The sequence below is a fragment of the Lepisosteus oculatus genome, chromosome 7 (assembly GCF_040954835.1).
Source record: "Lepisosteus oculatus isolate fLepOcu1 chromosome 7, fLepOcu1.hap2, whole genome shotgun sequence".
NCBI lineage: Eukaryota > Metazoa > Chordata > Actinopteri > Semionotiformes > Lepisosteidae > Lepisosteus > Lepisosteus oculatus.
Window position 1 is genome coordinate 4,658,830 of NC_090702.1, and position 108,968 is coordinate 4,767,797.

General features: G+C 39.8%; 1 protein-coding gene across 1 annotated transcript; it reads right to left on the minus strand.

Moving 5' to 3' along the window:
- Positions 1–1,236: 1,236 nt before the first annotated feature.
- atxn10 (ataxin 10) lies at positions 1,237–97,695 on the minus strand. The gene is made up of 13 exons (XM_015353298.2): positions 97,557–97,695; positions 96,507–96,695; positions 83,115–83,200; positions 68,111–68,207; positions 62,201–62,368; positions 58,885–58,965; positions 57,180–57,342; positions 55,314–55,422; positions 53,510–53,679; positions 38,689–38,752; positions 4,785–5,010; positions 3,856–3,896; positions 1,237–3,699 (listed from the first exon to the last, which is right to left on the minus strand). The coding sequence occupies exons 1-11, from the start codon at positions 97,685–97,687 to the stop codon at positions 4,826–4,828; spliced, it is 1,443 nt and encodes a 480-aa protein (XP_015208784.2). The 5' UTR covers positions 97,688–97,695; the 3' UTR covers positions 1,237–3,699; positions 3,856–3,896; positions 4,785–4,825.
- Between the last annotated feature and the right edge of the window lie 11,273 nt (positions 97,696–108,968).

Sequence of the window (108,968 nt, forward strand, 5' to 3'; positions counted from 1 at the left end):
TAAGGTTTATTCACTAATTTAATAATTATCTGTATCCTTTTTTGTATTTGAACTGCTCACAAGAGAAACTTTATGAAGCTTTAGAATGTTAAACTCAGTAAAGCACTGGAATAATCTGGGTACATTATTTTATGAACATGTAGAAGAAAAAGCAAAAACACAAATGAACAAAATTTATCTGAAAAAAAAAACCCAAAGATCCCAAGGAAATGTACTAAAGAGTCCCTGTGGTTTCTTATGTCACGATCACATGTTGCTTTTATTCCCAAAACGAAACAGGCAGAATGAAAAAGTAACAAGAGTCAGTCTGCCTCTGGAGTGTGTTCCTTTATTGTTTCATTTTTCATCCAGACCCTTATGAACACCCTCTTTTTAATTTTAAAGCCAACAATAACAGCCTTGCCAGAAAACACAGGAAAAAAAAGAGTGAAAACAGATTAACTGCTATACAAAAATGCATCCAGACTTTCCAAAATATACCTTGAATAGTTTGAGAAAAAGCTGTTTTTTTAAGACTACTACTTAGAAGTCAGTGCATGTTTCTAACCTGTACATAACATTTAGCATTTACCTGCAATCTCATACAAAATGCACATGCACATAGTGGACTTTTAAGAGATTGTTTTACACGCACAGTTACATACAAGATGAGATAACAGTTTTCATGGCACTAACAATTCAATTTGGGCCATCACAAATTTTATTTCAAATTCTAGCCTCAGCAGTCATTATAAGCAGAAAGTACTGTACAACGCGATAGCATGCTCGCTGCAGTCTAAAGCACAGTTTAAATAAAATAATACGCCAGATATTTTTTGGGAGCAAACTGGGGATCTTTGTTAAAAAAAAAAGATTTAAAAAGAACACATTTGGACAAACAGGAAAAAAAAACCTTTGATTGTATGAGCCATTGAACAAGGAACTGTGAAAACATCTGAAAAAAAAATCCTACAAAAACAAGCAAGGTTAAAAGGGTGATTTCTTTGTCATTATTGGGATAATTTCGATAAATGTGATAGGGTCCTCTCCATCCAATATCTACTTGTTTATAGCTTTATTCCTATTTTTCCTTTGTTGATGAAGCTCAATGTGTAATTATTAGTTCAAGATAACTGTGTGACACTGGCTTATCCTCAATTTGTGTACCTAGAAATTGGGATAATTAAATTGAATGCATGTTTCAACAAGGCTGTGCAAGCTTTTCCCCCCAAGAACTAATTTTTGTCCCTTCTGGTCTTAATTCATCTAAACATGGCCTTTATTTTGTAAAGACATGATAGCAGCCATATCAAACAGCTTATCAGTTTCAACATACAGTACAATGCAATACGTTACGCATACAGTATATATGAAACAAATATGGCCACATGATACTGTGTGCTGTCTGCCTTTTGATGAGGCTATACTCAACCTCTCCTTTTGTGAGCACTGAGCAGTAGTGACTCATTCACCATGTTAGCTGGATAATAGCTCGCCATCCCCATTCCTCTCTATGGCCTTGCTCTTCTATGAAATTCTCCCTCTAATTGCTCTCCGAAGAAGGAGAAAAAAAACAAAACCGGGCAGAAAAAAACAGCATAGTGGGAAGCTGTATTCACAAACCCCCTCACATTGTTTTTAAACAACAAACTGTGAACCTCGTTTTCTATGAAGAAAGAGGCACATCGGTCAAAAGCACTGGATGACTGGGGCTACCATTTGCCAATTCAAGAAGGGCTGGCTTCTTTTTTTTTTGTTTTTAACGACTGATCGGGTGCAGGATTAATCCCCCCGGTCTGTAATAGAAGTCTCTCGGAGGCTGAATTGCCACTGGTGGAAGACAGGGATGCTGTTGTGTTCTGAGGATTAAACCTTGCAAAGCGAATCAAAAGGCACTTTACAATACAGTAATCAGCATGTTTTCACTCTGAAAAGCCCTACAATTTCCCATTTAGAAAACACAGAGCATTACCTTCTTGTAGTTTCCCACAAAACCCATTCATCTGCGGTTTTATTATATGGATTATACCTATGTGTTTTGTGTATCCCACTGCTTGGCAGACAAGGGCGGAGGTGAAGAAGTGTCTACTCCAAAGTGGTAAGTGGAACCAAGGGGACACCCACGGCTTTTTTCGGCTAATTCTACAAACCACGGAGGAATTTCCATTTTGTTTGCTCCCTGGGGAATTAACCCCTACAAGCTCCCCCAGATCGAAGCTTCCAAAAAACGTACAGAACAGGCAGGAGAGGGCTTTTTTTTTAAAAAAAATTGGGGACATTCGCCGTCACCTGTTGCGAGTTGAAAAGAAATGAAATGGAATAGGAAAGCTAAAATAAGCGCCAAAAAAAGGCCAGACTTCGGAACTTTAGAGCTTTGCCCATTTGTAATGGCGGACGGAACACGTTTCTGCATTTTGACACGTGCCTTCTGTGCACTGATGCTTTGGTGAAGCCTTTTTTTTTGGTTAAATTCTCGTTAACGCAAGCAGAGGACCCTGAACCAATATATCGCAGCAGTGATTTCTGAACGTCGTGCTGTGTCGGTCTCGGTAAATCACGCAGGGCAAATAAGACACAGTGGACGTGTTGTGTAACTGTAGTACTGTACTTTCATTTAACGCTGCAAAGTGGTGTACAACAGGTGAGAAACGGAGATCTAGTTGGAATAAAATCTGAATTCCCTCAAAGATCAACATTTTAAGGCATTCATTGCAAAACAAACCTTGCCACAATGTGGATGGAATTCTCTTTATTAACAGCAGGAAAAAGCATAATACAGGATTTATTTAACAAGAAGACAGAAGGCACAGTTAAGAATACTACTAATACTTTGATAAACACTAGGAGTTTTTCTACTTTGCATCTAAAACAATGCCTTCTTTCAAAATGACACTGCAATGGTCATTTCGATAACCAATAGTCAATCGATGGCTTGCCATATGTTGTGCTTTATTATTCACACATGCAATATACAGTGGATATCAAAAGTCTACACACCCTTTTGGAAATTTCAGCTTTTGATGATGTAAAGGCTGGAATCAAGACAAATCATGTCAGACCTTTGATAAGATATTATAACCAACAATATTTAAGTGAAAAACAAATCGATCATTTTTACGAAAAATAAGTAAAATTCAAAAACTTCCAGGTGTGCTACGCTGATAGAGCCCTATCCAAACAGTCTTACGGTTGTAATCAAAGCAAAAGGTGCTTCTCAAAGTATTAGTTGAAGGGTGTGCACTCTTATGCAACCAAGGCAATGAAAGTGTTTTACTTTTAATTATTTTTTCTTAAAATAATCAATTAGTTCTTCACTTAAATATGGTTGGTCACAAGATCTTATTTAATGTAAAAGAAGGACTGGCACGATTTGCCTTGATTTCAGCCTTTACAAACAAAAGCTGAAATTTCAAATAAGGGTGTGTAGACTTTTATATCCACTGTACTGTATATATATATTGGAAGAACTTGATCAGATCCCTGAACAGAGAACAGAAGATAGCATCTCACTGAGCCAGAAGCACCCAAAAATCCTTCAAGTTTTTCAGCGTCTCATTTCTAGGGATATTGTGATACTGTACATTTAGTTGGAATCATGCAGTGCTTACTTACAGTTTTTGGATTTTCTAATTGAAACCAAGGTTTTAAGTAGTACATTTAAGGGACGTTAACTCCGGCAAAATGACTGCATGTTACAGCTTTCTTCCATCATCTTGAAATCTGGGGGAAAAAAAAGAAAATAAAAAAACGCATTAAAAATGCCAATGACATTAATATAACAGGGACAGAAGGAAAAGTATCATAAAACAATGGCCAATATAGCAGATGCACAGGGTCTGAGGGAACATCAGTTTTGTATTTGCTCAAATGGCTTACCTTCATTTGTTTGATAAAAATACTGCCATTTCTTCACACTCCTGAGAGGGAAAAAACAACAACAGTGAAACTGCACAAACATGGACTGTACATGGGTTTTTGCCTTTACTCTTTAAACATTGAACAGAATACATTTATGATTACTTGACAGTCAGTTTCACATCAAGAAACAAACATACGTTTGGAAAGCAGTGTAATTTCTACTTGTCACAGAAACGGTGAAAACAATCTGCTTTGGGAATGCTTACTGACATGGTGTTGTACTTCATGTCTACAAAAGACAGAACACGTACTCCTTAAGATTATTTTTTCCCTAAAAAAGGGGAGTGTGATGATATTCTGCTGTTGTTAAAGACAATGCTACTTTGCACCAGACAATATTATTGCATATACAGTACAATGCAATAAACAGTACTAATACAGTAGGCGACCTTGTTCACAAATTAACTATTGTGTTTAAACGAGATATTTTTCTGGTATAAACAAGATTTTTTTTTTTCTCTGTGGCGCTTATAATCTTCCGTACAAAAGCATAGAAGCTGCAAATTAAACTCAGAAAACTAAAATTCAAGACCGTTCCAACACTTGGCAGATGATATTCAATGAACAGTCGGAAAGGGCCTGCACCTAGTAAAACTAGAAACATTAAATGAGAAACACAAAGCTTTTATGCTTTGTCTTACGTGTGTGTGATGTTTCCTCTCATGGTTAGTGGCGTTATGCATAAATCGCTACCGGTGCTTTCTACTGGGAAAAATGGTTGTAAAGGATTATGACCCTTATTACCTTTATGCTAGCCCAAGACTGCATTCAACTAACATATTAGCAAAAAGGCAGCTAGAGAATTAAATATCTGAGAACAGGTAATGCAAGGAAGAAAGACAAATGAAAGGAAATCAGATTTTCAACCTTCAAACCAAAATTCTTACCAAATCGTCCTGCTTTCAACAGCAGATGCCTCCTGTGGCCATTAGGTGTCCTTAGTGACCGGTCTGAGTAGCAGACTTCCATCCCTGTCCTCCAGTCTGAAGCCCATCTCCCTGAGAGCAGAGTCATCGGCCACGCCGTGTCCCTCCAGTGCCCTGAGCACCTCTTGGTTCTGCTCGTTCTGGTCCAGCATGTTCCGGACAGCAAATATGGCCCACTGGCTGATAACTGCCGTACTCGGTTAAGGACAGAACGTTCGGTCGCTTTCAATGTAGAGGCTTCAAGAATACAACAGCACATTCAGGCTGGCGTCTACAAACTAGGACGCCGCACTTGAAGTGGGAAAAGCCCCACTGCTGGTGTCCGGGAATTCATGTACAAGCCTAAATCGATCATGAAGGTCTCAACCCCACATTTATCTAGTACGGGAAAAGTTGAAAGAAAGAAATACCTTCAGATTTTGAGTCTCCATCTGGGTGTGCTACACGTGAAAATACTTTAAAAAAAAAAACAATGTTTTTCTTTGCTACTTTTCAGCAGGGAATCAACTTTTGCTCATACCTTGCCAGCTTGCATACCCAGATTCAGTCCCCATTGAAAAAGTCTTAATTTTCTTTGCCTTTGCAGGCACTGGAAAACAAGTCCACTATTGATTACAAATATATCTCAAGAGTTAGATCAGATCAGATCACTTTATTGGCCATATACAATTTCTTGTATTAGGAATTTGTCTTTTCGCAGACCCCAACTTGCTCTCCATGAGACACACAGGCAGGGAGAGAAGCTGGGGGTCAGAGCGCAGGGTCAGCCATTTATATGGCACCCCTGGAGCAGCTGGGCTTAAGGGCCTTGCTCAGGGACCCAACGCAGTAGGATTCCTCTGCCGGCCAGCGGGTACGAACCGGCAACCTTCCAGCCACAGGCGCAGATCCTTAGCCACGGAGCCACCGCACTGCCCCAGTTATCGGCAGCAACAATGAAACTAGCTTTCTTTCTAAAATAGCTTACCATTAACAGTCCTTAGCAAGTTCCCAAAAGACCTGTACTACTTACCAGCATTTAGTCATTTGCATTCTACTTTAAGAAAATTTGTTGAACTGTTATCCCAAAGGGCAAATAGACTAAATGAGACATTTATCAGCAGTCAAATAGATGCTCTTTCCAAAGTCCAAGTACAAAATAAAAAAAACAAACAATAAAACAGCCCTTCTGGTATCATACACTATGTACTGCAGTGTTGCCAACTTATTAAGCAGTTATACTGGGTACTTCCATTAAACTACATATCAAAGTAATAGAAGTAAGCGAATAAAATTCTTTTTTTTGTTAATACGAGGTATTTTAAATTCCAAAATTGACATAAAGGACTTAATCTCTTCTAGTTTCTGTTCTAAAAGGGAATGCCAGTGATCAACTGACAGGAATGTACAGCATGTTGGTAATAAGCTCACGTCTTTAAATTTGGAAGATGGTTAGCATTAGATGACCAAGAACAAGGTGATGTCAATTTCCTCTGACTGTAGAAGAGGGGCCTGAAATCATGTCAGGTGCATACTTCCTAATAGACAAAGCAAAGCTCCCTCAATGCAAACTCACTGAAACCAGGAAACAATCTTCCTTGGTCTCCTTTAACCTAACAGGTAGTCTTGTTGAAAATCCTTTTCAATGACCTCATCGCAGGATGCCCACTCTCGGTATTATCGCAATAATTCGGAGTTCCAGCAACTCAAATCATCCTCAGCCCTACGTAAATCTGGAGGGGTTTCCTTTCCAAAAAACAACTAATGATTTGAAAAACAGTTGTATTTTCAGAAGTTTCTTATAAGTGAAAAAACGAGTATAGGAAAGTGCTCCTCCACCACCAATGTGCAGGTCCACCTGCATTCTTACCAGTAAATTAACACTTTCAAATGGAAACTTTCATCCCAAAAAGATTAATAAATGTGTAATAATCCACACAGAAAAGCCTTGTAAGATCTTTCTTGATAGGGATAACGTTGCCCATATGGAAACTGGCAAATGGAAAGACACTCTGTTTCAGGTAATAACAGTTTGAGGGGCACAAGGCGAATCGATAGCATGTAAGTTCACATACTGTGATACCAGTCCTACCTCACAGTTGGATACAACGGGTATTTCAAACACTGGGCAGCAATAATAGTATCTTGTGTTTTACAAGTAAATTTTAATGGGCACACAATTATGTCATTCAGTGGGGAGTACCAAAAGGAACTGATGCTGCAGCTAGTTACACTTGTGATCTCAATCACCACTTATGGGGATTTCTTTATTTTTTTAGGCTGGGCAGGATCTTCACAGAATGACAGTGTGCTAAGTTTTGCCTCTCTCGTTGGCTGCTGTGGGGTGCCCCTGGATCCACTCTCCTACTGTAAACAAAGACTTTGCTCACCATTGACGTTTGTGGGCGAATAAACTTTTAAATCGACCCGTCTGAAGAGGCAAAGCCATTAAGATGTTTATTTAGCAGAAGACCAATCAATTAACTGCCTTTTAAACAATCGGGCTACGGTGACTCATGGAACTGTGGCATAAAGGCCTGCCAAATCAATTCAAGGCTGGTGCTTCCGTGGTTTATGTTGTGCTCTGTGACGTTCCGAGCAGAGTCAATAAAGGAACATATTTCTGTCACTTAGTTCCACAGTGAGTATTCCACTGATGAGTGAGTAGACCTTCCAAACTTTAACAGCTCCACCTTAACAGCTCCAAGGGTAAAGCACCTGACTCTGCTGTATCATAGTCGTATCTACAAGTGACGACTCATCATTTGAAAAGCACCTGTCCTGTTGCTTAAAAGTATATCGCTGTATGTGGTATGAGCCCTAAACTGCTTGATTTTCTTTATATTTTATATCTGATATCCACATCAGGAATTCCTAATCGTTTCTTAACATCTCAGCTCACAGCAGCAACTCCTGTACATACTGCTTCTCAGGAATGAGGGAGGGCAGATGACGTCCACAATCTGTCTGCCCATTGGGTCATACAGTAGGTTATTCAAAGGCAAACGAAACAGGGTCCGGATGGGCCAGCTGGCACATCTCTCGCAGAAACCTGCAGGTACCCAGGAAGTCTCAAGGGTCAGGAGTTCCAAAGAGATCATGATGCTTTTCCAATCAACCCATTTAGGAATTTCAGGAAATTAGTGGCGCTTGGACTAGGATATCAGTCCTAAAATATAATATTAACTGGAATAAAACATAGGTCCAGGTCTAAACTCCAGAATTAGAGAACTTCACTGTAATATTCAGGATGTACCCAATAAAACACTGAACAGGACATACTGTATGTACTTAATCTAATTTATTCTTAACTGAACATTTCAATTATTTCTTTGGAATTTGGAATTTACCATGCTTTGTGCGCATAAAATATTAATTGTCCAACCCACTGTATTGTCTTTCTGGTGAACTATTATTTTGTTCGTGAAATATCAAAACGCATAAATGCTAATGATCAAATTGTAAGTATTCTAAGTTCATTTCACCTCTGACGGCCACGACCACTCTAATCTCTCCATCTGTGTTCTCAAAGATGGTTTTCCGAACTCATACATCAGAAAGACTACCGAAACCAAACTTATCCTGCAGCTAGGATCACACCTTCCCCCTTATCTTAACGACAGACTACTATTCTACTAAATTTTCTCCATTCATTGGAAGTTTCATTTCACACCTCTCTGCACCCATTCTGACTTCACACCTCTTGATTGGCCTCTCTTTCTGTCCCGTGCTCCCACCTCTAACCCCTCCTCCCTCCCAGCTTTTGTTCTCCCACTACATTACCTTTGCCTACTGCCTTGTCTCTCTCACACCTGAAGAAGGCTCCACGGCCGAAACGTTGTGTTTTTTCTCTTTTTTTTTCAGCATGGAATAAACCTATTACTTGTTCCTTTGCAGCCTACGCATGCTGACGAAGCTACCCACCTGAACTACTAAATTCTAAGTACTATTAATTTCCTCTTTGACAATAACCCACACAATTCCTTCAAACGTGTAATGAAAAAAAGACAGCAAGAATATCTGATACCTTCAAGTTAACTTTAGTTAATCTGCATGTGATGTGACTCTAAAGGTCTTATCAAGCTCCACCCCTTTACTTTCATCTTATATTTCTGTTTTTGCTATACTGTACATAACATTAATTTTAATGTAAGGTAACAGGATTTATGGAATGGATCCATTGGAACCCTTGGATTCAGTGAACAGCTTCACAATGCTAATATAAAAGACTAATAAACCCTTTTTAAAAAAAAACAAGATTGCAAGCATCACTGTTTGCCAGGAAGCCAAAGGAGCCCTGCTTGAGAAATCTCAGTCCTACTCCAGCAGAGTTCTGCCAATTGTGGCTGTCCCTCAGGAAATCTTGGTCACACTCGGCTGGCAACATGACTCAGAATCGGCGTGCAACCTGTTTTCAGAGCAAGTGCTTTTCGTGGCTGAGCAGCCGCCTAAACTGAATTAAAATTTTTGTGAGGATTTGAGTTTACTTAAATATTATACACTTCAGCAGTTGATGTGCCACACCCTCTTTCGTCCCTTCTGTGAAAAGCGCTCTTACTCAGAGTGTTTTCCAATAAAAGAAGGTACAGTAAGTTATAGAAGCGGCTGTAACAGCTGCAGAAACACAGATGTCACATTTTCAGATTCTGCTCTACAGTATGTGGGCATTTTGCTTCCTTCCATCCCAGGAGGTATAAGGTACTTCATAAAACCACGGCACGACTCCAGAAAATGATCTCTCCTTCGTTCAACCGAAGGAAATGGAGAAACGAGGGAAGACACAGCAGGCAATAAACACAGACGAGATTCAACTTCACACCGGTTTTGTGAGGTAACTTCAAATTTACCGATAGGCATGAACACCGACAAAATAACAGATACCCTGGCCGACTGCTTCAACGAGCCAAGGAATTATATCTATTTGTGGTCTTACTGTAGCTGAGCAGCTGAAGGCAAGGGTCATGAATTAGGCAGAAATTCAGGTCTGAACACTGATGGAGGAGGGGGTTCCCTTACATAGCCACTGGATCCATGAAGTAAGCGAGGACCAAAAATCCCAGGAAACTGTACATGTGGACAACCTCCTCTGCATTCCTAAACAATTGCTCTCCTCGCCACACTGCTTATAACCCATCCCCTGCAAGTCTTTCAATTATCCCTTTTTTAAGGTCATGATAATAAAAGAAAGCTCCCCTCTCCTACTTATAACCTTCAAGAAAGGGGAGGAAACAAAAAACTTTTGAGGGTCAGTGGATATATTGTAGCAAATAAACCAGCAACTAGTAAACACCTGGCAGAACTGGAATGAAACAAACCGAAATGGCTTTGCGGCACAACGCAAGAGGGCTTACTAATATCACTCATTTTTTTCCCTTTAGGATGTGGATTCTGGCTGGGGCGGGGTTATAGTTTGAGTCAGCCTGCAGCAAAAGATCGCTCTCCTACTAAGGAGAGAGACGAGATAACTTTGGCCACTTTCCATGTGCATTATCAAATATCAGCCTTGGCCAGCTTGTTCTCCTCCCTTACATCGGCAACAATATGCCCTCTTCACTGACCACTGCTCCGCTTTCTGCTTTTCAAAGCTTTCTTCCAGTTCTCTAAACCGAACAGAACAATCTCCACACTACATCTGTGTTGCAACAACCCCTTCTGCTCAGCGAGTAAAGAGGTTAATTTTTCAATGTCTCCAAAACGATGCTGGTATGAAGGAACATGAGGGGGGGAAAAATCGGGCATAATTCTCAAGAAGGAAGAGATTGTAACCTATAACACTTGGCAGAGCTGACATTTTTATGTGGGATCAATATCAGTCATGTGTACACCAACTCCGTGGTAGCGTTGAACTCTGTATTATTTATACCTGTGCATGCTTGCCAATGTGGGAAATCGTTGCTATAATTAAGTCCAACACCATTAATTAGAACTTTTTGCGCTATACTTATGGTTCTCTGCTGCAATCGCCTGTTTTTTTTTGTTAGGTGTTTAAAAAGAAATAGATTACAATTTTACAGAGCTGCTGACTATTTTTGTGCTGTTTCTTATAGAAGCTGGCATTGCTCAAATCAGACAGATAGCAGAAAAACACTGGAAGTATTTATATACAGTTTTACTCCTTACCTGCATGTGTCAAGGAGCTGTGGGCATAAACTAACAATTACATACAGTAATTGCTTATGAGGAGATGTCAATGAAGTAGAAAATAGTAACAAAAAACAAATGCTATACTTAAGACATCTGCTGCAGTATGCAAACCTGAACACATCTTTAAAAAGAGCTTATATTCTCAATGATCTCATTAAAAACTGTGCAAACTACTTGTGCTATACATTCCCTTTTCTATACATTTTAATATTTATCAAAATAAAAACACACACACAAACTTATGGTTCATGTTGCTAGGTTTCTTGTTTTTCAAACAAGATATATTTTTTACTTTAAAGTCGATAAACATCACTGTTGTGTAATTAACTTTTTTTTAAATAAGGAAAAACTCCCCCCCCCCCCCCCAAAGAATACTGTTTTTCATAAAATCTTCAGCAAACGGCTCCGTTACAACACTTTTTTTCAAGCATCAGAATGTCGATCTTTTGTTTCAGTGTGAATAAATACATCCATTGGGCTCTCTTTTAAATCGTAATCATGCACATTTTTCTGTCCTGCAATAAGGTAAACACAATTAGAAATGTTGTACTTTAAGGAAAAACAGATTTTTCATGACGTTTTATAGGAAAAAGGGTAAAACACAGCCTAAAAATAAAAAATAGACTGTAAAAACAGTCTCCTTAAGAAAGTCATTATAGTGTTTTCTTATGCTGGGAGTAAATTATGGAGTCTACTGTACTCTGTAACTGGCTACAGTTCATACTGCTGCAAAAGGCGAATTTGTTGTGTACACTACGTAATGTATGTTTAGCAAGACTGCATTGGCAAACCTGTGCTTTACAATAATCATAAAATGTTATTAATCAAAGAACTGAGGATAAATACACTCTGAATGAACATGATTGGGACAAGAGTTTAATAGGACTTTCCCTTGCTTTGAATACACACTGCTTCTTACTCAAACTGCAAAAACCTGGAATTTCATGATGTCATTCACTTGGATGTCATTTTTCTCAGACGCTATTGAGAAATTGCACCCAATGGGAACAAATAAAAAACAGTTTGAGAAACAGGCAGCAAGTGATTGATGCCGGCTACCTACCACTCCAAAAACAAACACTGTTTGAAGAAGAAAATGAAAGAGATACAAATGTCTCTTGGCATCTCAGATGTTGGAAAACATAAGCTTAGCTAATTTTAATACCCCTGTGGCTTAAGTGAAAAATGCTGCAATTCCGAAAAAACTAAGGATTACACATGTACACAAAACAGAGGAGCTTATTTTTGCAGTGACAAAAACTTTCAAATTTAAAGATTTTAATACAGTACAGCTAAAATGCATCATCTGAAATGATGGATTATGATCTATTTGGCAAAGCGGGCCAACGTTTAGTGCCTCAATTCTTGAACTGACTGTGTTCTTTTCAACAGTACAGCTGAGCTCACAGAGCCAGTGATGAATATTACATGAGGAGGGCTCTTGACATACTGCAACGGTATAGATATCCACAGACATGCCCACTGACACTGAAGTGGTACAAGAGATTAAAATGAGTGAAAGCTAATATTCCCACTGCCCTCTTGTCACACTGGCCAAAGAGGTAAAATTCAACATGTTCTGAAGTTTCTAATCCCTACCAACACTTTAAGCACCTTTATTGTTGGACTGTGCTTTGCTAGAAAGGCCTCAGTTGTTTCCATAGAGACTGCAATAATACACCAGGCCTGTTTGTTGCAAATCTACATAAAGAACAAATGCAACTGGCAGCGCAACAGACATTTCTGGAAGAAAATCTTCACAAATACAAGTGTTAGCTTTTACAGCTTTCTTTAACTCACCCCTCCCACCCCTTATCTAAAGGGCTTTAATACCTTATATTAATCCCGGTAAGAGGCTGTATTTTATTTTAAATAAAAACAAGTTCTTTTGAAAGTAAACCAATCAGAACAAAAGTTTGGTCATTCATTTCCATCCCTGGGCACTGTGGAAACCAGGCTTTGCACTGGATTAAACTCAAATGAGGAAGTAAAGGAGAGAGAATGCATCGTTTTTTTTAAATGCTATTTAATCAGTGAAAGCGCACCTTCACTTGAGTCTTTTAACAGCGATGCGTTATATACTGCACATAACATCGGATTGATTCCCATTAATCATACTCCCCATGAACCAAAAGGTTTTAAGGTTTTTGTTGTTTATGAATTAGAGTTAACACCCTTGCGTTAAAAAAAATAAAGGAGGTAAATGAAGAAAGTTTATATTTTTGGTGGAAACAAAAGAATACACCAACCAAAAAGGAAAATGGAAATCCAGTAGGTTCAAATACAATATTTCAGACTAAAACGCAAATATCTAACAAGGGTAACCAAATTCTCAAATGCAAAATTTAGGCTTGTCCTTTAACACACTATATGAATAAAACACTGGTCTTGAAGGAACACTACTGGTTTTTATTCCAAGAAGTAAGCTAATTGATCTGTTAATGTCTTTAAACTTTTATTTACCTTGTTTCTACCCGAGAGTCAAATACTCAGCTTCAAGGGTGCCGTTCCCTGCAACTTCAAAACACACAATTTTATTCAAGCACCTCGCTGGCTGTTATTTCTGACTAAACTGCTTGTATTAAGGTAGTTCATGATTTCAGCTGATGATGAACAGACACAGGCAGGAGTGACGCTGTATCAGACACTCCCTCAATGAGTGTGTTAGTTTTTGCTTCTGCAATGGTCCAATTCTTAAATAAATATAAATAAAATTTAGCACACCAATTTTTTTAGACAACCTGGATAGCTGAAAGTATTCATCATCTTTGCATCTGCGCTGCCAAGTGTTATAGGTTACAAGTATTCATCATCATTAACTAACAAGTATAAAATCTTGCCATATTTGATTTCTGCTAAAAGGACAATATAAGACCAAAAGAATGGCATTCAATACGCCTAAAAAAAAGTAACTCATGGCCTGCTGATAAAGTTTTATCCAACATTTTTATTTCAATTTCTCTATTTATTCATACAATATAAACAATGGATTCTAATGTGTGTGTGCTTACAAGCCTTAAACAGTCACATCTGTTTAGACATTTTTTTTAAGACCACACAAGCTATTTTTTTATGCCACCACTTTAGGCTGCGTTAGGGTTTAGCTTTTGTGAAAAAAAAACATACATTAAAACGGGCGACTTAAACTATGCCTGGAAAAAAAAAAGTCATCTTTTCCCCTTCTGTATCTGTAAACAGCTAAATGTTTTTGCTGCATTTGTTTCAAGAGATGATGCTATGTTTAAGATCAGTCTGAACAAACCAACACTTCTGCAAACAAAAACTCATGACATGAGGTGAAATCTTTCATTTTGTGTTTTTGTCCCGACATTTTTCCCCTCTCTCCTATCACAGAAATAAGCACACCCTTCCCGACACATATTTTACAAACCCGGTCTGGGATTTTTTAATGAAATGTTGGTCCTGGATGAAGGCCACACTGAACTCTCTGTTCACCCCATACTCAGACCAAAATTGAAACACAAACAGCGACATGTTCCCTTGCCTCCAGGACAATGTCTAAACACATAAAAACATAAGGTCAGACCACAACAAAGGCCAACAATATGCAACCCATAACAGGAACCAGACAGACTAACAGACACACACTCTAATTCTCAGAACTTGCCAGACAATTTCAGATGCTCATACGGGCTTGAAAAACTCTGCTTGCCCATCACAGACAACTGCCCGTTTTCCCACACCCACCACATTAAAAAAATACAACCAAAGAAGACAAGTCAAATAGGTCCATCTTGTTTAGGTCCTAGCAAATTCCGAGCACCTTAGCATTTTTCTTGTCTTAACGTTTCACATACAGTAGGATTCGCAGTGGTTAACAGTGGTGAAGTACTGTGGCTTGTGCCTGAACTTCACACACGTTTGTGCACAGGGGACCTTTTCATACTGCAGGGTTATAGTTTGAGTGCCAACAGGTGTACCAATCTGCAGCGTGATGTTGCACGATCTGATTTGATTGGTAAGTTAGACTTTACACATTGGCGGGAGCTTTAGAAAAACTACTTTTGATTCAGGACAATCCACTCCTGGTGGGTTGGTCGATAAAGAGTTAGAAAAAATTGTTTTTGGTGGGGGGAAAAAAAAACAACCTTTAGGCTCTGGTTAAGACTGACTTTCTTCCAGAAAACCACATTGAATATAAAGGCCATTTAAGACCTATAGCAATGACAATGTAGAGGATCAAAATCTGTTCGGCCACTGCACTAAACACTAATTTCCTATGCTGGCTCTACATAAGAAAAAATCTAAACAGTTTTGTGATTCTGACATTCATAAAACAAGTACATACAGTATCAAGCTTATAATACTGTAGACTACATTTTTTTTTAATTACCGACCCTGTGCTCAGTGCACTGAAGTATAATTTAAAAAATGTCCTGCTAAAACCATCCTTTTTCATTGCTTATGGGAAAATGGAAATGCAGCACATTGTAAAAGAAACCAATCGTAAAAACATACAGAAAACAAAACTATAAAAATGACAACTTGTATCACAAGAATAATTAACTTTCAATAATAACGCTCATACGAGGAATTCAATAGAACATCATGGTTTGTCAGTCTGTCATTAAAATCCCACAGTTTTAAACCATACAAAGATGAACAAAAGAAAATGCATTTTATTCTCTGTATTTTTTTATGACTTAGTATACTAAAATTATCCAATTGTTAATGTATCGCATCCACTCTCTAAACTAACAAAACTACATCAAGTAGTGGCAGGGATGGCTTTGAAGAAACAGACCAGAGAATTAAATGCAGAGCAACTGTACAGACTTTTGTCTTAAAGTAAAAACATAGCATGTAGCGGCAGGGTTTTTAGTCTCCCAGTATATTCCTATGGGGTTTGAGAAAGCTACATCATTATAATTTCTTGGTAACTTAAGGCTTTCAGGGAAGTTCTAGCCAGAAAACCACAATGTTTTATAATGGGAGTTCAGACCTCTTAATTGTAAATTCATGTCAAACAATTAGAACTTCAGTGGCTTCATGGATACTAACTGGCACTGCTGCATACACTACAAAATAATTTTCTTATTATTCATTTTCTTCTAAGCCCCATCTTAACGTTGCCAAAGATACACACACTGAACACAACATCTGCAAAAGCACCGCTATACTTTTCTATGAGTGGAAACCAAACTTCACAAGACTTTGGTTTTTTATGCCTTTTCCACGGTTTAATAATTCCAGGTTCCCCGGCAGAGGAGACGTGAAGCTCTTGGGTGCGGAAAGGATAGGTCTTTGTGCAAGAGTTCAGTTACACAGAACCTGTCAGGAAAATGTACACAATTCTCCAATGTACAGACAATATCCACAGAAGAGTCAATTTGAAGAATTTGCATACTGAATAGAATCATTCTATGTACAGCTAAATTATTATTTTCGTACTTGGTTTATTTTACATTTAGTTAAGCTACAATAACCTTATCCCTATTTTTATAACTTGTAATTTTTACATTTTTCATCAGATTACTATACTGTGAAAACGGCTTTCAAAACCATGTCAGTTCAAATGTTAATATGACACGTACAATGTTCTCATTTGTGCACAATACATGCAACAACTTCTCCAAAATAAACTTTGTTTTTATATGCACCTAAGCTAGCTTCTCTTGCTTCACATACTCCGTGAAAGTGCAGTTTGCCAAAGCGGTCTGTTTGAAGAGGACACTAATAAAAAGTCTCAACACTGAGCTCTCTTTCTTCGGTCAGGCTGCTTAGTGTAGGCAATCTGTCTAAAACCTTTTAAATACTTCCATTTATCACTATCTGGCGAGCTAACAGTCACGGACATCAGCATTAATCTCTCCAGGTACACAGAGGCGAAACATCCACTGAGACTGCTAGTGCTTCATGCCTGTTGCATCACAGCCTGACACTTAAAATGCACCTATTGTTCACAGAAGATCAGTCTGTCTGCACTATCTGCCCTTTTGGCCTCAGACATTTAAAGCTCCCATTTTCTTAGATTGGTTGATAAAATCGCTTCAATAAAGACTGCGAAAGAGAGTGTGCATGTCTGTAGTATACCATGCCGGAAAAAAAAAACAACCAACACTTTATCCTCAACTTGAAAAAAGTGAACAGCGGGGGATCTTTTTAAGTCCTATACTACATTTCTCAGCATGCTTACAGTACCTCAACAGCAGGTCCCCATGATGATGCAGCCAGTGAGATTTGTACAAATGACACAAAAGGCTCATTTAACTGTTGTTAGTTACAGTTACAGATTTCGGTCTGCTGTTGCTGCAGAAAAACCGACACCATGTAATACTGACGCACGAATGTTGCTTCCACTATCGCAGGGTTCTCCAATCTGTTTGCCCTCCCATGTACCATAAAACAGCACGCTGTGCTTCTCAGTTTTCTGTTCTTGCCTGTCTTTTTTGCACCTTCATCCGGAAGAGATTTTTTTTTAAGTTAAGCAAAGATGATTATATTATTGTCTGATTAACTGGGTCTCAATTTATTACCTACAGGCCAGTAAACGGCTTAAAAGCAAAACCGAAACACTAAGTGACATTAAAAAGAATGACTCTCTCTATCGTTACAGCCCGAGGAGGGTCAGCTTTGGACAGAACAGCTTTACAGCCGTATCATAGCAACTGGGGGATGACAGATCTCAGGAGGAACACAAAAAGCCCTCAGTCAGTTAAAAGAGCAGGCCCTCTTCAAACAAACGGAAAGGACAATTTTCATTTAATCATGCACAACGAACTCCAGGTCCATTCACAGATCCCTTCCTACTAAGAAAACCATAAAAACTTTAAGAGCAGTTTTGGTTTTCTTAGTGCTGTATCACACCATTTTTCTGTACACCTGAACGAATTCAGGACATGGATACTCATGCAATTACCATATGTTAAGTTTATTTTTCCACCCAAGAAGGCGCTATAAATGCAAACTCGCTATACCCAGCATGAAAAGAAACCCATCACATGTAACTGCAAAACAGTCATCGGGAAGGTGAAAATCATTAATTCCTCTCTGCGTTTTTCTGGATTGTCACCTGGCTTGACATTTAATGGGTTAAATCAATCAACCACCTGTGCCCAACCAACTCCATCACTGATGAGCTGATTTAGTGTTTAAGCAACTTGAGTCCCACCCATTGGATTTGATCCAATTGATAATGACATTTAATCAATATCCCAAGTCAGTAAATTTCATCTGGAAATGTAAATGTCTTGCAATGCCAAATTAATTAAAACAAAACTGCTAAGAAACTGGGCAGCTGCAATATATGAACAAAGACTTTGTATGGTGAAGGCTGAGAAAAAAAGACCATTCTCTCATGTTGCTGGGTTCTGCAGGGGCTGTGCATCTCAAGTCTTCACCTAGGTCCACCTATAAATGGTGCCACTCTTCAGTTTGTTACGCTACACTCCTGGTTAAATATTACTAAAAATAAATAAATGATTTCATTCACTAATGCAATCCCTCTGCGCTTGAGAAGACCAGCTCAAATAAAAAGAAGCTTGGAACTCATGCCAAGGGGTTTTGACCAAAAAAAAAAGACTTGATTAAGTAGACATTGGATATTGATCTCCCCAGATTAAAACCAGGATGTTGCGCCGAGACAACAGAGACTTGTTTTCAGACTGCTGGGTTTAAGCCACGCATATCCAACGTGGCAGCACGCCAGCAATCCAACCGGATTGATGGCAGAATGGGCAAGCCCAGCAATAGCCTGTGGAAAAATAAAGGCCCAGTAAAAAAAAAAAAAGACATAAAAGAACCTATCACGTACTGTCCTTATCACTGTCCTTCATCGTTTCACCTGTCCAAATTCTGAGAAAGGGTGGAGCATCCCAGACCTCACCTTGAAGTGGAACGGCTTATGTGTTTTGTCTTTATTACACACATCGACACAGGCTTCTTTTGTTTTCCGTGCATTGAGAAAAAAAAATGTTTGATGACTTTGCCAACATACCCCTCGGTTCATTTCAGATTGCGCGAGTTAAGAGTTAATGCTATACGGCTTTTCATCACTGAAGGTGAGGAAATTCATGACGGCTGGTCACTGATCTTATTTTAACTGTGAACGTTCGTTAAAATCAAACGTCCACTGGTCTGATTTTTTTCATTCTTCCCGATGAGGACAGCAGGTGCATTTTCTTGCTGTTTTTAATTAAATGAAAAAAGAAATATCAGATGGCTCATCTCTGGTGTGTATTAATTCTTGGGCTTGACTTTGCTGGAGTGCCTGCTTCTCCATTCCTGTGTATACTGTACATATGATGCTGGCTGCATCTCACACTACCACTGCAAAGACAAGAGGTATGCTGGTCTGTGCTTTATAGACCTTGTCCCTTATGGTGGCCACATTCCATTTAGCATCTGAATCTTGGATATAAACACCACCTTGAAAATATTTTCACTTTCCAGAGGCACAGCAAAATAACTGAAATAAAGATCAACTGAGACCATAACTTTTCATTTGCATCTAATTCATGTCACGGAGTGGATGTAACATTGTTGGCTAACTCAAGCGCTTGTCTGGCCACATTTGTAGCTACCCCAAGAAAAAATGGTGAGGAAGTAACTTTATACTTTTTATCTTAATAATTTGGTTTTCACTTCTTCACAAAAAACGTAACATGGCAATTAATCGAGTTAATAAAAACTGGAAAACTAATAAGAAGTCATCATTCCTTGCAAATATATATCACTTTAATCCAAAAGGACCTACTGTACATACTTTACACATGGCAAGGGTCATACTTTGTCAATCTGAGTTGACAGGTGGCAGCCAATATACATACAAAAAATCCACTTCATGGATTAAATGAGGTTAAAAGACATTTTGCAAGTTCTGAAACTGCTACAGCAAAGCATTCATGGTCACTATACTGGATAATTCGTTTTTGAAACTGTGGTCCAGAGAAAACTGCGCTCAAGAGAAAACAGGGCTCAGGGTACAGATGTTGGGTGCTTTCTGTGTGGAGTTTGCATGTTTCCCCCTGTTAATGTGGGTTTCCACCCATAGCCCTAAAACATACTGGTGGATTAATCTGCATCTAAGAACACTGGCTCTGCTGTGAGTGTGTCTTTACTGTGTCTGCTTGTCTGCCCTATGACGGACTGATGTCCCATCCAGGGTGTACCCTTGCTTGTGCCTGTTGCTTGCCGGGATAGGCAACCCTGAATTGGAAGAAGAAGTTAGAAAATAGATTAATGGACAGTTATTTGAGAGATTTCAACACGTACTGGTCAACACAATGCTACATACAGTACCATTCTTAATATTTATTTCTACAGTCGTCTGAAGTCATGATAGAACAATTCCTTATTCATTTCCTCCGAAAACCCAAGCAATCAATCTTAATCAATCTGTTCAGTCTTCAACATCTTCAAAAAAACAAAGGAAAGAAGTGGAACACTGGTTTTGACAGAATTATTGTTTGCCGTTTAAATGCTCATAAAACTCAAAAGCACAGTGAAATCTCACTGGAGGAGACACTAAAGTTTTGTCAAACTCCGCATATGGTGAACACATTGCAAACAAGACAGTTACACTGGAAATTAAGTGGGAAAAAAAAATCTATAAGACTTCTGCTTCTCTAAACCATGGTCTACACGCATTGACAATATCTACTCAAACATTTAGATCAAGGATGTGGTTTTTAATAATTGTTGAAAAAATAACCAATTCACATGGTTTAAAAGCTGTGCTCCAATTTCTGACTTGTGGTATTAGGGGCCTGCTTGGAGCAAAGCCTTCAAAGTCTTCAAAACAGGAGATGACCACTTGATAGTGAGTAGAAAAGGAAGGTGTTAAATAAGAGTAAAGTTTCAAGCAACTTTTACGGCAACTGCATTCTAGGGGTTTAAAACCCCTTGCAAGAGATTTAAGTTAGAGAAACATCAGCAATGCTTATCAAAAAGTAGAGGTAAGGGCTCCTAACAGGTGGAATACACTGTTTATTCCTTCGATTCCCCCCGAGACGTCTGTTGGGCTTTAAATATAGTTGTATACCAGAATTAAAGGGGGTAACAGTGGAATTTGACAATACCCCATCCAAGTTGGAATAACGTACCCTCAATCCATTCAGTGCTAAATTGGGATACTTTCAAAGTGGGATATTCTCCTGCCTCAGGAGCTGCGAGGCCTGAAAAGGGACTTAGTTTATCTGCAAGACTGCAAAAATACACAAAGCCGATTTTGCCAAACATAGTTACACAATAGGGGTTACCGTATATTAGGGGCAGAACGCTGGTACAAAATATAGCACAGGGAGCAAGGGGTTAGAATGAAAATGACTTGAGAACCTTCTCTGGCTGCAGAAACACCCATTGAAGGAGGCGCTGGGATTTTTAAAAAAAGGAGCTTAGTTCTTCAGGTGAAAGCTAGCACCGATGAGGTTTGATGTCTGTAACGAGAAACTAGATGACACTCATCTGCTTTCACTCTCCTTGCCTTGCAAGGTCGCAAAAAAAAAACATATCTGAGTTAACTGGGACAAGGATAACCTTGAATTGACTGGGATGCCAATAGATGTGAAATTCACAAGTGGATTAGAAAACAAAGAACAAATGGCTCATATTCCCTTCGTAGCCCAACAGAGAAAAGATCCTTAGAAATGTATATTAATCCCTAAAAAGAAAAATGTGACAGGAACCCTTCCTTTTAAGGAACTGTATTGTCAGAGGAGGAACACAAAACTTAAAAGATACAGGAGAAATGTGCGCATTTCCTTTCTCCTTGGTGACATACAATCACGGTAATACTCGCACACATCATGGAAATACCACAGATTACAGACCACTTTCAGGATAATTGCTACTGCCAAAAACCAGTCCATAATCTTGTAATTTCCTCGGTGATGCATATCGCTGCTCAACCAATAGGTCCGGCCTGAAAAAGCGAGCCCTTCTTATTTGTTTCCTTTTAAAATCCTAAATTAATTTATTTTGTGTGTTATTAGACTCGCGAGAACGAACCAGCTCAATAGCACTTTACAGCCATGAAATAGATCTGATTCAATGTTAATATACTTTCCTTTCTGGTGTCACAGAGAAACTGTTCCATGGTGGAGATAGTGCTCTTTGACATTCCCTCACTGAACTATAGCTCTCTCATGATCTCACACTACTAACTAAGGCTATTATCATCATCATCATCATCATCATCATCGTTATTATTATTGACTGTTTTATTGGCTGACCTTTTAAAGCAAAACAACTTATATTTGTACCAATTTATATAGCCTTGGATTTTACTGGAGTTATCGGAGTGAAGTGAAGCTTCCTTGCTCACTCTAAAAGCAAATGAGATTTTACACATGAACTATGGTCACCTAGCACACTGTATATTTGTTTTTGTTGGGTGTTCAGAGTCTTATCTTATTCGCTGATGATTTATAGGATTTATAATCCAAGTGCACCAAAAACAAAAAAAGCGAACTACATTATAAATTATAATGTGCATTGAAGTACAAATTCAAATAACTTCAAAAACGAATGAATCTCTGACTAAATAATCCTTTGATACACATCCAGCAAAAGAAAGAGAATACAAGACGGTAGGTTATCTCACCGTCACTTGTATCTTCTTTCAAGCAATAATTCACATCCATCCATTTTCTAACATGGGGGAGCCGGAGCCTATCCCAGAAAGCAATGGGCACAAGGCAGGATACTCCCCAGACGGGACATCAGCCCAACACTGGGCACAAACAAAAATACACACATACTCACACCAGGGCCAATTTTCCCAGAAGCCAATTACCCAACCGGCATGTTTTTGGACTATGGGAGAAAACCCACACAAACCTGGGGAGAACATGCAAACTCCACACAGACACCACCCCAGATTCGGAATTGAACCTGCGGGCCCCAGAGCTGCAAGGCAGCAAGGTTTACAATAGCACCACCATGCCACACCTGAATCCATATCCATTCCAACGGAAAAACAGCATTGCTAATGTCTGGAGGGAGTGTAATTTATACATTTGCACCACTTTTCAAATTCAACATCCAAACTAAGTGGATGGGAAAAAAACAAATAAAGAACCATGATTTCCCAGGGGGACAGCTTCATAACTGTTTTGGCATTTTAATTTATTTGTTTGACTTGCCCATTCAGATCACATCAGTCTCTCTGCCGTGAAAGGTATAAAATTCATCGCGAGCACAATGCTATTTGCACATGTCAGTATAAATAATAAATAAAAGTACATCTTAACAACAACTGCTGTCCAAGCACAAATCACGATGCACCATTAATAAAAAGAGGAAATATAAAAATATCTGGTGTTTGTAAATCCTGCTTCCCCTCAAAAAAAAAAAGCTTGAGAATCTGAAACTCCTTTTACCTTCAACTTAAAATGGAAATGAATTCTGACAATTTAAGGCAAAAGCCCTGACTGGGAATATTAAACACTCTAAACTCAATCTGTTTCTTTTCCCACTCCAACATAAAGCCAGCAACAAGCCCTGAAGGTTCAACTGGCGCAGAAACTCAACTCAGATTTCCATTCACACAGAAAAAAAAGAAACTCATTATAAAACCACATAACTAATAGTTAAGTGTAAAGTGCTCTTACATATGCAAATTTAGCATGCTGCTTAATTGCTCTAGGGGCTGGGAATGCCTCAAGGCCACGTTGTGTGAGGAGAACCATACAACAAACCCAAAACTATTAATGTGCTACTCGGATAAGACTCAAATGAACTAAATTGCCAATGTGAGCACTCCTTCACTTAGTCTAGACCTCTCAGCATCACTACTCAAAAGGATGAAAAAGAGAAAGACAGAATACAAGAAAGACAGGGAACGTGGGAGGTCAGATGGATCTACTTTCTAGAATCAAAAGACAAAGCACGCAGCCAGGGTATCAGATTCCTGACATTCTACAGAAACCTCCTGTGCAACTCTTTTATCAGTGACAAAACAGCGCTGAGGTACTTCAGCCACACAATCGGGGAATGATTTTAAAGAGGTCTGAGCCGCAGGTCGCAAAATGTGAATCTCTGGAGTCAAAATAATACATTGGAAGCAAGTTAATAATGAGATCAAGTGATGCATACATCTTTCGTTTGTAATTGAGCTTCCTTGGGAAAAAAAAAAAACAATGGAGATACTGTACTGTATATTGCACAATAGGGCTTGTGACGTGGTGTATGAGGATCACCTTTATCAGGTGGTATGACCGCCAAGTCACATATCTGTAAATATTATGGAGTGTGGGTTTCTGAACACCTCTCAAAAGGGACCCTGTCTAATTATAAGCTTTTCCACTGAAATTCAGTTATCTGAATACAGAGAAATTCCTGCCTACATTGTGCAGTGAAGGTGCAAAAGGAGAATTGTAATGAGACTCTGCTGCTAACCAAACATAATTGTTAATCAATGATGTACACCTGTTTTAACAGTGCCAGATGTAAAATGGGAACATCACAGAAACATAATTATGCAATTTAATTAATCCAGAAAAAAAGCACAAACTGCATTTCTATGGCACAGTAGGCATTTTAACAATAGAAGCTTTTCTTACGTTTGAAATAAGTTATGCAAGCAGATGGATTTTTCCACACATGTATATTTGTCTAGGTTTGGTTAGCTTATTCTAATTTAATTTACATCTAGTCAGTCACAAAATCTGCCTCTACCTTCTGTAGTTTTGATTATACTTTCCCTTGCACTTGTATTAATCTGCAAGACAGAGTGAAAAGGACATCTTTTAACCATTCCTTCAACATTAAATATAGTGTGTGCAAAAAATATGATTCTTAATATCCTAAAAGAATATCCACAATATTAATTTTGCATACAGAAAGGAATTATGAAGTTCTTGTAAAGTAAAGTTTATTTGCACAGGTGACTTTTCTGTACTGTTTCAATGTAGAGGAAGAAACTGGGGCAGGCATGGTGTATCTTATCAGGAGCCAGTCACAACACTGACACCTAGTGTAAAACTGTGCAACCGAATCACAAAAATGAACAGTTTTATTACATTTTGCATGACTATAAGTAACTAAATTACTTCATATAAATGTATTTTTATATGCAACATATTCTTTAATAGTTGAAGTCAATGTATTGGCAAAATATTATTTGTTTTTGAGGTTTTGATGATTTTGGAAATACTGCATCCAGATTTCCTCACCAAAAATACACTTGTGTTAAAACATTATCACTGAGAATTTGCTTTAGAGGTGTGGTCCTTAACCATTACAGCAGCCTGCATCCTTTTGGTTCACAAAATATGTTCTCGTCGCCCTTATCAAAAATCTTCAAAGTAATCTGCGTTTTTGATGAGTTATCTTCTATAAACATTTAGCACGTCTCGTACCCCAGGTTAAGAACCTCTGCTCTAGAGGAAGACCAATTAATTAAGCACTCTGGCACTGGTAAAATGGTTAATGCAACAGATCAAAACTTTGTCTACATGCAAATCATATGTCTAAAACTTACAGATACTACAATTAATTTGGATTTATACAATATGCAATGCATTCACTTACTGTACATTAGAGGACATAAAACTAACTAAAATATCTTATTTTGAAGTTGCAAATTCATTCGCACTGCTTTGTTCTCATTACAAAAGATCTCATCATTCTGTGGTCCTCATATTTATATAAAGCTGTGAGCATTTTTTAAACATATTGTGAATATTTTATATTAATATAGAAAGGGAAATAAAGGAGCACATTTCTTTTTAAAAGTTGTTGACCTATCCTTTCCCAACATCATTTATCTTTATAGTTCAGGCAATTTACACAAAAGCTCTTTGGCTTTGTTGTTGAGAAGAATTTTTAAGCCTCGCTGTCTGCATATAAAACGCTTTCCTACGGCAACGGTATCATGATTCGGCAAACGTTCTCTCCCCAGGGTCAGTATCCCACAAGACCTCACAGCTAACGTGTTTTAGAAACCCCCCACCCCACCCCCACCGTTTGAAATCCAGGCTTATCACCTGCAAGAAAAACAGCAATCCAAAATCAAGCCCGAACATATCAGGTATGCAGTACATTTGTGTTATTTACAAACCCCCGATTCTACAGATTAGCTTATTTGTATGTATTGCAAGAGAAGGATGACAGATGACCCTCCTTCAGCACTTCACTAGAAGAAGTGAGGCACCTGTTTCCCCAGTTGATCTCAGTAGAGTCTCAAGGAGTAGCTGGCTGACAGAAAGATTCAAGATCAGGGGTGCTCAGTGCTCAGGGTTTCTGTTACTGGATTTTATTGGAGCCATGGTGTTTGTGGACCACATACGTCACTTTTACACTGCATTTTTAAATCTGCAACTCCTAGACACTTGCACTATCACCCATCAACAATTAGAAACTCTTCTCATGCCACTTCAAAGGGACTGAATCAAATATTACATTATTATAATTAAATATGGTATTATAGCGAGTTGACTCTTTCAGAAATTAGCAAATAGAAAAGTACAGATTCTGGATATTATCCTCTGTCTATTGTAGATAATGAGCCAGTGGATAAAATGTTTTATCAGCACTTTAGAATGCCAATTTTGCACAATATCTATCATTTAATTATCTTAACCAATTCTCCAGGAGACCGTGTGTCACAATTTTCTAAACATCCTGTATTAGGGAGGTTCATCTGTAGATTTGAGACAAGGATCTCACATTGTGCCAATTTTGCACAATATCTATCATTTAATTATCTTAACCAAGTCTCCAGAAGACCTTGAGTCACAATTTTCTAAACATCCTGTTTTAGGGAGGTTCATCTGTACATTTGAGACAAGGATCTCTGATTAAGAACACTTCAGAAATTCAATGCTAAGACAAAAATCAATACAACTGGTTTGCTGCAGACCAACTTCAGATATTACTTACCCTTCATGAATGTATAAATCTGTCATTTTATTCTACCAAAATAAACAAGAATATCAGTCGTGGAGTCAAAATAAAGCCTGAAATGATGTTAAATGTGATGGAAATCTATGTGGCTGAGAACATTTTGCAATATTAATCAGGAGTGTGACCACAATAACCTTCAGTTATCAGGACCTTGATTCTATTGACAGCCACTAGTTCCGTCAGCAAGATGCAGTATTTCAATTTAATATTCACTTTTATGGTTAAGACCACCACAGAGAATTATATTTCTAACATAAAACACCGTTTTGTTTGCAAAATTATTTAAAGAAAGATTAAATAACAACCAATAAGATAATTAGGTTTATTAACTGAAACGCATATAAGATCACAAGATCATTTGTCTTCTAAAATTAAATTTTGCAACTGCTAATATAAAAATAAAAAAAGCCCAAAAGAATCCTGCCTAATGCTAGAAAATGTATCTAATTTATCAAACAGAAATAGTGGTTATATATATATAGCTGCACTGAAATTACAAGGCAAAAGCATAAAAAGCAAGAACATTTAAGATAATTCTTGCTTAACATAGGCTTCTGAGTAGATTGTCTTTCGTGGTTTGGTAGTTCCATTTTCTTTAGTTCTTCAAGAAGGGCAGCAATGTGGCGCAGTTGTTAGCATTGCTACCTCAAACAGCTGGGGCACCCCTCGATTTCAAGGGTGCTATCTCCTTATGTCGTCCCTGTGTTTGCATGGGTTTCCTCCTGGTGCTCTGATTTCTTGCCTCAGTCCAAAACACATGCTGGCAGGTTAATTGGCTCCTTTGAGTATGCGTCTGTGTGTTTATGTGCCCTGCGATGGACTGGTATTCTGTCTAGGATGTCTCCTGCTTTGCTTAAGTTGCAGGGACAACTTCCCCACAACCCTGTATTAGGTAAAGGGGTCAGACTGGACTGATGGATGAGTAGTTCTTCAAGACACTTATTTGACCACTTTGTTCCTAATGGACTTCACTTAACTGGAGCAGATTGGAAGCCTTAAGAGACTTATGGGGATGCTGGTGACTTTTTTTTTCTTTTGTGACAGCTTCTGCATGAACATCAAGTCTGTTAAGGCATTCCAACGTACGTGTCTTAAATTATAAAATTAACACATACTGTGGTTCTTGTTTGTTGAAATGGGATTTGACTGAAGAAGCATTCCAGATACCTCTGCTGAAACGTTTCCATAAGCCTGGCAATGAAAATTGTACAGCCTGACCTTCCTAGCACTAAAATCTGCCATTGTACGACGCAGTAGTCAGTTTTAGAAATTCAACTCCTGCAAAGCTGTTGCACTTAAAACAAAAATCTTCTGGTATACTTAATAATCACAAAACAGATGTCTAACCATGGCTTCTCAATCGCCGCTTTGTGCTCAGATGCTATTGGCTTACAATTTGAAGAAGACACTGTGCTGACGATTGTACTTACGAGTGAAATTAATTCCAGATGTTTTGTGAATGTAATGCAACCAGTTTAGGTGGTCAAATCTAATTTCATCTCAATTCTGTAGACCATTTCACTCTCCACACACAGCAACATTAAAAGGTTAAGATGCTTAAACTACTTAATGTAGAGGGTGAGTCATCCGACATGGACATCTGTGGCTTAAATCCTGGACTTATCTGTGGGACAGAGTATTGCCAGAGCTTGAGGGCAGGGTGGGTAAAGCAGGGAATATGAACTGGCACTATCACAGTTAACCCTGGCACAGAGTGATGGAGATTCCCAGATGCCCAGTGGAGTCAAGCTCTGAATAGCGAAAGTGATAAGAACTATGCCTGAGATTTCAACACCTGCCTCTACCTAGTTCTTGCTTTTATTAGAGCATAGAGGAAAGTGAGAACACACAGCACAAGAAAAAAAAAATGTTTCTTCCCATAAGACTCAATGCTTCATAATCTGGGGGGAAAAAAAACCCTACCTAGCCTTGCATGTTTTTCTTTCTCTCGTGCCTAATTTTGCAGCGGATGATAAAACGCAGAATAAATTTAAGTCACTCCATCATTAACAAGCACAAGATGGAGAATCCAAGATCAACAGCTGAAGAAAAAACAAAGAAATGGCAGCTGAACACATTTGTTTTTTTTTTTTTAACATGGACTTAACTGATTTAATTGACCCAGAGAAATTGGTTTGTCTCCGCAGATAAAGAAGAAGAAGGTGGGTAATCTCAGCAGGCAATTAAATTCAAGATTTCACTAACAATGTGCCTGAGCGTTACTGCAAGCCAATTCAAAACAGAAGAAGCATAGGATATAATGGTAGTTATTAAACTCAAGTTACATCATTCCAAGCTGACAGACGTTGTTTCAGACTTATCTGTCTGTGGTCTGAAGTGGCATAACTTTGGTTCAGCACTGATGAGTCACAGTTTCTGTTTACACAGAAGCAGTCATTTAAGTGCAGCTATATATATATATTTCCAATTAAGAGATTGCTGAATTGATACATCTCAACATCGAAGCACAGCCTTGAAATATGCTGTGGTCTTAGACTGTAAAGTATGCCACCTGTCCTTAAGCATATGGTGGGAATGAAAGGTTTCCATCAAAAGTCAGAGATTTAAAGATGAATAAATGTGCAAGAACAATCGCATCAGGGTTTTAGAATGATGTTTTGATCTATTAGACACACCTCAAGCAAGTGTATAACAGTATTGCCCACCACACACACAGCACAAGCCCCATCACAATATCATTAAAATTCTTAACAAAACTTGTTTCTGTGTCTGATCTGAGCTGGCCACAGAGTGCTCGGTTGCCTTAACCTGACAGGAACCGCTGATGGAGAAACACGGAGCTCTTTCTCAGATGCTCTCAAGATCTCGCTCCCTTTTTGTATTTCCCCCGACTTGAACTGAACACGTGCCACTCAATGTTCCCGTGTGAACAATCGCAGACCGCAGCCTCCGTGCAACGCGACACTCTGGTTCTCCGCAAATAAAACACATTTTTATAAACAAGAGTTCATATATTTGTCTCGGACGTGCCTTTTTTAAAATTTCCTGGAGTATAAAGACACACCACTGATCCACGGCTCACCGAGAAACACTGGTGTAACAGCTGAAAAAGTTGCCAAGGAATTGGTGTTCAGCGAGCATCTATACGCACAATGCTTAAACAAGTAAAGCTAACCATTATTACTGTATATGTCAAAACCAGTTAATACTAAGATCTCAATATTGGTAGTTTGGCCCAAAGAAAACTCAATATTAATGACTATTTAATCCCCCCAAAAATTTGGATCAAAACAAAAAAAAAATCAATACTGAGAAAGAAAATACAGTGATGAGCTAGATTATTTTTTATGATTAACATCTTAAACTTACACGGCCAGCTCTAAGTAGAATTTTATAGTATCAGCTGTGAAGCTCTCAATTTTAGAAACCATTTAACCCCCGAAATATCAAACAAAAATGAGAAACCATGTCGCCTCACAATCATCCAATGAAAAAATATACGACGAACAGCAATTCAGTATATTGTAACTACTCCTATTCATTCTGTACTGCATTGCATTTTTGGTCCTTTAGGTTTTGAACAACATAAATAGAACTACAGATGCAGCCATTCAAAGTGCGTGGCACAAACATGTACCGCGGGCATTTGTCTACGTCATCACGCGTCATACCGCGGTACGTGATTGGTTGACCGACAGGGGCACTAGTGGTGCGTTGGTCGGTCGTAGAAAGATTTAAATGTCTTTACCGCAAGTAAAATAATAGTATCCAGAATTTCCGCAAGGTGAAGCTAATAAAGCTCAACCTCTCATGTTTGAGCTATCGCCATCAAAGTCTTTACAGAAGATATTACTTATAGTATTTATAATGAATGACCTTGGACAAACTGTAAACTCAAAGTATTGCCCTGGTCCACATTCTTTTTTTCATTGGCCGTCTTTGTAAAAGTAACACCACAGCATTTTGTTGATCCAATCATGCATTTGCTTCCAATCACGCAAAGTACAGTAATTTTTGAGAATCTCCGATTCACCATTCCTTTCACATACTCATAAAAGATATTGATTTAGGAACATAAACATATTACTGTATGCAAACTGTACTGTATACAGTATGTATATGTATATTTAATGTCTTTACCGTGCCCGTTTAAGTATTGAATATTTATATGGAATTTTACCACTGAAATTTTACCACTACTTCCAAAATCTGTTCGTCACCTTGTCTTCCCCCATAGTGACAATGAGAGGCCAGCAATATTCATGGACGTCACCACAAGTTCCAAGACACCTTACAGTATGACACAGGGTTCACTGTGCATGGTGCACTGCTCACGTGGTCAAACCCAGTGAGTTTCGGTCAATAGAGAACTTACGTCACAATATCTGACCTAAAACGCTTAACCTGAGCCCCAAATGGATCCCTATACATTCAAATATAAAAAGCAGTATCACAGTTATTAGATATTCACCTCCCTCCAATTACGTCCCATTTTGTTGAATTACAAAAGAGGTTTGCATGTGTTTTAAAGGGGAACTGCAGTTCCAGTTTTCAGCCCGGATGTGAAATCTCAGTAACAAAATGAATGAATTGCCATTATAGAAAAAAAGTTGAGCACAAAATCATGGACTGTGAAAGTACTTTAACACTCTCATTCCTGTTCCCAAGAATTGAGCCATGAAGGGGCCCTTCCTGCTCACTAGTCACTGTACTGACTAGTGTAATGCGATGTACGAGAGAATAAGTACTGGTTGTGCAGCAGACATTTCACACTGCAGAAATGTTCCCATGTGATCTGCATGCAGAGTTAACGAGTAATATTTGTAGGCAAAACATTCTGGAAATCAAATGCGAGATGTATTCACAAGCTTGCTTATTTACAATGTAATAGGGTCGCCAACACATCACCGGAAATCTTACTGCCTCGTTCTGAATCGGAGAATATGGCACTCCGCAATGACAAAAACAATGTGAACAAGTTAAAGCATTCAAAAAAAGAGAGTAATGCAACAGGAATGATCTTTAAGCTACAGTGCCATGAAAAAGTATTTGCCCCCTTAATGATTTCCTCTATTATTGCAAATGTTTGACATTTTGCATGTTTTCAGATCTTCAACTAAAATCCAGTACTAGATAAATAGATTTTTTGCTTATTTCATTTATTTAATGAACAAAGTTATCCAACACCCACTGGCACTGTGTGAAAAATTAAAAAATAAAACAAAATTGCCCCCTAATTAAATCAACCCAATTAAAGGGTTAATTTAGAGTCAACTGATTGAACACAGCCAGGCTTGATTACAGCCAGCCCCGCTCAATAGAAACCTCACTTATTGTGACCCTTACCATCGGAGTCAAGTTGCCAGCACAAAGATTCAACAAGCACATTGCGCCACGATCAAAGGAAATTCCTGAAGTGATCAGAAAAAAAGTTGTTGATATCTATCTGTCTGGAAAGGGTTACAAAGCTATTTCTTAGGCTCTGGGTCTCCACTAAACCACAGTGAGAGACAATCTCCAAATGGTAAACACTTGGAACAGTAGTGAATCTTCCCAGGAGTGACTGGCCTGCCGAAACATCTCCAATTGCACAGCGTAAAATCATCCAGGAAGTCAAAAAGGATCCTAAAAAAACATCCAAAGAACTGCAGGCTTCTCTTGCTTCACTAAGGGCAGCTCCACAATCAGAAAGAGACTGGGCAAAAATGGGCTTCAAGGGAAAGTAGCAAGGCAGAAATTACTGCTAACCAAGAAGAACATAAATGCTCATCTCTCATTTGCCAAGTAGCACATGGATGATCCCCAAGCCTTTTGGGAGAATGTTATACGGACATATGAGTCAAAAGTGGAACTTTTTGGACGACATGGGTCCCATTATGTCTGGCGTAAAGCAAACACAGAATTTCACAGTGAACATCATACCAGCCGTCAAACATGGTGGTAGTAGTGTGATGGTGTGGGGATGCTTTGCTGCCTCAGGATCTGGACAACTCACCATAATTGAAGGAACCATGAATTCTGCTCTGTATCAGAAATTATCTTAAGGAGAATGTCCGGCCATCCTGAGCTGAAGCTAAAACATAGTTGGGTCATGCAGCAAGACAAAGACAAACACAAAAGCAAGTCCAGATCAGAATGGCTGAAAAGAAACAATATTCAAGTTTTTCAGTGGCCTAGTCAAAGTCCAGACCTAAACAAAAATGGAGACGCTGTGGCAGGACCTGAAACGAGCAGTTCATGCTGAATTCAATTGTGAATTAAAGCAGTTCTGCGAGGAAGAGTGGGCTAAAATTCCTCCACAGGAATGTGAAAGAATTATAGCAAGCATTTGGTTGCAGTCACTGCAGCTAAAGGTGGCACAACCAGTAAAGTGTAAGGGGGCAATTGCTTTTTAGAACAGGGGATATGAGTGTTGGATAATTTTGTTAATTAAATAAATGAAATAATAATCAAGTAATTTGTTTCACTCAGGTTCCCTTTATCTAATACTAGATTTTGTCTAAAGTTCTGAAAACATCCAGTATGAAAAATATGCAATAATATTTAATATGGCACTGTATAAGCGCATCAAACCTTTTCCTATTAATTCAATACATGATGGAAATATGTTAATAATTCACTAAACCAAACTTTCCAAATTCCTTTGAAGAGTTCTGTCTCAAATGTTTTTTTGTGTGACTACAACAGAGCCTGAAACCATACACCTTTCACTGGTTGTTGCTAGAGCCTTTCATAAACATACTCTAAGATATCCTCTGAATGGCTCAAGAGCTTAATCATGACAGGTTTTTGACAAAGACTTCTGGAAGACTAAAGTTTTTTTCTTCTAGTAACACCAGAGCTTGTGAGCCAACATCACTGAGTTCTGGATAACGTAAGAAATTTAAGATTTATCGTAAGGGTGTTTAACTAGCGATTTAGGGTTTGTGTTAGGATTTAAAAAGAGAAACTTAAAACAAATCATGGTCCTTGATTCAAATGAAAAATAAGGGAGAAAAACCACCTTCTATCACCACATCCCATTTGATCCTGAGATTGGCTCGCATCTAGTTACAAGACTGAGACCCGTATATATCGTCTGTCGGCAGTAGGCTTGCTAAAACACGAGACCAGCATTGATAATTTCAGCGATAACTGAAAATGACAACTTCTCAAAGCCCTCCTCCACCAATTCATAAGATATGTTGCAGGGCACAAGTTGAGATTTGTTGCTCACTCCTATTGAACAGACGTGCTGGCAAAATTTCTCCTGTCTGAAGTTAAAAAAAGCAGCATCCAGAAAACAGCAGGTCAATGTCCAAACTGTGAGCATCAGAAACTGTACACAAAATGTAAACATGAAAACTGGAATTCAACGCTTCATTAAGCATGTTAACAAGTCCAGTGGCTGTTTTCTCTACCCGAAAGGAAATTCTGCACTGTGCACAGTGCACAGACTCAGTAATGAGTACATTTCTCTTGTGGAAGTGATGAAACAGGATACTTAAGATCAATTACAATGAATTACATCACAGTGAAACTGATGTGTTAATTAATTCATTTGCATCACATATGACTTGTTGTTCAAAGCATGGAAGCCCAATAAAAAAAATATTGTAAAAAAAGGAAATATAGTGCAGAGCTGTTTTTCATTTCATCCAAATAATGTATTAATATCACATGCCCAGTTCTAAGTTTTACAATCCTGACCATTAACCATGAACCATGAAACCCTCAATATTAGACACCATTTCACCCAACAACAATCCAACAAAACTATAATTGTAACAGAAATTCAGAATACATATAGAAGACTATACTTATTCATTCAGTAGTGCATCCTATATTTGGGCTGAAGGGTTAAGTTTAATACAGTTTAATACAGTATTAAACATATTTCAGAGTAATTCCATCAATTTGAGATATGTAAAACTCAACTAGGTAGCACTACTTCAAACATATACAGTTTATCCATATTTCCGCTTGACAGTGCTAAAACTCAAAGGCTTTTGCAGTCTACATTACTTAAAAATTAAAACGCAACGATCTGCCCAGTTCAAGCCATCGCGAACCCTCGAGTCCATAAAGAATGAACTGCGAGAACTCATTCTGCCATCTCCTGCCCGGAATCAACAACAAAGACTTTAGCTACGGTTCTCTGAACTCATGACCTCCCTAAGCTATGAGACCAGGAGCGGATTTTCTGCTAGCCACCTAACCTCTGTCCCATTCTCTGTGACCTGACTCATTGTCAAGAGGTAGCCCCCAATCCAGCTACTCAGTTCATCAGAAAACAGTGTCCAGTGACAGTTTCAGGGATGTGTACATTCCTGGTCATCATTCCTCCATTTACCAGCAACAGTAACTAAGTCCCTAAAATTGGTCATCTACTTGCTCTAAAACAGAAGTCTTTGGTGATTTTTTATACATGTTAAAAATATGGATTTTAATATATATGGAATTACTGGATTTCTCTGTCGGAGGTCCGAGTGGATGCACTGAGAGAAATCTCTCAGTACCACTGCTTTACTGGTTAAGGGGGAAAGGACTTGAGCAAAGTGAATCACTTGCAGTTGATCAAGTTACTGTCTACCATAAGTATCTCCTACCACAAAGTCCTTTAAGTGCCTTTGGGTTCTAAACATAAACATTGCTTTTCCCAAGTAATGTCTGCGGGGGAAAAAAAAACAGACTACATGTACTGCAAAAAAGCAGGATAAAGGATATCACTGGTGATCTGCACTGGTCAGAAATCTGAACTCATGTTGGCGTCATTACACCTTTCACACATACTGTATTTAAAGACTGAAGAAGGCAGCACAGTGGCGCCATGATGGTTGGCACTGCTGCCACACAGTGCTGGGGCACTGGGATCAGTCTTTCAATTCTGTTTCTATGTTCTCCTCGTGATCACATGGGTTACAGCCAGCAGCCATATCAACTGAAGCTCAGCAGGTGTGAGCCTAGCCAGTACCTGGATGGGAGACCTCCTGGGAAAAACTAAGGTTGTTGCTGGAAGAGGTGTTAGTGCGGACAACAGGGGGCACTCTCCCTGCAGTCTGTGTGGGTCCTAATGCCCCAGTATAGTGACGGGGACACTATACTGTAAAAAAGCGCTGTCCTTCGGATGGGACATAAAAACCGAGGTCCTGACTCTCTGTGGTCATTAAAAATCCCAGGGCTTCTAATAATCCTCCATCTATGAATTGGCTTTATCACTCTGTTCTCCTCCCCACTGATAACTGATGTATGGGGAGCGTTCTGGCCCAGCATTGGAGGTGGTGGACGGGAGTCCCCATTACCTGTAAAGCGCTTTGAGTGGAGTGTCCAGATAGCACTATAGAAGTGTAAGGAATTATTACTATTATTAAATCATGTGCAGGTGTCCCAGTTCTCTCCCACAGTACAAAAACATAATGGTAGGTTCTTGGTTTGGCTTCTGGGAAAACTGGCCCAGGTGCGTGCGTGCGTGTGTTCCATTGTAAATTCCATTGTACACATACTGGTACAATGGAATTCTTACTTACAGAAAGTCTCTCGATTGTTAAAATAAGTGTAAAAAGTTTCAAGTTTTATCCAAGTATCAAACTCACTAAAGTGTCTTAATTTGTAATGACTATTAAGAATGATGGAGCATTTGTTTTTCACCTGGAGGTTGTGTTTCATTGTATAAAGGTAAAATAAATTCTGATTTATTGTCTTGATTTCAGTCTGATTTCAGGCTACAAAGTGTTACCTTGTAAAGGGTGTGTAAACCTTCTATAGGCACTGTATATCTGCAATTTGAGGTTTCTAATAAGCAGAAGTGCGGTTATTCAATTTTCTATTTAAAAGAAAAGCTTCCAGCAGCAGCTTAGAAGAGGCCCTAAAAGCCAAATCACAATTCAGCCTGCTGAGTGAGGTTTACTCAGTTAAAACTGAGGATACCAAGCTGTGACAAAAAGCTTCTTACAAATAACCAGCCCATAAAAAAAGAGAAACCCTGAAAATTAAGTGACAGGTTTATTAGAATTGCTCTCATTTGAGTTCTGCGGTTAAACCTCCAGAGGGATGTTACTGACTACACTCTGGCTAGAGTGCAGCTCACTTCATTGAGTCTCAAGCCCGCGGCTCTCTTTGTCATCGATGACTCACACATCCCCTCCCTCACTTTGAGAGAAAGACACCACTGCCCAGGCTTTCAAATCTTCCCATATTCTCTTACCACAAAAATAAACACAGCTTCTTGATTTGCTTTAACATGACACTTTACAGGTTAGATCCAATTAAAATGAATAAACTAATACACCAGAATGAGTCCTGGTCTAATGTGTATCTTCATCTAGAGCATAGTTTTCCATCTATAATATTTTTCTTATTTATTTTTTTATCCCAGTGTTATTTTTATTTCCGGTGACATCACCATCTGCCACCCGCCGACTAGCGTATTTTTTCTAATGCTACCCCCATATTCATTTAAGTTTGAGATCCCTGATCTAAAATGATCAATTCAACCACTATCAGTACAGGGTATGACCAATAACACTAACCAGTAGAGATTCAAAGTTACCAGAAAATGGCAAACAGCTGGCAAGGGTATTTTGAAAAAGCTTATGTATTTAATAACCGTAATAGCCATCAATTCACAACATAATGCCCAACAAAGTATCTAATAATTATATTAAGTATATATAATATATAGTTCTTTTCTGGACACTCCACTCAAAACGCTTTACAGGTAATGGGGAATCCCACTACCACCACCAATGTGTAGGCTCCACCTGGATGATGCAACGGCAGCCATAGTGCGCCAGAACGCTCACCACACATCAGTTATCATTGGGGAGCAGAACAGAGTGATGAAGCTAATTCATAGATGGGGATTATTAGGAGGCCATGATTGGTAAAGGCCAGAGGGAAATTTGGCCAGGACACTGGGTTGACACCCCTGCTCTTTTCAAGAAACACCTTGGGATTTTTAGTAACCTTGGGAGAGTCAAGACCTCGGTTTTTCGTCTCAGAAGGACGGCACATTTTTTTTTTTAGATAGTGTCGACATCACTGTGGCATCAGGACCCACACAGATTTTGATTAAGTGTGCAGTGTGTTTTGGGTCAAAACTACGGTTGCGCTTCTGAGAATTGTATTTAAAAAACGTTTCACAAAATCAACCCTCACAAGCCTCTTTGCAAACTGCAATTTGTAGCAACAGATACATACTGTAGCAACATCATAAAATACTTGGCCATTTGTAACTGTTTAATCATTGAAACATTTGCCTACAATTTCAACACGTTTTATCTTTATCATTTGTTTAAGCCTTTCATGTAACTGCCATACCTACACAAATCTTTCCGTCATAGTTTAGGACACTATCTGACGTGAAGACATTCTTCCATGTCGGCTATCAAACTATATAACATATAATAAAAGTTATCACATAGTGGTCATTGAAAAAAAATAAAATCACACCACCCAAGTCCAGTACTCAAATATAACAAATTGTGAAGGTTAAGCCATTAACCAGCTTGACACTTTGCCTTTTAATCCTTTTCACCACGTAAAGTTCACTTACCTTATGGTCAAACCAACATAGCGGCGGAGCGGTGGCTCTGTGGCTCAGGATCTGCGCCTGTGGCTGGAAGGTTGCCGGTTCAAATCCCATGGCTGGCAGAGGAATCCTACTCCGTTGGGCCCCTGAGCAAGGTCCTTAACCCAACTGCTCCAGGGGCGCTGTGCAATAGCTGACCCTGCACTCTGACCACAGGCTTCTCTCCCTGTCTGTGTGTCTATATGTCTCATGGAGAGCAAGCTGGGGTACGCGAAAAGACAAATTCCCGATGCAAGAAATTGTATAGGGTTAATAAAGTGATGTTATGTTATGTTATGTTACATGCAGTCATCACTTCTTCAGATCCATACTGCACCAGAAAACAAAACTTTTACCAAAGGATACAGGGATTGTTGCCATCTATATTGCAGTTGTCCAGGAGAAGAGCAAATCCATCCAATTCGCGTACCTTTGGAATAGGGGGAGAAGTGGAAATGTTAGCTCGTAGGGTCCAATCTAAATACACGTACAAGTAGGTGTATTTTCAGTTTTCGCCATAAGTTTGGTACTTTATTTTGGTAACCTAATGAAAAAAGGACAAATTAAAAGGATCACTGAGCTGGGGCTGCATTATTAAGAGAGCCCTGCACCTGTCAACTTATACGCACAAGAATATTTGCTGACCCAGATACATTTCATTGTTCATGTTTTGGACTAATTGTGTGGTGTTAATGCCATTTAAGGTAAGTCTGCCACATTTTGGGTTATGAAGAACTATGCAAACATACATTTTCAATAAAAAACTACAAAAAAAAAACACATATTGTAGAGGACCAGCGGTCATTTGGAAGTAGTAAAAGTAGTGGGATTGCAAGGGGGGCTCCCTCTCAGCTGGGGAGTGTCTAGAGAGCCAATTAAAGGGTTACTTAAGGATTAATAGATTAATCAGTTCGTTAGAGCAATCGGGGCAAGCGTGTGAACTTAAGAGAGGTCCTGCGTCTCGTCCGAAGGAAAGTGCCTTTTTACAGTGCCCTGTCACTATCCACCGAAGGGGAAAACACAGTTACAGCAACTAAAACACTGGGGAAGGGGTGGTTACACATTCCACAAGGTCCTCTGCCCTCAGTATCAGTATTTCATTTGCTTATGGTAGAAATATGACTTGTTAGTGGACCTGTCAATCTCTAGGTTTCACCAAAGATGTCCAGTTCTGGAGTGAGAGATATGGGTATGGGTGAGAGACTTAGGGTTCCAGCCTCCCCAGAGCAAGGGCACCATTGAAAGGACCCAGTCGCTGGTCAGCACATCTGCCACAAACTGAACTCAGGAAGCAGAGAATACCTGAGTCAGTGGCTGGGCGTTGCAAAAAAAAAAACCCAGGCCAGTGAGGGAGGACTACTCTGTCATATTATTTACTTCTTTCTGTTTCAAATGTATTTAACAAATATCAATTGCTGCTTCAAAGTAACATAACGGCATGTTTTCAAGCAACTACATGAGAAAAATTCAAGGGTCTGAATACTCTTGCGAGTTTTAACACGCAACCCACTGGTGGAATTTCTTGGAAAGAAGAGCTTTGCTTTGATAAACCGTAAAGCTGAGCAAAATACTCCCTACAATTCATAATCACAACACAACTAAATCCCATGTTTCAGTTCTTAAAGGTATTTAAAAGACCACTAATAGAAAAAAGCAAATTTTGAGCCCTATACAAAATAGATCAATTAAAGCTGTTAGTACTGTAACACATATTTCCATATTAACAAGTGTTCAAGGAATAGTTTCATAATATAAAATTCTGCTGTGTTATATCCCAAAATGATTCTCTACCTTTTCCTGCTTAGATTGCCATTTTTCTTGGAAGTCACCTACTTTGACATAAAGGTTTTGTGAAACCTTATAGACAGGAAGTGCATGGAGGAAGCTAACAAGTGTTGCTTTTCTTGCCAGTTGGTGAAACTCTGATGGACTGCATTCCTCCTGGCATTTCCTCTCTGATCTCAGAAGATTATCTGCTGAGGCCCTCCAGGCCAGAACGGTTTGTCAGCTGAAACAATAACTGCCAATCATATACATCAGGATATACAACAAGCAGGAGAACGAATACCAGACAGGCACAGATTGCGTTGCCTAGTCATTCAAACAAAATGTCGGAATCGGTTGTACTTAACCTAAAGATGCATTTCTGATCCAGGCTGATGAGGGTTGCTTAAAACTGAAATTCAATCATTTAAAAGCTTTCTCCCTTACATGAAGACTGGCTGTGTGCCTCACAGTGCCTCAATGTAAGAGGATATGATTGCAGAACTGAAAACACTATTCCATAAAAATGCTACTGCTACCACCACTAATATTGCTACCACTTCTATTATTACTAATACTAGGACAATTAAAGACAGCAAAGAAGTCCTTTCAATTCAAAAATGGGTTTTCTCTGAAGACCCTTATGATTCTAACAGTTCTATGAAACTTTTCTAACTGACTTTTCATTAAGCAGATACCTTTGCTGTTGAGTGACTGTTACATGTTTGGTACACAGACCTACTCCTCTACAGATTTTATGCTGTTTGGGTGTTTTCCACAGGCAGAAATCTGCTCTTCCACTTCTTACCCACAAATATCATATCAAGTCCAGCGCCACAGGCTTTAAGGGAGTCGGTGGAGAGGTAAAATGGCGTGCTAACTGCTATGTGTTTGAAATTATTTTATTGCACAGTGAAAGGATAATTCAGTGTCCTCCTCAGTTATGATGAGGGGAGAATCAAACTGTAATTTTGAAGACGGCATGAAAACAATATGTCGTTCCTTCAATTTGACTTTGAAGAAAGTCATTGCTAAATTTGATATGAAAGAAGCTCCAATATAAGAAAGTGCAGTAACAAAAGATAATTGGGAGGGAGATACTGACTTCTGCTCAAATGTGTACAAGTATACAGAAATATAATTTTGAAAACTTTTAGGGCATGTACTACCACAATTTATCAGTAATTTAGTTTAAATGTTTCAGAACAGTGATCTTTCTCCACTGAAGTCACTGTTCCCAAATGTTAATCTCCACCACAGGTTTCATAATGACTGTTCTCCAGCAACACAATTCAAGTGTTCTGTCGCCCTGGTAAAAATCACCTGAATATCCAGAAACCCAAAACTACAATTGTCCAATTATTACTACCCTTTCTGCATTCTTCCTCAAGATTCCTAAGCAGATGAATTCTAATTATTAAGGACAGCCCTGGAATTTGACACCAGAGAAGATTAGAGAGAGAGAAAAGATGGTGAGATTGTTCTGTCTGTGCATTTTTTTTTTGATGGGGTTAAAGCCTGCGTATCAGACCACAAAGTAATTAACAAAAACAAGGAGCTTGTGTCTCTGTGCACAAGAAATGTTCGAAAGCACCGTCAGATTATATCTATGTGCAGTAATGGAAAATGTCTTAAAAGATGTCCTGCACAAGATAAAGCACGTTATCTATCATATTATCTCAGTGGTGTGGTCCATATGTAATTAAAATCCGTGCAAAATATGACCTTCACTTCCAACACAGGAATTATGAATTACACAAAGCCATCCATCCATTTTCTAAACTGCTTAATCCAGTTCAGGGTCATGAGGGAACCGAAGCCCAACCCAAGAAGCAATGGGTGCAAGGCCATAATACACCCTGGACAGGACCCCAGTCCATCACAGTGAAAATAAAGCAAAATACAAGACATTTCTAAGATAAAATAGACAGGTAAAATATTACAAAATTCGTTCGGGTGGGTAGCTGCGTCAGCATGTGTAGGCTGCAAAGGAACGAGTAAAGGTTTATTCCATGCTGAAAAGAGAAGAAAAGAGACAACGATTTGGCTGTGGGGCCTTCTTCGGATGTCAAAACATTCGTTTCCTCAAAAATTGCTGTAGAAGTGTCTGAGTGTTATTCTGGGTGGTGTCAGAGTCAAAGGAAAAAGTGTTTTATTTCAGGCGAAATCCTTCGGGAATGATATTATAACGACAACACCTGTAAAGGAATAGGAGGTGGTTAGAAAGCCTGGTGTTGGAACAGATCGCTGTGAAGAAACGGAATGCTGGTTTAGGAAGAGAGGGGGGCAAGTAGCCCAGGGAGGAAGAGAAGGAGGAATGATGAAGAGATCTAGAAAAAGATTTAGCGGAAGGCATAGTGGGTCGCAGCAGAAGTAGTTCAAGTAGGGAGCTGTGTCAGCATGCGTAGGCTGCAAAGGAACAAGTAAAGGTTTATTCCATGCTGAAAAGAGAAGAAAGGAAACGCAACGTTTTGGCTCTGGAGCCTTCTTCGGATGTCGCACCTGAAGTTCACAGCCGAAGAAGGCTCCACAGCCAAAGCGTTGCATTTCCTTTCTTCTCCTTTCAGCATGGACTAAACCTATCACACAATTCTGTGTATGGAAATGGCTGTTTTTTGTAGAATTTCACAATGGATTCAATGGGCTAGGATGACAAAGATGCTACAGTAACAACATTAATCTCTTTGACCAGAAATATCCTAATATTAATGAACAAGTAAAGGTTTATTCCCTACTGAAAAGAAACACAAAGTTTCAGCTGTGGAGCCTTCATCAGGTGTGAGAAAGAGAGGAAAGTCAACAGCTAATAAAACATGGGAGAACAAAAGCTGGGAGTGGAGAGGAGGCAGGAGCAGGGGGCGGGAGGCATAGTGAACACTCTAGTGGTGTGAAGTCAAAACCTGCAAATGAATGAAGAGGATCAGAAGGAAATGAGTCTGTTGTTGAGAGAAGGGGGAAGGTGTGATCCTAATTTCAGGATAATTTTGAGAGATCAGAATGATCAAGGCCTTTAGAGGTGAAATGAGAAACTATGGGCTTGGAGACATCTTTGATCCTTACAGCCATGACATTTTCTGTGAAAAGAGATGCAGTAAATCTCTTAACGTCAACCTACTCATGCAGACGCAGCTACCTACTTGAACTACTATCATAATGTGAAAAATGGGCTCACAAGACCCCTTTTCTAAAATTTCAAATTGGCTACTGTCATTTTCAAAAATAAATACAATTAGTTTTTAAAGAAACTAGATAAACCTGATTTCAAACATCTGGTCAGCTCTGCGGTAAGTATTTCCACATCTTCAAGTGTGACTGTGCACTACACTTACAGTAGTTAATATTGACAACTGAAATAACAGTATTAAGAAGATTTTCAATATTAGTTCACCACTCAAACCAGAAATCCATTATAGTAAGTGTCATTTCTGGTTATGTTCTGACACATGCACAATATTTTCCATCAATTAAAGCCAACATTAAGCATTACAAATGGCTCTCAATTGCTAAGCTGAAGGAAATTATGTATCCTACACTGCAAACTGAGAAAACTACACCGCAAAAAGCTAAATAACATCACAACTGACCCATTCAAAAAAAAAACTTAGAACAAACATTTGATGTAAAAACAGTATTTTGACTCTCATTACTAGCAGTATATAATGCTTTTTGTTCAAGCAGAACTACAAAGGTATGAATGGATTTAGTTAAATAATCAACAGATGCCCCAGAAACCTTTGACAATGAGACAAATTAGACTAAAACAGAGGAAGAGAGAAAAAAGCACAAGAAAAATAACCTGTTGCCCTTTCCAGAAATCACACAGCTGGAAGCAATGACTGTGAAGGTAACGGCTACTGTTCCCTTTTATTGTAGCAGCAGGAGAGCATCCAACAGCTGGAAAACTGCAACCTTTACCGCCAGGCACCCATCTCCCAAGCTGAAGCAAGATCGACTGGAAGACAGCCAGGCAAGTGGAAATAAAGGAGCAGCCATCCAACCAAGGGGCACGCTCTCCGGTCAAGACGGTACTAGCCATACACAGATGTTACAGATGAGCCGGGGACAAGCACAGAGGGAAAAACTGCACAGAAACATGCATGTTGGATCACTGCCAGCTTTCACAGTTTTACAAGCCTGTTTAACACCAGCCAAAAAGCTCTCCTACACAGCTGGATACACACTGACCTGGCCACAGCCCACATCAGGATACAGTACAAGTAGAGAGGAGCTCTACCAGTTTACAATGTGCCGATACCAGCACGGAAAACACGAAAACCTTTGCAACTCCATTTTTTGTGTCCATTTTGCTGTTAATTTGACATTTTGCAAACCATGAGGCCCTACCACCGCACATTCTTATGGTTTTGTGATGGTTAAAGAAACAACAATTAACAGTGCAAAGGCAGGAATGCAAAAACCTCTAAAATGATCTATGGACGAATACTTATTTTGCAAAATAACGTAGGTGAGACAAATTTGATTTTCTGTGCATTCAGTTGGTAAGAGTGTTTTTTTCATGTAAAATGATGTCAAAATCATTGGTTATATAATGCGTGTTGCAAGTATAAGCATGCCGTTGAGCATAATGAATGACAACAAACCCCATCATTATACTCATATTAATCTAGATATGCAAAGGAACAAGTGGTTTATTCCATGCTAAAAAAAAGAAGAGAGAAAACACAACGTTAATCTAGATAATGTAATAATGATAATGTTTCTTTATTAGCCCTGCACAATTTCTTGCATTAGGAATGCGTCTTTTCGCATACCCCAGCTTTTCTCCATGGAGACACAGACACAGAGACAGGGAGAGAAGCTTGGGGTCAGAGCGCAGGGTCAGCCATTGTACGGCGCCCCTGGAGCAGTTGGGGTTAAGGGCCTTGCTCAGGGGCCCAACGGAGTAGGGTTCCTCTGGCAGGCGTGGGATTTGAACCGGCAACCTTCCAGTCACAGGCGCAGATCCTTAGCCACAGAGCCACCGCTATTACCAAGGCTAATGTATTGATTTTTTTTCTAGTATACGGTAGAATCATAATGGAAACCAAATTGGACTTCTGTATTCGAATGAACACATCTTGGTGTTTATGCATAACCCCCCCAAAATTCTTATTAAGCATTTAGAAATTCCTTACATATTATAGCCATTACACTTTTAAAAAGAACTGCAAACGGGCAAGCTCTGGTCCCTGGACAAAAACAAATGCTGATAAAGGGATACGATCCCACTGCACAAGGTTTCCTTTTTAAATGACTGTATGCAGTTCCTTTCATCGACACAGGAGAAAACAAATGCCTCATTGATATACCTATCAAAGCCACCGGCCACATAAAACCGGGAAATAAATGATCAAATTAGCTGAGTAATAGCATGAACGAGTACTTCAAGAGTGGAATAAAAGAGGAAGAGGAAATCAGCTATCAAAACCTCAGAGCACAAGGACAGATTACCCTTATACTGGAGGGATTAAATTGTACTGCCCTACACTGGACTCTACGATAAATAAACTATGGTGCCTTTAAAAAGATGTCTGAGTTGTCAAGTTCTCATCCCAGCACGTCATTTGCTACATTAAAGCTGGATATTGTGGCATTATAAACACAGTGTCTTTTACTGCTCACCTACTGCTTACTGATTTTTCCCCACAGATAACTCCAAAGATTTGAAGAACTTGAAGTTCAAGCCATGGGCTGGTTCTCCTTGGTACCATGAAGCTGACCAATGAAAGGGGTAAAATTCAGATCAGGGATGTGAACTACACTGCTACTTGCATTTCAGTTGCAGCTCTGGGAAGATCCATTTATGTCACTTATGGTTAGGGCACGGATTATAATTTTGAACATCACAAATGCTAGGGAATACAATGGAAGAAATCTGGTAAAGTATCATTTGGCAGAAAGAGGTCATGGAACCATCAGATTGGGTTTGTAAAGAGATGTTCATCGTAAAATAAATTATTTCTTAGTGATGGGTAAGGAAAGAGTCATGTGTACCACTGAACGGGACAGCTTGTGACAAAGGACTCCAAAGAACATTAAGCCAGCTCATTATGGTATGGTATAACAGTGTGGTTTGGTACTTTATTGGTCCAATTAAGAAAAATAAAATCACCTGTCTTGTCCAAACAGCACTCCACCTTGCAGGCAATTTTTGAACAATCTCTTATTAGACAGGTAGAAAAAATTAGATTGGATCCATTTCATATTTTTAATTTTAAATATCAAATTCTTTCCTCTGGAAATTGTTTAGGGTTCCTAAATATAGATCAAATAGACACAAATATTAATTTGCTCCCTTATCTATTAAAGCAGTTAAGCATAAATAGCAAGGGGTCAGGTGAATGCAATTGGGTCAGATTAAATTTGCTGAAACAAGCTATGTACTCTACGTTTAATATGTCATGATCATTTTTGTAATGAGTTTCATATGTGCAATAGTTGTGATATGTTTTGAGATGTGTTCAGATGTACAGAAGCAATGTGTGTCCATACAAATTTTTCCCTAGGGGACAATAAAGTTTATCTTATTTATTATGGAAGCTTGATTTCTTTTATCAAATTATGAGATGGATTGGAGGGGTAATTTTGCAGACACTCAGAGCGCCATTATATGGTATTGAGGAGTGCAGAATTGTAATGCTCATCTGCTTGACACTGTACTGCACAACACACTCAGACAAAAAGCACAAAGGTGGCATCTTTAGCCAGAACATCTCTAGCCTTCCTGAGGCTGGAAAAGCCTTGGTGACTTACTTTGAACCCTTTAACTTACAGAATCAGAGCATCACAAGAGAATCTTGTCGTCAAAGAGAAACGCACTAGAACAATCTTCATTCTATGCTTGAATCCAGTATCACATGGATATCTTTATACTGGGAATAACTGGAGTAAAGAACGGGCTCAAAAAGTTGAATTTGGAGAGCTTTGGAAGTCTAGCGTCTTGGCAGCATCTCAGAGAATCAATGATTCAATGGCCCCTTGATGTCTTTTCCTCTTTAACCAGGAGGTTCTGAACTCTTTTACATTAGCAAAAATCTTAGTCTGACACAGCTACAGTATGTCCACAGCTTTCCAGAGGACAATCAAAACGCATCCTGAAGCATGTTGCGTACAATAATGTTAATTTTCTCTACAAACGCATCTTCTCCACAGCTTGTTCTGGAATATAAACTAGTGTATGTTCGTGTTCCACCCTTTCTCCTGAGATCATAATTAAAAAAGGTTGCACTGTCACACAGTGTGGCACCTAAGTATCTAAATTCAGCGCTGAAAAGACTGCTCTATTCTACACCCTGCATCTTATGTTTACCCCCTTAAGAATATTACCATACATCACAGGTTTCCTGTAAAGTGCATTTAAGTCTCCAAAATTATTTACTTAGTTTTCTTTTACAGGGAAAACAATCAACCACGGTTTCCACTAATTAGGTCTAATTGCTCTCTCCAGTGGTGTAGACAGACATGCTCTGGTAAGAATTGTGGCCTATGAAGTAACTGAGGATGGAGCATCTTTGCCAAACCACAGCTGCACTTGTCTACCCTAACCTGTTCAGGGCTCGGCAAAGCAAGTTACGAGCGCCGCAGCAGCACCTGCAGTGAGACCACAACATCATGCAGCTGCTTATAATTAAAAAAAAAAGGTTAGCTTAAAATACAGTTTTGTTGTGTAGGGGCGGGGTATAGTTTAGTGCAGTGGGTAAGGCATTGGAGTCATGACTGCGAGATTGTGTTAAAGATTACCGGCAGATACCAATGTTGCATCCTTGAGAGAAAAACTTGACCCCAGTTGCTTTAGTCCACCAGTTCATCGAAGTGGGGACCAGCACTGACAAAATATCACCTCCACTTGAAGCTGCAGGAACCAGGATGAGCTCAGGCCCACTGAGTTCCTATAGTTCAGCTTACAGTTTGTTTTAAACAAATAAATAACTATTCAAAAAGAAGAAATGTGGACCAAAATGAAAGCAACAGGGGACACATCCCTTTGTCACTTCGCTTGCAAATCACAGCTACAAATACTTCAGGAGCTATGTCACACAAGGTTTGGAGTCTGTTGCTACCTAGTGATGGCCTTTCAGTAAGAATATTAAAAGGTTATTATTTCTCACTGCTCTGTCAATCTCATGAAGACTAATGGTGAGGTAACACAAAAAGACGAATGCGATATAAAAATCTGCTGGTTTTAACACATATACCTTAACCAGATACATGATTTTATGAGTAGAAATCAATCCACCACCAAGAAAATTATTATTATACAGAGCATTATTCAATATGACACAGTTAACTCACCAGGGAAACATAAATATTAGTAAATATATCCGTCCAATTTCTGTTTTGTTCAACTCAGGATCACAAGGTGGGATACAGCCTGGGTGGGATGCCAGTCCTTCGCAGGGCACACAGACACAAACACCAGAGCCAATTCTCCCAGAAAACTACTACCAGGTCTTTGGACTGTGAGAGGAAACCTGAGCTCCTAAAGGGAACCCACGCAAACCCAGGGAGAACATACAAACTCCACACAGACAGCACCCTTGGAACCTAGGAACCTTGAACCTAGGGCCCAGCGGTAATGCCAGCCATTGCTGTACTGTGCCACTATATTAGTTAATATAGGAATTAATTCAATAAATAACAAATGTATAAGAACTAAGAAAAAGATAGAGGCCCCAAAGATGAAAAAGAAGATATGACACGATAATATGAGGCAATTAGGTGAGTAAACACAATCAGTAGAGTTTAATGCTCTGAAGTCCAGCTTTAGATATTTTTCAACCAACTAATTTGCACAAGAGGATAAATTACAGTCAACACATTTATTTGAGGAAAAACAATGACTCAGTGCGGCCGCTTCATAAACAAGAAAATAAAAAACGTAAATGAACAGCAAAATAAACATAATTGCAGGCTTGCCCAAGGCTTTCTGCAGCTCTAAATTGTCACGCCCTCCAAAAATGAGGGATCTCTATGATCCGGTCTACTGCCACCACATGTTTATGACCTGGCGGTGGATCAGGGATCTTTAAGAGACGTTAAAAACTAAGAACAACATACAGTACAACAGCACAAAGTTCTTTTTTGTTCTTATGTTCAGATAAACCAGAGCACCGGTGATTCATTTAAACTGCATGTTAACCTTTTCAGCAATTTAACATGCAAAATTATGAAATCCTTTGTTAAAAGATAAGATCAGATCACTTTATTGGCCATATACAATTTCTTGTATTAGGAATTTGTCTTTTTCACATACCCCAACTTGCTCTCCATGAGACACACAGACAGGGAGAGAAGCCTGGGTTCAGAGCACAGGGTCAGCCATTTATACGGCGCCCCTGGAGCAGTTGGGGTTAAGGGCCTTGCTCAGGGGCCCAACGGAGTAGGATTCCTCTGCCAGCTGCGGGATATGAACCGGCAACCTTCCAGCCACAGGCGCAGATCCTGAGCCACAGAGCCACCGCACCGCCCCAAAACTTGTGCCCTAAGCAGGTCTTGAACCTGGATTGCCGACATACTTATATAACATTCCTCTGCATCACCAGCCCACTCTAACACACGGTAAAACAAAGACACAGCAGGAAAATGACACTAAGATAACTATCTTCAGTATGCACATTCAAACTACAGTAGCTACCATTTTTTTTTTATTTGTTTGTATTTTGTCCTTATTTCCTCTTAGGTCATCCAGCAAATAAACAGCAAATGTTATTTTAAAAATTCAGATTTGTTAAAACAAATCAAGATATATGCTGCAAGCTTCATTGATTCAATCCTAAAGTAGGGAGCTGGCATCTTTATTGGCAATACATAATTGGCTGACCGAAACCAAGATCGGTAGCCTTGAGGAAAATAGGATATAACTGACATGACCGTTGTAACACCAATTGATGCTAAATTTCCTACAGGTACAGAGGAACTGCTCAGGCAAAATGCACATTCCAGAAGAAAGTGCACAGTGCTCACACGTGTCCATCTGTGATCAGAACCCAAACCCCTGCCAAAATCAATGGTGCCCCACATCTTCTGGAGATTGTTTACACATATAACGGTAGATTTAAATCGCATAAAAATAAAAACAAATCAGTAGCATTCTGACAATTAGAAAACCAAAGGCAAGTGAATTTGATACTTAGTCCTTAAAATCGAAAATGGCTTTTCAAAATACTTGATAGTTAATAATTCCTTACATGTATATAGTGCTTTTCTGGACACTCCACTCATAGCGCTTTACAGGTAATGGGGAATCCCACTACCACCACCAAAGTGTATCCTCCACCTGGATGATGCAATGACAGCCAGTACTCTCACCACACATCAGCTATTAATGTAGAAAAGAACAGAGTAATGAAGCCAATTCATAGATGGGGATTATTACGGGGAAATGATTGGTAAAGGCCAGGGGAAATTTGGCCAGGACGCCAGGGTTACACCCCTACTCTTTTTGAGAAGCCCCCTGGGATTTTTAATGACCACTTAAGCTTTGTGATGAAAACTGCCACATACAGAGCACATTTTGTTCAAGTGTGGAGCTCAAACAGCATGTGTTGGCTGTCAAGAAACACAAAGGTTAATTCCATGCTGAAATGCAGAAAGGAATCAGCATTTCTGCTTTTGAGTCTCCTTCAGGTGATGTACTCTACCTTTCTGACACCTAAAGAAGGCTGAGACTCCTCTTTCGACTCTTCTGCAAGAACTTATCCTTTACTTTGTCCTTGACCGCAGAACTTGCCTTGCCCCATAACTGTCTTGCTGTAGGAACGCACTGAAAGATAACTTGTGTACACTTCCTACTGGGACTAGTGTTCTGTCAAGTAAGAGATGTCTTTTACAGGAGAAGGATGTTGCTGGGGAACTGGGTTTGGCAGGCCAGATGTCCTACAACAAAGAGTCGCACAGAAAGCATCTAGCCCAACACATCAGAAGAAAAAAGATTTGAATACCCTCCCCCCCCCCAAAAAGCCAAATGATATAAATGACATCTTTACAAGTACTAAAAAAAAATCTCCTGGCCAAGTGATTTAATATTCATTTTCTGCCATACGATTCCATCTCAAAGGCCTGAGATTCAAAAGCCGTTACTGAAAAGGGCTAACTGCCAGATTTTCCCATCTAGTTCATTATCTGTGCTCGATGTCTTGGAGATGTCTGCATGCAAATAATGAATGGGCAACCCCATTCGGTTAAAACAATACCTCCCCCCAAGGGGATTCGTGCCAATTTATGTCGAGCCATCCCAACGTGATTCAAATAATGACAGCCAGCAGAATGCAAGCCAGAGTGTGGAACTTTACACTGTTAATTAGTATCAGCGAGTATGGAATTTCAATTGGCTTGCTGGAGATAGCACACCATTGAAAAGAACGGGGAGTGGAAAGCTGTAACTTCTGGTTACAGTCTACAGAAAGCCAACTGCTAAAGTACAATGACTCAGCAGGAAAACTGTGTGTTCATCGGGGCTGCACAGAGAGCATTTTAACCAATCAATGACAGCAGATGATGAGTAAAGGAATTAAGTCTCGACTTGAAAAGAGGCAACATGCTCAAACTATAGGCCCTGCCCGGGTTTTGATAGGCAAAGCTCAAGAAGATTACAAGTTTTTTTTTAAATGTAACCCATTATAAGCTTCTCTCTGACCTTTCTGGCTTGCACTTTGACTTGTGACTCGACGCTACTTTGTCATTACCATCGTTAGAAGCTGGCAAGCAATTTTAAGACCTTGCAAATTATCTAAAGGCTGTGAATATCTTGCTATCAGGGGATTCTAAAAAAAGAGGCAGAAGTTTAATTGGAGGCACAGCACCTTCAGAGCAAGAGTACAACTCTACAATAGGGATAAGTTTTTAGGAAGAGGTCAGGAAAGGTTGACTGAAAAACACATGTCTTTAGCAAATCTACTGACAAAGCCAGAGATTAGCCGCTGCTATTGTCTTGCTGCATATCCACCCACACCTTCCAAAAGACAGAAGGGGGATTAAAACGTTTAGCAGGGCAACTGTGAAAGAGAGAATAAAATAAACCTATAGAGGGGTTTTGGAGCACAACAATGCAAAACAATTGAAAGAATCAAAAGGCATTGACAGATGAAATGACAACCCCCGCAAACATGGACAGATTAGAGGCCAGAACATTCCATTGATCTCTATGACAATCAGTCTATCCAAAACAACCCCAAGTGCCAAAACCTACTGCTCAATTCAAAACTACAATCTAAACTCTAACAGAGTGTGGTAAAATGCTGTGGTTGACAGGAAGGGAAAGAAAAGAAATCCATTTATTGAATTTCCTTTAATGATTACGAAAAATAATTTGCATTTTCCAATATTCCTTTGCCTATTTTTCTTGCATGGCAGTACAGGGGCTTAACGATAACATTTTGGAACACTGAATTTTGGAATTTTCCTTCCAATTAGAGGCAGAAATTATCTCCACCGCCCGAGTTAATCCTTTGAGTCATGCTCCTAACACCCCCACATAATTTGAGCTAAACACTTCCCACGCTGACAACTTTTACACTTGTCCTGCCACAAAATTATTTCAAATGTTAAATGCAAACAAAACGAAAAAACTGATCCCCTGCAGTGTGTGCAGGTTCTGAAAAGTGTCCCTATGCCATTGTGACATTTAGAGTTCATTACAACAGTGCTTTACCTGACCTGTAAATTACAGCTTTTAACAACTTTTCTGCCATTTTTGCAATGGTTAATCAATTTATAGCTGATTTTAAAAGCTTACGTATAAGGCCATTAAAATAGCTGCATTTTTCTCAAAATGGACATTTTAAATGTACTACTTCATGTCACTTACACACAACTGACTCTGAACACTTATCTATATTGAAAACAAGATCAAAGCTCTCATCCTATAGCTTAGGAATGACTCCATAACGATCAGAGATTCAGATTCCAACAACAATGTTTTCTTTCCAATAACATTTACATTCATTTTCTGGGATACTTTACAGATTTCAATTCTAGATTTCTTGATCGATTTTTGTGCATTTTTTCTTTGGAAACTTGTGTTTATTTTTGTGCGTTCATTTCTATGAGTTGTTCTAGAAGACATTTTTCTACTACGAGTGCAAAAACTCCCTAAGATATGTCACTGCTCCCATTTATCCTTCTATCCATGTACTTACCTCTCTTTCCAATTCAGGGTCACAGGGGAGCTGGTGTTTGTCTTGTCAATCAAACACCAACTGGCAATGACCATTCACAACTACATCTCTTAGCATTTAAAACTGAAAATTCCCAATGGGCTCAGCATGGTAAATTACTAGACGGTGAAGACGAGTGGTCTGTACTCATCAACCACCACAGAAATCATGAAGACCATCTTCAAAGCACATGCACTTGTTTTTCCACCTCACGGCATGATCAAAAGTCCTATCGGTGTATCTTTTAACACCTGCATTTAGTACAGTACCTTGTCCTGGTTGTTTCTGTTGTGGTGACACAAATTCCCGATAAGCCTGATGAGATGCGCTTTGAATCCCATAGCAGGGTTCCCAGAAGCTCCCAATTCAGAGAAGTCATGAGTCGCAGTAAAAACATTCCGACTTGCCTTGCCCACAAAATGAACTTCTTTCAAAAGTTCTGGAAAAAAAAAAGAAAACAAAAACAACCCTGGATCTTTAAAAAGAAGTGGCCAACGGAATGCTATTTTCTAGGCATTTTGTCAAATGAAAAAATATATTGTACCACCAACTTTTGTGTTATTTCAGAATACCTCAGCTACTTGTCCATGACAATAGTGGTAACACAGCAGTAGGAAGATCTACTATGCTTCCCCCCCAAAGAAAATAGATTTCAAAAGTTTTAGACCGTAAGTAGGATAATAAAGAGGTCTCTCTACAGGAAGTGCTTCATTTTATAAACCTTTCAGCTTTAGTTCAGATTTAGTAGTCCACTTCATCCTATTCTTTCCCAGAAATCTATGTGAAAGAAAATAAAATTATGGCCCGTGTTCATCTTTTTAACTTATTCTGATTCAGATGTTGGAAATTATCTATCAGTCAGCTGCACTGCCTTTAAAAACAGCAGTATTCATGCAGCGCTGCAAGAAGGATAAAGAAAACATCATCCAGCTCCAATAGAGATATTGACCTAGATCTAGACATTTTTACTGCATATTTTAATACATAATATATTATCAAAGGGCCTCCCTTTTGATTCAGTCAATGAAGTACACAATGATGTCTAGAGTCTGGAATTAACGTGTTTGAGCATGTGTCTTCCCACTTAGCTGACTGTGAAAAGGATTTTCCGTGGGACATTAGTAGCTGAGTGCTGGGGAATTACAACAGGGATTTTTCCAACCTGGAACTAGTTTTACCTGCTGGGTAACTAAAGTTATAAAGTTATAGAGTGACATCAAAGAAAGACCTGCCACCAGTCCCGGATTTCCCATGCCTATGAAATTTGTAGGGCCTACGAAGGAGGGAAACACTAGTGACTAAGCAAACAACAAGCTGAAACAACAGGCTTGCAATTGACTCTAGCTGCTCCAAATCAATGATCACGCGCTATCTAGTGGCCGTTCTAGAAATGGTCACTCGACTCGCTCCATCAATCGCGTGGTTTAGCATTAGAATAGTTTAAAGTGCATCATGTCAGTCGTCCTTCAATTGGCGTTTACCCCTCTTTTTACACATTTCGGATTGAAAGTGCCGACAGCCTCCAAACACAAAATCTGGCCCTGCCTGCACTTCTTCCAATTAGCTCTAACTCTGTGACACTGTGGATCCTGGTGAAGCAGGTGAACAAGTATATCCAGACGTCTCGTCCTCTTTTGATTGGTACAAGGATTGTTGCCTGAAAACAGTCTCAATACATGAGTACAACTGTATTAAGTAAGCGGATTAAATTAAAAAATTAGCTTTCACATTAAAAAAGAGCCTACAGCACTGACAAAAACAAAAGCTATATGTACAGTACTGCATTTTTGCATTTCACAGAGGCAAAAGAACTAATCTTGCACCTATCTTCCTCCACACACTTCCTTCAACTTCCAGACTGATGTTTAGTGGGTGTGTAAATAAATATGGAAATACATATTTAAAACATTTCAGAGGTTACAATCTTGAAAACATCCTGCAGAAAACATTTATTCAGCCGGAATAAAAAAAAAAGTTCAGAATGGCTGGAATGCATTTCAACATCTGTATCCATCCTGTGCAAAATACATACGGAACACTGTATTTCATATTAAATATGTGCATTATAATTACCAACAGTTGTTTTCAGTAGTTCTGAATAATTCTGCAGGAACATAAACTTTTTGCGGTCCGATGTCATCTCACAGAGAACATCTAAGAGACCCATTACGAAAAGAGCCTCCTGAAAAAAAAAAAAGCAGAGTCAGAGGAAATTCCTAGGATCCCATCCATAAAAACACATTTGTTTCAGTAAAACATATTTAAAAGCAAAGAAAGTTTCATCTCAAGGTTGTCTTAAATTTAATATTCAATTACCTTTGCATTTTTTATCTTAAACCAAACACTATTCCAAGAAGTCGATGTAAAGCTGCCCAAAAGCACCACACATTTAAAGTATTGCCAAGATAAAAGATTCACTCCAGTGAAATTTATTTAAAATGTAGCCCTGGCGCTACTCTAGCAGACATGTTTTTGTGCGGTTTCATCAATGAGTTTTAATGGCACATTTCTTTTTCCAAAGGTTTCAAACATTTATTATACTATGACACGGCATGTGTAATATCATTTGCAATATTTCAATTAATTCAATATCTACATAACTCAGTTATATTTATGTGGTTTATGCTACATGCATGCTTAAAATATGGGCAGGGGACCACCTTTTATGAATCAACATTTTTTTTTGTCATGCACAATATTTATGCAATGTTCTTATAGCTATGTTTTTTAAATGTGCAATCACCCTTTTTCTTTTCAGATCTTTATAAACACACACAATTTGAAATCAACAATTGTAATCAACCACCCTTGCTACAGCTGTACAATTCTGATACCAGCAGAAGCATTGGATGTACCTGTTTGCCTTAATTGTGCCAGAGCCATCTCATATTTTCTTACTAGGCCAGCCCTAAAAGAGTGCAGAGATTCAAGGGGTGACAGGACTTTCGCACAAGGTTCTGGGAAGACACAAGGGTCTCTCTAGCACCAGGATGTCTTGGGCAACTCAAACCCTTTCCGGGTTTTTATCGCTGAAGCAGAATGTTGGGTTTTTTTACAGGTGAATTAAAAAATGGAGAAAGACCACAAACTTAAAATCAAGCCTTCTGAAACAACCTCTTATAACTACCCCTCTGGAAGTTAGTAGTTAATTGATCTCAGGATCTCATCCAGATGTTTTGCATCACTGTATCAGCTTCAACAACATGGCAGGGAAGCTTGTTTTATACACCCACAACCCTCTGCGTAAAGTACTTCCTGTTCCCGGTTAAAAAATGCATTTCCACTTGTGTCCTTAATGGAAGGAACGGCCAGCGTAAATTAGCAAGATTAACACGAAAACTAAATTTTGCAGCAAACTCACTTTTAAGCTCAAAATGAAAACAAATGGATAAAAATATAACCGATATTTAGATCCCTACAGCTTTCCAAATTAAAGCGAGCTCAATGAATTGCGATGCTAACGAATTTTTGCACTCTGGGACAGCTATTTTGAGGTGTTCCAAGGTGCCTAGGGACGGCTCGTGATTCTTTAACTTTATTCTATAATTCTTGCGATACCTTTTTAGGTTAATACGAGTAAGCTGTATTTCAAGCAAAACAAAATGTAAGTGAAACGAGCGGGGCTTGGAAAACTAAGCCCTATGACTCAGATTTAAAGGCTTTACAGTTTAGAGTGGTCAATAAACAGGGAAGGGGTGTGGATATACAAAACACAACTGACTCACTCAGTGGACGCCATGCCAAATTAACGCTGATTAAATTAAAACGACGCCACGGATCCAAGACCGTGTTAACACAGGAGGGGGGCTAGAGAAACCCACAAGGCCGGCCAGTAATTCCAAAGCACTGCATCAAAACAAGCAAACCAGACATAAGAAGGGATAATTCAGCATGTATCCCGTGAAGCTCTCACAGCTGAAGAGTGCCGGCGAGCCTTACCTCATCAGTAGGTGAGGGATCGGACGCCAAAGTTAACACGGCTTTGCACTGGTCCTCGAAACACGAGGCGAAGAACTTGGCCAGCCTTCCTGAAATACCGGATTCCTCGATGGCCTCCTCCTCTTCCCCCAGCTGCGTCATCACCAGTTCTAATAACGTGATCCTGAAGTGGAATACAGCAGCCCATGGTTAAGAGAGCAAGCTTGTAAACGACCAGGAAAGATCATTTTCAGATTACCAATAACTTGGACAAGCTTATGGTATAACGCGTGTAATTATGCACTTTTCGGTCAGCTGACGTTACTTGTAGAACTCAAGCTTTTCCTCTTTAATGAGAGATTATACATAATTCTGAAAGAGATAAATAGCGAAAGTCTACTGATTTATGGTGGATTTATGCAAAGATTAATTCAACTTTGAATTTGACAGAATTTAACTACTTAGATAAAACGCATGTAGGCCTCTCAGCTTCACATGTCGACAGACTTTTCAATATGTACAGAGCATGTGGTTATGATCCCTGTTACTGAAGTTACTGGGACACAGACTGGACTGCTAAGAGTAATTAATAACCCATGCCCAACAATGTTGTACCAGAAGAACACATCTTCCAACGCATCCTGTAAACTGAGGATCCTGCCTGTTCTGAGGAGTCATTCTGCATGTCAACATCCATCTTAAAAATAGATGTAAACTGAACATCAATAGGGGACTGTACAAACCTGTTAGAGACCGCTTCGTCTATGTAATGTGCTTTGCATTGCTTTGAAAGCAAACACATAGCATAACTCTAAGGTTTTGTGGAGAATGTCAGACCCTAAGTCAGATTTAGGAATCTAGGGGTCTAAGAACTGAGGAACTGATGGGGATTTTTTCACCAATGCATAAAGCACCCAAACAGCAGGGTTGCTCTAAATGGCTGAGATTCAGTATCATGAAGGCAGTATAGTATAATGACTGAAGAATAACCACAGTATCTTATATTGTCAAAATACAGTTTCTTTTGCAGATGACAGCAAATAATTTTCTAATTTAGTAGTGCAATAGTCATTTTATCTACCTTTTCTCCAATACAAGCCTAACTATTATTTTATTATATCACTAAATGTACAAACTAATAAATTCCCATGTAGAAAAGTCAAAGGCACATACAATCATTTTAACATTTTCATTGTACTGCGTATATTACATCAATGGTAATCTTCCAGCACTTCAATACAATTTTAGTTAATCAGTTCTGTGAAATTGTATGAAAAAGGATACACAGAAGTATTATTAATCATGGTATAATCTAAATGAGAAGCAACTGAGTTACGAATTGCCAATATGACTCAGTAGAGCATTATATTATTACAAAAGATAATTATCTCCTTTTACTTTTGAGCAGAAAAGCTCAATGAATTTGTCTGTTAAATGTGGAAAGAAATTGTGTTTTTGTAATCCCTGCCTTAGTGTGCTGTTCATAAATTCTTTACTAGGTGATGGCGCCAAAAGAGAATCTGTAGTCTTACAAATATAACTCCCAGTTGTGGCTGAACTGCAATGTTTACCAACTAATCTCAAACCATTACCGTCATGAAAACATACATCTGAACTTTTGTTGCCAAATTTGAAACCACATTTTTTGTTCTTCTCCTTGTGAACAAAATACCCCCGTCAGGAAGGAGAGCTACAAAACAAAACCGCACTGGTTTGCTGGGATTACCTTTCCTGATTATTCAGCCTTGCAAACATCTTTTCAATGAGCTCGGAGGATTTTAGGAAATGCTGCGTTACAATCAAAACCCTAAAAAAAAAAACACAACATTAGGCACTCGCTAAAAAGAAAATTCCACATTGTTAAGATTGTGTTATGGTTCTCCGAAATTCATTTCTTAGGAAATACATTCAATCTGTATATATTAGTATACATTTATACTACACAAAACACAATACAGGGCTTGTAATGGTAAAGAACTCTGCAACAGAAGAATGACTCCTTTGGTCCAAGCATTTCCAGTCTAAGAAACAGAGAAGACCAAAATCACAAATTAGATTGAAAACAGGTCTGAAAGTGATGCCTACAGTAAAGAAGGCATACAGTATATGAGACAGACAATGTGCATAGAAGAGACTTAATCTGTTTTTGTGGATTGCCTTGAATGCTAGTCTGACTCAACCAAAGTTGCCCCGTCTCTCCCTAAAATAAGCACAATTTCAACTGCGCAATGTCAGGACTCCTAACCAAATTTGAGCTGCTTCTCATTGTATTTCTCAAATAGACGTACAGTAAAGAAGCCATATATGCGAGACACTCAATATGCTTGAATGATAATTGATCTGGCTTTGTGGATTTTGCCTTGATTGTTTGTCATGCTCAACCTAATACCCCCCACAGCAAGCACAATGTTGGGACTCCCATCCAAATCAAAACGACTTCTCATTTTTCTTTTTAAAATTTAACCAGGATGAGCTTTTCGCATGTTAGATTTCTGATGTTCATATTACATCTGAAAGTTTAAATCATGGCTTACATTTACCAGGCACCATGGAAAATGATTTGTTGCTCAAAGCAGTAGGCATGGTAATGAAAGCCAGAAAATGCAAAGGACATGTTAACGTTGCTCAGCGTTGGACTGGAACGGGAGTTCTTGATTAATCTGAGAACAGAATCAGCAACTGGGGCAGTCAAGAGCTGCAGAATTGTTTCTTACGATGATTTTTAAAACAATGTAAAGAATTTAGCAGGAGCAACTAACAACAGAAAGGTTATAAATAATAAGAGACTATGCAGTCTATTTTGCCCGTGTGAGAGTACATAACTGATCCAAGGATCTCAAAAGAACCCAAGGTATCAGCTTCAACAACATGGCTGGAAAGCGTGTTCTGTACTCCTGCAATTCTTCAATTAAATTGCCCCCTGTGCATGGCTTTCAATACAACAACCTTCAGTTATTTCTAGACTGACACAGCTGAAGGTTCTGAATTATGTCATAAGTATTACAAGCACATGTGAGCACTAGAACAGTCACTGCAAGTAGACTTCCGCAATAACAGGACTATGAAAAACGAATAGTAAAGTAAAAAAAAAAAGTGTTATTTGTCCACTCAGGTTCCCTTGATCTAATATTAGATTTTGGTTGAAGACCTGAAAACAATCAGTGTCAAAAATATGCAATAATAGAGGAAATCAGGAAGGGGGCAAATACTTTTTGACGGCACTGTATGTCCAGGACATCCAGTCCTAAAATCTCACAGTAAACACACAGTTAAACACAACATTCATTTAAGTGTAAATGAGAAGCATCTTCTCTTATCCAAAGACAATTTAATGATGTACTTTTGGCATATTACCAATTCGAATATAGGAACATGTTAAAGGGTTTCAGCTTAGTACATTTGATAAAAGTGTGGACCTTAAGAAAAAATTTCATTTGAATTGTGCACAGCCCTTGTTGTTATTAGTAAGTGCTCCTTTTATCTAGCAAATATTGAAAACTGGGACAGATTCGCAAGGGGAAACAGATGAAATTAGTTATGACTAGGATAACATCAGGTTTAAAAAGTAATTCAGCACAGACAATACTGTTAACATTTTTTTTTGAGGTACAGTAAGTTGCAGGTGACTTACCAGAAAAATGGCTTTGTATAAGTTTGGAATTTACATGTAATTTGATCAGTCAGAGTTAAAACAAACAAATATGATGCAAGAAGTTGCACAACTGAAGTAATGCCTTCAATTGCCTTATGAAATAGTCAATTTCTCTTCATATAAATCATGAATAATACAAGCAGGATACATTTAATGTGTTTTATGCATCTAAGACAGCTGGAAACCATGCAGAAGAACAGAAGGAGTTTCGCTATTTGTTGATCTGAAAGTGCTTTGCTCGTTTAAATAACATGCAACAATGCTAAAATATAGCAAATGTTATTAAAGCCTGCTTGGGATTTTCTCCGATGATCTGTAGACTTTCAAACAGAGTGGTGGTTGACATCAATGTCAGTTCAACTTTGGCTGGTTTAATCGAGCTCAGAAAGTACGTGACAGTCTGGAGAGACAGCATGTTTGTGCATCTTGTTGAGCCTTATGATCACTGCTGCGATCAAACATTCAACAAGGTAAGAAATACCATGGTATCATCATTCCAGATACTGTCATTTGTTTTATAAGGAATTTATTTATAAAAGAAGAATGACAATATGGGATTAACTAAAGCCAATTCAAAATTTAAAAGGCCCTATTCCCACAACTCACAAATATCTAAAAAACTATGAGAAGTTCCCAATATCCTAACCACCCCTACCTTGGTCTTTCTGAACAATATAGTGTAAAAACTATACATATATATATGAAATTATATTACAACTAGATAATGTATACCTGTGTAACAGCTTTAATCGACATCAGCGGCTTGTGTATAAAAAACTACATCTGTGTGATCAAAATGAAAAGATGCTTTTAAGGGTGAATTATTGGGTCTTCACTGGGATTTTAATTTGACAGTCATGTACAACCAACTCAAGTTACACTTCAAAATGTTGATAGCAGACTTTGTATAAACCTAATCACACAGACTTATTTCCCAGGGCAGATCTGTCTGGTCAGTTTTGTGCAGAGCAAGGTATGTATGGAAGCAAATCAAATTTTAAATATTTAAGCAAAAGCACAACTTTTGCTGAAGTTGGGCAGTGCAGTGGCTCTGTGGCCCAGGATCCACGGCCGACAGAGGAATCCTACTCTGTTGGGCCCCTGAGAAAGGCCCCTTAACCCCAACTGCTCCAGGGGCGCCGTATAAATGGCTGACCCTGCGCTCTGACCCCCAGCTTCTCTCCCTGTCTGTGTGTCTCATGGAGAGTAAGTTAGGGTCTGCGAAAAGACAAATTCCTAATGCAAGAAACTGTATGTGGCCAATAAAGAGATCTTAAAAAAATATATCTTAACTTTGTGCTCTGCAGAGCACCAAATCCTCCAGAGCGTCCTGGCGCTGTCTAGGGTTGAGCACTTCTTCAGCTTGGAATAAATGTGAAGATAAACCTACGGCCAGTCCAGCTCTGGCTGTTTCCTACAGAGGCTGATGACCTTCATGGCGACATCTTGGTGCTCCTCGCCTAGGACCAGGTCCGTCACTTTCTCAGCATCCAGGCAGGTGTGAAGTACCATGGAACAATAGGTCACAGTCTTCTCGTCACTGTGGTCAAGGAAAGTCCTGCACGACAACGGGCAAAAACTGGAAATGAGTAACACTGGGTCCAAGGAGGGCAGTCAAAGCTCCAAAGCTCAAACAAAGAGCGAGGTTTCTCAGTGGCACACCCGAAATGACAACAAAGCGGCCCTTTCCACACTCATCTGTCAAACGTCATACATTTTTAAATAGTCCTTCGGTAAAGGTCACCATGTGCTTATGTCCTTAAGCACTGCAAAAATGGCACACCCTAAAATGAGGAGCAACCGGTGTCTCCAGCAGATTCTACATAGGTTAATTTATAGCCGTTCTTTGGCTCTGGCCCACTTGGTTGAGGGAGGACAGTCTAGCCAAGAGGATGATGGTCAGAAACCCTGGAAGAGGTCAGCCAAGGGGGAATTGCAAAAACAGTGATTAAGAAGACAGATGGATGCACAGTAGCACATGCTGGGGAAAAGGATGGGATGGCTATTTTCCTATTTGGTTAGTGGAAGTCGTCTCCGGCTGTAGACGAACTCCAGAGTGGTGCACGTTTATGCAGCTGGTGAGGTCTGGTGAAGAAATGAAGGGGAAAAAATGGAGAGGGGGGACAGTGTTGACATGGAGTTAGATGGAAAAATTAATGGAAACTGCTTTTGGTCCATGTTTTCCTCCTCTGCCAAATAGTATCTGATCCACTCTGTACAGTACAAGCAAATAAGATGTGGAATATTGCAATGAAAACGGCTATATACCACTGCTTGAACAAAAGAAGATTTGACCTGCTTCATATGTGTTCTAGTACTGTACTTAAGGAAGAGGTTTATCTGTAAGGGAAGAAGAAAGTCACAGATCAGAGTAATAGTAAAAGCATTTAGATAATGAGCTGACATTTAATCTGCAGAGAAGTTTGTTTTGTTAAAATGGCTCTGAACTGCTATTTTAACTAGTCTGTGGATCAACAAAATAATCACTGAAACATAACTCAACACAAATGCATTACCCTAGAAATCAATCAAGTCCCAATAAAGCAGTTTATTTTTTTCTCAGGATGGGTGACAGAAGAGAGATTTATTGTCTGAGAGCTGCAGACCACATGTTTGTTTGAAAACGCTGCAGAGTGATAGGTATTTTAAGTGTGAATGAAATGTGCAAACCATTTACTGCACAGTTCTACAGCAGAAAAATATTTACAGCACTGCGGTGACCACAAAGAAATTACAAAAACTAACGACCTGATGGATTTCATTTTTATTACTCAAGAAGTGCTATTGAGAACTTACTTTTGTGATAGAAAAGGGCATGCTTTACAGTGTTTGGATTACGATATTGTTATGATATTGGAAGGTAAGAGTTTGGAAACTAACATCGGAGTTAGATACCATATGGTGGGTTTTCTGAGTTTTAATGTAATTGTCAGTGTATAAGAAACCTGATCCACTGGGGGCGAGCTGTAAGCATGCTGTCGCTTCACAAAAACAAAGTCCGCTTCCTCAATACAGACCTGTGCAACAGTGACACCTGGTCTACATCAACAGAACAAAAGGACCCCAATTAATCTTGGAGCCACTTTAGTTATTAACCAAACACACAGCACACACAGCAAAAATGGAGCCATCTTCTGGCGCTCTGTAGAGGTGTATTAGGAAGAAAACCATCACAAAATTACTTGTTGACTATATCAGTGTCACATTTATTTTTAAAATGACAATCGCAAATCAGACAGCAGGATGCCCAAGGTAAAATTAGGACGTACAGAGCACTCGGCATACTGACTGGCAGAACATGCTAATCTATTTCTGCAACTGTACAAGGAAATTTTGAAGGATGTATGGAAATTATTTTCAGATGGTGCGTTTTTGTTTGCTTTTCAAACACAAAGTGGGCTCGACCTTTGGTGAGCAACTCCTGGCCCGCCCTGTTTGCTGAGCGCAGACAAAACAGACTCGTAAAGGCAGACAAATTAGCATATTTTTCCAATCTGAAAGTCCACAATGCCTTTCTAGGTTTTCTTGCCATGTGGCAATTTTAAACTGCAATTATACATCTTAAGCGGCTTTGAGCAAATAAATCGTCATGTCTGGAAGCAAAAGTATTGTTATTCACCGAGTCATACAGTTTAAAAAGTATATTCCCATTGGAATAAGAATGATCGATTATACCTGCTGTCTGGATTTGATAAATATTATTTCACTACAAAAATCAAGGCATTTGTTTTTACATATGAAACTAGAACAAAAATAAAATAAAATTAATCACATGGTATTCCTCTACTGAGTTGTATAAAATATGTTTAATCAAATTATTCAATGTTCATCTTCAACCCTGAGCTATCAAGCTAAATACTGTTTACAAACATTTAATTTAGATGGTGTCTTCTTACTTGCTGTTCAACTGTTTTTGAGTCATCATTTCTTGCACAAGATGTAGAGATATGGCAATGACTTAGAATACAAGAACAGAGTTTGACAAAAAACTGTTTCTGGTCAACTGCTACTTATATTATAAATGAGATCAAATAAAACTACAGTTCTGTATTTGTACAGCTTAAGAATGTGGATATAATTTAGGCCAAGTTGATGTACGTATTATACCAGACATCAATATAAAATGTAAGCCTACTGTATGTCATTGATTCCTTATACCATGCACTCTACTAGAATGAAGTCCTAAAGTACATCAAGGCACAACTATACATGGTTACTCAACATTCCTAGCATATTCATAAACCACGTGAATCACATTAACCAGGGTATTGAGTTTCGTGGTATGAGTCTTCAAAGTTTTTTTAGCGATAGGTAATTGGGTCCATTGTATTATAATATACAGTGCCATGAAAACGTATCCTGATTTCCCCTATTATTGCACATTTTTGACATTGAATGTTTTCAGGTATTCCACCAAAATCTAATATTAGATAAAGGGAACCTGAGTGAACAACTAATAAATTTTATTACTTATTTCATTTACTGAATGAACAAAGTTATCCAAGACCAACTGGCACTGTGTGGAAAAAGTAATTGCCCCCTAGTTAAATCAACCCAATTAAAGGGATAATTTAGAGTCAACTGATTGAACACAGCCAGGCTTGAACATAAATCTCACTTATTTTGACCCATACCATCAGAGTCAAGTTGCCAGCACAAAGATTGAACAAGCACATTGTGCCACGATTAAAGGAAATTCCTGAAGAGATCGGAAAAGGTTGTTGATATCTATCAGTCTGGAAAGGGTTACAAAGCAATTTCTAAGGCTCTGGGACTCCACCGAACCGCAATCTCCAAATGGAGAACACTTGGAACACAAATGAATCTAGCCAGGAGTGGCCGGCCTGCCAAAATTGCTCCAAGGGCACAGCGTAAAATCATCCAGGAAGTCACAAAGGATCCTAAAAAAACATCTAGAGAACTGCAGGCTTCTCTTGATTCAGCTAAGGGAAGTGTTCATGACTCCACAATCAGAAAAACTGGGCAAAAATGGGCTTCATGAGAGAGTAATAATAATAATAATAATAATTTCTTACACTTATATAGCGCTTTTCTGGACACTCCACTCAAAGCGCTTTACAGGTAATGGGGGCTCCCCCCCAGCACCACCATTGTGCAGCATCTACCTGGATGATGTGACGGCAGCCATAGAGCACCAGAATGCTCAGCACACATCAGCTATCAGTGGGGAGGAGAACAGAGTGATGAAGCCAGTTCAGAGAGGGGGGTTATTAGGAGGCCATGATTGGTAAGGGCCAATGGGAAATTTGGCCAGGATGCTTTTTGAGATACGCCGAAACAAGTAGCAAGGTAGAAGCCACAGCTTACCAGGAAGAAGATAAATGTTCGTCTCTCATTTGCCAAGAAGCACCTGGATGATCCCCAAGCCTATTGGGAGAATGCTCTATGGACAGATGAGTCAAAAGCAGAACTTTATGGACGACATGGGTCCCATTATATCTGGTGTAAAGCAAACACAGCATTCCACAGCATGAACATCATACCAACAGTCAAACATGGTGGTGGTAGTGTGATGGTGTGGGGATGCTTTGCTGCCCTAGGACCTGGAGGACTTGCCATAATTGAAGGAACCGTGAATTCTGCTCTGTATCATAAAATTATCTTAAGGAGAATGTCCGGTCATCCTGAGCTGAAGCTGAAACATAGTTGGGCCATGCAGCAAGACAATGATCCAAAACACAAAAGCAAGACCAATTCAGAATGGCTGAAAAGAAACAATATTCAAGTTTTGGAGTGGCCTGGTCAAAGTCCAGACCCAAATCCAACAGAGACACTGTGGCAGGACTTAAAACAAGCAGTTCATGCTGAATTAAATTCTGAATTAAAGCAGTTCTGTGAGGAAGAGTGGGCTAAAACACCTCCACAGACAGATATTGAGTTACAGAAATTAGTTGCAGTCATTGTAGCTAAAGGTGGCGCAACCAGTTATGTGTATGGGGGCGATTACTTGGATACCTTCATTGACTAAATAAATGAAATAATAAAAAAGTGTTATTAGATAAGGGAACCTGAGCAAACAAATATTAGATTTTGTCTAAAAATCTGAAAACATCCAGTGTGACAAATATGCAATAACAGAGGAAATTAAATACTTTTTCACGGCACTGTTAATAAAAGGAGCAATGACTGAACTAATTGTTTTGCAATACAGAAAAAAAATCCATATACCTACAGTAATATAAAAATATCTTCTGTGGCTTTTAAAGCAATACGGAGAAATTGTTTGTTCTTGATTGTCTATAAATTCTGACTAAATGCGGGCAATTTTATATTCTGTGCTGTAAATTCATTTCTGATGAGAAGCAATAACAAATACAGTGACGGCACCAAAAATGTAAGCATTTAAAATTTGTTCTTCAGAATCAGGTATATATGCCAAGGGGTGTTTCACTGCAAGATAGGGCTTTAGGTAAACAATTATGCAAGGATGAACCATGAATAATCCATCCATCCATTTTCTAACCTCTTTTCCCAATTCATGTACATGGCCGGAGCCTATCCCAGCAAGCAACGGGTACAAGGCAGGGTACACCCTGAATGGGACACCAGTCCACCACAGGGCAGAGAGAGACACAAACGAAAACACTGACACTTGGGGCCCGTTATCCCAGAAGCTAATTAACTTACCAGCATGTCTTTGGACTGTGGGAGGAATCCAGTGCACCTGGAGGACACCGAAACAAACACGGAACATGCAAACTCCACACAGACAGCACCGCAGGTCCAGAATTGAAACCAGGACCCCAGTACTGGGAGCCAGCTGTGTTGAACATTGAGCCACTGCGCCGCCCACCATGAATCATAACAATGCCAATATCCTAATACATCTGCCCAATTCACTGAGATGTATACAGCTTCAGAACATTACAAATGGTAAATTAATTATGCTTAATTAAAAGCAAATTAAGGGTGCTTTCTGTGATATCTCGAACTTCAGAACAGCACCAAGGCAGCCTTTTACAATAGGCTCTTTCTTTCATTTCACAATAGTGAGGTTCAGTGCATTTGATCTTCTGTGTAAAGGTTAAAACCTCAATCAAAAAAATAAGAGCAATGTGATCCGTAAGTCTAAAAAGAAAATATAAAGCATATACATGATTATCAATATCACTATTAAGAATGATCATTATTTAAACTTAACATATTCCCTACATTTCTTAAAAGTTCATGGAAAGTTATTTCATTACAGAGAACTGTGTGATAGGACTACTCTGCAGAGAGTGGCACGTCAATAAAACCGAGGTTCGAGTTGTCAGTGGTCTGAAATCTGAACACTCACAAGAAGAGATGGGGAAAGCTGTGTTTCCAGACGTCATCTTTGCAAACCTGGTTACCGACAGCAAAGTTTCCAAGGAACTGGATCCCACAACGCAAAACTGGAAAAGTCAAGCAAAAAAACATCACTGGATTTAGCCTCACTGAGAGCTGTAATGTTTTTGACAGGCATCAGAGTGGCAGATGACAAAAACCAGAAAGGAAGACTGTCGGAGCCCGAAGCACAGGGATTGGACGGAACATACAGGAGCTGAACAGATATAATCGGCAGAAACAGACTTTGCTTTTCAAGAAGCGATAAAACAACAAAAAGTTTAAGTTTAAATGAAAACAGAAGCCACAACGTTGTGTCAAGTACAGTACAACCGTTACCACAGCAACGTTCCACCTGAAAAAGGAGAAGAAAAGGCAAAAATGAAAGGGACACAGGACAGAACATAGGAAGACAAGTGGAACACAGCTTGCAGTCATATCATCCTGCAACTTGCAACTGGCAGCCCACGCAGCAGGTGTGAGCCTGGTCAGTACCTGGATGGGAGACCTCCTGGGAAAAACTATGGTTGCTGCTGGAAGAGGTGTTAGAAGGGCCAGCAGGGGGCGCTCACCCTGCGGTCTGTGCGGGTCCTAATGCCCCAGTACAGTGACAAGGACATTACACTGAAAAAAGGTGCCATCCTTCGGATGAAAACCAAGGTCCTGACTCTCTGTGGTCATCAAAAATCCCAGGGCATTTCTACAAAAGAATAGGGGTGTTACCCTGGCATCCTGGCCAGATTTCCCATTGGCCCTTACCAATCATGGCCTCCTAATAATCCACATCTATGAACTGGCTTCATTACTCTGCTCTCCTCCCCACTGATAGCTGATGTGTGGTGAGCGTTCTGGCGCACTATGGCTGCCGTCGCATCATCCAGGTGGGGCTGCACATTGGTGGTGGTGGAGGGGAGTCCCCATTACCTGTAAAGCACTTTGAGTGAAGAGTCCAGAAAAGCGCTAAATAATTCCTTAGACCTATAATTATTAGAACATGCTGGCACAGTGGTTAGCCCTACGTGGCACTTGGGTCCTAGGTTCAAATCTTGGCGTACTATCTGTGTGGAGTTTAAATGTTTGCAGGGGTTTTCTCTGAGTGGTCCGATTTCCTCCCACAGTACAAAGCCATACTGGTAGCTTTGGCTTCTGGGAAAAGTCTGGTGTGTGAGCGCGTGTGTCTGCTTTTATATCGGTCTGCGCTCCTATGGTCTGCCACCCTGTTCAGAGCATACCCTGCTTTCTGCCCTTTGCTTGGTGACACAGGCTCTGGCACCCTCACAACCTTGAAAGGGAAAAAGCTGATACAAAGTTAATGGATGGATGTGAGAAGAAACCGGTATATGTCACTCATAACAAGTTAAGGATAGCAGTGTGGAGTAGTGGCTAGGACTGGGTTTTTTTTGCTAAGGAGACACCTTCATTAAAATTAGTATTAACGGAATGGCCAATAGGTCCTGTACGTTAAGGGTTGGGTAGGCTAGTAAAAACAGGATTGGCCCAACCTCCACCCAAGTTCTACACTTTCCCCATATTAAATAGGGGGTTTAAATGCTTAGGTCCTCCACAACACGCAAACAGGTGAAACAAGAGTAGCAGCGAAACTGATGACAGAAACATTATTTGGCAATGCATTTTGGAATTGCGTGCCCCTTTAAAACAAATAACATTCCTGTTTTAATTTTCAGAATATTGCTTATATGGGCAGTAAAGTGCAATGGTGCCAATCCAGACCCTGAGTGCTGTCTGTGTGGAGTTTGTATGTTCCCCCCATAATCACAAGGGTTGTTTCCAAGTACTCCAGTTTCCTTCCACAACACAAAGACATCCTGGAAACTTACATAGCTCAGAGTTAACATTTAAAGTTAAAAATTTTAGGTAGTAGGCAGATGACTGTGGATTCAAGTCCTGTGTATGCACTCTCTTTCTTAAATAATATCACAATAATGGTAATGTTAGCAATTTCCATTTTGAATGTTATATACTTTCCATGGGCTGCCTGCACAGTAATAATTAAGAAAAATGGTTGTTTTGAGCAGTGGGATTAAATGTAAAAAAAAAAACTTTATTACACTGCATGTTCAGTACAATGCTGTGTTGTTGGTTTTTGGTGAGGACATGAATTGTGTTCTCTACACAGAAACCTTCTGGCCAACATAGGAAAAATGGAATAAAATAGCTTTACTGAAAACTGTAAACCCTGTGAGTAATGCATTGCTTTCTTCTCCTTAATTTTCATCTAACAATCTCACTTTAACTTCAGTGTTGAACAAACCCTTAATTATAACTCTGCAGACAGCCCATGGAAATTGCGTAACATTCAGACTGAAATTGACTAACATTACTATGATCATGATATTTTTTAAGGAGGCAAGGAACTATAACAAACCCTTAAAGTCAACTAAAAAGAAATTCAGATTACAATCACCTGGAAAGTAATTTATGCATATTTGCATGCTGAAGTACAGTGAATTTGGTCTTCAATATAAATGTTGTAACTCCTATGAGTGCTACATTAATAGCAAGGATCTTCTGTCCCTTTAAACTAAATGTGATTGATAATTCTAAAAATAAAAATATACAGCATACAGTAAACTCGAGTATCACTATCATTATTAAGGACCATTTTATTTTAGCTTTTAAACTTTTCACATTCTCTTTACTTCTGAAAGTTAATGGACAATGAATTTTAAGACCTTGTGTGACGGGACTACTCTGAATGTAGTGGGCCTTTAAGAAAACCAAGGTTCATTTTTTTTATTCTGAACACTGTGAGATGGTTATCACTTCAGCAAACCTTCCAAGGTAAAGATGCGTTCATTTTCAGAGACGGTTACAAGGCAGCACCAAGATTTGGATGAATTAATAATAATAAACTTTATTTTATATAGCACCTTTAAAGGTGGCTTCTCAAAGCACTTTACCGAATGACAACAACAGTAAATAAAAAGAATACACAAGATAAAACACAAAGACAATATACAGAGGAGGCTGTGGATGGTGGTACTAAGAAAAGTTGAAGAGGGGTAAAGAATGGAACCGGTTAAGTAAAGGGTCTTCTAAAGAAGAAGGTGAAAGATGAAATTAAGATGAAAGTGTCTCCTCTCGAAGCAAACAAAGGAAGGATCGCCTCTCACTGCAGTCATGACATGAGAAAGAGCCCTCCAGTGACTCAGCTGGCATCAACAGATTCTATTGTAACTCACAAAACCGAAACCTCAGCATACTCTTGAACAACAGCCTGAGGAGTGGGACATTACTGGTTTGAGGGAAGGTCATTCGGAAAGGGCTGTGGCCAGCTTGGCTGGGGGATAAGAACAGCCTCATGTGAAAATAAAACATCTCACTCTAGACCAGTTTCAATGAAGAATGTTCATGGAACTTGGATAATGACTTTTATGAGGACAGTGTGAAAGAGTTGAGGTTAGGGTACCTTTCAAGACTAGTGCTGCAGGAAATGGTTTGTTTTTGGTTAGGAAGTCGTGGGCTAGGGCTTCCTTTCTTGTTGTGAAAATGGATACGACTGGGAAAGTTCGAAAAAGTGACAGACATACTTGGTATGTCCTGACATTGGTCAAGCATGTGAAACAGACCACTGTGGACTTTCATTTTATTTTGAGCTGTAGAGCACGACTGAACTGCCATTTCCCCATCTTTAATTAGCACCATCTGAATTGAAGGCCTCTTTTCAGTGAGACTCATTACGTGCTTTTTGGTCGCATCTCTTCATAATCATGAAGGATCCCTCAAGAGTATAGGGAATCTGGTACAGTAAAAAAGTATTAGATTTGCAATACCTTTGGGAGTAACGATACAGTTTGATTGAGCTTAAGTAAAAGTAAATATAAAAATCATACAGATCGGTGAACATGAATAAAGACAATCATTCGGAGCTCTATAGTTCTATAGATCAGACATTGCTGGCTAGAGTTTGGGCTATATCATATTTAAAATGAACCATGATTTCTCAGTGGGCAGCATAAACCATGGTCGTGCGCCTCGATTTTGGGATTGAGTTGCTTGAGTCAGCTACATAACCCTGATTTTCCAAGTAATAATGACCCTGGGGATTTGCCTGCAGGCTAAGAGCTTGCAGTCTCGTTAGAGTGGAAAAGCCATCTCATTCAGATGTGCTTTGGACATTGTCTATTAGTAACAACAATTCCTTACGCTTACATAGCATTTTTTTTCTGGGCACTCCAATCAGAGTGCATTACAGGTAAGGGGGGGATCCCACTTCCACCACCAGTGTGCAGCACCCACCTGGATGACGCGACGGCAGCCATAGTGCACCAGTACACTCACCACACATCAGCTCTCAGTGGGGAGGAGAGCAGAGTAATGAAGCCAGTTCAGAGATGGGGATTATCAGGAGGCCATGATTGGTAAAGGCCAGAGGGAAATTGGGCCAGGACGTCAGAGTAACCACAGTCAGGACCTCGGTTTTACATCTCATGTGAAGGATGGCACCTTTTTATGGAATAGTGTCCCTGTCACTATACTGGTGAATTAGGACCCACACAGACCGCAGGGTAAGTGCCCGTTACCGGTCCACTAACACATCTTCTAATTAAACCTAATGTTACAATGGTTTTATACTATGTCCCCTGTGATAAATATCTCTTAGCCATAATAGCATAATTCAGTATTGTTGTGTATTTAATCATGTGCTCAGCTTTGGACTTTTCTAACTACAGTCCCCACGAAAGGGGATAATTTTTTAACATGTCCAGAGGAATACTCTGACACCGTCCTTCGGATGAGACGTAAAACCGAGGTCCTCACTCTCTGTGGTCATTAAAAATCCCAGGGAGTTTCTCGAAAAGAGTAGGGTGTAACCCTGGCGTCCTGGTCAAATTCCCATTGGCCCTTACCAGTCATGGCCTCCTAATAATCCCCATCTATGAATTGGCTTCATTACTCGGCTCTCCTGCCCACTTATATCTGATGTGTGGTGAGCGTTCTGGTGCACTATGGCTGCACTATGGCGTCGCATCATCCAGGTGGATGCTGCACACTGTTGGTGGTGGAGGGGTGTCCCCATTACCTGTACAGCGCTTTGAGTGGAGTGTCCAGAAAAGCGCTATATAAGTGTAAGCAATTATTATTATTACTTCTCCAGCAGAGCTTTTAAAAGCGAGAGTCTTGCCAATTTCTTCCCAATGCACCTTTCTACTTGACCTGAGGGGCTGAAGTTATCCTCTCAGCAGGTCATGAATTATTTTCAGTCCTCATCTCCATTAATCATCCTGGCATTGGCGTCATGCTTGAAGATGTTTGTGACCGACCTACAGTATAAAATTCCAAAATGTCCAACCAGGACAGAAGTTTCTGTGAAGTTTTCACCCAAAATGGGATCTTCCGAATAATGGCTGCCATGCAGGTTGAGCTGGGCTCAAATTTTGCTGCGCACCATGCCGAAGCTCTCACAAAATTTTGTCTTGCCTGGACTGGGATTCACTGTGTCACCAGAGTATCTAGACTCACCCACCCCTGTAAAGTTTGACCCACAGCAGACCGTGGGAGCGATAAAGCCTTCAGCTTTATCTTCCGAACGGTCATGGGTGCACTAAAGCAACCAATTAAACATGGGATCATGGGACACGTTTACTTTTTCCTTATTTTTCCAATGACCTTTGCAGCGCAGCTTGAAGCTTTATTTTGAGGCAACAAAAGAAACAAAGGCAAATTATGGTTCTGGCTTCGAGTTTCAAACACAGTATGACCCCAGTGTGTGGTTGCCTGAGGCCTGACCAGAGAGAAGTGAGATGGGGAGACGTACTTGGGTGAATCTGCTGTGTATTTGGAGAACCCTAACCACTGCTAATTTAAATGTGTCATTAGAGGAGATCCAAATTTGGGCCTGCAGATGATAGGCCAAAACCACAGATTCTCTTGTTTTTCTGCTTTTTGAGGGGAAAGGTCTGTGTGACGTCCCTGAGGATCCCTGATGAAGAGCACAGATGGTATTTACCACTTCGTATATCTGCACTCACCATCCATTTTAATTATGCTGCATGTCCACAATCAGGAGTTAAAGCAGCAGACAGTTAACATCAGGACATGTTTTAGGTATGGGACAATTTCCAAGACTCTGAAAAAAATCATGTAAACGTTTATCCCTTGAAACAGATGCAAATCAACAGTCAGCTTTTGCGATTCTTATTTACGCTACAAAAGCAAACAATGATAAATCCATTCAACCTCCAACACCCAACTCTTTGTCAATTATTTGGTCAAAGAACATGCTGTACAGCATTTCAAGACTTTCAGCTAACTAAGTAGTTGATTTCTGAATATAGGAAAAGGACAGGTAACCCTAGCTAATACAGTAGATATAATTCCGTTTTGGCCGAGCTGTTGGAAAACCTCTTTAATTTCCTTCACTTCAGCTGTTTAATTGCTGCAGCACCAGCAAAAATTTGCATCCTTTTCATACAAAAAGCTTCAAAAGTTTTGGCCAATGCAAACGTACTGAAAGTACTGAAAGACACTGAAGATTTTCCAGATATTGTTAAGCACAAATCAAGTAGTACAAGAAGATGGAGGGTGTTTGCAATTCATCAGGCGATATAAATATAAATCAATGAGGGAACTTAAAATTAGGATTTTAGGAGTAGATGGTTAGATTAGGACTTCACTTAGAAGCAACACTGGCACACTTTCCCATACTATAGAGGGGGTTAAAGTGCTTATGTCCTTCACACCAAAAAAAACAGGTTAAACAAGAGAAAATTGTAACAAAGACATTCTGAGGCAATGCATGCCCTTGTAAAACAAATAACATCACTAAAATATTTTCAGAATATGATATATAAGGGTGTCACGGTACCACAGTGGTTAGTATTGCAACCCCTGTTCATATGGGTTTCCTCCAGGTGACCCGATGTGCTCCCACAGTCCAAAGACATTCTGGCTTCTGGGAACATTGGCACTGGCGTTCTGTCCAGGATGTACCCTGCCTTACAGTACTTACTTGTCTGGATAGACTCAGGCTCTCCTGTGACTCTGAATTGGTGAGATTACTATTTATTTTCAGCTTAGGAGCCCCCTTTTAAAAGCCTCAGTTTTCGAACTGCTCGTTGACATCCACTCCACACAGCCACTGCATCACGACAATGAGCAGGTTCCACCAGCGGGACGTGAACTGCTCTCAGCCCCCAGCAGCAGCACTTAGAGATGATCCCTGCTTCACGGGACAGTGTTGAGGACATCTTGGTTGACTCAGGTCAACTGAAAACAAAAACCGACGCAAACAAAACGAAAGTCGACGACACCATTTATAGAATCCGCTAAAAACAGAGCCAAGGTCTCAAGCCAGAAACGGCTGGAATACAGCAAGCACCTGTGTCCAAGATGAGGACCACTTCTGGATAAACTACTCAGACTGTCACTAGGCTAAAACAGGCTGATGCAGCATCAAATATGGTAACTCAGCCAAAACATGCTTCCAGAGAATTATTTTTAGTGAAGTGCTTAGGGTAATATTGGCTACAAAACAATAACAACTAGCATGCCTAAGACTTAACATCATCTTCAACACCGTATACTCGCTATATACAGACTTGAGCTGACAAAAATAAGGAATAGTACCATGCAAGCATATTTAACAGGACCAATTTAGCTTTCCAATATGACTTGACAGATTCAATTCTCTTTGTATATAAAGAAGGAGAATAGAATTAAAGAGGTTAGGCTCCATGACCTTAGTAGCCTCTGAGATAAATGTCTAAAGTATCCATTAGACTGAATCTTCAAAGTTCATTTCTTGGGTCTGGGCATTGACTGCACAGGCAGAGATGAGCCTCACCTGGAAAACAGGATTAGAGGTTGCAATGGTGTCATGATCCACAACCCCAGATGATTTTCCCTGCCAACTCTAAACACAGTCTGGTGCTCTTTTGTGAGGTACCAGCAAAGGCCATCTTTCTGTCACTGATGGTCCTACAACTTCATACTCCTGCACAAACCACACCATGTGTTAGTTCAAGTAAACTGAGTCACGGGGAACTCCAAAAACTGACATTACTTAACTCTTCCACTCTTCTCTTTCACCCGCTACAAAATAAAAATAAAACAGGAGTAACCTGTGCTCACAGGCAGTACATTGTGTTTTCTCAAAAGTACAGGAAACCCCATGCTAAAAAAACTTTTCTTCTTGATAAGAACTGCCTCGTGTGCCTAGTTAAAAATACCAAACACTGCTGGTAGATCTTATTTAAAAAAATAACAGGAATATATGCCATGTGGGAAAGAAATCCATTGTACACGTGCATATTCTTCAATTTTTAAAAACTTAAAGCATGGTTTGTTTTTGAGCGCAAGAGAAAAGGGGTTTAGCTCTGACCGTGACTGTAAGAGTCAATTGTGTGCTGTGGGATCGACCACATTTAATAGCATCGAATGAAGCTCCTGTCAAACTGTGTGGTCTTCCTCCCTATTTATAACCTGTGGGTCACAAGTATACAATTAGGGGCAGCGCGTATCAGCTGCTGGAGGAGAACACCTCTTGCGAACGAAACGGTGCTCCATGCTTTCCTCCATCATTAAATAAACATTTTCTTTTAAGGTCTACTTGGCAGAATTGATCAACAACTAAACTATTCAATAACTATCAAAGATGTCAATGTGCACCTGCTGTCCGCAAGCACGGGTTTTTAACCAACGGCTCGCAACAGTTCCCATCACGTTCTGTGGTTCCGTATTTGAAATATGGTAGTTACATTTCGGCTCTCCGTCATTAAGCCTTTTCAGATTTTCCAGAGCCTGCCTCTCTAAATAAAATGTGCAGTGTCTTACAAAAGTGTTCGGCACAGGGTCGGGTTTGCGTCAGACACAACACTGTGCATTGAGACCAGAAAGTTCCAATACTGTCTCATCTGACCACAAAACCTTTTGCCACATGTTTGCAGCATCACTGAAGTGCTTTGAAGCAAACTCCATGTGGGATTTAAAATGGGTTTGCCATTCTGCCATACAGACCAGCATTGTGGAACGACTGGGATAATGTTGACCCATGAACATTCTCTCCCTTTTTAGCCACTGAACTCTTCCAAACTCCTTACCAACTTTCCTCCTTGTTTGGGCACTTGGTTTGGAAAGATATCCTGATATAGGCAGTGTCTGGACGATCCTATAGTCCTTCCACATCTTAATAATCACCTTCACTGTACACAGAAGGACCTTAAGAAGCTTTAAAATACCCTCCACCTGATCTGTGCCTTTATACAACTTTGTCCTGGAGTCATTTATAAAATTCCTTGGTTGTTTTTTTTTATGGTTGAATCTTTGCATAAATAAATTCACCTCCTGAAGGAGGGACCCGACAGAGACAAGTGTATTTACTCTGACGTTACGTGACCCACTACTATTGCATGCAGACCTGGGCTGTTCAGCTGATCGGTTAGACTCTTCAGCTTTATTCTTTACCAAACACAAATAACGAATCAACAAATTTAGGTTTGCCAAAGCAAAGAAGGTGCATACTTTTTCAATCAACATTAAAAAAAAAAAATATTTGCAGTCTGACCCAACATTAAACTTCTTTCATGCATCAAAGTGTTCAGTTTAAGATTCCATCCGTTTTCCAACTGCTTTATCCCATACGGGGTCAAGGGCAAGCCAGAGCCTATCCCAGCAAGTGTTCCGTTTTAAGCATTCAAGTTAAATTAAAATACGCGCTTAAATGTGTAAATGGAATTTGTACTTCGAACAAAAAATGGGACAGCATTGGAAGTGGTTTACTCCTTTCGTAAAGCCCAAAGTCACCTGATCACAGACATTTTCTTTTGGCAAACCACAGGATAATTCCCGTTCTGACACGTGACTCAGTCTGCTGCTCTTCTGTGTGTCACCAGCCAAGATCATGAGATTGTCCCAGTTGCTCCTACAACTTTAGCCTCCTCCACAAACCACACCATGTGTCAGTTCAAGCAAGCTGAGCCACAGGGAGCTCCAAAAACTGCCATGACGCAACTGTAAAAAACTGCAGTAACTTTTGCTCACAAGAAGTAAAGATTTTGTGCTTTCTCAAAAGACAGGTAGAGGAAACCTCGTGCTCAAAGGAAAATTCCTCGTTTGCAGAAACTGACATAGATCACAGTGGTTGCGTGTGTGGCCACGTTTGGAAGCAATACAAGCTGTTCCTTTGTGATGAAGTCTTTGGACCAGGTTGCTTGTTCATGAGTCTTAGTAATTATGCCTTTAATGTCACAAATGTTCAATATAGCTCAAGACTGGGAAGGCAGGCAACCATGCCCTCATTCACATTTATATCGCGCATTAACGGCATTGATACTCAAGCAGCATGAAGAAATACGCTGTCCTGCTGATAAGGTTGTCATTTCATGATGAGTTAATACGTCCGAGGACTTGATCAATATACAGTAGTTCCAAGCACTCAAGTTGCAATCAACCTCAACACCTAGAGTTCTGGAGCAACTAGACACTCCTGACCAGCCATCATACTCTAATAATGTGTTGAGCTTGGAGAAGCATCTTATTCCAAATCATGACCTACTGTGTCGTTGACGAACAGTGCTTGGCTGGAATATCTTGCCAAGTCAGTATTGCTGTCTGTGAAACCCAGCAAAAATGCACTGACTTCCTCCACTGAATATAGCAATGTGTCACTGTGTTGATAAGCAGATCAGGTCCGATATTTTCCAGTCTTGACATTTAACGGGTGGAATCAACTTACCTTCACATCAAATTACCTGCACACTACCTCAGCACATTCCTTAATGAGCTGAATTAGTGTTTATGCAGTACCTCAAGGTCGGACATCTACTAAGCAAAAACAACACCAAAAACATTTAACCAATATACAAAAGCCATATGTGTTTTCTACAAACATGCATGCACTTGGACCGCTCAGTATACATCATGCTCAGTGCTGAATGAGTCATAAATGTGCAAATTGAAGGGGGAAATCTAGTGCTAAATAACAAAACAAAAATCTAATTACACTAAACTGCAGGTTAAAATAGACTGAACAAGTTTCAACTGTGGTAAGACCGTGGTAATTAGCACAGCTGTTTCAACTGATCTGCAGCAAGAAGTCTTTAGGGCCTCCATTATTTGTATAGAGGTTCACATGGTGTGCAGCCATTTTCTAATCCGCTAAGCCAGGACAAAGTCATGGGGGAAGTTGGGAGCCGAACCCAGCAAACAGCAGACCCAAGGTGGAATAAACCCAGGTCAGGACACCAGTCTACCACAGACACGCGTGCTCTGAAACCGGGGGCGATGTTCCCAGAAGGCAATGGACCTACCAGTATGTCTTTGGGCTGTGGGAGGAAACCGTGTTGACATACAAACTCCCAGAGCGCCCCAGGAATTGAGCCTCAGTGCTGCGAGGCCTCAATGATAACCACTGTGCCACTGTGCTACCCTGTGGAAGGAGGTTGACTATAACGTCCTTATACAGTATTTTACAGGTCCTCATGGTTTGTCCACGTCGTCAGCCTTTATGAGCTGCCTGGTCAAAGGTAGCTTTGTCACAGCGCATCACTGATAAATGTCAAAAGTCATTCTCACCAGTGGAGCCTTCCAAGCTAGAACATTAATTCCACAAAGGAGACCTTGTTCTGATATACATGACCAATGCCATTCGCAACATCAATGGCCGTCAGAAATGTCCACATGGGAAAAACCTGTTTTAAGATGCGATCAAGAAAGACAAAAACAGTCTCTTGCGTGTCACTAGAGGGCGGTAATATTCCGTTTATTTCAATGTAAGCCTCAATCTTCTGTCCTCATATAATACTTGGTTGGAAAACAGTGAGCTAATAAGATTCATAAATCTTCAGGAGCTCAATCTACAATTGTCAGAGCTAAACTCATTAAAAGAATCTCATGGTAAATACAAAATAAGAAATAGTTCATCATTGCTTTGTTACTACCGGGTTCCTTGACCAATTTGGAGACAAGACGCTTAACAGCAACTTCTTTTACAAGTTTATCATAAGATGAGAGGGGACGAGGAGCAGATGGAGTTTGAGATCCTGGGTCACTCACTATTATATCTAGTCCTTCACAAAGTATAACGTTACCTCTCAAAGTCCTATTTATGGTTCTTGTTAGTTACGAAATGTGACAGTATTCACACAAAAGACTTCTGCAGAAACCGGACAGTGCAAATAAATTAACTAACAAAGTTAATTTCTCTAACACTTTCAGCATGGAATTCCCTCCATTTTTAGGTTTGAGGAATAACTATATACTGTTCCTGGGTTCTGTCTATGTTCTTTTAGAGTTTTTATGATACTGTATTGCTGCATGCCAGTTAATAAGGATTACCTTCAATGCATTCCATTGAATAAAAATGGTGTAATTGTGGGGTAAAATAATTCAGATCAAAGGATGATCCAACACTGGATGTTTGCCCAATCCAAAGAACTGTCTTAAAGCCTAAATTTGATTAAAAGAGTTTTGGGAGGGCAAGAAACGCCTATTTTCTCCTATGTCTCCCTTCATCCCCAATTAGAGTAGACCCCAAGAACACCCATCAGACAGCAGCACTTAGGAGTTGGCTCAGAAAAAGCTTTTATGGGATCTGTTGTTACAGCACAGAGTTGGACAGTCCCACCCCTGGCCCTATAGACCTGTGCAATGAAGACCTTAATATGCCTCAGCTTCACGGAGAGATCAAGCAAACAGTCATCATTTTGGGAGATTTCAGGAGGGCTTAACCAATAAAGGAGCTTACCGAAACACAGGCTGAGCACTATGATTCCAGATGCAAGTCTGGTTCTTCCGCTACCCTACTGCTATTGGGATTTTCCCAGGAAGTGCTGCACACTCAGTATGAGCTCTGTAATGTGGGATTAGTCTGCCAGACTCTTTTGGAGCTCTAGGGTGAAACGTTAACACCTGCAATTCTCCCTGGATCACGCTCTTCCTAAAGATCGCAGAACCGACTCGAGGTGGACTTTATATCAGAAGCTCTATTTTTAACTCGGACATTTTCCACTGAAGCTGGATTTCTTATTTCACTGGAAAACAAAAAAAAAATTCAGTCCATCATTTGTATTTATCTACAAACAACCACTAACATGGCACCAATGAAGCATATTGTTACAAGATCTACTGAGTGTTTCCACATGGACTTTTTTAGTGTGTCCACAGACACTGCAATGTCTGTATCTGTTAGTCCAAGTGCCTGTCCTCTCCAGTATACAGAGAAGGCATCTTTCCCGAGAGGACTGATTTTTGAGTTGGATCACGTGGCATTAAAGAGATGTTCAGAAGCATAGGATTATGATAAAAGAACTACATACTGTACATTCTAAACATTTCAGTTTGATTTTTGTTTCACTTTTGATCTCCCCTTAAGCTGCAATCGACCATTTCAAATGTTGAAATACTGAGAGATATCGGGGTGACTCTGCCATGCACTTCCAACATTCGATGGAAAAAACACTATACCCGTTTTCCTTAAATTACTGTTGTGCATTGCAGCACAGAAAAGTACACATTTGTCTTCTCCTGAATTGACTACTGTAATGCTCTGCTCGCTGGGGTATCTAAATCCACACTGAACCAATGCCATTACGTCCACAACTCGACAGGCAGAATCCAGGTCTAGTGCAAGTGATCACATTACTCCTGTCCTGGAGTCCATGCACTGACTACCTGTCAGGTTTTGTATCGACAAATCCTCATAAGGCTCTGCATGACTTGACACCTCAATACCTGTCTGAGCTACTATCATCCTACTCCCCACATCGCAACCTTCACCCTTGTAATTCTGGTCTCCCATCTGTCCTCCAAGCTGGTCTACACTCTGTGGGTGACAGGGCCTTCTCGTGTTAGCCCCAAAGTTCTGGAACTCTCTCCCCAAGGATATCAGAGAGTCACCTTCTCTGAACTCCTTCAAATCCAGACTCAAAACCTTCTTTTTTAGAAGAGCCTTTACTTAACTGGTTCTGTTCTTTACCCTTCTACTCCTACTGTATTCAGTACCACCATCTACTGTCTCCACATATACACTATGAGGAGACATTATCTTGTGTATTTTTATATTGCTTGTTGTTCTGTAAAACGCTTTGAGAACCCACCTTTAAAGGTGCTATAAACTTTATTTTATACTCTCTCACATTCACCAATGCTTTGCGTGAGGTTTTTAACATTTAGAATATCCTGAATCAAAGCTACCTACCTATTGTGCTGGCTCACATTTACAATCGTACATTTAAAAATAAAAAACAATTCAGTTATACAACCATAAAGCATTTTACGCATTCTCTTTGGACATACTGTAGGATTCATGTAGAGTACACAGTAACAACTTCATTGGAAATATTACATTCTCCCACTAGCTCTCTAAAACAACTGTTGCAAATTACTGGCTTGGTAAATATCTAGGAAGATTTTGTTATTATTTAAGTAGTGAAAAATAACTTAATAGATGCTAATATCATACAGGCGCACACTATGAAAAGGAATTCATGTCATTCTTTCAGACTTGACTCTCCCAAGATTGGTCCAAATACTCTCACTGGTTACTTGGCTTTAGCAGGGTCTGGAGAATCAGATGGCACTTCAAAGATACTAATCTCCACATCTGGATTGCGGATTACCAGAATGAAAACCCACATGTTCGGTGTCTCATGTTAGAACTTTATTACAAGTGAATATTTAATATCTGGTTTTAATAAAGCTATTTATTTTTATTGTTCTTTGTGTGATTCTTGAACACAGCTCTGGCATCTTCTGCGCTATTCAGACACTTGAGGAATGGAACATCGCTAAAACAGAACTTCTTCTTCTATGACCGCAGCCATCTTTAACATTCCTGCTAAAAACACTTTTTTTAAACCCATAATTTGTTTACACCAGACCTTTTGTAGACGCACAGCCCCCACCGGACAGCTATTTAAAAAAAGACTGCTCTATTAAAGCCGACTCCTGAAACCATCTTCCTGGCAAACAGACACTTTTGAAATAGAAGGTACAATTAGATTTAATTAACTTACCCTCTAATACACAGTCCGAACTCACCAGCTGAAGTCTCGGGAGTAACATGAGAATTTGCTCCGATACACCAACGAATCCCAAATCCCTGTTGAGCAAAAGGGAAAGAGAAATTTATATTCGGAGTGACAACTCACTAATCAGTGGTCTCAGGATCTGTACAAAACGCTTCAGGAAATTTGCAGCTTGGAACCTTTTTTTTTAATCTGCGATAGAATTTCCCCAATAAAACGTTAATCTTTGGCATGAAAATACATTTCTGAGTGGACCATCTGGGAAAGACCTCTGCCAGGAATTTTGGATGAGATCAACTGCTTGAAGATCACCATTTTCAGTCAAGGGTACACCACTCAATGACTGGGCCTGGGAGTTCCTAGTGGGAGCACAGAATCTGCTGAGCACAGCCAGGGAGATGCATTTGCCAGCTGTGCTGTACCCAGTTGCTGCCAGGACACTGGTGGACCTGGAGTGTTGAAGTCTAACCTACAGCTTGTTGAAGAAAACTCAGTCTTTACTCGGCTTAAGAGACTGTCAAACAGAGATCTTTAATTCAATCATCTCATCACCAAAGACCCCACACACCCCAGCTACAGACTGTATGATCTGCTACCATCTGGAAAACGGTACCGGAGCATTCGGGCCCGGACTACCAGACTCAGAGACAGTTTTTACCTCCGCACTATCAAACTATTCAACTCCCAGCCTCTCTCACTCTCACCTATGATCTGAACCTCACAGTGCCTTCTTTCTTTCTTTCCAAAAACCCAAACACATATTGAAAATCTACCTCTACCATACACATCAAAAGCTCACTCCCCATAATTTCTATCCCTTTATTTCATTCTGTTGATGCATATTTTTGCACATAACCTGTTACCTTTTTGTTGTTTTGCACATCGCCTGTTGTTGTTTTTTGCACACTGCCTGTTGTCTCGGTCTTTCTTTTGTTATACAATTGTATTGTTGTTGTTGTTTTTTTCTTGTACTACTTATGTCTGAGAGCTAGCTAAATAGCATTTCGTTATACCATATATGTATATGAGTATAATGACAAACTTGAACTTGAACTGAAAGGGAGCATAACACAGAGTCAGGGCATCTCCTATTGCTCAGTAAACATGCTCGTTTGTAGTTACTCTTTTCCATTTATACAGGACAAGTAGGCGAGACTTTAACATATCAAAGAAACACACAAGGCACAAGACACTTACAGAGGTCTGTCAAACACAAGCAAACAGGACAGGAACATTCCATTCTGTCATCTGTTTTTTTTATTATCACTGATACAACACACTGGTGTGAAAAAGTCACAGTTGTCTTAGGGGCAAACAAAAAAACCTCTCCCCCGCACACAGTCACAGTCTTGACCCTTCTCGAGAGTTCATCTCACTCAGTCTTCCACAAGCTGCCCCCATTCTCTCCTGTTTGTGTTCCCACAATCCGAGCCATGGAAGTGTGTATTTTCCTACATTAATAAATCCCATGCATTTATAAAGCACTTTTCACCCAGAAACACTTTGCACATTAGGTGCAACCCACTTTCCACAAAAGCACAGAGCCACCTGTTTGATTTTATGCCCGCTGTTATGTGCCAGAATCCCCACTACACAGTGGAGTGGAAGAGTGAAAAATGTCTTTAACACTGGGATCAAGAAGATATTGTTGAAAAGCCACACTGTTCAAGACCAGAGTGGAATTCAGCCAGGGACTGTAATGACCATGTTGTCTGGACTTTGGCTTAAAGTACCATCTGAATGATTAAACCTCTTAAAACAGTGTCTCCACCAGTCGCAAGCTGATTTTCCCTTCAATGTCTGGCATTCATGGACTGACCAGGTCCAACTGGGCTAAACTCTGACAAAGACCAGGGTAGAAGCTGGTCATGCTGCTGTCAGAATGCTTTATTGCCTGAATGACAGAACTGAAAGAACAAAAACTTCAAATCTGATTTAGGATAAATTTGTCTCGGCAATAACATACAAAATTAAATCATAAAGATGTGGAATTTTCAAATTACTTTGTGATTAAAGTAGGGCGATGCTGGATGAATTCCTGATTCTGGGTAGTTTTTAAAGTCCTGGGAAAAAAAAACGTTTAAAGCTGCCTCAGCTTGTACATTCGTTGACTTAGGCAGTCTGTACTTAATTGTGGTGGGGATAACTAAAGCAGCTAAAGAATTATTTTATTTTTCATTTTGTTTCAAAGACAAATGAAGTACAGTAGTTTGTGCAGCCTTCATTTTCCATGGGAAACGGACACAAAATAAAAAAAAACTATGCATCAAGTCATTTTTCTGGAATTTAAAAAATACCAAAAGGTCTGAGTTTTATTAAAAATCAACCGTGCGAACAAACAAATGTATACAACAAACATGTGTTTTAATTGAGACGGCAGATGTTTCCAGTACACCCCTGCTTTCTGTTACACAATGCTGATGCAGTCAGAAACCAACTGAAAGGCTACGGCCCTCTTAAAGTGGACACAAAGAAACAATCAGGCGAAAAATTCTTAAATGAACTGTAGTCGTTTTAATAGCTTTGACAGCCCAATTTGCAAGAACCTGCCACCTACAGTTTTTTTTCCACTGTCATTATGATTGTCACACACTATGTTCAATAGTCTTGAATCTACTATCAATCCAAACAAAATTATTAGCTCAGGTGAAAATACTGAAATCTAAAAACTATGCAGTTTTTGCTTTTGTTTCTACTTCTAAAAAACATCTTAAGTTGAAAACATCATCTGAGAAGGCGCTCCATCTGGGCTCAATATTGCTTTCTACTTACCCTTTAAAAAAATATTACGGGTATTATTTCCAAAATTCCCCTTTACATTAAATGCTGGAAGTTATCGCTTAAAATGGACAATTACCAGAGGAAGTGCTTCTAGTATCTGTAACAATTTTAAGCAATGTTTATAGCATTAAGTTGAACAAAACAAGACCAAATGTTTTTGCTTCTCCCACTTTAGAAAATCTTTCAAAACTAGTTTTATTTAGGAACTTTTAAACAGGGTTACAACTATTGCAGTATCTTGCAAGAATGTTCCAATGACAACCCATTTTGTTCAATTATAAATAACACACATGTTTTTTTGTCAAGTTAAATCTTTTAATTGGAACTGCAAAGCTGAATGAATTCAGGTGTAAGATGCCTATTGGTTTTAAAATGTAAACTTTCAAGCAAATGATGATTGGATAAAAATCTACCCACCCCCTCCATGCTACCCATCCCTCCATTATCTAACCACTACATCTAATTTGGGGTCCCCCTTTGCTATAATGAATCTAAATTAATCCAGAATCACACATTTAATTTGACAAGTGAGAGTTAACTGAGAGACCTCTGTCTCCGTGCATTAAATAATGGTTTACATCATTTCATGATACCACCATGTCCGTAAGTACCTTCAATAAGGGAGTGAATTTCAAGCAAAGATTTAACCTTGAAGAGGAAGGAGTTTTCAAAATAACTCCAGGATAGAACTGTGATAAGACACTTATCAGGAGAGGGTTGAAAGAAAAATGTTTAAAGACTCTGAATGTTCCTTTGAACATGGAAAATGAGATTATTAAGAAGTGGAAGGTGTATCTTACCATCTATACACTGCCTAGATCAGGATGGCCATCCAAACTGAGCAGCTGGGCAATGAAGAAACTGATTAATGATGCCCATATGAGGTCAATGGCACATGGAAAAAAGTACAGCAGCCGAGTTGGGAGAAAACATCCATGAGTCAACAATATCCCATTTCAAGCCCACATGGAGCTTGCAACAAAGCATATTACAAACATGTGGCAGAAGGTTTTGCGGTCAGAAGAGACAATATTGGAAATTGTTGGTCTAACTGCAAAGTGTTATTTGCGCAAACCCCACACAGCACACCCATCTCTGCTGAGTGGTGCTGTGATATGGGGCTGCTCCTCCTCGGCAGAGCCTGGGCAACTTGTCAAAACCGAGGAGAAAAAAATATGGAGCAAACTACAGGCTAATCTCGCCAAATCTTGTCTTCAGCACTCTGTTATCCTCCTCACTGATAGCTAGTGTGTGGGGAGTGTACTGTCGCACTATGGCTGCTGTCGCATCATCCATTTGGGGGTTACACATTGGTGGTGAGAGTGGGATTCCCCATTACCTGTAAAGCACTTTGACTGGAGTGTCCAGAAAAGTGCTATAGAAGTGTAAAGAAATTATTAATCTTAGATGGTAAAATAACAGGGGACAAATGATAAGTTCTCAGCAAGATAACTGAAAGCACAAGCCAAAGCTTGGCCTGACAAAAAGGTGGCGTATGTCTTTGGATGTGCCTTTCTATGGCAAGACTTGAACATTCCTGTCTACCAACGCCACCCAATGAGCCTGGCAGAACTTGAGCATGTTTGCAAAGAAGAAAGGGCAAAATTGAATCAGCCTCAGGTGAAATGGAGGTAGAAGATGTTTCGAAAGACTCACAGCAGTTATGCTGCCAAAAGTGCTTCCATCAAGTACTGACTCAAGGGGTGAATACTTGTGCAATAGCATACAATACATCCCTGGCTTCGTGGCTTAATCAATATGATATTCTGTCTAGAACATTTATAGAACTCATTTTCAGTTAATTTCTAGCAAGTGCATGCAAGAAGCTTAAGCTTACTATGGCTAACCTAAGGGCAACTATAAAGTAATGTGAAACAATCAACATTTTCCAAGACGATCTCGCATTTTTGCCCTCGCTTTTAGCAGTGCTGGAGTAATAAGATCTTCCGTTTAATAAGACGACCAAAGTTCACAACCGTTTTTGATTTTGTTGCAGTGCTGGTAAAGTTCCTGTCACCACAAAACAGAAAGCAAGGGGGAAAGAAGAACTCTGCACTCACCACAACTAAGCGCAGTGCAAGATCACTGATGGTCTGCTGCTTATCGGAGAGCTTTAACTCAGAAGGAAAGCCCATGTGGTGGAGTTGCTGGAGGGCATATTAATCATTACAGTACATAAGAACCGAAATTAATGGATTCTGTGCTCTGCACTTTTAGTTCATATTGTGAGCTGAGAGATTTCATTTAAAGGTTTACTGTAACGCATTGTGACCAACTCGTCCTGTACTGTTTGAGAAAGACAGTATTTTACAGAAATAGTTGATGAACAGAAAGGTGATGGAGGAAATGTACTCCTTCTGTTCAAAATCCAACTGTAATGAACATTACCATTAGATAAGTGGTACGGATACACCTTTTTGGAAAATGGTCTGGTTCCTTGCAAATTTTTCATAATTTTTAACTCCATGGATGTAGTTGTGGTTCATGACAAAGGAACAAGTAATAGGTTTATTCCACGCTGAAAAGAGAAGAAAACAACGTTTAGGCAGTGGAGCCTTCTTCGGGTGTGAGGTTTTGTTAGTTTAGTTTAAACTTTACATTTAGAAATGTACTCGTTAATAGAAGAGAGAAGCATACTGCACACGATCACTTTACACGTAAATCCCAAAATTACCCTTTTACGGTTTCCACCATCCCTGTAAAACCCTCCTTTGTTTCTCCGTTTTCAAAGGACAAATCCCCGTTTTGAAGAAATGATTTGCAAACAATCTGTTTCAGACTTTTAGCCTTACGTTAATGCCCAGCTGTAATTCACACAAAAAAGAATGTTCTGGCTCATTAGATTTTGTTAGTATTTGTAAGTCTTAAAAAAATGTTTTTATGTGGAACAAAAAGAAAACTTCTTTTGTGTGGAAATATATTTGGATGGCTTTGAGGCAGACATTGCATAACTGAGTTCATGCTCACATGGAGACTATTTAACATGATTAAGACTACTACATAAAAAGTGTGGTACGGCTCTTCATAAAGTAAGCAGGGGGCAATGAACTACAAGGCACATCACTGACAAACAGGAGGAAGAGTTAAGATCACAGAACTCACCCTAAACTCAACTAAAAAGGGAGGAGTTTGGAAGACTCATTTGTTGACTTCAAAAGCAGCAGGAGGTATTATTTTGTCATCTGCTCTGTTCTACACAATAAGGAAAGCTGTTGTGACCTTCTAATTATATTGCAATGCATCCCAGACAAAATATTTGGTACCCACCTCTCTGCTCCATTTTTACTCCACTTGGGACTGTCTCTGTGGACTGGACCAGCTGCCCACTGTCCCCCAACAACCCTGGCTGCCCATTTCTGCCATAATATTTCAAGCTGTAAAAACATTTAAGACTTTTCTTACTTGGCCTTCTCCTGTCTCCACCCCATGTTCCCTCATTCTCATTGGAACCCCTTTGTGGAACCAGAAACATCAGAGTCTGATGACCCACCGGTTAAGACACAGGCATTAGCATTTAATTAACATTTAGTCACTGTAGCATTTAGAGGCTAAGAAATTGATCATATTCTGATTGGCAAATTATACAATGTTACTGAATTAAAATTCATTTGTTGATGACCACTCTACATCACTTACTTACGTAAAATATTTTGCAATTCATTCGTTACAAATGATTTTAGATAAAGGTGCCAGCTAAATAATGATACCGCGTGCAAGTAGGCAAGCTGAAACGGATATGAATTCCTGCAGTTGAGTTATTCGAGCAAGAGGACAATGAGTCTGAATATTTTCCCCAGTAAGGCCTGTGTGAACGACCAGCTTGCGGAACATCACATAACCAAGTAACAGCAGCTGGTCAGGTGGGTGGACACAAACTAGAAGCCAAAAGCTTCCCATCTACCCAGAACAGTGAGGAGAATGAGCAACTAGCTAGAAACTGTCAGAGCGACCTGAGTGAGTTATTATTTGCACTGGCACCTTTGATATTTTTTGTTATACTAACAAGTAAGTGCCCAGTGTGTAGATAGCAAGTACAAGCTCAGTGAAGAGCTAGACCTTTGCTGTGGTTGGGTTCCTTTTTTTGTATTCACTTTATTATAAAAGAACTGTTTTGCCCCTTATTGTTGCCTTTCTGAGTCTGTTTCCTGACACCCTGTGTATTTAAGCAAAGCCTACAATTTCATGCTCCCCTATCACACTGTTACCAAGAATGCTGCTGGCTGCGATCTCTTTCAACAGCTATTTAGCACGCATGGTTAAGAAAAGGCTCCTACAGTTATATCTGACCCTCTCTAGAATCACTCTCTATTTAATAATAATCCCTTGCATTTATGAGCTGTTCAATATCAAAGAGGACCCTCTTCATCCCCCCCACTAAAGACCAGCATCCAATTCTATTATTACACTGCAGGGCAGAAAGAATGGAAAACATGGAAAAGAAACCAGACAACCATTTCACTGTTGAGATGAGGCTTGTCAAGTGAGAGTGTAATCCTTAATCAAAATTGTGTGAGCCATAAGGCATCTGCGAGTCAGTGCTGCCGTTACTGTTTATTCAATACTTATTAAAGGGGAACTGCAACGCTATTTTTGTATTTCGGGGTTGGAAAGAATCAGCAGTGACGAGTCCATTTCAAAGTACAATGAAAGTAAAATGTACACGGCACAACCTCCAGGTATGCGCAGCGCGATATTTTGCGATTCAGAACAAGGCAACAAAACTTCCGGTGACGTGTTGCAGCCCTGTGACGCTGTAAACAGGAAGGCTTGCGATACATCTCTTTTAATCCAATGGAAAAATTGCTCTCGAGAGAGTTTAGCCGATAAACGAAACCGACTTGTTAACTCTGTGTGCAGATCATGCTGTAAACTTTCTGCAGTGCAACGGTTGCTGCACAACCCAGGCACATCGCAGTACACTAGTCATTGCAGTGACTAGTGAGCAGGAAGGGCCGCATCACCTCGCAGTTCTGGGAAACTCTCCGCCTGCTGCGAGACCAGGAGTTTGCGACAACATGGCGACTTGCGGCATTTTCGCGAAGTCCCCGATTTTGTGCTCAATTCGAAATTTTTGTCTAGACTGTCAATGAATCGATTTTGTTACCGAGATTTAATAACTGGTCTGAGAAATTGGGACTGCAGTTCCCCTTTTAAAAAATGAGACTTTATCAATCATTTTACCAGCAAAAGAACTTACAGGAGTGCAGGTTGAGATCCGAGGTGCTCAATTCGGTCATCCAATATGTTAGTGGCTGACTGGGATTTCCTAAGTGCGAGGACATAATTAACCAAGCACTGCCAGAACTGGTTAGCCTCAAATCAACCCCATCCACCTTACCAGGTTTCTGCGAGCTTGCAGGATAGTCAGCAAGGGGTGTGTCACTGCCTCACATTTTAACTCTTGTGTAGATGCTTTGAGACTCAACTGCATTTAAATAAAAATCAGTGCTAAATTGTGGCTGGAAGGTTGCGGTTCGTATCATGCGGCCGGCAGAGGAATTCTACTCCGTTGGGCCCCTGAGCAAGGCCCTTAACTGCTCCAGGGGCGCCGTATAAATAGCTGACCCTGTGCTCTGACCCCAAGTTTCTCTCCCTGTCTGTGTGTCTCACGGAGAGCAAGTTGGAGTATGCGACAAGACAAATTCCGAACACAAGAAATTGCATATGGCCAATAAAGTGATCTTATCTTATTTTCTAGCCACTTTATCCAATTCAGGGATTGTGGGAGGGAACAGGAGCACCTGGAGGAAACTCACACATACACTTGAATTCTTCTTGTAGCTGCTAGAGTAGAAAAATGTGCTACATCTCTCATTTTGAGATGAGCTGTACTTTAAAGCTGTTGTTTAACATTAACAGTGCTTTTATTATGCATAATGGGGCACAGACCTGCCAATCATTCTGGATCTATGAAAGCAGCTAAACCGCCTGGCTTTCTCAAACAAACAAAACAAATGTAGGTTATTTTTTGCCAACGGTTAAGTCAAGTTTCCTATATTATATTTTTCAAACTCACTTGTCGGCTTCAAAAAGAAAGAAGACTGTATTCATTAACTTCAGAAACGCAACCCTTCTCATTCCAAGGCTCCTGGAAAGTTACACAAAGGCTTAAACAGAGCACAGCCAATCTGGATGCAAAGCTGCACATTACAAAGAACCCGTCATGAATTTAACACTTTACTGGTGATGCAACAGTGAAAATGGGACACTTTGCTTTAAATCTTCATCATAAGCAGTACAAAGCAGCAATAAATAGTAAACCTTGGTAATTTGAAGGTAAACTTAGTAAATTAAGGATTACACACTTTTTTTACTGCAAAATTAAAATTCACAATTCTCTTTCATTCTATGTTGCGATACATCTCAGGTTTAATCAACTGACCAAATTAAATGATTTGTGAGGACAGATTTTGAGAACCAAAGGGGTAAAGGCAGCAGCAAAGGTTAAGAGCCACTGCCTCAACAGTCCAGCCTCTTAGGATCAATAATACTTCGTCTAGACAATGTTAACGATTCGGATGCACTAAGGATTAGTAATAATCTTGGACAAACTATGTAAGCCGATAGAAATTATTCCAAGCAGGTGGTTGGTAGAGAATGAAACTGCCAGCAAAACTTAGGACACTTCAGTGTCCTCATTGAGACGATGAAGAAGTAAATACCGAGCACAAATTGTGAAATCCATCCATCCATTTTTTAAGTGTTTCTTCCAGTTCAAGGTTAACCTACCAAAATGTCTTTGGACAGTGGGAGGAAAAACAGATCACTGGGAGAAACCTATGTGAACATAGGGAGAACATACAAACTCCATGCAGACAGCATCCCTTGACAAGTACTGAACTAAGGGCCCCACCTCTGCCAGGCAGTCAATGAGCGACCTTGAGAGAAGAAGAATTTAATCTCCAAAAAGCGCACTGCTCTTCTAGAAAGCTTACGAGAGAGAGCAACCACAACATTTGCCGGACTTGCAGGTACATCACAAACGCACCGTTGAGAAGAATCTCAACGTTTCCGCCTGAAACTAACACCTCAGGGAGAAACGAAAGGAATATTTTAAAACTCAGAACAAGCGAGAGGCAATTTCATCCCAAGAGCTACTTCTCCCCTCCTCAAGAGGCCATCTGTGGAAATTAAGCACAAAGAGATAGGACTGGGAATGGGATGCAGATGTTCACACAAAACGCTTTGCTGTTTTAAGAAGATTAAACAAGGGGTATGGGCCAAATGGCCTCCTCTTTATTTAAAAACACAAGACTGCGCGATTAAAAAAAAGCTTGCTAACCAAAGTTGTATAACCCCTTTTATCAGCAATTTTGAGGATTTTACCTGCTGCATGGAGGAAACCACTGGCACTGTTCTGCCCTCACCTAAAAAGGTTGAAAAATCCAACCATAATTGACAACACGCTTACTTCCGAGCTTGGACAGACTGACAAAAAAACATCACAACAATCGAGGTTTCATTTTGGAACACATTCCAATCAATTCAAAGTATTGAACTTATTACTTGTTGTTGCATCATCCACTTCGAGCATGCTGTCACACCAGATCTGTTCGGCAGCATATACATCTTTGCATATATTGCATAAACATTGAGTAATATATTTAGACTATATTCACATTTTTTCCATTAAATTATTTTTCGCACTTTTTAGTGTCCATGGCAATCCATTAAGCTGCTCCCTGGAAAAAAAGCATGTCAGTGAAGGACTTAACTTCGGCCTATATGCAAGCATACAGAGGGTGGCACAGTGGTGCGGCAGTTAATATTGCTATTGTTAGTAGTGTGGAGTCTGTATGTTCTCTATGGGCTTATTAGCATCTGGGAAAAGTGGCCCTGGTGTGTGTGTGTGTGCATCAGCTTCGACTACAGGGCAGGACGTCTTGCTCCACACTCCCACAACCCTTTGTGTAAAAAAACACCTGTTCGGAGGTTAAAATGCACTTCAACATAAGTCCCATTTATGGTTTGTATGTCACTGCTGATACCGAGTAATTCCGACAAAGCCATTTCAGTGGACTACAGCACAAGGAATCAGAAATAACTGAAAAAAGCACTCAAACCAACCATCAATTTGCTCTTTTCCAAATTAATTTAATGTAAGCTGATTTGTTTTTGTATTTTTTGAAAGCGCACTATAAAAGAAGAAATTCTGCGCTATGTGGAGCACTTATTTGGACAGATTAACTGGAAGACTATAGGTTCCAATAAAAGGTGAGACACCGAATTTGTACCACTGAGTCAAAATGTTCCAGTAAAACAGCTAGCTGTAAAAATGAGTGTGAATTGAAGCAGTTTTGGATAAAAGCATATCTGCAGGGCAAATCATTTGAGTTGATTATACTTTTCCCACAATATAGGACATGTGTGTCATTTGTGACAAACCATATATTCAAGTTCCATAAAGCACATGAGCAACAATTCACAGATGCAAATAGTAAACTTTTCTCCCCAGCCCCCCACCATGAAAAATTCCAGTTAGAATTTGGACATAGTAGCATTCTGAAGAAGCTTTGAATGCAAAGGAAAGGACCAAAAATACAAATAGGGGAAGAACAGAAAAAGAAATACACAGAGAGCATTTTCCACAACCCAAAATGATCTAGAAAAGATTGCGATTTAGATCGGTACACAGTAAATAAAATCTTATAAATCCATTTTGAACTCTGCATATACTGTAGATAAGAAAATGTTACCAATACTACGGGACCTAACTGCTTTCTCCTATGTCATCTGTGGTGTACAGTAGGTTCAACACTTTAGGAATCTAGGCAAACTGGAGACTTGGATACATAGCATGGAACAGTAAGTGAAAGAGAAGTGCTAAAAGGTATTTAAAAAAATATTACATTCTGCATGTCAAAAAAACACAAAACCCCATCTATCTAGTGCAGAAATTAAAAAGACTACAGGAAAACCACATTTTCAAAGTTTTTAAAGGGATAAATAAGCCTAATTTTAAAATTAAGCGTAGGAAGAGGAACTGGAAATGACAAAAACCTGTCAGGGCTAGAAAATAGTTTTTCAAGTACATAAAACAATTGTCAAGGCAGATTAGATTACCAAGGCACATTGGGAAGGCACTGTTATCAGCCAGTGATAAATCAACAGTCACAGAATCACATACTGCTGTATAAAATGGTGAGTAAGTCTGAGAAGCCATTGTTATACAGAGCTGTGTCTGAACAGGTTGTTAGCAGTACTGGGGCTCCACAGGGGACTGTCCTTGCTCCATTCCTGTTCACCTTTTACACCTCTGACTTCAGGTACAACTCTGAGACATGTCATCTGCAGAAGTTTTCGGATGACTCTGCAATTGTGGGGTGCATTAGAGAGGGGAGGGAGGAGGAATATAGGAGCTTGATTACCAACTTTGTGGAGTGGAGCCATCTTAACCATCTCCAGCTTAACACCAGCAAGACCAAAGAAATGATCTTGGACTTCCGAAGGAATAAGTCTCCGCTGAACCCTGTTTCCATCCAGGGTGAGGACATAGAGGGGGTACAGTCCTACAAGTACTTAGGGGTACACCTGGATAATTAACTGGGGTGGTCTGGTAACACTGACGCCCTGTACAAAAAAGGTCAGAGCCAACTCTATTTTCTTAGGAGGCTCAGGTCCTTTGGTGTGTGTGGAACACTGCTACATATTTTTTTATGAATCAGTGGTGGTGGCGGCCATCTTCTACGCTGTTGTGTGCTGGGGCAGCAGCATCATGACAGAAGATGCAAATAGGCTCAATAAACTTATCAAAAAGGCTGGCTCTGTGTTGGGGATGAGCCTTGACCCCCTGGAGGTGGTGGCTGAGAGGAGAATGCTGACCAAGCTCACCAAGCCACCATGAACAACGCCTCTCATCCGCTTCATGGGACTGTTCCTGGGCAGCGGAGCACTTTTAGCAACAGACTGCTCCAGCTACGGTGTTCAAGGGAACATTTCCGCAGGTCTTTCATGTCATCTGCAGAAGTTTTCGGATGACTCTGCAATTGTGGGGTGTATTAGAGAGGGGAGGGAGGAGGAATATAGGAGCTTGACTACCAACTTTGTGGAGTGGTGCCATCTGAAGAAGGCTCCACGGCCGAAACTTTGTGTTCTCTTTCTTCTTTTTTTCAGCATGGAATAAACCTTTTACTTGTTCCTTTGCAGCCTACGCATGCTGACGCAGCTACCCATCTGAACTACTAGGCTAGGACTGTTAGCCCTTCATTTGCTCCTCTATGGACAGCATGTTTGCTCCATTGTACTTTTTGGACAATCAGTCTGTATAAACCTATGCACATTTTGCACATATTTTATTGTTTCTACAACGACTATGATCATCACATTTTGCACACACCTATGTATTTATTTATTTTATATTTATTTTGTTGTCTTTTGTTTTTATAACTATGCTGATGTCTGTTTTTGCTTGTCTTGGGCTGGACTGCTGTAACGCATTCATTTCCCTACGGGATTAATAAAGTCTTATCCATCTATCTAGTTACACGGAAAAAAGATGCTCAAAGCCATATATTCAGCTCAGCTTACAGATACATACTAAGGGGGTCATAATAGCACAAAGAGACCTTTTTCAGGTTAGTAAAGTGAATATTAATGTACCTCATAAGACACTGATTCCTTGCACATTGCACACAGGAATTCCTTTGAATCCTAAAGCACTCTGCAGTCATCTGTAAGCACAAGGAGAGAGCCTCCGTTTTCTTCTTGACATGGAAAGCATGGATCTCTTTAGACAACTTCGACAAGATCTGCTGCAGACTCTGAAACACACTCTTCTCCACACCGGCTCTGCAAGAGAAATTGAAAAATTGTATTTACAGGGGACATGCCGCAAAAAAGGATTCAAGTTTGTTTCCCTTGAGATTTGTTTAGATTTCACATATGAAATACCCAGGTGTGCATTCACTGTCCTGCAGTTAACCTTGATCTATTTTTTTTCCCTAAATGCTTTTTATACATTCAGCTCTTGCATGCTGACTTCTTCCATATTACATAAAGCACTGCATAAGTGTCACCTTCACAGACCTCAATTTCTTATGCATTGCCTGTTTTGTGGACTAATAACCTTTTTTATATTAGACACAATGGTGATATACGGGTTTTTATTACACACATATAGTATCCTGTCAGTTTTGACCAAAAACAACCCCTGGACTACCGTTTTCACCGTCAAAGTCAAAATATAAGGGACAATATTACCTCTAAACGCTCTCTTTAGGACAATTTACATAACCTCTAAAAGACATCAAAAGAAAAAGACATTGTTTGTAAGTGGCAACACGATTGTTTTCTAAGTGTACTGTAGGTTATATCAAAAACTTACAAGAAAACTGTATTTAAATATCTGCCTTCGTGATGTACATGGCCAAGACAATACTACTGTACTGATTTACTTTATAGCCACGTTATAAAAGCAAATGAAAACAGTGGCCGACTTTTAGAGTAATATAATAATATATCGCCTACACTGAAACACAGAGGTACATTTTGCACCTTGACGGCCTCTCTTCTCTCAATTGTTTTCATATTTTCCCAACACTAAATCCGGTATGTCTCCTTGATGTATCGCGAACGCCGTTCCACGAACATCAATATTAGAGAATCAGAAACGCAAACGGTTTTGGTGGTTTATCACCGAACTTTTCGCACCTGAATTCCTGCTCTCGGAAAGCCTTCGTGAGATTTTGCAATATTTCCAAATGACCACGGCTAGAACACTCTTCAATCAATTTACTCAAGCTCACATCCAAATCCAACATGATTGCACTGGGCGCCGCCATGTTTTCTCTTTTTTTCTGTTTACACCACCAGCTTCCGCTTTTATTGGACTCACATTGGTCAAAATCAGTGTGGGCGGAACTTCTATTGAAAGCTCTGGTAGTTTGAGAGGTGTTCTTTGGAACAGTTTTGTTTAACTGCCCTCCGTGTTAATATTATTAATATCAATCCCTCATGCATCCATTTGTGCCATTATAGTCATCCATGTTAAGATGCATTTGTGTTACAATCCGCAAGACAACCTTCTTAAGGCCGCTGCCAAAAATAAATAAAGAGCGGTCAGAAAAAAAAAATTGATTTGTGAATGACAGTTTGTATAGCAAAGATTTTCTTTTTTTTCAGCGTCGATAATCTAAGCCCCTTAATTGTAAGGCATTGATTATGAGTGGAAAAGATTGTTTGGAGGAGGAGTCGATGGCTGATATCCTCCAGCTGAGAAGAAGAAAAGTATACTTTTAAACGGTTCGTTTTTCAACTTTTTTTAAACATTGTTATGAGGTCCCCCACATTTTTCATTCGAAACAACATGAGTCAGATTCCACTTTTAGATCTTAAGATTCATCCCTGTACAGTAACTTCCGTTGATCCTCAAGACCTGCTGTATCTGTCCAGAACCTACTGTATATGGGTCATTAAAAAAAGAAACAATCAGTTTCGAGTGTTCAGTATACGATGCAGTCCCCCAGATTCAGATATCGATTACAATGCAGTCTCTTGTATTGAAATTAGGTGTGTTAAAAAAAGGTATCATGCATCAATCCATTTTCTAAACACTTTATCCAGTACAGGGCCGTAGGGGAGCCAGAGCCTATCCCAGCAAGCAATGGGTGAAGGGCAGGATACACCCTTGATGGGACGCTAGTCCATTGCAGAGCACACACACACACCACACACACACTCACACCAGGGTCAGTTTCCCTAGAATTACCTGGCACCCAAAAGAAACCCTCACAAACTCAGAGAAAAACACACAAACCCAGTGCTGCAAGGCAACAATGCTGTCCATTGTACCGCTGTGCCTCCCGACAGGATTTTCCTCACATGGATTGGGATAAACCCCTCACAGGTGTCAGAAGCTGAAAATGAAATTGTTAACATGGCTGACGTCGTCTTTCGTCCTCAGCTTTTCTCATCTAAAGTGTAGATTTAAAATGACATAAAAGGGAAGAACAGTACCCATAAAAAGAAAAACAAACTAAAGCTATGCAGTAAACTGTAATATTCAAAGGAAAAGGAACATGGGTTTAGAACATTATTAGCAATAATGGATGCTTATATGTGAACGGTAGATGAATTGCAAACAAGAGAAGGCCATTCAGTTAGTCTAGCCCATTTCACTATGAAAACTCCCAAGATCAAAGCGTGATGACACTATTATGGAGCGGATATTTGGCTTAACCCGCTTGGCTGAGGGCCGACCTCCTGGCCATAGGACGAGGAGGCCAGGACCCCCACGCAGGGTGACCAAGGGGTCGCTGCAGAGGTGGAGTTGGGGTGGAGGTGGGATGCAAAAGTCACACGCGAGGGAGAGAGATATCGCGTTGGTATTTATAGTGTTCGGTCGAGGAAGGATGAAGGGAGTGATTGCTAATTACTGTCGGCTGGGAACGACTGAGCGTGGTTGTTGTGATCCCTCCCTAACTTTCGTTATTGTCACGGATGTCGGAAGGGACAAACCGTGGAGAGGCAGGAGAGTGAAAAAGACCCTATGCGAAGCGGCGGAACGGAGAGTTAGCCTGGGCTCAGCAGTGCAAAGAGTTTTGGAGTGCCGTATAGAAACCTATGCCCTCAGGCCACGGACGGTGCAAGGCGGGACTCAGGACATCCGAACGTCAATGCTGAGCGAAGCAGAATAAGTGACCCGGAAATATATAGCCCCAGAAAGAGAGACACCGGAAGGAGAGCAAGAACAGGAAACTAGGGACAGGACAGAGAATGAGCGCCCTCTGGCTACAGATGGCGTGACAGTTATATAAACTCCATTTAGTAATTAGTTTAGATTTTCATAAAGGTATCATACTGTGTTTCGAAAAAAGATTCATTCTCAGACTGAAGGCCGTGGGCATCCAAGGCAAAGTACAGTACTGTACAGTATGTATCACATGCTTGCAACAGTAGGGTCTCATTGGAAATAGTGTTTCCATTAGCAATTTTAGTGACCTCATGGCAAAAACAACATTGTTGCTCTGGAATTAATACAAGGGGAAGTCACTAGGGCAAAAAGTCACCATGCTGTAATTTTTAAAAGAAGTGATGTTTAGTCTTAAATCGAGAAGACAACATGTACTGTAGATATGACCTGATATTCTGACTGCTGAGATTGCTCATTCTTACCATTTCACTTTTTAATATCTTTTTCCTCCAATAATGAGCTAAAAGGGTATTGTATAGGTACCATCTATAGCATCTGTAGCATCTGTCAGGGCTACAAACATTTCAAAACCTTGGACAAAGTAACTGCAGTATGTCCAAAATTCAGCAGCCAGAATCCTGACCAGGTCTAGTGCAAGTGTTCACATTACTCCTATCCTGGAGTCCTTGCACTGGCTCCGGTCAAATTCTGCATAGACTTTAAAATCCTCATGCTCACCTATAAGGCTCTGCATGGCTTGGCACTTCAATACCTGTCTGAACTATTATCACCCTACTTCCCATCTCGCAACCTCCACTCTTCAAATTCTGCCCTCCTTACTGTCCCCCAAGCCCGCCTACATTGTATGGGTGACAGGGCCTTCTCCTGTTATGCCCCCAAGCTCTGGAACTCTTTGCCCAAGGATATCAGAGAGTCACCTTCTCTAAACTCCTTCAAATCATGACTCAAAACCCTCTTCTTCAGAAAAGCCTTTACTTAACTGGTTCCATTCTGCTCCCCTCTGCTCTTCTTAGTACCTCCATCCACGGTCTCCTCTGTATATTGTAATTGTGTCTTATCTTGTGTATTCTTCTTATTTATTGTTATTGTCATCCTGTAAAGCGCTTTGAGAAGCCACCTTTAAAGGCACTATATAAAATAAAGTTTATTATTATTGTTATTATTATTATTATTATTATTATTATTATTATTATTATTATTATTATTATTAATTTAAGGGGGATGCTATTTAGTGTAAGGGAGGGAAAAATATGAAACAATTCAAGAAGGCAATTGTTAAATGCAGTTCATGACAGTTTTTGAAAGTATGTACTGAAACATTTATTTGTCTGAATGTTTTTTTTTGCCTGGAAAATTCCCCCAAAACGCTAAAGTACTGTCAATTTAAACAACCTCTGAATGAACTGAATAGAAAATAAAATGTGAAATGCTTTTATCAAGGGAAGAGAACTGTTTTTATTCACTTTCTAGCTTCTGTTCTTGAAAGTCCAACCTCAGAGGTTTTATCGCATAAAAGGCAAATGTCTTCAGACCGTTTTTAATCTTGGTATTTGCCTCAGTGGGCTAAGTGACCTCCTGGCAGGTAATCAGTCAACAACACCCTCAGTAATAGTAGTTCTAGCTGCTATTAGAACTCAGTCGACTGCAGATGGATGACTTCCCAGATGGTGAAAAAAAAAATGACTGGTAAATAATAGTCGAGGGCTATATCTGACATCTTTTAAATTGATTAGTATATTTCTCTTTTGGTTATTGTGCTTAGTGCTGAGGTAAAGCTTTTTTTAAAGCCCTCCAAAACGTTTATTGAATCAGACAAATATTTCTGTTTCTAGGAGTAGGTGGTGTTCCTCTACATGAGGAATTCGTCCACTAACTCCAGTTAGATTTAATATATTCAGATTATATATTGTTGCATCCTATGTATCCATGAGTGGGTTAGAAAATCTATCACATGTGCAGTTCACATCGTATTGCACTACAGAAGACCTCATTCAAAACGTGTGAGAATGGTTGATATAATTTGAGGTTTTGCCTAGCTGCAAGAGAGCCGAGAGCAGGTGAACATAAATGATCAAAAGGGGATTTTCTGGTGATTTACTCTGGTTAACTAAGTTTATGGTAAATAATTAGAACCTTCATTAAAACAAAACATAGCATAAATACAGGGAACACGGGAGAAAAGAGGGAAAGCAGGGATGGGAGAAGTCAGAGACAGGAGAAAAACAATGGCTTCAAACTCCTCTTCCCCAAACCTTGTGCTATGTGAGAGAACCCTCCAAGATCAGATTGCAGACCTTATTTTAGAGACCTTGGGGACCTATTAATTTGAAGAAATTCGGATTTCCTTTATTGTGAAATGTTAAAGATGTTGTCTGCTACTTGGTGATCTATTTTGAGAATAGGGAGAATGATTCAGAACCAATACAGCACTTCTACCGAAATAAAGTTCCACTGTGATGCACTTAGAGTGACATTTTCTATTCTTAATTCTTCATATATGCTGAATAATAAATGTTGACCATATGTGTTTGTGGCAGGGTTTTGCATTTTTAAATTGTGAACACAAAGAAGCGTGACCATGCATATATGCAGTACAGCATACTTTGGCTATATATATATTAACAGAGCCTTCATAAAACATTCACTCCCACTTGAGAGTTTTCACAATCTACTGTATGTTGCAAACGTCAGTAGAAGTATTAGTCTATAATGTCAAAGAAGAAAGAAAGTCCTGCAAGTCATTTACATGTAATTTAAAAAAGAATCTGAAATGCCTTTATTCAGCCCCTTTGCTATGATAGTCCAGATGGAACCCGGGTGCTCATTGAATTTCTTTGTGAGATCACTCCAAAATGTGATTGGAGTCCACCTGTGGTCAGTTCAATTGCTTGACATGATTTCACAAGAATGTGTCTGTCTAGCCTTGATCCCTGAGTTCACAGGACATACCAGAGCAAAAAGCCTACTATGAAGACAGAGAAGTTATCCATGTAGCTCTGTGATAGAATTGTGAGGTGGCAGAGGTGTAAAGACATATCTGGGGTGTTGGAAGTTCCCAGGAGCACAGTCAGGTCCATCATTAGAAAATGGAAAGAATATGGAACTATCCAGACTCTTCCTAGAGCAGCCCATCCTCCCAAACTGAGCAACCAGCCACGACAGTTTTCCAAGGCTGTGATGGGAGAATCTATCCAGAGAACAGAAATCTCTGCAGCACTACACAGATTCAACCTCTAGATGGACTCCAAAAGGCTTGCAAGAAGATCATGTGGAAGACCCCAAGACAGATGATTGTTTCATCTGATAGAACAGAAATTGAACTCTTTGGCCTGAAGGCAAAGCCCTACGCCTGTCACAATCTGCATACAGCTAAAAAGGCTTAGCAATGGCAGCATCATCATCCTGGATGTGTCACGGAACAGTTCTTTCCGGGCCCTATGCAGACAACACAATCCGGAGTAGTAAGGGAAACACTGAGGGAAAAGTCAAGCAGGAGACGGGAATGGAGACAGGGGGCATGTCCAGAGTGCACAGGTGTCCAGGGGGGAGTGAGTGCGGGGCAAACAATCCAGGAAGAAGTCCAAACGGGAAATCCAGAACACAAGCATAAGTCCATGGCCAGGCAATCCATCCAGGAGATTAAAAACGGGAACTGGGTCGGGACCGGTGGGGGGGAACAGGAACAGAAAGTTAAAAACATAATGGAGCCAGGCTCACATGAACCAGGAGTCAATGTAGAGCCCCCATTATCGTCTGCATCTGGTTTTTAAGGGGGAACTGAAAAGGGGCTGGAATAAGGAACAGGTGCGGGGAATGAGGCAGAACGAGGAAGGGCTTAAGGAGCGCCCTTAAGAGGAGGGGTTTGCGATCGTGACAATATGGGGATGCTTTTCAGTGGCAGGGACTGGGGTACTTGTGGGGATAGAGGGAAAATTGAGAAGAGACAAACAGAGGCAAATCCTGGAGGAGAACCTGCTTCAGTCGGTAAAAGTCTGGGGTGAAGATTCACATTCCAACAGGGCAGTGACCCCAAACATACAGTCAAAGTAACAATGGTTTGCTGATATGCTGCTGACATTCTGTTATGCTGATGTGTCATACCCTTGTCAGGATGTCAGTTCATCACAGGTCAGACACCGACACAAGCACGCACACACTCACAACTGGGCCCATATTTTACAGAAGCCAATTAATCTTCTAGCATGTCTTCGGACTGTGGGAGGAAACTGGAGCACCCAGAAGCAACCCAGGTGAACATTGTGTTTTTATCACAGAATTGGTCAGCATGTTTATAAACATTACCTAAGGTATATTTTTAGTACTGTTCAAAACAACAAACAATAAGACAACTGTCTAATTTCTTTGATAGCATAATCCAGTTCACTCTGTTTTAAGTTAACCCTTTTCTGCAAACATCTTCATGTAACACTGTATCATAAGTACTGATAAAATAGAAGGCTGTATTTCAATTGACACGCAATTATAATCATGAAAGTCATCCAGCTTTTACTCACTAGCGATAAACAGTTTGTCTCTTATGTCTAGTGTACATCATCTGGGATTCCTGCTGCTGAAATACTATAACAGAAATACAAACTAGAAACAGTATATATCTCATTTTTATGAGCTTCTTGGAAAGAGCTTTGTAATTACATTTTTAAGGTTTTCAATGAGGAGAGCCTGGTCCTGTTATTAAATTTCTACTGTTCATCAATATATTTTATTCATAACTTGGAGAATGTAGCCTTAAGCTCATAGAAAGATGCTGTTTCATGAATGTTTCACCAACATTCCATGGCTATCAATTATTTGCATGCTATTTGTTTCTCTATCTCAAAAAAAAATAATCAAGAGCAACCCCAAAAACCCTCTCTACTTTCTAGACACACACACACACAAAATGTTCTTCACCGCTTTGTTCAAAACCCCCCAAACTCTAAGTTTTTCATGAGCACAAGAAACTTTTCAGGTTTTGGCTTGACTTTTTTCCTGCATACTGTGCTCAAGGTTTCTGTTTCAGTTTTGGATGGCTCTTGGTTAAGGCTCATGCTGTGTATTATGGACAGTCACGTTCCTTCTCTAATAGCGTGTCTCTGGAGTTTAGGTGGAGCACTTTCACTGTCAACTAGACAAGACACTCAAGGCTGACATATCTGTATGCTACACTGGCCTGAAGTGAAGAGAGATTCTGAGGGTCCCACCTTAAAAGCTACTGTAAATTCTAATTTAAAAAAGATATCTACCCTCCTGTCTCTAAGCTGTAGTTATTGAACAGTATTTTGTTTGTTCTTGAAATATGATAATCAAGAATGGGAACCTTGTTTTTTCCTGTACTTGAAAAGTTTGGAATCACACCTTAAGACTGAATATTGCATGTGTCTGCCATCTAATGGAATTCTGTAAAACATCACTTGAAAGCTAACAGAAATTTGAAAGCAGAAACTTCTTTTATCTGGTGCTGAATGCAGCAGCCTATTTTTTTACTTTCAGTAATCCTCTTTAGAGTCTGAGACAGTGGGGATATAGTGTTTCTTCAGCGACAGGGTTATGAGATGACTCTTGTGCCAGACACTGTTAGAGGAACAGGGTGTATTATAATGAAAACAATTCATGAAAACAATTCATGTTAGTTGTTAGTTTTGTCTGCATTGGTTAGTGGCATTATATTAAAAAAATTTGGATTGACTGTACAAGTATGCCAGAGTACCCATATAATTTATATTAAAAACGAGCAGCATAAAAATAATAGAACCATACCATTCCAATCCATTTGTAAAAGACCTATGTTTTTTATTCTATGTCTCACATAATGTAGGGATGTGTTAAATATACATCATCATTTTCACATCATTTAAATATACAGGATCATTTTTTACATTCCTTACCTAGCAGTTACCGTATATCCCAAAGGACAAGAAGGACCTGAATCAATATTTAGGGGGTGGCAATGTGTTTGGCATTGTTGCCTCGTGAGGCTGAGTCTCTGGGTTCAGTTCCTGGGGCACTATCTGTGTGGAGTTTGTATGTTCTGTCCAGGTTCACATGTTCCAAATTCATGCTGGTAGGTTAATTGGCTGCTGGAACAAAAATAGAACTGGTGTGAGTGTGTGTGTCTGTCACGGATGTCGGAAGGGACGAACCGTAGAGAGGCAGGAGAGCAGAAAAAGACCCTATGCTTAGTGGCTTAACGGGGGATTAGCCCGGGGCTCAGCAGTGCAAGAGTCATATAGAAACCAATGCCCTCAGGCAGCGGACGTGGGGCGACCTGGATGCTAGGTGGGTCTCAGGACATCCGAACGTCAATGCTGAGCGAAGGAGAATCAGAGACCCGGAAATATATAGCCCCAGAGACAGAGACACCGGAAGACAGTAAAGAAAACTAGGAAACTAGGGACAGGACAGAGCAGGAGCACCCTCTGGGTGCAGAGGGCATGACAGTGTGTGTGTCTTTGTGTGCCCTGTGATGGACTGGCGTCCCATGCAAGGTGTCCATTGCTCGCCAGGATAGGCTACGGCCTCCCCATGATTCTGTATTGGATAAAGCGTTTTGAAAAAGCATGCCTGGAAAGGTCAGTCTCACCTCATCCCTGTTGAGCGTCCACTTTATGAATTTTTATGCCTTTGCCCCTTGCTGCGCATTTTGGGCTCCTTACAGGTACCTTAACAGAAAGGCGCAGCCCTACTCACTAAAATAAGCAACACAACCTGCCCTGTTCATTCCCCCGTGTGTCTCACACCGTCATCTACCAGGGGTCGAAACTAGTATGCATGACCTGTCCTACAAATAATTGCCTCTGACACAACACTTGGGTAAGCCTGAGCAAACTCTCTCCCTTGGAACATCCCAATGCTGTTACAACTGCGAGGAAATAGGACTTCTGGACGCATCACGAGAAGCTGAAAGTTTGAGTTTTTGTATAATGAGAAACAGTGGTTTACAAAAATACAAAAACAGCCAAGATTTTATTAGAAGAACTCACTTATATCCTATAACATGTGTTGCGGTAAAGGCGAGGTGGAGGAAGCCAGGAAAAAAGAGCGAGAGAAGGAGCGGAGAACCTTGTGCCACGACACATTCGGGTTTCCCAGGCTCGTCTCAGATTGGCTGTGGGCGCGAGCCAGGGCCTTTCTGCCCCAAGTTGCTGCCGTCTGGAGACATCTTTAATGTCAGGTGTCGAGCGACATAGCAGGACACCGGGGCATCTGCTAACGCATATACCAGAAACCACAAAGAAACGTCCAAGCCTGACACATTTCTTCCATTCAGCAAAGTCAGTTCACATTTTTCTTTATCTATTTTTACCATTGAAATGTGTGGAGGCTTAACTAGTCATTTCAGATACACTCATTAAAGCTGCTTTTGGCTTCCAGCAAATAGGTTTTATAACATTTGGTACCACATGTGTGGCATTTTGCTCTGCAGTTGCTTGAACAGAGGCTACCCGTAGTTTTGTACAATAACTTGAACACCGACAGTTCTGGTTCAATCAAGCCAAAATGTCATCTACTTTTGTGTGTGTGTGTGGGGGGAGGGGTTACCGTTTTCTATCATTTCAATCGTTGCAGCAGTTTGTAGAAAAAAAACTAAACGAAAACAGCCCTGGAAATAATAGCAAAATGACAACACGGTAGCAAACAATCCATGTAGAAGAGCTTAAGTCAATAACAACGTAATTTAACAGTGGGGCTGTACAACAAGAGACAACAGTTCTAATGCAAGACTGTAAATTCAACAAATTCTCACTTGTTTAGGCTGAGAGAAACAAAGGAGGGAGTCTGAGTTATCAACTATGAATCACATCCAGGTTTCCTCCGATTCCCAGCTGTAAGCAATTACTATACAATATTTTCTTATTACTAGCTCATTTAGCAAATAATAATGATTCCTTGTGTGTCAGAAAAGAAATATTTCAGGCAGAATGTTTTGGACTTTTTTAAGACAGGGATCATCTTTTTTCATCGGCTGTTGCTGTTGCTGTGATTTTACTTTTATTTATTTTGGCGGTGGGGGGGGTTTCTATAGAAAATGGGAGCTTAAATTCTCACCACCTCACTCAAAACTCTGTAGCGCTGCTATATGTACAGACAAAAATTAAAAACTGCATGATGCCAGATAAACATAATTTCACGTGCAGTTATCCATCCATCCATCCGTTTTCCAACCATTTCATCCAATTCAGGTTCGCGGGGCAGCCAGAGCCTATCCTGGCAAGCAATGGGTGCCAGGCAAGATATGCCCTGGAGGGGGCGCCAGTCCAATGCAGACATGCAGTTATAATAAAATCAAATCACAGAATATAGGCTAAATTCAAATGGCTTGATTTCAACAGCAAGAGGACATTTGCTGAAGGATATGTCATTTAGTATATCTGTAGTACTTATCCAGTACAGGGTCACAGGAGGGGCCATAGACTGTCCTGGCAGGGATCGGGCACAAGGAGGGACACACCCTGAACGAGACACCAGTAAACACACAGACACACACTCACACCAGGGCCAATTTTACAGAAACCAATTAACCTACCAGCATGTGGTTGGACTGTGAACCCAAACCCACTCGAACATGGGGAACACATGCAAACTCCACACAGATAGCACCTCAGTAGAGTTCTAGGCATTGCCAGTTACCCCGGGTCATGTCACCAAAAGTGACCAAGGTTTCCCATGTGGTGCTCACATTTGGCAAACCACCACTGGGAAGGATTCTTTGCAAGAGTCTATGTCATCAGTGTAAAGCAGGAAGAGCAGGTGTCCTAATATAGATCCCTGTGGTACCCCATTAATTTTATCAAACCAAAGCTGAGCAATTTTCTGTTCAATTATTTATCTGATCAATTAATCAGTTCTCACTTCAATGGACTTCAAAATGAAAACTAACTTTCACGTAGGATCAAATATATCAAAGTATGGATTTCATTTATAAATTATGAATCCCAGGCATCTTGATGTAATCATTCCCTGGAAGCCAGCCTCCTCCTGACCCAAAATAAACCTGCAAAAGCCACCCATGGGACTCCCAGTTCAACTCTCATCATGACCACCTTTTCATATTATGTGGGATCTTCATTTCCTGACTCAATCACTGTGACAGATTTGCCTCTTAGCATTTCCTTAACTTCCAATCTGCAAGGTAGATATTGTATGTGCTTAAACGACATTTTAATATTGTATCCAGAAAGAAGAGGAACTGGGACTGTTTTTCACAGGCTGGGCACTTGAGCTGACAGGCTGTGCAAGTAGTTCTTGGACTGCAATGGAAGAATTAGGAACTGAGAGACATAACGAAAACGTGCCTGGTTGGTGCGTTGTTTTTCTTTTCTTTCCTTTTTCTTTTTTTGTGCATGCTTGCTATTCCGTGTGGCATCCTTCTGTGTGTGAGAGCCAGGATTGGTTGTGTTGGGGTGGCCAGA

Coding starts and splice junctions, on each gene's coding strand:
- atxn10 (XM_015353298.2), bottom strand. CDS start 97,687: ATGGCGGCGCCCAGTGCAATCATGTTGGATTTGGATGTGAGCTTGAGT. Junction 96,696..97,556: donor TTCCGAGAGCAGGAATTCAG/GTGCGAAAAGTT, acceptor TTTCTCTTGCAG/AGCCGGTGTGGAGAAGAGTG. Junction 58,966..62,200: donor CAGCCAGAGCTGGACTGGCC/GTAGGTTTATCT, acceptor TTTTTTTTTTAG/GGTTTTGATTGTAACGCAGC.